General features: G+C 39.9%; 3 protein-coding genes across 9 annotated transcripts in view; all 3 read right to left on the bottom strand.

Moving 5' to 3' along the window:
• CDK5RAP2 (CDK5 regulatory subunit associated protein 2) overlaps window positions 1–12,647 on the bottom strand; it is a 143,368-nt gene extending 130,721 nt beyond the window's left edge. For all 3 annotated transcript variants that reach the window (XM_004677939.2, XM_012721556.1, XM_012721557.1), the window contains exons 1-3: window positions 12,433–12,647; window positions 6,980–7,047; window positions 4,125–4,192 (exon numbers count right to left, since the gene is read on the bottom strand). In XM_004677939.2, the coding sequence (XP_004677996.1) occupies window positions 4,125–4,192; window positions 6,980–7,047; window positions 12,433–12,488 (192 nt within the window). In that variant the 5' untranslated portion in view covers window positions 12,489–12,647. The remainder of the gene's footprint in view (window positions 1–4,124; window positions 4,193–6,979; window positions 7,048–12,432) is intronic.
• A 13,615-nt stretch (window positions 12,648–26,262) lies between these two features.
• MEGF9 (multiple EGF-like-domains 9) lies at window positions 26,263–104,483 on the bottom strand. Its single transcript, XM_004677393.2, has 6 exons — window positions 103,758–104,483; window positions 65,023–65,224; window positions 43,508–43,647; window positions 36,539–36,682; window positions 32,956–33,225; window positions 26,263–30,903 (listed from the first exon to the last, which is right to left on the bottom strand). The coding sequence occupies exons 1-6, from the start codon at window positions 104,365–104,367 to the stop codon at window positions 30,452–30,454; spliced, it is 1,818 nt and encodes a 605-aa protein (XP_004677450.1). The 5' UTR covers window positions 104,368–104,483; the 3' UTR covers window positions 26,263–30,451.
• Window positions 104,484–138,074: 33,591 nt separating this feature from the next.
• FBXW2 (F-box and WD repeat domain containing 2) overlaps window positions 138,075–143,553 on the bottom strand; it is a 20,702-nt gene continuing 15,223 nt past the window's right edge. For all 5 annotated transcript variants that reach the window (XM_012721414.1, XM_012721416.1, XM_004677390.2 and 2 more), the window contains 2 exons: window positions 142,779–142,948; window positions 138,075–138,741 (listed from right to left, as the gene is read on the bottom strand). In XM_012721414.1, the coding sequence (XP_012576868.1) occupies window positions 138,453–138,741; window positions 142,779–142,948 (459 nt within the window). In that variant the 3' untranslated portion in view covers window positions 138,075–138,452. The remainder of the gene's footprint in view (window positions 138,742–142,778; window positions 142,949–143,553) is intronic.

Raw genomic sequence — 143,553 nt, 5'->3', positions numbered from 1 at the left:
GTGGGATTGCTGGGTCGTAGGGAAGCTCCATGTTTAGCAGTTTGAGGAACCTCCAAACAGTTTTCCATAGTGGTTGTACTAGTTTGCATTCCCAAGTATGATTGAATCTTAAGTGTGCGGGTAAGGACCCACAGAGAGGCATCCAGTTCACACTGGGGTGCCCTGGAACAAGAACAGCCCAGGATAAGGATGAAGAACCAGGTGGGAACAGGATGCAAACAATGTTTCAGCCACACCTGCAGGTGAGTTTCCCGATTCCTCAGAAAGGAAGCCATGAGACATAATAAATCCTATTTTATAGTATCTATGTTGTTGCACACGTCGTACCTGAAACTTCTTACACCAGAAATCCCATTTCTAGGAATTGCCCCCTAAGAAAATAATCACATAACTGTAAAAAGATACTTGCAAGTGCTGCGCAAGGGTGAGAAATTCCTCTTGAAGTCAAAAGTAATTTTACAGTTGGCTGATTAATAAAAGCAATTGGCTGCTATAACAAAATCAATATTGTAACATGAGGCAGTACTAGACCTGTTCTTCCACTGCCCTGACGAGAACCTAAATCTCATCACTCCACTATCTCACCTAAGCCTTCTATTCAGTTTCTAAAGAACTACTTAAGTTTTCTATTGTTTAGTCTTTAAATAAGGAACTTCACCTAAGTTTTCTATTCAGTTTTTAAGGAACTTTACCTTATCTCTTTTTGTGATTGATTTACTAGAAAATTACTCCACCCTAGCCTCCATCCTAACCCTCCACTTGACTTTACCCTCTAGGATGTATCAATGAGAATGAAGGTCATTAAGTAGTAATTAGGGTTTAAGGGACTTTCTTTTAATCTATCATCACTGTGGTAAATGTGGCAACATTAACCTTAAATTTCATGAATTCATGTACCTGTTTTAACTTTAATAGATTGATTTTAAGAATAATAAATGTTATGTCCTCAGCTAAGGTCAATGAGACCCCAAACTATTCAGATCTCAACCCAATTCATATGCTAATATTACCCCACTGCTTGCCGCTAATGTATATATAAAGTTCTGCTGAGACCAGACCAGGAAGACTTGCACCCAATTCCGATTCCCTTTCCCCTCCTTTATAGGAATCTCTGCTCGCCGACACCACTCCCACCTTAAGACCCTGCCTGTTCTGCCCCCCAACAACCCGTGGATCGGAGTCAGTCCCCAACACTGTGGCTTCAGTGAGAACCCTGCCCTCTCTCCCCAACACACACACACAGACACCTCGCCTCCTTCCAATCAAACTTACAAGTCCCTAAGTTCATTAGGCCCTTTTCTGCCTCTTTGCATATGTGAGACCTTGTGCCAAGGGTACTCTCCCAGTCCTCTGCCTTGCCTAATTCCTACTAGTTCCTGAGACCGAACTCAAGGAACACCTCTCTCTTCCAGGAAGGCTTCCCTGAGACCCTCAGGCTATGTCCAGAGCCTGAGTCCCACAGACCCCTGTCCTTGCCTCTCTCACTGAACTATTTCCTATGCCTCGCCCCAACTAGACTGGAAGCCTCTTGACAGAGACAGACTTGGACTTAATCTACTGCGGCCACCCTAGGCTGGGGTATACAGCCTGGCACTGGGCATATATTTGAAAATATTTACTTTTAAAGATTTATTTATTTATGCATACAACAGGGGTACAGGCCAGAGGTGCAGGTGCAGTGAGAGGATTCACAAGAGACAGAGTGGAGAACAGAACAGGAAGACTGATGAAGTGCACGGCTGAGGGGAGCAGCCAGTGAGACAGAAGTCTGCAGCACCATGTGAGTCAGCTCCTTGGCCAGGGATCAAACTCTTGCTGAAACAGCGAGGGCTAGCTTCACAGTGCTGCGCTTTAACCCGCTGCACGCCCAAGGAGGACCCTGAAAATGTTTCTTAATGAATGTACGAATTCTGAGCAAAACCAAAGGAGGCTGTGTCTTGCTAGCTGTGAGCTAACCGACCCTAATGTTCAGACAGCTTTCATATGAGACTAGAATGGGAAAAAAGTGAGTTTCCCCTTTAAACCAAAAGTATTCCAGTCCGCTCTTTCATATGTATGCTGCTTTTCAAAGACTTCATGCCAACAGCAATTCCTATAAGCATCCCACAGAAAGTTCAAACTACCTCTACACAGAGATCACGCTAAATGAAAAATTTCAGTGACTGAGAGGGAGACATAGAGAACAGTGTGGTCATTTCAATTTCAACTGCAGAATTTGCTCCTGAAAATGCTACAATAAAAATATTAACACTATAAAAACCTACAGCTGCCAAAGGACCGAAACATAAAGTAAAATCATAAATCCTAGAACATATTGGCACAGAAGGCTCTCGCCCTCAAGAAGACCAGCATTCAGGCCGTCAACTTGTCTGAACAAGGGAAATTTTAAATCAGGAGGCAGAGTAGAATAAACAATGAGACATGTAACACTCAGAGGACGCCTAGTCCGCACACAGAATGAACTTTTTTATGTATATGGCTATGCACTCATTCAGTCCATAAATTAGCGCTAGGACACAGACACCACTATGCCCAACTGAAGCCCGGGAGGCAAGAGGACACTGGCCCCGGGTTCCAGCAGCCCTGGACGGGCAGCGCGCTGGCTCCGCATCTCCATGCAGCACCGCCGGCCTCGGACAGCCACGCTGCCACGTCCCGTGCCAGGCCCCAGACTTGCGACACGTAACAGACAGGGCGAGGCCCGGTTCTGAGACTCCTGCCCATCTGAGAAGCGGACACTAAAATGTGAAACCCAAACTGTAAGGTTCCTTTAGCTTTTCCCATCTAGAAATAAAATTCCAACCCGTGCCCTTCACAAACTGCCAGTCCGTGTCTTTTGCAGCCAGCCGCCGCACTGTGTGAGAGCCGTGCCTATGAAGAGCGTGGCACTTCCAGGGCCCAGCTCAGAGCGAGAGTTCAATCAACAGTAACTATTATTACTCTTTTGATAAAACTGGAACAACCGCTGAATAGCAGAGCACATTTTAATTATACACGATGAGGAATAATCAAATCTCATTCGCGTGAGGCCCCAGACCCTGCAGCACAGACCAAGTCGTACAGTGGAAATTATAACAACTCAAAGCTCAGAAATTACTTGTTTCCATTAGAGATCTGACAAGTCATTTCTTCAATTGGTCACTGGTGATTTGCAGATAACTATTAGCAGTAATGAGTATTCTAAATTAAATCCAGAGACAGCACCACTCGCTCTGTAAAGACAACTGGGGAGAGAGAAACGTGATTGCAGCCCGTCCTTCTCCTGTGTCCTCCATCTTCTCTCTGATAAATATCTCCTGTGTCTTGCAGAGTATGGATTTCATCGGGTTACAAATGAAGAAGGGTCTAATTCTTCCCATGATAAACGAGAGTACTGAACAGGTTACTTGTTAAGGAGAATTGGAATTGGGAAAATAACCTGATTTTCCTGTGACTTGACAACAGCTCCCCTCCCCGAACAAACGAGAGACACAGTGCCGGGAGACAGGAGGCCCGGAAGCCACATCTACCCACAAGCTGTCCTTCCCCCGACAACCCGACGTGGCTCTGGCTCTAGGCTGCGCCCGGGGTCCTCAGGGTGGCAAAGACGAGACACACAGCAGGAAAGCACAATGCAGTGGAACGAACACTGGCTTCGGGGTCATGAAAACACCGGGTTCAAATCCCAGCTCTGCCACTTAAGCACCCATGACCACAAGGGTGTCGTCTCCTAGCCTTCAGACATCTTATCTGTAAAATAAGGATAATACAAATATCCCAAAGAGTTGTAGCAAGGATTAAATAGGAAATATTAACATTGAGCCAGACATGACAGGAAAGCCCTTTGAAAAATGTTGGCTCCCCTTAACCGTGCCTCATGGTAATATCCTCACATGCGAGACACCAGAAATACACAAAAATCAGAAACTGCTGGTGCTACCGGAACCCATCAATGGCCTACAAACATAAGGGCTGCACGCAGGGAGCATCAGTGGCAGTGAGAGAGCCCGGAGACCCCACGTTCCTCCCAACACGGGTAACAGCAGCTTCGATGCTTCCTGAGAAACGCAGCTCCCTCCTGGGTCTGGCAGGGCAGAGGCAGCAGACATGACTTGTTAGGCTGAAAATCTGGTAGCTCCACTTACGTTTTCAAAGTCCTTCATGTTCCGCGCTCTGGTGGGAGACACTGTATCTTCTGACACACTTGGGAGCGCTGTAAAACCGTGAAAGAGACACAGGAAATGTCATGTATGCCAAGTGCCCAGCACTTCCCTCTTAAGCAAGGGAGCCCAGAGAAGAAAAGCACATGAATAGCTTCCAAGGAGGCTGTTGGTACTTCCCGTCTGCTGGGATTTACCGATTTCGATCTCAGGAAAGCTCTAAACCACCACATCTCGAATGTTTACAGATGACTTAAGCTGGCCCCGACGTAACAATGCCTGTGAGGGAGCGGGCTCAAAACTGAGTCAGGCGTGAAGCAAAGCAGAACGGCCCTCACATGGACTTCCCTCTGCTTGTCATAAAGTTATTTTACTGAACAGGTTATCATCTCCATGTCCGCAATTAAAACAAAGCATGTCTCACTGACTTGACAGCAGGGGCTGACAAACTTTGCTTCTAAACATCAGAAAAATATTTTAGGCCTTGCAGGCCATATCCAGAGCCGAAAACCTGTCACAATTGCTAGACTCTGATGTTAGAGCACAAAACAGCCCCAGTTAATTTATAAATAGATCAAGAAGCTGTGTTCCAATGAAAGTTTATTTTCCAAAGCGGGCTGTGGGTCGGAAGCTGCCGATCCCCACTGCACAGTAACCACAGGCTTTGCCAATACCCAAATCTTTCCATGGATTCTGCATTCCACAAACATTGATCACCTGCTCTGTACCCACGCCAGGTGCTGGGGAAACATGGCTAGAGGGACAGAGACCTGCACCTGAGACAAACAACTTTGTGAATGTGTGCTGAAGGAATGAATTCGTTCTTCCAACAGATAGCGCTAAGGGCCTACCCTCTGCTAGGCACCACGGTGATGTGGCTACATCAGGAAACAAGACAATCAAATGGAGCTGATATCGATATCCTGGAAAGAGGAAAAGGACAATAAGCAAAGAAAGAGGGCAATGACATAGTACGGTAAGAGGTGAGAAATGCTATGCGGAAAAATCAAGCGCTTAAGGACAGGAAATTCAAAGGCTAGGGGGAGGATTGCAATTTTTTTAAAGGTGCTTAAATTATAGAAGGTCTCACTGAGAAGGTGACATCTGGGCAGACTTGACAAGAAAGATCAAAGGCGGAAGGCAAGAGCATGCATAATGGATGAGGACCAGTCAAGAGACAGTGGCAGGGAGCGAGATAAACAAAGGGGTTGTTGGGAGAGGAGGGGAGCAGGGTGACCAGGAACGGCCCTGTGAGCTCTTCTCAGGTCTCTAGGAGCCACAGGATCCTGAGCTGACGTTAACATGACTGAGCTTCGCTTTCTAGAGGCTCCCGCCGGTGGCCTTACTGAGAACACTTGATGAGAAAGACATTTAGAGACAAGGAGACCAGTTAGGAGAATCCTGGGGTAATCCAGGCCAGAGACCAGGGTGGTAGGAATTTAATCAGCTAAAAACTGATCTGATTCTGGGTATTTTCAAAGCAGGTGAAGCAAAGTGAAATACACAAGGTCACCTAAGTCAGCTGGAGAAAGCCAGAGGCGGCAGGGAACTCTGAGCTGAGCCTGACTAGGCAGCATCCTGACGAGCAGGATGGTGTTCAGGGATCATCCCCCAGGCGCTGGGCTGGGCAGCCTCTGAAGAGAGCCATATGCCAGATGGAAGGCACAGGGTTTGTTTCCCTCAAGTGGGCCACACGCTGTGGGTGCACTATGGAGGGTCTACTCATTATTCAAGTCCAAGCCCCAGTATCAGTCCTCGGGGTACTCTGCCCCACCCCTGCAGACCAGGATCATCTCTTATCCCCACTCAGAGCACCTCCTTCACTCACTACATTCATCACATGATTCGTCATAGTAATTCCTGTTCAGTTGTCTCTCTTCAGCTCAGCAGGAACCTGATCAAGGCTGCATGTCAGCGCCCAGCCCAGAGCCTCGCAGGAAGCACGTACTCTATGGGCTGAGTGAGGGGACAGGCCTGTCATTTTGCTGCTGTTCACTGCGTATGGGAAGGCAGGACGGAAGCCTGGATCCCTGGGTTTTATATTAAAAGTTACATGCACTTAAAGAAACCCTGAGGGTGGCCTATTAGTTAAAGTGTTCAGCAGCAAACCTTGTGACACTTCCATATGCGTTCGAAAAACTTCCTTTTACATGCATCTTATCACTTTGGAGAAGAGGGGGAAACAAGTCAAAACATCTCTATGATATTTCGACCAGGCCAGTTACAGTGCTTCCCACAGATAGTTACGACAGCATCCCCTTTAATCAGTAACAAAAACTGTGAAGAATGTTTAGTGAGACCCAAACTACAGAACAGAAAGTCTCCTCACAATCCAGCTGGAACACAACGCAGATTATTTACTCCCTGCTGTCTCCCGTGGCCTACCCAGCTATTTATCTCCAAAGGGCAGGCCCGTGTAGGCATGCTGGGCCTCCGCAGGCAAGTGGGATCCAGCAGCCTGCCAGGAAGGCTTTGGCAACTGAAGTGCAGACAGCAGCTCCCCTGGGCCGCAGCCACTCAGCAGCAGAGAGCAACGGACCCTGTGGCTGACCGATTCCACACCGTGCCGCCATGCCATCCCACAGTTCAGCAGACACTGACAGGTAGCAAGAAACCAAACTCAAGAAATCAGGCCTAAAGGACATGGATTCCTCCAGTCCCATGTTGACGACAGCAAAGCAATACATAAAACACAGAGCATCTACTATGAGCACCAGGCTGGGGGGTGGGGGGGCGGGTCACAGTCACCAAAGCCCAGGCTCAAAGCCACAAAGTCCTCACAGCCCAGTGTCTGCTTCCCTTGTTCTGACACAAGAAAATGCCCAGCTTGGTGTACTTACCACCATTTCCCAAACCAGCAAGGGGGCCGGCGCCATCCAGGCTATCTGGTAAGTTGGGAACAAGGCCACTAGGAGAGAAGAGAACACAAGTTAAAGAGATGAGTTAGTATTTGAACTCAGACTGTCAAACCGTCTGGGCCACACATGACAAGTACCAGGCCACAGCCCACAGGGACACAGCTGAGTCACCTGGGAGATGTGCAGCGCAGACGCTGGAACCCAGGCTCTGGGGCTGAACTCCAGCTGTAGCTCTAATAGCTGAGTGACCTGGAACAAGATCCTTCAGTCACACATCAAGTGTCCTATGCGCCAAAGATGGGCCAGGTACAGACCACCATGCCAAACGTGAGCTACTTATGTCTCTGAGTCTTACTTTCTTCTGTGAAGATACCTTCTATTACATGAGAACCTATAAAGATCAAATGAATTAATGCACATAAACACTCAGGACATAGTACGTGCTCAATAAGTGGTGCTATTGTTTTTGTCATTATTATCATTACTGCATCTGTCATAAAAATTAAGCTTCAGAGAATCAGGCACCCAATCAGAAGCTTCGAGAATTTCAAACAACAGGGATGGAACTGGAGAGGATGATGCTAAGGAAATAAGTCAGATGGAGAAAAACAAATGCCAGATGTGGAATACAGAGAAACTAAACCAAGAAACAGACAAATCTCAACCAAAGTAAACCCCAGAAATCTGACCACAGAGTAGAAGCAAACAGAGGAGGAAGGATGGGGAGGAGAGCACTCAGGGGAGGATTATGTGTAGACTCCAGTGGAGGTTTTCAGGCGTTTTGGTAGTGAGCGGGTAACATACACTGAAGAGGTGTGACCCCCCCAAATCATATACAGTGCTGTAAACCATGATTATCTCAATAAAAGTAATACAACTTAAATAAATAAAAAGAGTGTCAAACAAAAATAAAGAATTGGCTACCAGAGAAGTTTTCCAGGTTTAATTACAAAAACAGGTCCAGGGAGGCACTGACAGAGGCACTGACAGAGCTAAACCAGAAACAGGAAGTGTGCTGCGCATAAAGGACCCTACCCTGGATTCCACCCTAAGCTCTGCTGCACAACTCTCTAAGTCTTGCTTTCTTCATTTACTTCATGAGTAATTGTCAATTAAACAAGATGCACAGTGCCCAGCGAGGAACCTGGCATACGGCGAATATTCCAGAAAGGGGAGCAAATTATCACCCTCTCGATGCAACATACCGGTATGCACTTTACAACTTACAGAGGATTCACCATCATGAAGCCTGCCCAGCTGCCTGAAGGGACATGCATTTTTCAAAGGAAGGTGCAAAGGCCCAGATAATTTCAACAGTCTGGCTAGAGACAGGTAGCAGTTAAGTGAAGTGCCAAGGTTGGACCGCAAGCCTTTTCTGTCTAGCCCCCAAAGATGTTTCTCTGCCCAGCCACAAGCTGAGAGCGGATGGAAGCTCAGCTTGACTTCTCAGCAGTTGCTGTTTCTAGGCTTCAATGTCCAAATCATTCTTATTACCAGCCTTTGGAGCTAGACTGCACCTTCAGATCAGGACCAAGCAAAAAACCGGGTATCGTAAAGTTGCACCATCAGGTGAATAATGATATAAAACGTGTCTGTTATAAAAAAAAAAATAACTTAAGGAGAAAACTTAAGGAAATGTGCCCTAAATTACCAAAAAAAAAAAAAAATACATACACACAGACACAGTATAATCATAACAAACCCACGCTGGGGGCAGCCAGGCCTCGGAGCTCTGGACAGGACTGGACAGGACAGGAAGCCTCCAGGCTGACCTTCCTCACAGCCTGCTGTGGTGGGGATCAGTTTTTAAGTGCCGCTCTCCACCACGTGAGGATACAGCGAGAAGCTGGCAGTCTGAAGCCGGAAGTCCCTACCAGACCCAACCGTGTTGGCACCCTGATCTGGGACGTCCACCCTTGGAACTGTGGGAAAGAAGACTCTGTTGTCTCCAAGACCCCTAAGGCACGCTCATTACTGCAGCTTAAACCAAGACAGGGAGAGACTGTTAACAGGCACCGAGTTTCTGTTTTGGATGATGCAAATGTTCTAAGATGAGATTACAGTGAGGATTGCACAACTCTGTAAATATACTAAAAAATCCTCAGTCTATGCTAAATGGGTAAACTTAATGGCATGTGATATTTCAGTAAAGCTGTTAAAACACACACAGCCACATTTTAAATGTTAACAGATCATGCCAAATGGTGTTCAAGAAAGATTGTACCACTTGACAGCCCTCGTGTGCTCTTTTTCAAGCGGCATTTCACTACTAAACATGGGGGAGTTTTCAGAGATTGAGCAAACCGATTAGTTCAACAAGTAGCTGTTGAGTACTAGTAAGGCACAAACAGGGTTCTCGGGACTGTATACACAGTGTGGGGCAAGCCGGATGCATTTGATCCCTGGACTCACTGTTCCCACTGCTCCTCAAACTTCACAGTTGGGGTGAGACTGATTCCTGGGCATGAAAGCATAGGAGGAACCCAGGGCTGTGAGCAGAGCACCTGTAAGCAGTGCGACATGGGGATATTACCACAAAAATAGCAAGCACTAAATGAGCTTCCTCGTGGGTGCCAGGCACCTTCCTATCCACAAGCCTGCTTTATCCTCACAGCCACCCAGTAAGAGAAACTGAGACTCAAACAGTTAATTATTCAGGCAACACAGCTAGAAACTGCCCAAGCAAGATTCAGACCCAACCATGCTGAGAGCACTGCAAACCCCAGATTCTTTGGAAACTACAGACAGGCCATAATAAAGGGCTTTGGCCAGTTTGGCCACAGTGAGATCCCAGGAGCTGGGAGCTGGGTCCAAATCCCACAGGGCTGCAGCTCCTGGGGGCACCCCCAGGATCGAAGAGAATAACACATACTGACCTAATTCAACAAAAGTCTGAGGGCAAACTGGATTCCAGTTTAGTCTTTAAAGCAACGGCTTGGGAATTACCCATCTCAAGGCAAATATGGAAATGCTGGGTTTTAAATGCTTATTATTAAAATTAATTTCATTTGTTTCCTTTCCCTTTTCAATGTGGCTACCAGAAACGTTTAAATGACACAGGGGCTCACAATGCATTGCTAGTGGACAGTGCTGCCCAGTGAAACTCCCTCAGGTAAGTTAGGGCTGCAAAAAGGTCAGCGATGGGGAGTGGCTAGAACAGTACAGAAGGGGGGGGGGGGGGGGGGTGGGCGACAGCCACAAACCAATAAGACCTAAAAAAAAACAGCCCTTCATATTAGGGAGGCAGGGAGGCAGCCCAGCAGCCGGCAGGACAAACACCCAGGTACAGCAGTAAGGAAAAACAAGGCCAGGCCATTTACCACAAAGAGTCTGGAAGCCAACAGTGAAGAGCTGGGCTGGTGCACGGGGGGAGAAAGGAGGCTAGTGAGGTAGACAGAGCCAGATCCTGAAGCGCCTGAGAAGTGTATGAAACAATTTCATGCTGAGGGTGGCAAGGAGCCAGGGAGGGTCTGCAGTGGGTCGAGATTAATGCACCAGAATAAACGCACACAGGGTCCCACACAGGGTCCCACACAGGCAGGTAGCGGGCAAGGAGGACATGTGCCCATCTGCTGGCTGCTACTCTGTGTCAGAAACTGGGTTAAACCCTTTTAGAGGAGCCCTTTTTACAGAAGATGGAAACTGAAGCTAACAGAAGGCAAGGGACGCCCAAGGTCACAGGACTAGGAAGTGGCAGAATTGGAACTGCAACCCAGCTAAATCTGAGTCCCAAAGCCCAAGTGATTGGCAACCTGGCACTGAGGTGAGAAAAGGTGTCTGAGAATTAATACTGCACTGCACCTTAACAGCAGTCAGAAGCTTTACTCCACCTACAGCAACTGTGTGGATCACAGTTTTGAAGATTTACATCTTCATCACAGTTTTGAAGATTTACATCTTCAAAGTGGCCTTCAAGCTATAGCATTAAAGGACTTAAAGAGGTGTGAAGGAAAGGGGAAAGGTCACACCCCAAACTCTGGGATCAGTTATGTCTATTAAAGTTAACAGCAGCGAGGCCCTCCCTGGTGGCGCAGCGGGTTAAAGCACTGCACTGAAAAGCTAAAGCCACTTCTGCATGAGTTCGATCCCCACCTGCCCCGGAGGTGACCCCATGCGTGGCAGACCTCTCCTGACCTGCCCGCTGCTCCCCTCAGCAGTGTACTTCGTCCATCTGCCTGTTCTGCTCCCCACTCTGTCTCTGGTGAAGCCTCTCACAGCCTCTGGCCTGTACCCCAGTTCTGTATGTACAAATAAATAAATCTAAAAAAAAAAAGTTAACAGCAGTGATAAACTACCAAAGGACCCAAGTAGGCAGGAACTGCAAAGAAGCTTCTCTGTGCCTTGTTAAGTACTAGGTTCTCAGTAACAGGGTAACCATTTGTCCAAGTCTATCAAGGGCACGACCTGGTAATGTCTGCTATCCAGGCAGAAATATTAATTGTGCCCAGACACTCTGAAACGCACACAGATGGCACAATAAATAACATGGTCACCCTTCCAATAAGTCTGTGGATCAAAAAAAAAAAACAGCATCCTATCCCGAGAGAGCTGAATAAACCCTTCAGATTCCTAGTCAGGGTTCTCCTCAAGTCCTCTACCAGCTCTACAACCAAGAACCCAAGCCACGAGGGCTCTGCCAGCCTTGCTACCAGCTACCTTGCTACCACCTCTTGAGGCAGGTTCCATAGGAGGCTTCACTCAGTAACCACTCACCAATTTGTACTGAAGATGATGATGGTGATGATGATGATGATAAGCCACAATCACGTTTAAGCACAGATTCCACACACCCATTACATCTACTAAGTAAACTGGTGGGTAGCTCCACTTAATATTCACCCCAACTCTGTTGGATGGATTTCTGCTAGTCCCATCCTACAAATGGGAAAGGCAGGTTAATACCCATTACCAGTTACACAGTTTAAAGAGCTGGATTTGAATCCAATTTTGCTCAACTCCAGCCACGGTTCGGAACCACGCATGGCACTTGATTGCGGGGGTCTTGGTGGCCACTGTGTGAACACACACGTCAAGTCTGGACTGACCAACTACACTCTCCATAATGAAAGCACACCCCCAAAGCAGAATGAACCACCAAATGCCCTCAAGGTCCCTAACCCGGCGTCCAGTCCTCACGAACGGCACAGTCCAAGAGGACCCCTGTTTCCGCTCTTTCAAAAGACCCCTCGCACTCTCTTCAATTTATGTCCAGGGATACTAGAATCGGGTGCGGTGCAGGTCGGAACCCCGGGATTCCCACACTCAGTATCTGCCGATGGGTCCCCAGAAGACATCACCCCAGAAAACCCACCAGATGCACTGCTGTCTGGAACTCTCAAAACCTCAAGTGCAAACCCCAAGTCTCCGCTGGCGCGAACCCCGCACGGGCGGGAATCCCGAAGCGGTTACCGCGAACCCCAAGCCCCGGGCCGCACCTGCAGCCGCTGAGAGTCCCCGGGAGGGTGACGTCCTCTTCCATTACAGAGTCCATCGTGGACACAAAGGAGATGGTGGCGTTAGTTTCTGTGGCCGCGGCTCCCCTGGATCCCCCGCTGTCGCGACCGGCCCGGATCGCCAGGTCCCCGCCCCCCTCCAACCCAGCTCTTGTTGGGACTCTGGCGGCGCCGCTGGAATTCAAACCACAGCCGCCGCCATCTTTCCCGGCGCTTCTTCCTACGGCATCAAGGCGGGGTCAGCGAGGCGCGCGCGGTGAAGCCGAAAAGTTCGGCAAGAGGCCTGGCAGGGAAGCGCGGGTGGGCGCCATATTAAGTAAGGGCAGGGCCTCCGCCTTGGACCAGCAAAATTAAGGAAAGAGAGGCAAGGATGCCATGTTTCATGAGGGCACTCAGGCCGCGGCAAGGGAATAGGCCATCTTTGTTGAGGGCGAGATCAGGGCTCGGTCCGTTAATTTCAGCGGGAGACGGGAATCCAAATTCTCTAGAGGTTCAGAGTTCCTAACGTGGAGTGTGCTTTTCTGGAATAATGACCCAACCTTACTGTCTGTGCATTCAAAATGCATCCTTCTTAATTTAAAACTCAGATCCGTGGGTGCTGTTTTACTCAAAAAAAAAAAAAAAAAAAAAAACCTTTCTGTGAAATCCAATCCTAGTGATCCTTTATTACCTTTAGGACTCAAACACACCAAGACTACCATGAATTCTCTGAAGGTCAGTGTGGGTAGGGGGTGGGGTTTTCTTTTTTATTATCTGCAGAGGTGTCCTAAATGGACCAATCAGGATCAAACTAAATGGACTAATCAGATTTAAGCTAAACAGACAAAGGTTAAAGCATTCTCTCTGTCACTCAACTTCAATTAATTTTTGGATTGAAAATGGAAAGCAAGCTAATTGGTAGTAAATACTTCAGTTAGGAGCTGTGGATTTAAAATTGTCCAATCAGGGGCCTCCTTGGTGGCAGGAGGTTGGAGCTAGCACTGTGAAGCTATCTGCAGAGTTGTACCCTGGCCAGGGAGTTGACCATCATGGCACAGCAGACCTCTTGAATAATGTATCTGCACCGTCTTAATGAAATCAATAAACTGAGGCCCAAAAGGTCCACATCTTCTGGTTCTCAAGCACGAACTCCTGGTGCTGGTGAGTCTATCACTGTCTGGTCTGGTGTCCAGCCCAGCCTACAGACTGCAGGTGTGGGTTGCTGCAGGGTCATCTCATCTTCCACTAGCAGCCTCTGGTTGGGACTTCTGGACACTGCAGACACCATCTCTGATGTGACAACCCGTGACTTTAGAAACACTTTTCCCCCACTCTCCTGTTTGTTAAATAAACACTGCTGTTGTTGGGCCCTGAGCCTGAGTGGCTTACACATGGGTGAGAACCTATTGGCTGACCTGGCCCCTTACCTTGGGCACTGTCCTTTGGCACTGTCTTGAATAACGTGTCTGCTCTGTTTTAATCTGAGATCAGTAAACTGAGGCCCAAAGAGAGGAGATGACTCACCTACTGGCAAAATTTTTATGAGGATAGGGCCTCCCTGGTGATTCAGTGATTAAGTCTCAGCATTCTAGCTATCCCAGCCACTGCAGCAAAAATTTGATGCACACAAGAGGGGGTGTAAGTCAGAGTTTGGGGGTGGGATTGGGGGGAGAGGAGGAGGATAAGTGATTTAGAGGATTCACCAGAGACAGAGTCAGGAGCAAAACAGGTGAACTGACTGAAATACACGGCTCAGGAGAGCAGTGGGGGGAGACAAGAGAGGTCTGCCACACCATGTGGGTCAGCTCATTGACCAGATATTGAACTCATGCATAGTGACTGCTGATAGCTTCATAGTGCTCAGACTATCCAGGGAGGCCCACTGTTGCTTCATTTTTCCCCTTTGTGTCCTCTCTTTTTTGCATCTGATTCCTTCCCATTTGTATTCAAGCCCACTGATTCATTTTCCATTTGATTTATTCTGTATCCTTGCATTACTCTAGTATTCTTCATCTGCTCTGTTGATCTTACATCCTGCAGTTCAGTTGGTTTTTTGTTTTTGTTTTTCATATTTATTTACTTATGTATCAGAATTGGGGTACAGGCCAGAGGTGCAGAGGATAAGAGGCAGAGTGGGGAGCAGAACAGGAAAATATACTGAAATACACTGCTAAGAGGAGAAGCAGGCTGGGTCAGGAGAGGTCTGCCATGCCTTGTGGGTCATCTCTCTGGCCAGGATTGAACTCGTGCTACAGTGGCCGCAATAACTTCATAGTGTTGTGCTTTAACCCACTGCACCACCAGGGAGGGCCCTCACTCATTGTCTTATTTGAAGTGTCAGTGCTGATCTTCTGTCCCTTGATTGTGTTTCTCCTAGCATTAATTTGCTTTTCTGAGTTTTCTTGCACATCCCTGAACTGTTTTTTCTGAGTTTTCTTTGTACTCTTCCAATTGTTTCATTTTCTTAATGATAGCTATTTTGAATTCTTTGTCTGATAGGTAAAGAAGGTCTTCCAGATCTCTGTGATTTGGTTCTGTGGTTTTCTTTGCTCTCTATTGTCAATTGTTCCCCTGAGGACTTGCTTGGCTATTTGTATTTTTCTTTCTTCCTAATGTTTGCTTTAGTGTTTGCTCTGCTATAGTTGGGGTTGCTGTTGGACATGGGTTTTCATCTCCTACTACTCTTGGGGTTCACTGGGTAGGGGTGCAGTAGCTAGGGTTTCCCCCAGAACTGACCCAGGTGAGCCATAAGATCTCAGGTTTTAAGAGGGTCACTCTGTTGAGGGGCGGGACCTCTCCTGTCTGTATAGGCTTTGACCCAGACAAGCAGCAAGGTTTTGGGGCCTGCAGGGGCTCCTGGATTGATGGGCAGGCAAGAATCAACAATAAAATAACTTCCTGAAAGAATGGGCAGGAATCATTTGGCAGGCCAGAATCTCTACTCCAAGCAAGAGACAGACCTTGAAGTCCTTAAACCAATGCTGATGCTAAGTTCAACCAATGAGACGATTGTGTACAAAAGCAATGAAGCTGAGTGTCAAGAGACCCACCCCCATTTTGCCACTGGCCTTTGACAGAACACCTGTCTGCTGGGCCTTGCTTCCTTTCTAAATCTGTACAATTCCAGGGCTGAACTGTATGGGTATCTCAGGGCCTTCCAGCTCTGGGAGCTATTTCTTTGTGTTTATTTCAAAGCTACAGTACTGGGGAGAAAGGCTGAGCTATAAGTCATCACTTCCCAAATAAATGAGCTAACTTGCTATCCAACATGAACACTTTTGAGAAAGAAACAAGGAAGTAGACTTACACATTTGGAGTATCTCTGTGCCAGGCATATCATACCCACTACCTCATTTAACCCTCACAAGAACCCTCTGGAGTAGGTGCTACTATTATTCTTATTTTGCTCATAGATACAAAACTGGGGTTGAAAAGGTGAACACAGCTTACTCCAGGTCTCACTAGTGATGAATGGTAGAGCCAGGATTTGAGCCTCGGTGCCTCTAAACTTCAAGGCTCTGATGGTTTCTGGCAGCCTCTCTCCCCTATTTGCTTTTCTCCACTTTGATGTTTAGGATTAAGAGGCAAGGGCTGCAGCCAGACAAAAGTATTTCAGGGATGTGCTCACAGACTGTACTGGATCCTTGGGAAGCTATAAAGACAAAAAAGCCTATGAGTTCTTATGAGTAATCCCTTGCCCTATCCAGCAAGTGACTGTGTTCCTGGATTCTGTGCCCCACTTTTTAGCTATCCTAGAAACTGAAAATAGACTCACTTGCACAAAGGATAGACTTTGGGAAGTTGGTTTTCCTGTTTTTGCAGGCAGGAATGGAAATCTTTGCCCCATCTCTGTTTTACCATGGACTTTATTTCAGCCAAGCCTGGAGATGACGTCACTGCCACCAGCTGTTTGGGCTATTCGGAGCCATCTCCTTGACAACAGCGACCCAGCCACAAAGCTGGCATTATTATAGCCATGGCCAAGGTCATAGCAAATGGCTGGGAGGAAGTAGTTTCCAGCCAGATGTTTCTCATTAGGGTAGACCCCTCCTGAAGTTTTGGCTGTTTCAACTACAAGAGCTGCCTTTATTAACCAGAAAAACTTTACAGGATCAATACATATATGCTGTATTTTTCACTATTTCATGGCATGCTAGAAAGTAGGTTGGGGCGATGCCCTGCTCTACAGGTGAGAAAATGAAGACTCAGAGAGGGAATGAGGGCCTCCCTGGTGGAGCAACAAGTTAAAGGGCAGCACTCTGAAGCTATCTGCAGATACTGCAGCAGAAGTTCAATTCCCTGGCCAGGGTGCTGACCCACACAGCGTGGTGGACCTCTCCTGTTTCGCTCACTGCTCCCCTCAGCAGTGTTTTTCAGTAGATCCGCCTGTTCTGCTCCCCATTTTCTCTTTGGTGAATCCTTTCACTCCCCTCCCCCGTACCTCTGTCCTGTACCCCAGGTCGGGTATACATAAATAAATAAAAGGAAAAGAGATTTGTCAAAGGCTGTACTTTTCCTCTCTTTTTCTTATCTTTTCACTTAGAAATAATTCCAGGCATAGGAGAAAGTTGCATAAAATAATACAGAGAATTCCCTGTATAGACTTCAGCACTTCTAAAATACTAATGTTTTACATAATAGCACATTTGTTCAAAAAGTGAAGAGCAATTTGCGGTTACTGGAAAGGAATGGGGAAGATGAGACAAAGCTGGCAAAATGGAGGCACAGCGAAGGGGAGAGATTAGCCTGGCCACATGGCAGCTTAGCAGTAAACCTGGGAGCCAAGCCCAGACTTCATTCAAAGCCCACACTCTGAATCAATAAGCCATAGTGGCTTTCTCTGAATTACTGATATGATATCCTTGCCTTCAAGAAGTTGGTTAAAATGTGCATAAATTATTGTAACACATCTTAAATACTTTGTTGGTATAAGGAAAATAATAGTAAGAGTCTCAAGGCACAAAGGAGATTGAGTCATCCTTATTGTGGGGTTGGTGGGGGTAGGGGGGTGTTTGACAAGCAAGATCTACCCTTGGCAAAAGCAGAAGAGAAACCTGAGTGGACCACATCAGCACTAGCGCCTCAAGTGAGGCCACCAGAAAGAAAATAAAATCGCTGTTTGATACAACATTATTTACAAAGCCCCTGTCACATATTCCATCTTTCAATGCTCTCTCACAATTTGAGATAAATTTGTTATCCTTTATGAGCAAGGAAATTGAGTCTCAAAAGACTTGAATCAATTTTCCCAAAGTCACACAGCAAGCCTGTGACAGAAAGAAATCTGGGCCTCAGTCTTCTGATTCCCCAAAGCTAGAGCTCTTGGGCATTTTTGGAAACGACAAAAGGCATCCAAACATTCCAAATCAAGATCTCCCTGCCTAAATGGATCATCCTCACAGGAGAGTCTAAGGCTACAGGGAAAACAAACCTAAGATGCTTTCAAGCACCAGGCCCAGCTGCACATTTGAATATGTAAAACAGCAATAGCTGTGGGCAAAGAATAATTGAATTAATCAATTGCCTGGACAATTTGCCAATTAAAGAAGCAGTCACAGTCTTGATTGTGATTTGCCAGAGATAAAGTTTGCCTTAAGTGAATTCCTATTGAGAGAGCAATAGGACCTAGGGGAAGAGGAGCGGGGAGGGGTAGGCGACCTCAGCACCTTCTCCCAAAGGTAAGTAAGCCTTTGCTCAATCCCTGCCTCTGGCTGGCAGACTGCCAGGTACACAGCGCAGGCAGCCCGTGCGGGAGGGTTCCCAGCCCCAGAATGCAAGGAGGCTGAAGTTCTGTCCATCCTCTACTGGCCAAACTGTGGCCTCTGGTTCCCAGTCTGAATTCATTCCAAAGAAGGGGCTTATTTTTCTAACTTACCCAAGGGATCTCTTCTTGCTAGTGGTATTTGCAATCCTTTCTTCCCCTTCTCTGCCCAATTCCCAGAGTTTCCTCAACTCCCCAGTGTTTGGGACCCAGCCTGGATAGCTGCTCCAGCTCCAGACTTCCAGAACACCCTGGGCTTATCTCATTGAGGACACTTATACAACTCTGTAGTTGTCTGTTAGTGACTGCTCTTCTACTGGACTGTGAGCTTCTTTAGAAGTTTCTTTTAAAGGAGTTTATTTTAAACGAATTTTATTGAGATATCATTAGCATACAATAACATGTACTGGCTATGTTTTGGTTAAATCGTACACTCATGTAATCACCACCATGGTCAAGGTATGGAACGGTGCTTTTCAAAAGAACTTTCTGGGATATGGATATATTTTAAATCTGCACTTCCATAGAGTAGTTACTGGACAGGTGGCCATGGATGCCTGGAAATGTGGTTACGTGACCGAAGAACTGATTTTTTTCAACCTTTTTTTTTTAAAGATTTATTTATGCATACAGGACTGGGGTACTGGCCAGAGGTGCAGGGGCAGTGAGAGGATTTACCGGAGGCAGAGTGGGGAGCAGAACAAGCAGATGGAAAAAGTACACTGCTGAGGGGAGCAGCAGGCAGGTCAGGAGAGACCTGCCCCACCATGTGGTCACCTCCAGGGTGGGGATGAGGATCGAACTCATGCTAAACTGGCTGTAGTTTCTTAGTGCTGTGCTTTAACCCGCTGCGCCAGGGAGGGCCCTCAACCTTTATTTTAATAAAAATTAAAGATGCCACATGAGGCTAGTTGCCACTGTATTAGCATAGATACAAACTTTTCCATCACTGGAAAAATCTCCCTGGTGATGTCGCAGGCAAGCTCCCTTCCACCACAGGAAACCATTGATCCACTCTCCATGATTAAAGATTTGTCTTTTCTAGCATTTCATATAACTAGAACTGGAGGATTCAGCGAGCAAAAACCCAATTGTACATTATACTGTCTGTTATAGGTATCATAAGCAGATAATAGTTAGACAATAGATGTTGGTGAAAGAATGAATTAATAAATCATAATCAGAATGAATGATTTTATCCCCACCCCTAATGGAACACAAGAGTGAATAAGTGCCTCACAGATAGTGTTTGGCTAAATTTTGGAACGTACTGATGGGAAAACTGAGTCCCAATTAGGGCCAGTGGCCTTGAAAGTTTGGTCTAAATTTAGAACAAAGCATGGATTTGAACCTCCGCATGCAGACCCCTCTCTTCACCTCACCATACAAGCCTCCTACCCATTTTTTACCCACAAACATGTCAGCTCCTTCGGAACCTTGGTGAGACCACAGGAATGCCTACAGGATGCCACATTGCCTGCCCCAGCCTCCCATAGGTGCCTTCCTAACAGACCACCCACTGAACGCTCATAACAGCAGCAATTCAACCTGGGAAAGTATCTCATTTCATTTACAAATATACCTAAAACCTAGGAGTCCCCTTCCACCAACAGGCATGTGTTTTCTACTCCAAAAACAGGCCACCTGGTACCTGATCAGATTCTGCACTCATGAAAGTTAAGAATAATACTGCATTTGTTGGGGGTGGAGGCAACACATAAATCTTCCATTGGCAACCTCTTAAGAAAAAGGGAGAGGGGAAGGGAACTATCATTCATTGTAGATCTTGCATGTGTAGGGTGCTCATGGCAGGTTTCGTTTAAGCTCAGAGAACCCTGAGAAGTTAGCTTCAGGATGTCTTTTACAGTAGGAACAGAACTAAGAGCCGTCTACTAACTTGCCCAAGACCGCACATTTGTAAGCCTGCCCTGGCATTTGAATCTCGGCTTCCTATACTGATGTTCTTTGTACTGCAACCGCCCCCCCCACCCCCGTAGCCTTTTAGAATGCACATAAAAAGATTTGTGTTGCTATTACAGTATGTATTCTTTAATTAGATAGTATTAGCTAAGCAACCTGTATCATAGGTTGCTGGGAAACTCAGCTACATTGGATGTCAATTGCTAATGGAGCCTTTAGCAGGACTTTTTTTGGTATAGTTCTACCTCCTTTTGGTATACTTAACTGATACTTTATTCCTTCATTTCAAAATTTTTAATGCAAAAAAGTAAGGTAAAGATTGTAAGTGAGTGAAATTAATTTTTACAGGACCAACACTTGGTAAATTACTACCTTTAAATTTTCATAGGATGTTTAAAACATATCTGCTTTCAAACTCTCATTCTTGCCTAAAATTTAAAGTTCTCTCTACTTGTAGGGGGAGAAGGGGGGCTGGGAAATGAATGGCCCATTGGTGTCTGTACAGTTTGCTTAATTATCTCATCTTATTATCTCAACTAAAACTGAATCTTAATAGACAGCCATTAATGTCTTTATCCTTGTCTAGGAGAATCTCATCTCTTGGCAAAAATAGCCTCCTTAAGTGAGGCTAGATAATCCCCTAGCCATGGTGATTAAAGATAACAATGGCTCATTTAGAAAATGTTTTGGGGAAGTTAAAAAGCTGAATATTGCCTGTTGGTTCTATAAGCTGCTGAAATTCAGGCCAGCAGGGAGGGCACCACATGCACCCCTCTGTGGTATGAATTTGCTTCCTACCCAGTCAGCATGTGCAGTCAGCACCAGAGAGAGGCCATCCTGTCCGGGCCCAGCTCTCTTTGCAGTGAAGAAATGAGCTTTGTCAGCTCCATTCCACTGAAAGGAATTTTGTACTGTTTGTTCCCAGGGTCACTCAAACACCCCTACTTTCAGCTGACTTGGTGCAACCCCAACAGCACTCTCTTGGGGTTTTCATTTTGACTTGCACTAACTGAAAGCCTGCCAACTACTGGGTTGGTACATGTCTTTCCCAAGGTGCCAGCATAAAAACTGCAGTACAGCAGATTGTCACTGATTCACTCACTTCTATTTGAGCTCTTTTTGGTAGGCGGGCATGCGCTTGGCAATGCCATTAAAAGATGAAGATAGCGCCAGTCCTCAACTTGCAGAAGTGATGGGATAGAGTTTCGTCTTCTTCTTCACCATTTTTACTCGAATCAGTGTGGATTTTGCCAAAGGATTTTTCAATTTCTTTAGAGGAAATCTTATGATTTTTCTTGTTTTATTTGAATTATGTGGATTCATTTTCAAATATTACATTTCAAACTTTGCATTTACTGGATGAAACCCAGTCGGCCATGAAGAACTATTTCTTTTATATTGTCACATTAAATTTACTTACAGATTCTTAGAGACATGAGTGTCTGTGTTCAAGAAGGACATTGACTGTAGTTTCTTTTCTTGTAATGTCTTGTTTTTTAGTATCAGAGGGAGACTGGTCTTGTAAAATTGGGAGAGGTTGTCTCCTCTTCAATTGTTCTAAAAGAGTTTATACAGAATTGGTATTATTTCTTCTCTAGAATTTTCATACATAGACCAGTGAGCAATCTGCACCTGTAATTTTCCTTGTGGATGTTAACCTCACATTTCAACTACTTTAATAGATATACAACTATTGATATCTAGCTTCTTTCTTTCTAAGAGAGCTTTAATAATCTGTGTCTTTCAAGGATTATGTGTTCACCTAAGTCATTACATTTATTGGCATGAACTTCCAGACTATACTAAAGTCTGCAAGACTCAGAGGTCATCACTACAGTGGAATCTCCTCTTCATTCTGATGTTGGTACTTTGTGTCTTCTTTCTTTTTAAACTTTTCCTCATCATCCTGCCTGAAAGTTATCAACTGCATCAGTTTTTCAAAGAACCAGCTCTGAATTCCATTGATTTGGTCCCCCCTGATGGCACAACGGGTTGGTGAGTGGCACTGCAAGCTAGCTGCAGTCATTTCAGTGCAAGTTCGATCCCCCACCTCAGAGGTGATCCACATGGTGCAGCAGATCTTTCCTGTCTCCCCTGCTACTCCCCTCATTAGTGTACTTCATGGATTAGCCTGTTCTGCTCCCCACTCTTGTCTCTGGTGAATCCTCTCACCACTCCTGCATCTCAGGCCTGTACCCCAGCTCTGTATGTATAAGTAAATAAATCTTTAAAAAAGCCAAAAAAACATTGATTTCCCCAATTGTTTCTTAGTGTGTTTTGTTTGTTTCTTGTTGCTCTTATCTTTATTATGTTTTATCTGCTGCTTACTTTGGGCTTATATTGCTCTTCTTTTTCTAGTTTTTTCAAGTAGAGGCTTAGGTTAGCTTCCCTCTTTTCCAATATACTGAGTGCTCTCTACTTCCCTGATTCAGCTGCAGCCCACCAGTTTGAAAGTTGTGCTTTTATTTTAGTTCCATTCAAACTACTTTCTAGTTTTCACTTCTTTGTTGACCTATGAATATGTTAGTTTTCCAGTATACCAAAAGTTTCCAGATATAGACCTGTTAATTTCTAATTTAATTCCAATGTGGTCAGAAAATAAATCTTGTAGATCTGATATTTTAGAAATGTTGAGACCTATTTTATGGCCCAGTTTATGGTCTACCTTAGAAAATGTTCCATGTTCAGTTGAAAAGAATGTGTATCTGCTATTGTTGAATGAATGGTCTAGTAATTTAGGTCAAGTTGGTCACAGCGTTATTCAAGTGGTCTATTTATAACATTCCTGGTTTTCTACTTGTCCTATTGAGAGAGAGACTATATTCTCCAAATACAACTGTGGTTTTGCCTATTTATCTTCCCACTCCTATCAGGTTCTGCTTCATGTATTCTGAAGTACCATAATTAGGTGCAAAGACATTTAAGATCATTATTTTCTACAGATGAATTTCTTGGTTTATTTACCATTATGAAATGTAGTATATTTGTTTTGTTTCTTGAGTACAAATTATGGGAGGTCATTCCAAATACTTTTCTATGCATTTTTTTCAATATAGCGGAAATCACATATTCATTGGTATTATAGTCTCCCTAATATTATCACTATGAAACATAATTGATAACACTGAGTTTATATGACACATTGTTTAAAAACACATACAATGTAAACCATGGACACACATACTGCTTAAGAAAGAATATCACCAACATCTTTGAGGATACCTTTGAACCCCCCTCTTCTTTCCAAAGTCAACTTTACTTTTATATTAATCATTCCCTTGTTTTTCTTTAGCCTTCCCACATACATACATACATACATACTTGTAAAGAATTTTATTATTATCGTTCCCATTTGGAGCCCTTATATAAAAGAAATTATATTGTATATGTCTCTGTGACTTGCTTCTTTTGCTCAATAGTATGTTTTTGAGATTCATCCATTTATATATTTATGTAGATAGTGGTTATTTATTTTTAGGACTGCCTAAAATTCTGTTCAAAGTATATGAACAGATCATAATTTATCCATTGTTCTACTAAAAGACATTTGTAGTATTTCAACTATTTTGCTATATCAAATGATGCCGCAGTGAAGAAACTGAAATGTGATCCTAGAGCACACACTCAAGAGTTTCTCTAGATAGCCTATCAGAAGTGGTATGCTTGTCTCACTTCAAAATAGCCTGTTTTTCTTCACTTAACTTTGATTGTGTCTAATAATTCTTTTTAGCGACTCTCTGTTACCAACTAGTTTTTACTAAATGACACCTTTGTTGTAAACCTTTAGAGTTCTTTTTGAAATGAAAATACCACTGTAAAAGCAAAACATTTTTCATACAAGTCTCTGTGCTTATTAGATAATTTCCTTCTGAGGGATTCTCAGGAGTGGATTTTTGAATCAAGGCCATACATGCAGTGTGTACTCACCACACATCCAGGCTGTATATTGGTGAGAGGACTTTCGTTGCGGAACACATGAAGTAATCTCCATCCAAGCAGCTGTTAATCCTTTTGGGTTCATAGATCTTTTGGAGACTCTGATTAAGGGTATATAGATCCTTTCTCCAGGAAAAAAGAAAAACAAGCCACATAAATTGTATTCACAAACAATGCAGCATGTAATTAATTTCAAGGCTTTCTCAGACATTTTGAAGTCCATTTGCTAACATCTCTATTAAATGTTCTCCTAGTCCATTTGCTAACATCTCTATTAAATGTCCTCCTATTGAATATAATATTTTGTATAATGCTTCACCATGATGTGTTTGTTATAACAAACTTGGTTCTTGTCAGATACCTTTTGTTTTAAACCACCACTTTCTGAGACCTTACACAGTGCTAGCACCATGCCAGACACTAGAGATAAAATAAATGTTCCCAGTTTCAAGAAATACAGAACCTACAAGAGAAGACATAAATTAACAAGTGTTTACAATAAAACATGTGCAATATGAAAGATATTCATTAGGCAAGACGGAGCTACGATTGATCAATTTTCTTTTATCACAAATGAACATTCTCAAGAATGTTATAAAGGAGACTACTAACAAAAGGATAAAGTCATTACATAACCTGGTTTATATTAGACACTACCCAGGGGTCAGAAGGTGGGGAACCTTCTGGAAAGCCCATAGGAAAGGGCTAAGGCTCTTCCTTATTAGGAACATAGATTAAGGGAAACAGTATTGACATATGACTTTACCAGCTGGTCTGACTACACAAAGGAAACCACAGGAAAGATTTCCTCCAAAGCACTTCCTTTATTACCCAAACCTACTCTTATTACATACAAAGAAAACATTTTGCCTCCTTTTCTGCACTGTCTGAGGTTCAATGTTAAACATACAAGGTTATTAACCCACTTGTTAATACGAATGAGTCAAGCATTTTAAACATAACATTGTCTAACAGCTTTTATTGTGTAAGAGGAACTATTAGCCTGTATATAATTACTGCAAGAATTTCTTCATAGAATTGTCTTGAAAAACTAATTATAGGTAAAACTGTTATTTTTTTTAACACTCACTTAGCAATGTTGCATTTCAACCTGTCAATTAACACTCCTAATACTATCATCTCATGAAAACCATTTTGGTGTTTTGAATTTAGTGTAACTTTTTATGCATAACTAAGAATAACTGTTACTTTGACATCACTGATTAATTATAATGGAGCATGTGGAGCTTTTTTTTTTAAGATTTGCATCTTATATACCTATGGAAAATGAATACAAGCAATTTTGATAATGCATCTATCAAAATGGTTTTAGTTTCATCAAAAGTATAAATACTTTGTTAAAAAAGTAATATTTTGACAGTACTTCCTTTTGGTATAATAAGTTTGAATTATATATTTACTTTCTCTTGAAGTTTCAATTATTAATTTGATTTCTGGCACATTTATTCTGTATCCTTGAAGTTATATCAACTCATACACATCATAGAAGCATATGTATAAATATATATAGTGTGATTATAAAGTATAATTGTACTCTTGTGTAACCAGAAAAGGGAATATGGGGTGTAAAGTCTGAAAGCTAACTAACTGAAGTTGAATAAACCAATTGAAGCTTATGAAATTCTCAGCACAAAGATGGCCTGACTTCTTTTTTTCTTTTTCAAAGTCATCCTTGGATCTCTAGATAGCATTCTCATCAAACACCATTTAGCTTTGTCAAAATAAAAGATTTTCAAGGGTATTTCACAGTAATAAGAAGTATTTTCACTTGAGGCTGTCTAATAAACATACAGAACATGGTTTCCCTTCAGAGTTATATTTAAGAAAGGAAATTTGTTCATGTATCATAAAGGAATCCAAAAAGAACAAGTTTTTCCTACAAAATTTTCACAGAAATTCCAGTGATCTTATAGGGAACTGACAAACGCACAAATAAGGATATATGTTAACATATACTTTTTTTCCCCAAGGTATTTTGTTTGTTTGTTCTCAGAGGAGGAATCTTCTTCATGTGGCTTCTTGTTTCCTAAACGGAAAATATAAGTTAAGGGAGCTCCTTAAGATAAAATATCTGATCAATAAATGACTCAGGGATTTTCATGCAATGATTTTAAAATAAATGGTTCATGACATATGTAAAAGATATCCAACAACTCTGACTACATGGAAAAGTAAAACAACAAATCTACAATAGGTACAAATTATATACATTTATTTTTTAATAATTTTAAATAACACTCTTGTATAAATTCTTTCATATATTCAAATCATACACAAATTAGAAATGCATCATGAAGCCTAGTACAGCATAGGTATGAGATACATTTTTAAATTTTGTGTTAGAATTTTAGTGACATAAATACAAGTTTAATGTTTCAGAAACAATCCCAAATTGCTTGGGTTGAAATTTTACAAGTTACAGAGTGCTTATGCCCAGGATTAAAATGCAACTTTCAATCATTTAGCTTTTGGACTAAAATCTGAAGCCCTGGGCTCACTTTCCAGGCTGCTGTTGTAGTATTACATATCCATACAAAATACAAGGAAGACCCCCACTGCCTTTCAACAAGCATCATTTAACACTGACTTTTTAATGATCCATCACCTTCATTCCATTTGATATTATCTGACCTCTTCCTGCTTTTCCCCTTTGCATAGTCACTGGCTCAGGGTTAAAGAAAGAACTTGCATTCATTTTTCATTGCGCCCCTGAACGCATCAAACTCATTTTAGCCCTTAAATGCCTTACTATCAAGAAGATCATAACACACCAAAGGTTCTTTGTGTGTGAAGCCAGGTTCTTTGTGGGTTCCTTGTTCTAACAGGTTTCAATGGGTTGCTTTTTTTCTTCTCTTAACTTTTTGCCAAAGAGTAGTAAAAATTCAACCCCCAACCACAAATTTCAAAATATAAGAACCAGGGAATGTTCATTATCAGTGATATCGTATTTACTATTTGGCCTACCAAAAAAAAAAAAAAAAATTGGACCAAGGTGAATTGTCTAAAATCCCGATCCCAGTTGAGGCTGTCAGCAGAAAGTACTAATTCTTTAGTTCTCTTCCTCCAAAACAGCGCAAGAAGGGCTAAATGTCCTGAAAGCACTCAGCTGACTGAAGTGAACTAGTGGGTCAGTGAGTGTTGCTTTAATGGTCAATTTTCCTGGGAATATAGGGGCTAGACTATAGCTATACAATTTGAGGCTTGTTAAAAAAAATCTTTCTTCTCTCATTCCATGTCTGTTCTGCTTTCCTCTCTTAAAATTCAGGTACCCCTAAAAGTAACACATTAAGTCCATAGGACCTTAATACAAACAAGGTTCAGTTTTTACTATCCTTTTTCTCTACAACTGGAGAAATTCCATTAGGAAGAGACCTCTGGGAACTAGAGGGTGGAGTGAGGGAAAGAAGGAAGGGAAAGAAAAGGAGAACAACCTACTTAGGTACCCTGCCCAGCTGTCAGAAATGCACCAGGGCTCACTAAAAAGAATTCATGGAAATAAAAGATCATCAAGTAGCAGTATCTGCCTGTTATCAATAAGATTCACACTCGTCTTATTTGAAAGTAAACACATTTCTAGTCTTCAGACAACAAAATTCTTCCAGTAGTAGGTCTGCTAAAGGACTGATGGGATCCTGTGCTGAATGCCATGGTTTGTAGGGATCACGCCTTTCGAAGAATGGAAGTTATGGAATACATTCCATACTGGTTCCCAAGTATGATTTTGGTGGTAAACCACTTCATGATTGATTGATATTTTAGAGCAAAATTATTTCCACTAGTAAAAAGCAGAGAACACTAACGGATACTGTTTAAAACAAAATTTAAGACCTTAACTTTTTTCCCTCCCACTGGGAAAAATTGTGACTATAACCTAGTTCATAGGTGTTTAAAGGTGAACGAATAGCTTTACCTTTGTGACTCAATCTCTGCAGCACTTTCTTAGGTCTGTTTCAGAGAATCCCTACGTGGCCAGAATCCAGATTACATGGCTTGGCTCTCAGATGCCAACAAACACTCCTATTTCTCTACTTGTTTAACTTCTACTGAACAAACGTTTATTTTTCACCATCCACAGTCCCTGACTTCGAGAGGGTAGAGATCTAGGAGAAGGTCTGCCACTTCTCACAACTCCTTGAAAGCGCAGAGCACCATCTGTACACACATAAGTGGCAGCTGCTGGGGGAAGCAGGAATCTCCTCCTAACTTGGAAGGATTGGTTCATGTTAATGAAAGGGGTAGCTTTGTTTTCTTATCACCAATACTAGCTTCAGATAGTAATCCTCCCGTGTTTGTTGCACAAAGTCCTTCCTAGCTGCGTGGCCCCGGATTGCACCTCGTATTTACAAAAAATTGAAACACTCACAGATGGGACTCTCTCTCCTAGCCTTCTTGTATCCATGAGTAGGAAATTTCGACATCAGCAGATAATTGAAAGAATGTGAGCTTCAGAGTTAGGAGTCCTGATTTTAAGCCTAATAGTGACATAATGTGTAGCTCCATCACCTGCAAGATGGATAATTACTTCCTCAGGGGGCTACAGTGAAGCACAAGGGATACACATATGGAAAGGTGTTTTACAAACTGCAGAAACTTATTTTAATGTAATGTAATACAAAGTAATCTCTACTCTCACAAGCAATGCCCAAGAATTTTGGGTTACCAGAAAGATAAGCTGTCTATACCAATCATTCAGAGCATCATCTCCAAACCCCAAGAACAATGTAGGTGTCTCCTTTAGATAGAAGACCAAATTCTGGGTCTTTCTCTGGAGAAGTCAGGCAGAGCTGTAACTTAGATTTCTTAGGTCTACTGTACTAAGTCTTTTTTTTTTGTCCTAACCACTTGACTTGACAGTTTGCTGTTCTTACTAGTAAATAGCTATATTTGACTTCTGGCTACTTTTTCTGACTCACTTCATCCACAATCCATAATAAAGATGAGAGCGATGACAGACAGTCGCTAGGGAAAGACTACATCTACAAGTAAGGACTAGGCACACCCACCCAACTACAGAGCTACCCTCTTGACGGGAAAGGAAGAGAGGGGGTCCACGGCACTGCTGTGACCCGACTTAGAGGCTGAGCAGATGTAGGAGGTATTCTGGCAGACAAGAATAAAAATATTTCACAGGCATGAAAGCAGGGGATCCAAGTGATATGATGGCTTTTCTTTTGGAACTAAAATATTTCTAACTCCTTTGGAAGACTATCTTTTACATAAAAAAAAAAAAAACCTCTTTTCCGTGGATGAAGATATGCTCTACACCACTCTGTGTAAAATGTACAGAGAGGCTAATATCTACTGAGGCGAGCAGTTTGGAGAATACAGCCTGTGTCCCAATCACCGACTTAAAATTCTATTGCTTGAATCTACAGTAAGTCAAAGTACATATTATTCTACTTTCAGATTGAGAAAGGGAAGGAAAGATGAGAAACATTCAATCTTTTATAAATTTCAACAATGTCCAAACAGGAACTAAAAATGACTGATGCTTACCAGAGTCCCAGCTCTAGCAATATTGCCATCTATTTTACAGTATTTTAACCAATCCCCGTATTTTCTTTTTACAACACCATTAGCTGCTGTACAAATACATTCTAGAGGATAAAATATGACATGATTTTTTTTTACAAATAGATACAAATGCAATGTTGACCAGATATGCTACATTAACTATATACACCTTATTTTTCTAATAGTCCTTATTTTTAGACAATTTATCATTTATACTGAGACCCTAAGGAGGACCATCAGCTTCCTGCTCTCAGACTTTGCCTTCCTCTCTCTGTCATTAGAAGCTTATCCTGTGCTTTAATCCTACCATTCAGCAAAAATTCTAGAAGTGAAAATCAAGTCCTGCAGATCACCTTGGATCTTCTCTCCCTATTGTAAAAACAACCAAGATTGTTCACTACAATACAGGCCAGACATCAGCTTTTCCTCAATGATGTCCTCTGTCCAGTACAGTATCATCCCTGATCCCCCTTACAAACAAATGTCTTAGGAATGGAGATGAAGTCTTCTGGGAGCTGCTTGCCTCCACATCCATCATCCTGTTTCCTCTGGCTTGGCGAACACTTCCCAGGAATCTATTTGGAGGTGGATTTGGGTTGTACTATGGAGCTCAGCCTCTCTATACTCCCATGTGATTTGGTACAAAAATATACTTTACTTCAAGTCCTCACTGACAGTGAATGCTTCAGCTGTTCATGGGAAAACTAAGAGTAACAGGCCACGTGGATTATAAATTTACACCTGAAAATTTCGGATGTGCTACAGGCCTTCACTTTCTCAGCAACCCCTACCCAGGCTTTGTCTGGCCAGGGGCTGACGCTGTGTTAGCCAGCACTCGTTCGGACAACCCAGGAGTGAAGTTCTAGCTTCTCAGGCTTTGTAGTTATGTATGGGAGTCGTCAGGGTCAGCTGCCCATTGGGAGCCACTTCATTGCCATCGTCTTCCAACAGTCCTGACACATCTGCATTGGGAATGCTGTCATGGTAGCTGCTGAAGCTGATATTGTCTTCTTTCAGCTCGATGGTCCAAAAGGGGGCATTGAGCTTGCGGTTTTGGTACTCCCGGTACATGTAGACGGCCCCCACAAATCCCATCAGCAGCACCACCACAATGATGATGACTGTCAAAATGATGATGTTAAACTGGGTCCATGATACATCAGCTAGAGCTGATGTGCTGTTTTCAGAAGAGCTTACTGGAAAGATAGTCTGCAGGGTTGTGGGGGTAAATGTACTATTTACAACAGGGGTGGGCACTGATGTGGTCAAAGAGGCATTGGAAACCAAAATGGTAGAACCTTCAGGTGTTGGAACAATAACTTCTGAAAATAAAAACAGAGAATGAAATGTAAAAGACAAAATTATCTAGTTTTAAGAAACAATAAAGAAATACACATGGGAGTGGAAGTTGATATGGGATGTTGACATGACCTTCTGCTTTAAGGTAATATGAGTTAAAAATAACTGTAAAGAGATATAGTGAAAAGAATCAGGTCTAGAAAGCTGGATTATTACATTTCATGACTCTTCTCCAAAATGCATAATAACTATATTAAAATCTTTGGGGAAATTCTAATATTGGACTTTCCTATCTTTCTTTGCTCCTGAATAGATTCATAAAAGTCCCACAAGACAGTAAAAATGTCACTACTGAGTTCTAAATCTCTTGGTTAAAAGTGACAAGGATAAATGACAATCATTTGAAGTAAAATAAGTTCAACAATATGATGGCATTTCATAAGGATAAAATTCTCTTCAGGGAGACAAAATTAAAATATCAAAATTGTATTTTCAGTTTCTTCTGAAAAACACAATCTAAATGTCCAAAACTGATGCCAGCTAAAAGAGAAAACAGCTTTCTTTTAATTGTAGTAAATCTTCATTTGTGCAGATTGTAACAATTTTACAATGAAAGCCTTAGACTTTGTATTTCTAATGCAACATAGTTTAGTGGAAATACCAAGGGCTTTGGAAGCAAGTAGAACTATGTGGCTATTGATTAGAAAGGCAATATTTTTAAAGTTGAGGCTCCTTGTCTGTAAAATGGAATAATAATACCTACTTTGCAAAGTTCTTGGAAAGTACTTGAATGAGATAATATACTGTACACTATCACTTTTTTTTTTTTTTAAAGATTTATTTATTTGTACATACAGACCTGGGGTACAGGCCAGAGACTCAGGGGCAGTGAGAGACTTCACCAGAGACAGAGTGGGGAGCAGAACAGGCAGATCAACGAAGTACACTGCTGAGGGGAGCAGCGGGCGGGTCAGGAGAGGTCTGCCACGCCATGTGGTCTCCTCCGGGGCAGGCGGGAATCGAACTCATGCGGAAGTGGCTTTAGCTTCTCAGTGCAGTGCTTTAACCCGCTGCGCCACCAGGGAGGGCCCAGTACACTATCACTTTTAATGTCTAGTGTGTTTGGCACATTGTAAATACTCAATGACATTATTATTATTATTATTATTATTATTACTGTTACCACAGTTAGCCAAATCGATCTACCTAAAAAAGAGGCATGCTTTCCATTGCCTAATAAGTAACACAAAAATCACCACAGGCCTGTATGCTTCCAACTGGGAAGGAGAGTTGAGTGACAAGATCTCCAGGCTAGTAACAGGGCTCAATCTGAGTATTTAGGCCTTGATCACAAAAGAATAAGGATATCGAGAAAATGACAAAAAGAGGCAACCCTGCCACTGATCAACTGTCCAACCCAGTATTCAGCATCATTTAGAATGTCAAAGGGTAGTTTCTAGAAGGGCAGAGTCTAATGTCTGCCTGACCTAAGGAATACTGAATATCCCTTACTCATCCTGAGGATCTAATTATTCATTTTTGCCTAAACTCTTACAGTACTTACTAAATTTCTCTTAAAGAAACATTTTTGCCATAGGAGTTACATTTTGTTTTAAAAATTAAAAGGATTATTATTACTTTTCCTCCATCACACATGGGAAAATTTAGGCCCAAAGTTAGGATTAGATACTAGAATGATCTCTTTTGGTTCTCAACTAGAACTTCTAATCAGATTATAGGTCCCTACTGGAAAAGGCCTTTGATGACTACTGGAAGCAATGAGAATACAGGAAGCAAAGAATAAAAGAAATGATAGGACTTTTAAATTATTAACAGAAAATAAAAATAGATGAAGAGGAAATGTGACAACAATGACTTTGTCTTGGTCCTCATTGACTTTGGAGTATCAGGAGAGCAGCAGGAATGGAAGGAAATTTCTTTAGGCAAGTACCTATCAAAATCTATTTCCAGAAAATTCCACTGGTGGGTTTGAAGGGTTTTACAAAGGTAAAGGCAGCTGAAATTTTCATTGCTAAGTTTAGTAATTAAATTTATAACCTTAGGTGAAGCTTTACCTTCCTTGATGCAATTTCCCTCGAGGCCTCGAACATAACCTTCTAGGCAGTTCTCACACCAAAACCCAGTGGTGTTATGGAGACAGCTGATGCACTCGCCACTCTCAGGTTTACAGACTTCTGGAGTTTTAATGGGGTCCACGTGGCCATGACATTGGCACTTTACACAGATGCTGTCAGAATTGTAATAGCCATTTTCACATTTATTGCAGTTCTGGCCTGTGTAACCATCTTTACACTGGACACATTTAGGCTCTGATTCTCCCAATTCTAAAAGAGAGAGAATGGCACAATAAATTAGTATATTCTCGAGCTACAATAAAAAAAAGCAAAAGAACTACTAGTACGTTCAAGAAGGTTATTAAATTCTCCCTATTATCTCCTCTCAATCTTAAGAGACATGGAATCAAACTTATAATCTATGCCTTATTTACTAATTGTTCAGTTTATGTTGAGAATGATGAACCTTTGAGATAATCTATTTTTGGAGTGAGTGAAAGATATATGTTGATGCAAGAAATCTGACTAGTATGCTGGAAAGGTACTCATTTTTCAAATCCTGTCCTCATGATGAAAAGTTAAAATATGTCTTGAGCAAAAAATTTCTTCCATCCCTCCCATCTTAGTTGGATCTTAACTTACTATTTACACTCCAAATTACTAGTGTGATCTCAACTAAGTTACTAAACTCTCAGCCTCAGTTTTCCATATTTAAAGTAAAGGAACTAAGATAAAAGATGATGGTGAATGAATTAAAAAACCATGCAAACAATGGAGAAAAAGTACTCAACAAAAAGGTGTATTTCTTGTTCTTAAAAAAAACGCATCACTTACAATGATTCCATATTTTATAGCATTGGGTTTCAACACACTATAGCAACAAAAATTAATGTGAAAAATGACCAGTGAAAATAGACTGAGGATTAAAATTGAGAGTTGTGAAAATCTTCATGTCTATCATGTACAAAGCATGGACCTCAAGATGTGACATTCAAAGACCCCACCTCATGTCTTACATGTCTCTTATACATTTATTCTGATATTCTTAGATAGCTATTTTAGCAGCTACAGACCTCTAATCATATTGAATTTTCTAGCTGAAATATTCTTCATTTGTTTGACCAACTTCTCAATTATAGCCTTCATTACAAGACTCAGTTTGTGCCACCTTCTCTCCAAAGTCTTTGTTGCTATCCCCCAATTCCAAATAGCATAACTCTCCCCTCATTGTGTATTCACTGTGATTAGATCCATAATACTGTGTTGCATGTATCCATGTGTGGTCTCTCCATTAGAAACAGAGAGCTCTGAGAACATCACACTAAGTCAGCTGGGCATTTCCCATCCTCAGCCTGCAGTGCTAGTTCAGTACAGTCTCTGGAACTGGTTGGGACCCTGTTCAGTCTTTGACTTTAGTGTCCCCTTCATCTCTAAATGGATATATTACTGGGTGTCTGATCTTCCCTCTTCATGGCTCAGTTCAGTTACCACCTTATCCATTAAGACTTCCTAGGCAGGGCCCTCCCTGGTGCCGCAATGGGTTAGGATGCAGCACTGCAAACTGGCGGCAGCTGCTTCAGTGCAAGTTTAATCCTCGGCCCTGGAAGTGGTCCACATGGCACGGCAGACCTCTCCTGACCCGTCCACTGTTCCCCTCAGCAGTGTACTCCCTCGATCTTCCTGTTCTGCTCCCCACTCTGTCTCTGGTGAAGCTTCTCACCGCCCCTGTACCTCTGGCTTGTACCCCAGTTTGTGTGAATAAATAAATCTTTTTAAAAAAGATTTCCTTGGCCTCCCAGTAGGACTGTGTCATTGCTCCAAACTCCATTCACTCTATCCTGAGTTAGGGGTATCTTCCTTTTTACAACGTAAGTTACTTTTTACAACATGGTTATTTCTCTTTTAATTCAAAGCACCTAGTATAGAGCTTAGCATCTAGTAAATGGTTAGTGTGTTTATAAGATGTGTCTAAATGTCTGTTTAAAACTAACTGAAACAAAACAATGAACTACTACTTGTGAGAACAGCTGTCCTCTAAAGACAAAAAACAAGTGTTAGAGAGGAGGTGGAGAAAAGAGACTGTGACTAGACTATATAAAGAACACTTCCAACTCAATGATAAAAACAAAAATAATCCAACTCAAAAGTGGGCAGAGGATCTGAAATGACTTTTTTTTAAAAGAATATATGTAAATGGCCATATAAGTAGGAATCAGGGGACTGCAAATTAAAACCACAATGTCATACTACTTCACAGCCATGAGGATGGTTATTATATTAAAACAATAGTATTAAAATAATAATGAGAATTTGGAACCATTACACAACATTGGTGAGAGAAAAATGACTTACTTTGGAAACAGTCTAACAATTCTTCAAAGTCTAAACCAGAGTCACTATAGGACCTAGCAATTCTACTCCTAAATATATACCCAAGACTAATGAAAACCTATGTCCACACAAACACACGAGCACAGATGTTCATAGCAGCTTATTCATAACGAACAAAAGGTAGAAACAACCCAAATGTTCATCAATAGATGGATAAACAAGATTTGGGATATCCATAAAAGTAGAAAGTTATTTGACAGTTGAAAGGAATAAAATATCTGTATGTGTTACAACATGGATGAGCCTTAAAAAATATGCTCAGGAAGAGAAGCCAGGCATCTACAAAAGGTCACATATTATATGACTTCATTTATATAAATGTTCAGAATAGGTAAGTCCATAGAAAGGGAAAAGTAGGTTAGTGGTCACCTGTGATTAGAGGAAAAGGGAGTGAGTGCTAATTGGCTCTGACTGCTTGCTGCAGGGTTAGTGAGTCTGTTTTTGATAGAGGGAGTAAAATGATGTTCTAAACTTGATTGTGATGATGTTTGCACAACATTAAGAATATACTAAATTGCATATTTTAAATTGAATTTGAACTTGAATGATATATTTGAAATAGGTAAATTGTATGCCATTTTAATAACTCAATACAGTTTATAGCTTTGTATCTTTAACATTAGCCTCACAAAAGGAAGGAAAGAAGGAACCTAAAACAGAACCACTCAACTATGCATCTTCCAAATTCCGACAGAAACTATGTGAGATAATAAATGCTTTAGTGTTTCAAACCACTAAATTTTAGGGTAATTGGTTATGCAGTAATAGATCACTAATACACCAGGAAGAAATAAGAGTTAGCTGTATTTGTAAGGTTGCTGTCTAGATACCGTTAGTCACAATTGTTAAGTACCTAGAAAGGACAATTTAAAAATAGTTAATTAGTGACTTATTAGTGATGTAACCTCCAAATAGGTGAGCAATTTAAGTTCAAATCAAAAGTTTCCCATTTCCTTAGTCTTGAAGTGTTTTTATGAATTCATTCATTATGTTGCTTTTTCGATAGTTTAAGTCTCATGTCACATATGCATTTGGATTTTATGGCAAATTCCTAAAAGAAAAAACTTTTTTGTTTGTTTTTATAACGTCCTTATACCTATAAGAACCAGAACTTTGATTATGAACACAATTTCTACCTATTGGTATCCCTCCACTGATGTTTCACTCTCAGAGACCTAGGGCAAGTCCTTACTTATGATGCAGCTGCCTGTAGATGTCACTGCAGAGCAAGGGCAGCGAAGACATTCTTTCTTACTATCAGGACTCTGGTAAAATCCTTCTTTGCATTCTTCACAATGATCTCCTTTGCTGTTTTCTTTGCAATTTATACAAGAACCTAAAAGAAGCAATTTTTTTTTTAAGTTAGAGATTTTTACTTAGAAAAAAAATCATGCCAGTAATCAAAAGCCCTTAAGTGTTAGCCAGAAAAAAAATGCCCCAGCAGTGACTGGACAGAATTCATTTTTTACCACACCTTCTTTCCTCCCTGGCCATGTCAGTGAGTTCTGTGTTCCTTACTGGGCTATAAACTCTTGAGGGAAAGACAGTACATGAGCAGAGTCATAAGAAGCGCTGGTTGTTTAACTGGCTACACACTGAAAGCAGGCCAACATTTGTAAAGAAAAAAAAAACCTCAAAATTAAACATCTGTTTAAACAAGGATACACTATTTTCACAGTTGGGATACTACAGTTAAATAAATGAAGTGGACCCACATCTAAAAGATGCTAACAAAAGCAAATTGCAGAATGATACATACAGAAGGAATACTTATTTGTAAAACCTTGCAAAACACATCAAACAATACTCAGCAAATGGATACATAATATAAACAGATTCAAACACTAAATACATCTGCAGTAAACTTTAAATGTGAGTTGAGAAGGTATAGGCGAGGGGGGAGAGAGTGGGGCTATGGAATAAAATGGTTTGACATTTGCAGCAAGATATGAAAATATTATTAACATTAACATCAATAATGTTAGGTCTCAATTCTTATGTATTTACAACAGAATTTCCTCAAAGTTTATAAGCTTATTATGAAAGATACCTCTAAAAGTTATCCAAACATTTAAATTAAATCAAACTTGCATATATCACCACTTTTAGTCCTACAATTTTTAAAGGCCTAACAGTATTAGTGATGCTTTTCACTTAAAGAAGGTAGGATATCCTCATCCAGTGACACTTTACTAACACTTTTTTTCCAGATCTTATATTTTGATCTCTTGATAGCTATATAGCTATGTGACAATAAAAAAGCTGAAAAATACATACTAGGATTTTGACTCCAAAAGTAATTTTTAAATAATCAAAAATCTTCAAGTGTTCTGCAAGCTGGAAAAGTTAAACCTATATAATGTGTAAAATCTATCCAGTCACTCTCTCCTCATTAAAAATGTCAATGTAAATAAATTTTAAGAAAATAGTTCTAAGTTCTAAACTTTAATGTAAAACAGTCCTCAAAACAATTAATAGCACTATAACAGAATATGGATGTCTGAGACAAGATGTATTCCAATGATATTCCATTTGCACATGATTGATGTGCAAGAAAACATGTTGTTGCTCTTATTAAAAAATGGCAAATATAGGGCTCTCCCTGGTGGCTCAACAGGTTAAAGCACCATATTATGAAGCTCTCCAAAGCCACTGTAGCACAAGTTCGATCCCCGGCCAGGAAGCTGACCCACTTGGTGTGGCAGACCTCTTCTGACCCGCCTGCTGCTCCCCTCAGCAGTGTACTTCATCAATCTGCCTGCTCTGCTCCCCACTGTCTCTGGTGAATTCTCTCACCCTCCGCACCTCTGGCCTGTGCCTCTGTTCTGTATGCATAAGTAAATAAATCTTTAAAAAATAAATAAATAAAAGGCAAATGTAAATATTTCACTCCTGTAATATTTCTGGGATTTCAAAATTATTGATAATTATTTGTGAGCTTTTTACTATTCTAGATAAAACCCTAAACCTTTATGATTATCAAGATATAATTTCACCCTCTTAAAGCATTCATATTAGATAACTTTTCCTGAAGAATTTCAATTTTCCTTTGTTTTATACCATATGCTGCCATGAGAAGAAAAAAATAACTCTACATGGTAAGTATGTTATCTCAAAAATAAAGATGAAAACAAATACAGTTGATAAGACTCATCAACTTATAAAAATTCACCACTATATACTGCTTTAAAACAACATGCACCTGGAGCACAGGTATACAGGAATAAAATTATTTAAGACCAAATTTAAACCCACCACACCTTCTTTCCTCCCTTGCCATGTCAGTGAGTTCTGTGTTCCTTACTGGGCTATAAACTCTTTAGTTTGGAAAGACAGTACCTGAGCAGAGTCATAAGAAGCGCTACACACTGAAAGCAGGCAAGTGTGAAATCCTAAACTAGGGGGTTGAAGGAGCAGTCAGCTCAGCCAAGTCACTTCTGAAGTCAAGTACTCACTGTGGGACACTGAGTATATGTAGGCACATGAAAGTCTTCAAAAGAGTGTGAACATGAAGTTCTAGTTGAAAAATAATAGCCCCTCTCTATTTTAAGGGGGAAATGCATCTATTAGTAAAGAAAATCTAGAAAAATACAGAAAAAAAAATAATTACCCTAAGAAATCTGTCATTAAGATTTCAAATACTTCTAGAAATCTTTCCTTATATAGAGAAGTTTGGGTTTCAGTTCTTAAATAGTCTAAGCATACGGTACATGTAATTTTCTACCCTGTTGCTTTATTCTTTCCTGCTATTATGTATAATTCTTTTAAACATTTTAATGACAACACAATAATAGTTGTCATTTATTGATTGCTTATAATCAGGCATTGTTTAAGGGTTTTATAATACAATGCATTGAATCTTCACAGCCACTCATTCAGCACCTACTGTTGTTACCCAAGATTTCTAGGTGAGAAAACAGGCTAAGAGAAAATGCAAGGTAACGTCAAGATTTCATTGTTGTCACTCCCTGTTAGAAATAGGGCTGTTTACTTTCTTACGATTATAACTACTTAATGAAGAGTTTTGAACAAAAGCTTTTTCTGAACCAGGAATTATTTCCTCATAGTAGAGTCTTGGAAACAGAATTACTAGGTCAAAACATATTTTTAAGACTTCAGAAACACACTGTCAAATTGTTTCCCAAAACATTTTCCCCAATATATTTGATCCAAATGGGTTGTTTTAAAAGTCTACTTCAGGGCCTCCCTGGTGGCCTAGGGTTTATGTTCCAGTGCTAACACTGCTACAGCCTAAGTTTGATCCCCGGCCAGGGAGCTGACCCACATGGCACAGCAGAGCTGACCCATATGGCACAGCAGACCTCTCCTGTCTCACCCACTGCTCCCTTAGCAGTGTAGAGTTCAGTAAATCTGCCTGTTCTGCTCCCGACTAGGTCTCTGGTGAATCCTCTCACCTTCCCCATTACCTCTGGCCTACACCCCAGTTCTTCTATGCTAAAAATAAAGAAATCACATAATTTATAAAAAGAAATATTAAAAAACATCTACTTCAACCTAAAACATAAAGCACAGTAAGGACTAAGGTAGATAAAAGCTGTGAAATCAGGACTATGAAAACACAGTAAGTGGCCACCAGAGGGCAACCGTATCACAGCACTGTTTTAAAACATGTTTGAGACAAAAGACTAATTTCATATGAAGCTTGCAGGTTTTTTGTAGTTTTAAATCAAGTATTTTCACACCATGTTGGATTCCACTTTTATTATAGTTCCAGGAGAACCTTTCATTTCCCTTATTACTAGCTTCTTTTAGAAAGTATAACCATGAAAAGCCTTTCTTTTGCCTTAAATTATCTCCAGAGCAAAGATAGGCTGGGATATACAGGACATTATAAAAAACCTACCTCAACTGCTGCAAGGAAAATTAGAAGTGAGAACCAACACTGTAGACAGTTTTTCTGGCACTGTAAAAGACCTATGGAACAATTTAAATTAACTGAGTGATGAAGCATTTCTGTCAGTAAGTAGGATTGAAATTCATCTTTCCTTTGTACGTTTTTTCCGTTCCTTCATTCACTTACTGAACAAACAGTAATTATTATGTGTCTAGCCCCATTCTAGAGATTGTGGACAACAGTGAACAAAATTGATATTGCTCTTACCCTCATGGAATTTACAATGTTGTGAGTAAGCTGTATATGACTCATATTCATAAATATGCGTAATTACAAACTGCAATAAGGACTATGAAGAAACCACCAGTGTGTGTGAGAACACATACTTGGGAATCAATTATCCTAAAGTATCAGCAACTACATAAAAAATGAAGTAAGCTTTAATTAAAGGCCTGAAGGAAGAATGATTTAATCAGGCAAAGGGGCAAGGGGCGAGGGTAGAGGTGTATCAGAAAGACCATACAGGCAGAGGAAAAGTCATGCATGAGAACTGTAAGACAAGGGAACAGAGCTCATTTTAGGACCAGAACCCAGTAAACAAAAAGGAGAGCACAAGACAGAACTGGCAAGTAAGGACCAGATCACATCAGAGAAAAGACACACAATTTTTTCTAAATCAGTTTGTTTCACCAAAGGATTAGAATGAATAATAACTTTCAGCATAGCTTTTTCCAGCATAATTTCAATTCCAAGTATTCTGCTACTCTACTCTCATTAAGACAAAACAAAACCAATTTGTATTTGTCAGACTAGTGGGTCCTGAATTTTTTTTGGCAGGGAGGGAGGGTTCCCCAAGAAACTATTCTCTTACATTAGGAAAACTGAAGATAAGAAAAGCTAACTAACTTTAGTTTTGTTTTTTTTTTTAAAGATTTATTTGTGCATACAGAACTGGGGTACAGACCAGAGGCTCAGGGGTGGCGAGAGGATTCACCAGAGACAGAGTGGGGAGCAGAACAGGCAGATCTACGAAGTACACTGCTGAGGGGAGCAGCGGGCAGGTCAGGAGAGGTCTGCCGCGCCATGTGGTCACCTCTGGGGCAGGCGAGAATCAAACTCATGCGGAAGTGGCTTTAGATTCTCAGTGCTGTGCTTTAACCCGCTGCACCACCAGGGAGGGCCTGTCTTTAGTTTTTAATAGTTTATCTAGAAGTAGTTTTCTCTGTGTTTCTACTACCTGAAGTCTTTATCTTTATGGAACTGTGAATTGATACTTTTCATCAATTTGGAAAAATGCTTGGTCATTAACTTTTCAATAATGCTTTGGCAGTATTTCTCTTTTCTTTGGGGTCACCGGCTGCATTTATGTTAGAGCTTTTGGTGGTTGGACCCCCATATCTTACCTGTTGTGTTCTTTCCATTGCAGGTATTTCTCTGTGCTTCCATTTGGATGTTTCCCCCCCCCCTCTAAATTTACTTTCTCATTTTCTCACACTGTTTATTTTTGTACAGTAACTGGTCTCTCCCCTCAGGAGTAGACCCCACAGTTCTCCCACCACCGCATCACCCATGAACTACCACCACAGTGCCTTGTGCTCTCCCTTCCCCTATTTTGATGCTCCTTCTCCCCTCCCCTGCTGTCTGCCTCAGATCTACGGTCAGCTTGCAAATGTCATCTTTTTCTCCACCTTTTGTTTGGTTTCTCTATATTGCACATATAAGTGAGATCCTCCCAATATTTACCTTTTTCCTTCTGACGTGTTTCACTCAACATACTCCCTCCCAGCTCTAACCATTTGCGATCACCGAGTAGTAATCCATTGTGCACACATACTACATCTTGATCTACATTTGGACAGTGTTGCACTTATTTCAAATCTACTAACCTTATCTGTAGTGTGTACACTTTGCTATTATATTCATGCCGTTAATTTTTTTAAAGATTTATTTATTTATTCATATAAAACTGGGGTACAGGTCAGAGATGCAGAGGGTGAGAGGATTCACCAGAGACAAAGCGGGGAGCAGAACGGCAGATCAACAAAATACACTGCTGAGGGGAGCAGCGGGCGGGTCAGGAGAGGTCTGCCGCGCCCTGTGGATCTCCTCCGGGACAGCCGGGAATCGAACTCATGCAGAAGTGGCTTGAGCTTCTCAGTGCTGTGCTTTAACCCACTGTGCCACCAGGGAGGGCCATGCCATGAATTTTAAAGTAGTTATCTATGTAATTCTTCAGTTCATCAGATGTTATAGTCTTCAGTTCTTGAGTGTCCTTCTGATATTTTTATTATTTCAGTTCTCTTGAAATGTCTCTTTTCACATCTTTTGTCTGATTTTTCCAAGTATTAATTTTAGTTCTTTTGAAGGCATTGTATGCTAACTCTAATTTCTGGATCATCTGTGGGCTTGCTTCCATTGTTTATTTTTTCTCTGTATTATTGGTCATATTGTTCTATCTCAAAATTGCCTAGTATTTTTGATTGTATAGCCACATATGGTATATAAAACAACACATATCACTCCCCACTTAATCTGCAATAAAATCACCTAAATCCAATTAGAAATTGAAATGATTTGAGGATGGACTATAATTTCAGCACAAGGCAGTTTACCTAATGTTCATCAGTATTTCTTTATTTGGCCCTCAGAGCAGGCAGGCCTCAGCTCTAAAAGAATTGGACAGATTCACATTGTCTTTTGTGGTCTTAGGAGCCCTTCAGAATCTGGCAATGTCTTGAGACAAAAATAGCTATATGTTATTGTAGGTCCTCTCTTTCTATAAAGATTTTGTCTTTTAACAAGAATGAGAGGTTTCTTTTAAACTTTTTTATAAGCTTTTTTTTTTATAAGCTTTCTACCTCCTGTACCTCCTGATAATGTCCTTGTATTTAGGCTTTCCCAGTTTCTAATGCATTGTACAAACCACAAACTATTGCTATAGCTCTTCTTGTATACTTTTCTCAAGAAGAATCCATTTGCTTAAGCCAAGCCTGCTCTCTAGTCTCTTAAAGACTAAATCAGACTCAGCACAGGAAATAAAACAACAGGTAAATCAGCTACCCTGCTGGAATTTCAGCTTATATAGTTCTTTTTTGCTTCCATAGCTCACCAGCCAATATGACTTTTTGAAATGTATATTTTTTCAAGTTGCTTGTGACAGGAGTTTGCTCTGACCTATTACATCAAACCCAGAAGAGAAAGATCTTTATGAACTATTTGGGGGGGGGGGGAAATCAACCCGTAGATAAAGCACCTCAAAATGAGAAAAATTAATTAATTGCATATAAAGATAAGGAAAGTGTGTACCTGTGAGGGCATCACAACTGGCAGATCGATTATTGCACTGGCAGGGCAGGCACCCACTCTTACTAAAGTTGTAATATCCATCTTGGCAACGATCACACGTAGAGCCAATGACACCCATTTTGCACTGGCATTTCCCAGAACTGCAAGTCAAAGCAAAAACAATGAACAAAAGAAAATCAGGCTGAAATTTTTGTTGACTAATACCCATTATAAATTATCCTAACAGATTGATAGAAATATTTTCAACCAAATTCTAGTTACTACAAGTATTAAGTAAGTTTTATTTTTATTTGGAAGTTGAACAGCTTCACAACTACAGAAATTCAATTAATATGGTACTAATGCTAATCATTTGTGACACTTTAATCCTCTGCACTGGGTAGTTCAAAATAAATTGTGAAGGATCCATGGGGAATATGATTCCCCTGTGCTCAGAAATCTTTGTTTACTAAATGCTGGGGCAGAGAACTGGTACCACTGTTACATCTTATTCCATGATCATTTCACAGTCGATCAGTACCCATCCTGCCTAGCAAGGAGAAGAGAAGAAACACCCTTTAACTTTCACCCAAGCTAGGCTCTGATTCAAGAATATGAAGACCAAGATTTTTTTTTTTTTTAAGATTTATTTATTTATTCATACAGAACTGGGGTACAGGCCAGAGGCTCAGGGGCGGTGAGAGGCTTCACCAGAGACAGAGTGGGGAACAGAACAGGCAGACCGATGAAGTACACTGCTGAGGGGAGCAGCGGGCGGGTCAGGAGAGGTCTGGCTCGCCATGTGGTCTCCTCCGGGGCAGGAGGCAGGCGGGGATCGAACTCATGCGGAAGTGGCTTCAGATTCTCAGTGCTGTGCTTTAACCCGCTGCGCCACCAGGGAGGGCCTGAAGACCAAGATTTTAATAAGTGTATCTACTAATATTCATTTAGATGTTGGAAATTTTAACATAGCTTTTTACTTGAGGGTTAGGTTGTATTAATGCATCATATTTCTGGCAATTAAACTGGAATTTATAATTAAGTGAATATCACTATCATGGAGACTTCTATTGCTTTCTGGAGATACTTTTTTGGGTATAACTACAAATCTAAAATAAGAAGAATATTTTATTTAGTGTCCTACCTCTTCCTATTAACTTGTTCTCTTAGATGTCTAGTGCATAATTGATATCCTCTATGTTCAATCAATGAAACTTAAAACCTTTGTGATATATTTTCAACTCCTCTCTCTATCCCATAACTCTTATAGTCTTATAGTCTTTCACTCATATTCAGTATATCATCAATTTCTGTCAAATTTTCTTTCAAAATTCTTAGTATTGTTATCTATAATTCCACTTAGAATAGCTTTTCTCCTTTCACCTCTCAAAAATTCTCTTGCTTTCAGGCTGATCTTTTCCCATGAAACGTCTAACTGGCATACAGAGACTAATTCCTTATTTTGCATTCCCTATACCATACATTATAATCTTACAGTCTATTCTGTATTCTTTTCATATATGTAAGTCTTAATTCTCTAAGTACATTATTAAAGACTGAGAAAGAGGCCACACTATATAGTTTTATTGTTTTCAAGACCAAGCACAAGCCTGGGGATATGGTATTAAAGCAAACTATTTTCATTTCACAAATCTTATTTGGTATGTTCCCTGAGTCTGAGGACTGTATCTTAGTCATTTTGATATCCTATCTGGGCTGGAGGCACTTAATACATGGTTGATAAATAAATGCTCGAGACACATGAATAGAATTTTAGAGTTACACATGAACAGAATTTTAGAGTTAAGTATTGAGAGGAAAAAAGAAACTTAAATGGCTAGTGAGTAGGCTTCTCAGAACAACTAAAGTTCTGTACTTGCCTGCCTCCAATAGTGTGACCTTTCTTTACACACTCAATCTGGATCTCAGATTTTTAAACTGCATCTGAATAGATTTTGGCACTGCTCATACTATGGAAGACGATTCAAGGTAGATTTGTTTTTCAATATAATTTTAAAAGTGATTCAGCTTCAAATAATGAGCCCCTATGGGATTGTTAATTTTAGTTCAGGAACCCAAGATAAAATTGTTAACACTTAGTGCTTTCGTATATCAGTTAGACTCTTACTATTTCCCATATTCCTATTTTTGTAATAAAAACAGAAGTTCTGAACTTCAGAGTAAATAGCACTTTTGGTTGAGCTTTATAAAATAGCAGTAAAACAAGTTTCAACCATGTATATTCTACTTCTAACATAACCTAAGGGCTATTGTTTTTGTTTTGAGATGTGACTTTCATGAGCATCATCTGGGCTAAATAATGAGGCTTTGCCCTCTCTCCCTAAAAATGAGCAACTAGAATTGATGTTTACTTCTCTCTTTCTTTTACTATAGTTCTTTGCAATATCCAAGCCATAGGGGGAGAAAAAGGAGTAGAAAAAGTGACAAAGAGTTCTACATGGAATATTTTTAGTACTTTACTCAAACAGAAGGGAAAGAAAGGCAGTCTTAGGCAAATAATGCATACTTAACATATCCTAAAGCTTTGTATCCAGAGAAGTAACCTAAAAAAGCCCATATTCCTATCTTAAAACTATCAAATATACTGGGTTATATAATTTTTTGACAAACAACTTTACAGAAAATATAAAATGAAGGTACTATACAGCATTATCATGATGATGATAATGAGCTTATGTCATTAATAAGCTATGTCAATAAATATATATGCCTTCTAATCCTCAAAATAACTCTATTAAGTGGAGTTCATAATGCTTACTATAATATTAAGGTAATTCAAAAAGGTGAATTGCCCACACGTAGTGAGAAATGTTTATTTCAAAAAGGCCAGACTTTCCCCCATTATATGCTACTCCTCCCTGAGCTTGACTCCACATTTGTACAAGAAATTTGCCTGCCAAATAATTTGATAGTGACTTGGATATCAAGCTTCATGCTGTAGATTCCAAGTACTACAATTAACCATTTATTTAGGTTCTGACCCCGAGATATTTCTGCCTTGCCCAGAATAAGCCCGGGTCTTTTTACTCACTGCCAGCTTAACAAAAGAAGAGTTCTTATTGCCTAAAGAAAAACTACACCCTATTAAAGTCCAAGATTCTTTCTTACAGATACAAGCCCTAATATTTGGTTACTTTGTTAAAGTTTTAATTAAAATGTGTACTGATTTTAGTACAGAAAATGAGCATTGCTTTTCAAAATGCAACTGAAATTTACATAGCAATATGAAGCATATTTCTTAAGAAATTTTTCAAAAAAGAAAACATAAGGAAAAGAAACACACATACATATCAGTCTTATAGAAGAACAGCCCAAAATTCTGAAAGGTCTATCAAAGTATACTTGTATTTATCAAACAGGAAGTTTAGGAATAGCCTATGACTCAACAAGAAACTAATCGGTCAATTTAAATCTTGTTATACTGCCAGAAAATTACAAAGAAAGAATGGCTAACAAACTAATCAACTGCCAAGATTTTTAAGATGTCAGTGAAAATGCTAGCTCCTCATTTATATTCTTCAATATACAGAAGAATAAAAAGCTACTTTTAGCAAATGATATTTGCTCAACCCACTGCCTATAAGAAAAATGTATTATCTTGATATACCTTATTCCTATCTCATAACACTAATAACTAGTGTTCTCAAGGTAACTGCTACTCTTGTTAGTGGCCTTCATCTCAAAAGACCAATTTAAACAGACATCTTTCTCAACAGAAAGTATCTTTCTTACTTGATGATTTTAAAAAGTCCACGAATGGCTTTATGAATTCTGATAAAGCAGTTGACTAGTTTAGATACCATACTTCACTTTCCCTGGATAAATTTTAAAGCAACAGAAAAGGAAGTACTTTATTCCCTCTTTTTAAAAAATACTGTATGGTGTAGTAGAGTTTGGTTGTGAGGCAGCATTTAGTAGTGTGTTTCCATCATGTTACTTATGGCCCATGGCCAATTCCTGCCTGTATCAGAATTAAATCACTCAGCAACTATAAAGCTGTCCCTGTGTGACTTCTTTTATAGAATAAGCCTTTACAACACCCCCTTTCATAGTCTCTCTCTGTTAAAGACTGCCGAATGCTTTTTGAACCAAAGGTCAATGATATAAATGCATTGAAATAAAGAAAGAAAAGGGGGGGAAAGGGTCTGTTAACAGACCACTTATGTTTATCCATATGTCTGCTTCATATCTGGAGCATAAGGGTATAGAATTGAATTTTGAATAGAAGCCAGGGAAATCTATACTACTGAAGTCAACTAACAAAAGAATTCAAGAAGGAATTTATTCATCTTGTGTCACTTTTAATAGACATGAGTTAGTTGCTAGTAAAGTACTAATATAGTTTGGAGAGGGAGAAGTACAACGTCACTTATAAAGGAGACATACATATTATACAACTAAGTTGCACTAAGTGTAACGAAGCATGCACTATACATTTCTCAAACTATCCCGAAGAGAAATCTCAGATTTTCTTATGGTGTCAGTGCCCAGAGTGTGAACAATGAGTACTAAATTTGTGCAATTTAATAAAATTATTTCTTAAAATGAAAAAAATAATTTCTATTTCTGACATGAAGTTATTTACCTTTTCAAGAGAAAATTCAAATGTATATCATCTCAAGATATGGTATGTATTTATGTTTTACAAATACTTACTAAAGTGTCTTTTTAACTAGTCTGCTCTGTTTAAGATAAGTAGGTAGGCATATTCAGAATTTCCATTATTTTATAATCACCTTGATTAGGGCGGGAAGGGTGGGACACAGGAAGGGAGGTATCAGGGTCTCTGGAAAATTCATAGCCCGAGGAGAGAGATAGAGATTGGGTCATATTCTGACTCTGTTTAGTAACCAGCTGGGACCAAATACTTACTCGTTCTTAGATTCAGTATTCCCGGTTGTAAAATGAAGACATATATACCACACTTTGCAGAGTTACCTTGGGAATTAAAAGTTGGATATGTAGGATATTTGGCACAGTGGCCATTGCATAATGAACATCCAAAAATGAAAGAACTATGAAGCTGACAATGACCTTAGATCTGAAATGCTTCAGAGAATTGTAAGGAGAGTGGGTTAGAATCTCTAGTGCAAAGAGAGGCAAGACTTAGTCATTTACTTTTAAAATTATGTCAACAAACCTAGAAAGGTGGTGAGAATTTATGGGGTAATCACTAATCTTGAGCAAAAATGTGTCTAAGAAAAGAGGATACATTACAAACACATAGTCAAAATGGTTTTGGAAAGCAAATTTAAAAACAAAGAAGGGAAAGGATCTGAAAAATGCTAACTAGGAGGCATCAAGGGTAGCAAGACATTGATGTGCTTTTTTACCAAATAGCTAATAGATTTAATTTTTTCCTAAGTTATCAAATAATTGTCTTGGCACATTTTGTATCAGTAGAAATATTTATCTTTTTTCTTCCTAAGATTTACAGCATATAAATTATGTATATACGGTATCTTTTTAATACCATCAATTTTTAATCAAAAATTCACAGAATGACTTAAAAAGATATCATTATAAAATTATTTGGAAATAACTTGGTTACTAATAACAATTAATAATAGTGTGTGGTTATTCAGAAACCCTGCTTTACATGTTGGCAGTGTGTCATGGAAAAAATGAGGAACAGAAAAAACCAGACAGTTCCAATAAGCTATGATGGAGGAGGGTGAGTGTCTAAGGGGCAAGTGTAGGGTGATCACACACATCTGAAGAGGGGTGAGCCCGTATCTCTGAGTCATATACAGTATTGTACACCAGTATTACTGCAATTAAACAATAATATGAAAAATAATTAAATGTATTGATTTTCTCCTTAAATAGTGAAAATCAAAGGAATAACTTGAATAAATAAAATCAATTTAATTTAGGAAGAGACTGTAAGTACTAGTTAGAAGAGTCTGAAATTTACAGTAAATTGCTGATGTATAAGCACTCTCAAACTATTAAAAGTAATATTAAAAGGTAGCTAGAAAAGGTTTTTCTAATTAGAAAAAATGTTTATATGGGAAGATAAAAAAACAAAGGTCATTAACAATTATTAATTTTGTGTTCGGGTCATAGTTTTGTAAAGGTAATGGAAAAAACAGTCTCACTTTGTTGTGAAAGAACATTTCTGCATTCATGGAAAAGATCATTATGCAGTGAGCAAAGTAACTTTCTGCAGGAAAAAGATAGCTTTATTGTTGAAAACATTGGGTTATAAACATTCCTTGTACTTTTGAGGGTAGATAGTCCTCAAAATATGAAATCATATTCAGACAGAAATACTTAATGTTCAATAAAGGTATTGTCCAAGTACAAAAATGTTTTCTCGTAACTGATCTTACCAATAAAATTTGAAAATTTATTTGAAAAGTCAGAAGTAAAATTTTTTCTATAGGATTCAGGTGAGTTTTTTTAAGATTTAATTTTATTTTATGCATACAGAACTGAGGTACAGGCCAGAGGTGCAGGGGCAGTGCAGTGAGAGGACTCACCAGAGACAGGGTGGGGAACAGAACGGACCAACTGCCAAAGTACACTGCTGAGGGGAGCAGCGGGCGGGTCAGCAGAGGTCTGCCGGCCATGTGGGTCACCTCCAGGGGCTGGATTTCCAACTCACACTGAAGCAGCTGTAGCTAGCTTGCAGTGCTGCACTTTAGCCTGTTGCACCACCAGGGAGAGCCCAGAAGTAAAATTTAATAACAAAAAATAAAAAAGACCCTATTTCCAGGACCTGTTTCCACGGCCATAACTTGGAAAGGCCTAATTTAATTCACCTAGAAAAAGATTATTTCTTACTTCTTTCACTTTTAGTTTAAATGGAAGAAATACAGTAATAAGAATTCTCAAACCTACACAATTATGCCTGTATTTGATTGAGATCTCTTCATTTTAAAAGTAATTTTGTAAGAGAAAAAGCACAAGGTCCTACAATCATTTTGAAAAGATGTTTCTCAAATATGCTAACATTTGTATTCTTTTGTAACCATTGTAAAAGGTTTACTGAAAAGGTAGTTATTAAAACTTCATTTGTATGCACACAGTGTTTCATAAATTAATTTGTAACGCCTAAAATTTAGAACTCATTTTCTCACAGAAATGACAGCATAAGTGGTGGCCTAGTTTCCAGATGAACAAACAGAACCTGTTTGACTCAAGATGCTCATATTAACAGAACTGAATCCTCTGTATCCAAGTCCTAAGCCTGCGTTCTGAACAATGTAGAGGGTGGTGTGGTCAGGAAGAAATACTGACTATTTACTGAGTTCCTACTATGGGTTAGAAATAAGATGCATAGTTCAATATATATATATATATATATGCATTACTTAGCATAGTATTTACAGTAATGCTATATATTTGACAATTTTTCATTTTCTAATTACTAATTATTGGGTCAATTAAGTAAGTCAGAATGTGAGAATACTTATCCTTGCTTCAAGAGTGTGAAGGTTAGCTAAAATTGCCTTCCACCTACTATCCTTTTGTGGAAGTACTCCCAACCAATCTCCAATTGGTATAAAATGATTCTGTTTTCAAGGTCACACAGGCAAAGTCAATTAGAATTAGAACCTAGATCTTCTCCCTACTAAAGAAATGTTTTTTCCTCTCTCTGTTACAGATTGTGCCTCTATGTACTTAATGAAAGCAAGCCAGAAAAATTAATGATACACATCTTTTTAGGCCTTGAACACAGAAGAAATTTTATTGAAGTAATACTAGTTTTTAACATTACATGGGTTTTACGTGTACATCATTATAGTCAGCATATATATATACGCTGTTATGTTCATGACTCCAGTTCCATCCTTTGTCTTAAAGCTCTTTATGTTAATCCTGCCTGTCTGAACTGCTAATTCAAGTATCTGCTCTGATGAGTAGGACTTTAAAATATTTAATTGCCAAAGAAGAGACATGGCTTATGAATGAACTGTCTCAAAAAATTCTAAGATTTGGGGGCTTCACCGGTGGCACAGGGGTTAAAGCACAGCACTATGAAGCTGTCAGCAGCCACTGTGGCACTCCTGGCCACGGAGCTGTCCCACATGGTGCAGATGACCTCCTGTCTCGCCTGCTGCTCGCCTCAGCAGTGTATTTCAGTAGATCGATCTGTTCTGCTCCCCACTCTGTCTCTGGTGAATTCTCTCACTTCCCACAATGCTGGCTGACAGACCAATTCTTGTTTGCATAAATAAATGAAATAAATCTTTACAAAAAATTCCAAGACTTGAAAATTCTATTTTCCTACAGGTATCGAATATTATTTGCAAATGCCCCTGTCCAGACAGTTTCCTGCAAAGCTCTCCTCTCTCCAATAGTTATTTTTATATAACCTTGCAAAGTTCTTTCAACTTTCTTTTTTTAATTATAAAAATATATCTTTCATACAGAAGCAGATAACTTTAAAGGCAATAAAATGTAAAGAATAGTAAATATTTTGATATCCATTAGCAAGACATTTGGAATAGCTTTCATGGCTGAAATCAATTACATTCCTTTCTCTTGCTCCAGAAGCAACTTAGTTTTATGTTAAGCTTTCTTTAGTCCTTTAAGAATTTTACCATCTCAATATGCATTATTAATAATTCATCATATAATTTTGCTGTCCTTAAACTTTATATTAATAAAAATCATTATGTGTTTTTTGATTTACTTTGTTTTGCTCAACATAATATTGTGTTTTAAAGAGTCATTAAATATATGTGAATAGCTGTGGCCTTTCATTTTTTCATTGCTGTATTATTATACTTAATTGCACAAATAGTCAGTCATGAGTTATTTAATGAGGCTTAGTCAACCATGGAGTGCATATAGGGTGGTCGTCTCAACAGGCTATACTATAAAGTCTCAGCAGGTATCTAATAGGTCATACCACCTAGGTTTGTGTAATTACACTCTATGATGTTCACACAGTGATAAAATTGCGTAATGACACATTTCTCAGGGTATCCTCTTCATTCAGTGATGAATGACTGTATAACTTTATTCATTTGTCTAGATATTGGAGTTATTTTAATGTGTCATTAATAATAATGATTCTGCAGACCTTCTTCTACATGTCTGTAATACACATTAGAATTATTTTCCCTAGGGTATCTATCTACCCTAGTACAGAAGCTAGTAAATTATAGAGTTGTTTACTTAGCAACTTTACTTAGCAATGCCTGTTTCCAAAGTCAGAGTAACATTTTACACTTCCATTAGCAATGGAATAATGGCCTCATTGCTCAATATAGTGACCCACTCTTGATATCATAAGCTTTTAAATGGTTGCCAGTCTGGGAGTTTGAAATGGTATCATATTGTGGTTTTAAATTGCAATATCTTGATTCTTAATGAGATGGAACATATATTTTCACCTTTATTGGTCATTTGAATTTCCTCTTCTAGGAAGAGTTTGCAAGTAATATTAACATCAATTTGTAGGCATTCTTTATATATTCCTGGACAAGCAATCCTTTGTTAAAATTTGTGGCTTGTCTTTCTATCTTTGTATAAATTTTATTGTTTAACAAAGTAATTAAGATGTGAACTCTGAGAGCCTTCCTGGTGGTATAGGAGTTAAGTCTCAGTGCTATCACCGTAACGGCCTAAGTTTAGTTCTCAGCCAGGGAACTAAGCCACATATGGTGTTATGCCACATATATCTTACCTGCTACTCCCCTCAGCAGTGTATTTCAGTAGATTCACCTGTTCTGCTCACCAATGAGGATCTGGTGATCCTCTCACCCCCTGCACCTCTGGCTTATACCCTAGTTCTTCTATGTACAAATCAATCTTTTAAGAAAAATATGAGTTCTGGAGCTAGACTTCCTCAATTCAAAAATTCCAACTTGTGCCCTCCCTGGTGGTTCAAGAGGTTAAAGCACAGCACTATGAAGCTATCACAGCCACTGTGTTTGATCCCCAGCAATGAAGTGACTCACATGGCATGGCAGACTTCTCCTGACCTGCCTGCTACTCCCCTCAGCAGTGTATTTCAGTACATCTGTCTGTTCTGCTCCTCACTCTGTCTCTGGTGAGTCCTCTCACCTCCTGCACCACTGGCCTGTACCACAGTTCTTGTATATATAAGTAAATAAATCTAAAAAAATCCTAGCTTTATCACTTATCAGTCATGTGGCCTTCATTAAATTACTTCAACTCTTTATGCCTCCGTGTTCTCACATGTAAAATAAAAAAAAATAGGTTTGTTGTAAACACTAACTTAATATGTGTTAAACATGTAGAGCAATGACTCCCATTAAAAAACTATGGAAACAGGCCCTCCCTGGTGGTGCAGCGAGTTAAAGCACAGCACTGAGAATCTAAAGCTGCTTCCGCATGAGTTCGATTCCTGCCCGCCCGGGAGGTGACCACATGGCGTGGCAGACCTCTCCTGACCCGCCCGCTGCTCCCCTCAGCAGTGTACTTCGTCGATCTGCCTGTTCTGTTCCCCACTCTGTCTCTGGTGAAGCCTCTCACCGCCCCTGAGCCTCTGGCCTGTACCCCAGTTCTGTATGCACAAATAAATAAATCTTTAAAAAAAAAAACAAACTATGGAAACATTATTAGTATATTAATTAAAATATTTTCCCACCTACGGTTATTAAGATGCTTTCCTAAAACATTTGATTGCTTTAATCCACCCAAACTTTATTCTTGAATATGAGGTAAGAGAGAAAGATCCAATCTATAATTAATCAGGACTTCCTCTTTCATATTTCAAATGTCTTTAAACACATGAGACATTTCTGGACTTTCCTTTTACTTCCATTTATTTAGCACTTTGTCCCTAAACCAACAGCATATTGTCTCAATTACTGTAGCTTTATTTACCACCCCCAACTTTTTCATATAAAAAAACCTCAAGAATATTTCAAAAGAACAGTATTCCGGTGTATATATTTGCTTTACCTACTGCTTCCCTAATCCCTGCTCCAAACTTACATCACTTCTGCCACACTCACCTCAGTTAGCTCAGTGCTAGGCACGTTCCTGCAGCAGGGACATTGCACTTATTCCCGCTGTTAGCAACATGCTTCCCCTAGGTAATCCCAGCGGCATGCTCTCTTCTGTCTGTCTTTACTCAAAAGCATAATCTGAACAAGGGCTTTCAATTATTACTTCTCATCTATAATCTGGTATATAATCATCCTTACTCCTTGTTGTTAGAATAAATGAGAAAATGTACAGATGAATACTGTTAATTATAAATGACTTTACAGACATCAGTGGTTAAAAGTCTGTGGACACCTACTGAATTTACAAACACAGGAGCAAGCTTGAAAATTTCAAATTGTTGAAATACATGAAATAAATCATACCAGAGAGGTCGTTTAATATATAAAGAACCATAGTAATGGAATTAATAATTTTTAAACTTGTCCTATATTCTTTGACTGTCAAGTAATCATGGCTGAGGACAAGCTCTCTCTAAAAATACTCTAAGGTATTTTTTTGTAGAAATCAAATCCAAGGAGAAAGAAGAATAGTCCTGTATTTCTCTCTACCCTCTACAAAAAGTATTTCTGGTTATTAAAAAATATAATGAGAATAAAGAACCACACTGATTTTGGTTTTTTTTTTTTTTTTTTTTTTTTTTAAGGGAAATGGCAGAAGACAAAGCCTTCCCTGTGAAAACAAGCATCCTGCTACTTTTGCCTTAGCTGGTAACATAACTTTTAGAAGCTCTTCTTTTTGGATTTTAGAGAAAAAAAAGGTGTTCAAAAAAACAAAAATTGCTATGGATTTGATTGTGTATTCTAATATGGCAGCTCTTTCAGCCTTCAGTGTAAGATTATTTACTTACCTGGATTCCTCTTTGAGACCTCAGTTAATAATTATTACGAGAACCTTAATAGTAGGAGAGTAATGTTCTCCATATTCCCTTGACTGATTGCACCAGATAATAATTCTATTAACTTTTTATTTTGAAATAATATTAGATTTAAAGAAAAATTATGAAGCTAGTACAAAGTCTTCTTAGATACCATTCACCTCATTTCTCCCAATCGTAATTTCTTATATAGCCATGGTATATTAATCGAAACTTAAAGTTAATATTACTATAATACTGCTAACTTGGCTATGGATTTTAGCAGCCTCCCCAATTTTTACAGTAATGTCCTTTTTTTTTGTTTCCAGAATCCAATCCAGAATATCACCTCACATTTACTCATCAAGTTTCTATAGCTTCCTCCATCTGACAACTTCTCAGTCTTTCCTTGTCATTCACAGCTTTGATGTCTTAAAGAGGAAAAGGTCAGGTATTTTAGAACATGCTCTTCATTCTGAGTTTGATATCATGATTAGACTGAAGTTAAGCATGGGTGGGGGAAGGTAATGTGCCCTTCCATTGTATAGTACTGGGAGGTACATGACTGTGGTCATAGGTCTGATAACAATGTTACCTAGATTACTCCAATCATAATTTTTCATGCCAAAAATCTATTGTAAGGTAGCTAAGCCTAGGACAGCTACAAGGCTTATTTGGAAAACAAGCAGAGAGTTAGCCACTCAGTTAACTCTCACTGGGACCTACTGAAGGCAGAGTCAGGCAGGTGTGATTGTTTGGCCACTTACTAGTTGTCTGGGAACAAATTACTTAAGTCTTAGTTTCTTCATCAGTAAAGAAAGAATAATACCACTTCAACCAGTTGCTATTTGAGTCTGAAAATGTGCACTACTATAAAGTACTTACCCTGGCACAGAGAAGATGTTCAATGTTAACACCATTCATTCTCAGGTTGGACTGTGGTAACACAAATGTTAGCAGTTGCCAAGTTGTGTGGTATTTTTATCTCAGAAGGAAGTCAAACCACAGTTCAGTTTATAAGATTTTTAAACTTTTCAAGTGCAGTAAAATATACTATCAGAGAGATGTTTAATGAGAGTTTAAATATGTGGTTTCTTTCTTCTTTAACAAGACAAGTCTGCAATTGCTTTGCCATTTGGGCAGGGATAGAAAATAACCTCCTCTTTGGGACAAGAATCAGTTAAGCTAGGTTTCCCTTAGTTATAGAAGCATAATGAGCAGACACGACTGTCTTGGAAAAGGGTTTAAGAAGACCTTTTATTTTGGGGAGAGAGAAAGATGTAGGGTTCGTTAAGTAAAAGAGCCTATAAAATGTCCTCACCCAGTTTTCTTGGCAAGAGCTCATTCACTGGGCTGTGACTGCACATGCAACTGAAGGCAATGACTTAGGATCTGTAACTTTGGGGCCCCAACCTGGGGCATTAAAAGAATCTGAGGTGGGCCCTCCCTAGTGGTACAGTGGGTTAAAGCATAGCACTGAGAAGCTAAAGCCACTTCAGTATGAGTTTGATCCCCGCCCCAGAGGTGACCCACATGGTGCGGCAGACCTCTCCTGACCCACCTGCTGTTCACCTCAGCAATGGACTTTGTCAGTCGACCTGTTCTGCTCCCCACTCTGTCTCTGGTGAAGTCTCTCACCACCCCTGCACCTCTTTCCTGTATCCCAGTTCTGGATGCATAAATAAATGAATCTTAAAAAAAAAAAAAAAGAACCTGAAGGTTCATCCTCCTTCAAAGAATCTTCTTGCCTCTTTTAGGCTCTGACCAGTAAAAACATCATCAAAGTAGTGAGTGAGCATCATTGATCAGGTTGTTCAGGAGTAAGAATCACCCCAGCAACCCTAGGTAGGAGCGAGAAAGAGTATCAGAGGACTGGTCAGAATCACATTCCCCTGTCACTTAGCATCAGAGCAGGAATTTATTCTAGAATGAATGGAAAATTAGTACTTAATTGTTAGAGAATGCTTCAAAAGGAGGGCACTGGATTTATGCCATTGAGGCATAACAGCATCCAAGTAATTAATGGGAAAATGAGAGGTATGCCTATATGTCAGCCCTGTTTGTAGAAAAGCCTATGAATTATATAAGCTTTAGACTTCCCCATGTCTGTTTTAATTGCTAACCCCACAGGCCTCTCTGTAAAGATTACTAGTTTTAGAAAGTCTTAAGAGGTAAAGGGCCCTTGGGTTTATTTTCAGCAACACAGAAAGAACATGGTAATGGGGATACTGTTTGACACTCAGCAGCAAGGCTTATAGGAGAATAAAAAGTCCCATGGGGTAAAGTGGGTGGCAACAATTACTGAAGCATAGGGAAGCAGATTCGATTCCTGCTTCCTGCCACAAAGGAAGAATGGAAAGCACAGGAGAGGGTATAGGCCTGAGAAGGAACCCTGGGACTGAGCAATTCTGTAATTCAATTTAGAAATACAAATTACCTGTAGATTTACATGTATATATTAAAGCAAAAATAAAGAATGTAGAAAAATATGCACAGAAACACTATCATGGGGGTGTCTCACCATCCTCACTAGATTGCATTCTCTTAAACAGTCTCTCCATTTTCACTATTATTAGCTAATTATGGCCCTCACTAGTTGCCAGTCTTCCTCTTATCTCCCCCCCCTCCACATACACTGGCCCATTCTATTACTGCTAGCACGCGGATCTTTCTTCTCCTTAAAAATTGCTTCCTGAATAAAATCCCACTAATGCATCTGACTGTTAAGCCTTCACTGACCTGACCCTAGCAGAACTTGCCAGATCTTCTCTTCTGCTCCCACACCTCTTCCACCTTACAACCAGTGTAAGCACATCCCTGAGATGTTAATCTTACTGCTTCCTGTTCTGTAACATTCTTTCCCACCTTTCCATTTCTACATGTCTAAATCTTTTCCTTCAAAATTGATTTCAAAAGCTACCTCCTCAATGAACTCATCTCTGACTTTTCCAGCTGTAAGTGTGACATCACAAGTTCATAATACACTTCACATTTTGTCTTTATATTTTATAATGTGGGTCAATTTTACTTTGCATTATAATTATTGATATATTATGTATTTTTTAGTGTGCTTAGTAGACCAGGAGCTCCTTTGAAATGAGATCCATTGTCTTATTTATTTCCCACAAAACCTGTTAAAGTATCCTCAATATAATTTGGGGTTTTTTAAACAAATTATAGTCTGTTTTTAAACAAATTGTAGTCTGTTACCAAAGACTACATTTATATGAACCTGATTATTTGTACCATTATATGTATAAGTATATACATATTTGGAGGAGACTCTCAGAGAAAGCAAAGTAATTGAAACAAGTAGAGGAGTCTGGCACATGGTTTGGGAAAGTAACATGTTGGATCAAGAGTAACTATCAATTCACTGTGACTGTGACATTTTATGTTGATGTTCACAATAACTAATGTTCACCAATAACTAGAGGGGGGAGTGTTTTTTCATTCATTTGGCTGCAGCTAACATCTGGTTAATAATCAAAAAGACCAAGCCTTGTATTGAAATCCTAACTTAAACTGTAACTTAAATTCTCAGGTTAGAAATGCAAATAGATCTTTCCAAACCATAACAGACTTGCATTACCACACTAAAATCTCAAAGCACCAGTGCCTTTTTCTAAACAAGCCCATCTGGTCATCGTTTATTAACATTTAAATTTTAGTCTAATATGTTTTACCATGAACTCATAATCATGAACTTGGTGTAATATGCTTAAAACATCTTCTAAGGCATAAGCACTTAAAAGCCCTTTGGGCACTACACATTTATTGAAACAAATGACCCATCACAGAATAAAGGCTGGGATCAGTTATCTGACTTTGACCAGGATGCCTACCTTTTCAAATTCTACTTTCAAGGCAGATTGATGTGTATTCCCCAAAATAATTTAAACTAGAGATTAGCATAACTGCAAGAATAATAATTGGGCAAATCATAAGCTATTTGAAAATAAATTTATAGTTTTCTGAGGCTTTGTTTTGTTTCCCTATAAAATAACATTAGAGCATACTAGTTTCAAAGATTTTTTGAGTTCAGCACACAATGCTTCAGATGCCTCTATCTAAACATCCCAGTCATTTCAAAATGAAATGTTTGAAACCTAACAGTGTTATCTCCCTTCATCCTGTTAATTCAACTGTTTTCTTTATCTAGTTAATATAATATCCCTTCACTCATGTGCCCGAGTCAGAAAGAAACAAGAAATCATCTCTCTCTTCCTTCTTTACTCCATTCATACAATCAGCCCTTCAAATATCTTATATGGGTCCTCTCACTACCAATACCAATGTCAAAGCCAACTTCTCTTGCTTGGATCACTACAATTGCCTTGTTACTGATCTCCTTACTTGACCTCACTGGCTATCATCTACCAGCCAGACTTCTGATAGAGTAATTTGCCTAAAAAAAAAATCAGATATCACTCCTTACTCAGTATTCTGCGGTGGCTAAACTAATTCGCATGACAGATCATATCTTTCATGGTCTGATTTTTTAATTTATTTTTATTAATTCATTCTGTTCATTCATCAAGTATTTGCTGATTCTACTTTGTGCCAGGCATTATTCTAGGTGTTAGAAACACAACAGTAAACAAGTTTCATCTCATCATTTCCCACTCTCCTTCAACCTTTCCACTACTACCAAGTGTTCCTTGCATTCAAGAAATACAGACTACTGTCAATCTACTAAAGATGCCTTGTTCTTTTATACAAACTTCTACTCATCCTTCAAATTTCTATTTAAATTCTACTTCCTTTCTCAAGGCCTCCCTGAATTTCCTGTGTACTTATGAATACTCTTTTTTTTTTTATTTCTATCTTTCCACTAGACAATAAGTTCCTTGAGCAAAAAGATAATGTCTTTGGACACATAGCTGGCAAAAGCAATGTCCTTATTAATGCAACAACAAGCAAATAAAAGATAGATCTTTCCTCAATTAGTAATTGTTCCTAATGATCAAATAATTTTTCCTTGACCTCCCAAAATTATATGCAAAGTAATAAAGATTTTACACAGCAGCTAGTACTCTTGGTTAAAACAAAAGAGAATTTCCATGAATGTGAGTCTTCCTATGAATGTGAGTCTCAGAGGTTTTGTCATCTTTCTACTTGACATTTATTTCAGCATAAGTTTACTTCATGAGTAAAATGCTGCCCTCTGTCCTAGGGCAAATTCCCATAATTAAGAATGCAAAGTAGTAAATATTTCAAAATACACTGTACAACAACCACCACAGATTTTATGGAATAGGATATTACACCACTACAGAACTTCTTTGTTACCTTACAGACACAGTCTAAATGATTCAAGTTGTAAACTAACCTATCATAAATACATTTAACAAAATTAAATCAGTATATAACTGTCTACATGTAAAGTCAGCCCTTATAATATTGACTACATTAAGATACTGCTTTTGAGATTAAGAGCTTTCTGATTTCCCCACTCATTTATTAAACATATATCCAAATGCAAATCAGGAAAACATTAGAAATATATACCAATAGCAAAAATGAAAAGCATGATGTTTTTAGCTCAAGTCCTTCCCAATTAGACAGGTTGGAACACCAATGGTGACATGAGGGGGTGGCCATCTGTCAATACATAAAGGACTTTGTGTGTGCACACAAAGACATTGCTCAGCCCACATCTGGCTCCTGCAGCCAAATTCTACCCTCACTGAGGCAACTCCCACTGAAATATATGGGGATGGAGAATAGGGAAATGAATTTTTAAGAACCCAGCTGTTCGCTCCATGGACATTATATGTATGAAAATCAGGACAGAATTGAGGTCACTTTTCTGCCTTTATTTATTTTTAAAAAGAGAACAAAGAGATACAAACAAGAGAGTTGAGGAGGTGTTAAGAGATAAGATGTCTTGTGTTATTATATAACCTTAGGAAAGTCACTTGAATTCACATGTTTTTGTCCTCCTGGTAAGGTCTTCTCATCTCTGTATACAATAAATCTATCCTGAAAGTCACATCTCAGTCCACCTCCACAGTAAAGCCTTCCTTATTACTTCAGCTTATTCCTGTTCTCTTTCCTCTTTAAACTACTCAGAGATTTAACATGCATTTATAAACTGTTTTGTATTGGCTTCTAGTAATTTTGTGTCTTTTAGTTTCACATGCACATGGATTATATGTTTCTTGACAAGAACAAAAGTAATACTGCTTTAACTCTAAAGTGTTTACCCTTCTTTTGTGAATCACCAAGTCTATACCTCACTTAAAACAAACAAAACAGATTTAACTCAAAGAGATGGCAATATAATGTATATTACAAATGATGATTATTCATTGAAGGGTAGATCTCTAATGCTCTCAATTGCTACTAATTGGGATTAGTCCTTACCAAAAAAGCATTAGTTATACAGTATGAGCTACCTCTCCCTAGGGTTAGGGCTTGATCACCAGAGGACAATGAGGCGAAATCTCCATAAAATATCAACTAGCCTGCTTCACAGCATTTGTTTCTTACAATCCTCACTCACTGTGGTTAGCATCTAAGACTTTGAGAAAAGCCACTGCAGCACTGTGGGTAGGAATACATACTCTAGAACCTGATTGCAAACATTTCAATTCCAACTCTGTAATAAAATTGCTATTGGCTTATCAATTAGGCAAATTTCTGGACTTGCAAATTTTTTGTCTAGCAAGAATGAGACTAATAAAAATGTTGCCTACCTGATATGGCTGCTATAATGATGAAAAGGATTACTGTAAGCAAATGGCTAAGGGCAGCGCCTATCAAGTATTCAACTAATTTTAGAAATTATTATTATAAAACATGACATGTCCAATTTTAAAAGGTTGAAGAGGTTTCTTATGAAAATAAATATTTTTGCTAAAATGAACAATTTCCTCTTTAGCCTACCAACAGAAATAAATAACCCAGTTTCTACACATACCAAAGTCTGGAAGTCTAGTTGACTTAATTTTCCTTTTTTTGTGAGTCACTAATTCTATTCCTCACCTTTTTTTTAACAAAATAAAATAAAATAAACAGGTTCAATTCCTAGGGAGTTACTGGGATGAATCTATATGCCAGTCTCAGTGTAAGTGGATATATGCACACACACACAGAGCTTTTAAATTTTCACAAAAAAATCTCTTGTGCTACATTAATTTTTTTTACAGATAAAAAACCTGAGGCTTGAAAAGGCCAAATATATTTTAATCAAGGCCTTATACTTAATAAGTGACTTTTAAAGCAAGAATGAAATCAAAGTCTCGTAATTTCAGATTCCACTTCCTTTCTACCACATAACACACTACTTACCCATAATTTCCTTTTTCTCTTAACTCGCCCACATATAATTTATAGCAGAGCAGAACATTAGAGGTGTTTCCTTATAGCTTACCCACATGTGCTTGCCAAAGCACATAGTCTGAAGCTTCCCATTTCTGTTCCTCTAGTTTCATGTCAGTTTAACTTCCTTTTTGGTGGTAAGCTACACAGAGTGCTTAGAACTGGATTTAGAGCTCCCAAACCTTCCTTCTAATGACTTCCTCTACGTAAAACCTTTTAAATGTCTTTTCATGATGCACTGCTTGTTCTGACAAATTGCCTGACATTCTGAAACAATATTGTTTCAAAAATGTTTAATTAAACATCACTCTGCAGTAACCCATAGGAAAGAATTATAGAACAATTTCAAAAATTTAATATGCCTATCTTTGTGGCCAAAGACAATCAATAGATGAGGTAAATGAAAAAAAGATTAGAAAGCACAAAGGTAAACTCATGGGAAGTGGGGTGAAGAAACTGACAAAGCATTGTTAGAAGCCTCCAAATGACACTGAAATCAGCCAGAATTATAACAGATACAGTGAGAGGAAAGAGTGAGCCACACATTAGAAATCAGGTGTGGCGCCCAGGCAGAGCAACAGCTACAAGGAGGGTAACAGCATAGTCAGTTGCTATGAGTGTCAGTGGCGAGGAGTTAAATGACTGTTTTCTTCTCCTCTCCAGCTTCTAAAACCCTCTCTCAATTCTCTCCTTATTTCTTTCTCCTCCAATGAAGCAGTTTTACCTAGAGATTAACATTTTACTACTTCTCCAAAGTCCTCAAGGCAAATGTGTTTGCAGAATCTTGTTCTAAAAGAAGTAGTAGACATGCTATTAGACATCAGAATGAAGAAACATGTCATTTAAAATGGCAAGTAATGTGATCTTGAATATAAGTTTTGTGTGAATATTTTTAGGGAGGCAGAAGAAGCAGTGGTCAAGCAACTGCCATATTCTTAACCTGTTTTCTCACTATAGAAGTCCTATGGGTGTGGTGATAAGGACACTGGAATTGGAACTGGAAGACTGTATCTGAAATTCCTTCTCTGCCACTTATTGTCTTTGTGATTTAATGATCTACAAAAAAAAAATAAAAGAAGTTGATTGTGAGGATTATGATAATTTTTCAAGTTCTAGTATTATTACTTGCCATATGACTCTGCAGGCCCTTATACAAATAGCTATTAAAAATGCCAAGTATCATAGACATCGATTATTGTTGCATTTGAAATAATAAACTTTTAATCAATTTGATTTCTTTTTTAATAGGAGCACAGCAAGTTACAATATTGTGCAAGAACATAATATGATCTATAAAGCATCCAAAACATCTACTGCTAAGTATAATAGAAGCTTTTCTGCTAAAGAGCTAAAACTTCTTTTAAAACATTCCCCTATTTAAGCCAAGAATAACACTTTGAAACCTGCACTTTATTGAGTAATATGTACTAGGCATTTTATATACCTCTACTCTTTAAACCTTCATAACCCTGTAAGAAACAGGCTCAGAGAGATGAAAAAGTACTGAAAGCACAAAGCTTTTAAGTGGAAGATCTTAGATCCATACCCAGATTAGACTGACTCTAAAGCTCACGTACCTAACATTATATAACATTGTCTCTTTAGCTTTCCCTGAACTGGGATCCACTAAAAACATTAAACAAGTCAGAGAATAATTACTTTTAGTATACGAGATGACAAATCCTCAGCAATAGGGGCTCGGCTAGATGAAATCACCTTTAAACAGCATACTATTTTTTTTTTAAAGATTTATTTATTTGTGCATACAGAACTGGGGTACAGGCCAGAGGCTCAGGGGTGGTGAGAGGCTTCACCAGAGACAGAGTGGGGAGCAGAACAGGCAGATCGACGAAGTACACAAACAGCATACTATTTTAAAGGTAATTTCCAGACAATTCCTAGTATTGGTCCCCAGAAATATGCTGGATACAGTGGTAAAACTAGTCTTTTTCAATTAGTTACAGAAATTAAAATATTATCAAGTTTAAGCCTTAGATTTGCAAAGAAAAAGTGTCAGAATTTTGATAAGAGGAAAAATAAACCAAAGACTACGTTTCCCGAAACTCCAATGGCATGTTAATAAACAAAACAAGAACATTTCCACTGGAAATGTCTGGGAATAATCACTTCCAGAGAGCAGACTGCTTTCTCAGTAACTTTTTTCCATGAAATGTAGAGAGATTATCACAAACCAACTTGGTGACCCAGGTACTTCTGAAGAATTGAATCTGTAAATGAGATCTCTCAAGCCTTGACATTAAATGTAATATATAAAATGAGAGAATGTAAGTATTTGTTTTGTAAATCCTCCTTCATTTAAATCAGCCCGGTCTTTGAGAGCCTGAACCCTCTTTTTTCTTTGATAAAATAAAATTAATTTTACCTGTCTGCCACTGCTTACCTGTTGCAGAGCATGCTGAGGGCTCCATGTGGACTACAGTGACATGGCAGACAGAACCCAGAAGTGTGGTTCAGGTAAAAGCCCTCCTTGCAGGTTTCACAGCGCAGCCCCTGATGACCGGGACGACATTCACACTGTCCCGTGGTTTGGTTGCAGTGATTTGCATCCAGACTTCCAGTCACAGAGCAATTACATAAATATTCTACAAAAGAAATGAAGAAAAAAGACATTATTAAGGTTTAATGTTTTCTTAATTAAATTAACTTTTACTTTTCTTAGTAAATGTTCATAACCATTTGTAAGAATGAAAAAAAATAATTATAGTTCAAATTTACCTTCTGCTTAGTTTATTTACATTGAAAACTATTTAGAATAAAGTGCATAAAACTATGTGTTGTTTATTATAAAATTAACATTCTCAATTTCCTTTCTAGTACTCTTCACCTTTTAGACCTTCTAACCTACAATCCAATGTATGTGGGATCTATATATTACTTGCTTCTCTAGATAGGAAAATTCCAAAAACAGCACCTATACTTACCTGCAGGGTACCAAGAATACATGTGGAAATGACATGCTAAATAATAAATAACCCCATTATATACCTGCAAAAGCTTAAGGCTCAGATAGCTAACTGTGGTAAGTTACACAGGTCAGACAGGACTGTGCTGCTACAGCTGAAATCATGGTAAGTTTTGCCCAAGGAGTTAATGAAGAAATGAGCTTCAGGGTGAGATAAATAATAAAACACAGGTGAAAAAGCTTACAGATTCCTCAAGATGAATGGACTAAAATCACTTAAATTTTGCATTTCTTTTCCAACTCAAAATTTTTAGAAAAAAAATATTTTCTTTAGGAAAAATTGCAAACAGTTCCTTGGATGAAAATAGCTAAGCTTTACTTTTTAAGACAGATACAAAAATGTAAGTTAGGAAATGCTTTTACATTTTTTATAATTAAAACAAAGTATTTTCAACATAATTGACACAGTGTTTGTTAAAATGTAGAACTTTGTTAAAAAAAATGGCTCAGGCTCTCAACACAGTTTTATGCAGCAAAATTCCACAGCAGATATAACAAAATTTACATAATGTAGGACCTCCTCACATTCCAAAGTAGCTATGGACCTAGGTTTTAAAAGCCAAGAGAAACATGGCATATATTTCTGAAGAGGTAAGATATTGTATAAAATGGCATTATACAAATAAGAGTTTAGCTTGGACAAAATGATCTTCAATGTAATTTTTGATTTTTTTTAAGTTAATAGATGACTAAAAAACCAGAATCTTCAAAAGTTATAACAAAGCTTCCTTCTAAACTTCTAAAGTTTTTCTTTCTTTCTTTTTTTTTTTCTAGAACAAAAGTTTATTATATTATTGCTGTAGACCTTAGTAATTATGTAATTATGTTTGTCTAGGATCCTTACTCTCTTGGTCATTTTATTTATTTTTATTTTTTTACATCATTCTTCATTTTGTGCATTTTTCATCTCAGTTGTACTCCCCATTAAAATTTATTTTTCTAAAAAGGAAATGTACCTTAAAAATTCTCAATGTCGGGCCCCTCTGGTGGCGCAGCGGGTTAAGCACAGCACTAAGAAGCTTAAGCCACTTCCGCTGAGTTTGATTCCCGCTTGTCCGGGAGGAGATCCACGTGGCGAGGCAGACCTCTCCTGACCCGCCCGCTGCTCCCCTCAGCAGTGTACTTCGTCGATCTGCCTCCTCTGCTCCCTGCTCTGTCTCTGGTGAATCCTCTCACCCTCCGCATCTCTGGCCTGTACCCCAGTTCTATATGAATAAATAAAATCTTAAAAAAAAAAATTCTCAATGTCATCACAAACGGCTAACCTACACAAGTCTAAAAGAAAGATTTCACAAAGAAATTCTAACTTTGCCCACTCTATACCAACTATGTAACTCCCAAACTGTTTTAGTTTCTAACTTTTCGTGTTAGCTTATATCCCCACTCTTCACACTTTTTCTAATTTGGACATATATTCCCAATGAATGTATATGTGTGATTATGTTAAATATATTTCAAGTCTGAATACTGAGTTAGTTACAAAACCCAGAGGAGAGTTCAGATTTCTTCAGCTCCAAGATTAGGAAAGGAATCAGTCTCCCAATCTCAATAAAGATTCTTATTTTTACCATGTTGCATAAGCAAGATATTTTTTGGACCGAGTTACAGGTTTTCACATTATTTCTAGTTTCTGATGGTGTGTATGGTTTTCATAAATAATGAAGCCATGTGTGGTAGCCTGTAAACCTGCCTCTTGATAATTGTATGACAAGACCTCCATCTATCAAAGATGACCAGAATGCTTAAAATAACATTTTTCTTCTAAAATCTGGCAGAGTTTCAATATACAACCACTTCCTCCTGCTGGACCAATTTCATCACAAGTTAAACTAACCACATTATATTGGTGTGGGCAGAAATAGTTCAAGAAAAATGAACAGGCTAAAAATCTCCATAAGAAGTATTAGGAATTTCATTTTATTATTTCCTTATATATATTTATATGTATGTATAATTTGTTCTTCCATATATAAATATTAATTTCCTATGTAGGGCTTTATGTAATGCACTTCCATTGGGAGTCTTAACCTTCCCAGTGACTAAGAAAATATTAGTAGTACTACTGAACCCAATTAGTCTAAGAACACCGAGACTAAAAATGTTTATTTTCAATAAAGTTCTAATCGATAAACCCCCAGTTTACTGGTTATATGTTATTTCTACAGAGCCATTCTGTGCTTCTTGGGATGAGTTTTCTTCTCCACATATTCAAACCTATCTTCTATTTCAAGATTTAGCTACAACTCCTCCTTAAACTATCTCCATTAGCTTCCCTACGACCCAGCAATCCCACTCCTAGGTATCTACCCAAAAGACACAAAAACACTGATTGAAAAACATACTTGTACCCCCATGTTTATTGCTGCTTTATTTACAATTGGAAAAACATGGAAGCAGTCCAAATGCCCAAAAGTAGATGACTGGATTAGAAAGATGTGGTACATATATACAATGGAATATTACTCAGCAACCAAAAAAGAGAAACACATGTCTTTTGCAGCAACTTGGATGGAACTGGAAAAGATCATGCTTAGTGAGATAAGCCAGAAAGAGAAAGAAAAATACCGGATGGTTTCACTCATAGCAGCAGTGTAATGGACCAGGCCAGAAAATAACAAAAAATAATGAACAACCATCTACCAGAGACATTTTGTGGGGGTGGAGTGGGGAATGGGATAAAAAATGGGGCGGGGGGGGAAATGCACGGGATTATGGTGATGACACATGGGTGACTTGGTGATGGGAAACCCACGGGGATTACAATTGAGATGGAAAAAAAAATGTACAAAATGATGTAAAAATAAACTTTTGTAATAAAAAAATAGGTTAAAAAAAAACATGAATAGCACAACCTGAAAAAAAAAAAACAACAACTATCTCCATTACCCCTAATGTAATAATAGCCACCTATAATTCTCATATGACAGTAACTTCAAGAGGTAGTAAAGTGAGGCAATTATGAGCATAGACTGTAGAAGCAAACAGCCACAGGTTTAAAGCCAGCCCTCTCACTTACTAACTTTATGAGCTTAGTTATTCTAATTAATCTTCTTGTGCCTTTATTTTCACACCTGTAAAAAGAGCATATCTACGAAACTCAGCCCCAATACATAAACTAGAACTGAGTCTGCAGTACTGCAATAATTAATACAATAGCTAAAAAACAGGGTAACAGATGAAATAACATGAAAAAAATTCAGAAATCAGATTCATAGGCCAAAGCTTTGTTTTACCTTTTGACAAGAGCTGAAAGCCTGGGGCTGGGTTTATTCCATGGCAGTTTTTGAAATTGAATTAATGTCCTAATATCTAGCTATAGGTCATATAGGTAGAGAATAAGAAAGTATCCTACAAATACCTGGTTCTTTGTGTAATAAATATAGGTGTCTCATAATACAATAATGAAAATAAAAGGTTTTTCAATATGGCTTCAGAGAGGGTGAAAAAAAGCAGCTTGGTACTAATCATTCTAACAATAGTAGGGTGAATGGCAAATATTTAGCAAGAGAAATCACCCTCATGCCAGAAAGGGGGTAACAAAATGCCAGATCATGTTAACATTCATTCTCCCCCAAAATATACCAAGGACTAGAGCTGATGCATCTTTTCTGTTTGGAGTTTAGAATCTAAGACCTTAATTGCAGTGACCAACCTCAAATGAAATGGCCCAAGTTAAAGGAATATATGAGTAATAGTAATAAACATAAAGTACTGTAAGCATCCATTAAGTTGTATCAGGACAGATAACTTGTTAAATTGTCAGTAAAATCTCAGAGCCTTTTTAGTACTTGACTTAGTACAGACAGGTGTTAATGCAGAAACTGCAATTTACAAGAAGGCTTACAACATGAAAAAGAAGAAAGGAAATTTCAAGCCACAGCAGTGAGAAGGACCTATAGCCCAAGACAAGAGACAAGTACTGTCTTTTTAATGAGGCAGAATCTCAGATGCTGGAGCAGCACAAGGGATTCGCGACATGACTAATGGAAAGTCACTAGTGTGGATGTTAATGGGATGAAATAAAGGAAGAGGACACAGAAAGCTAAACACAGACAAGTTTGAACAAAATGTCAAAAAGCTTGTTCAGTGCTTAAGAGTAAATATGGAATAAATGCTCAGTCATCTAAGTAGCAGGTATCCTTTCAAGGTATTGTAATTCTTAGGAAAACACTACAGGAAAATAGAGACAGGTAATGTAAATGTTAACAGAGCGACCACAATCTTGGCAAAGTTTTTTTCTTTTTGTTTTGCTTCTGAAAAGCAACAAAATGTAGTGACTTGAACTCTGAAGACTTCGTAGTAAGAGACTAAGTCTAATGCCAAACTGTTGAAAATAGACATACAAAGCCTAAAAAAAAGTCATTTTTCTCTGAGAACATAAATTTATAAGGAAAAATTTGATGTAAAAGTATTTAAAACATTCAATACGTTTGACTCAAACTGCATTTTTTTCAAACATTCGAAAGATAGCAATGTCAATACTTAAAAGGAGTAAAAAGGCAAAAAATGATGTAAATATAAACTATTATTAAAAAAAAAAAAGAGTAATTTTGCTTGGAGTCTTCATAAGTCTTCCCTACCCCACTCTTTGTGAACAAGCATTACTGTCCTGGTAAGCATTACCTCCTTGAACACACACGAAAGACCTTTTCTAACCTTTTATATACCTGCTTGCCTTCTCTCTGCATCCAACTTTTAAGTAGCTATGTCCCTGCTCAGTAAAAAGTCTATTATAACTTCAAGAGAATTTCAATCAATTTTTGGTATTTCCAGCTACTTTACACAACAATGGGAGTTTTTAGAAAAATATTAATGGTGACAGCATGTCTGAAGTCATACGTTCTCTGTCTCTGTTCCTCTTTGAAATCCTAAGCGCTATAGCTAACTGTGATGTCCAGAAACTCAAGCAGATTGGCATACCATTGGGTTAGCCTTTGGCAGATTAAAAAAAATTTTTTTTAATCTATAAAAGCAGCAAATAAAGTATTTCAATAAGAAAATTAAATAATTGTCCCTCAGTCAATTCATGGTGCAAAAATCAAAGGAAATGTTCATTGATATTATCACTCTTGCTGAACTGAAGTGATCACAAAATAAATAGAGCACTCACAGGAATCCAGTTCAGAAACAGTGCGAAATTCTAACAATAATCTCTTACAAAATTATGGAACTACCTCGCAAAACTCAGTTTCTGACTGCTTTTCAGTCCTTCAACAATTAATTTTCTCTTACTTTTCAAAAATATTTATATTAGGGAAGACTTAAAATACTTTAGAGGCTATTCTGAAACTATTATTCCCCATGTTGAGAAGACATACTAGATGTACTAGAATATTGATGGCATTTTCTGTTTGATCTCAAAGTAACAAAAGCGAGAAGGTATGTGTTTTAAAAGTACTAAGATTCAGTATTAATCTTATAACCAAAATTTAAAACATTTTTAAAAATTCACCTAGAAGATTTAAATTTATCTGGGAAATATTTTAAAATCATTATTAATGTGTGCTCAAGCAAAGTATAGTAAAGTGTTTTGTTCTTAAGTTGTTCAATATCTACAAAGATTATCAAGTTACCTTTTTTCCCCCAAATATCCCTTAAAATAGGGGAGGGATTTTTTTTTCCCTGGGGGGCTTCAAAATATCTACAAAATGGCAGACCTCTCCTGTTTCACCAATTGCTTCCAAGTAAAAACTGAGGTTCTAGGCTTATCAGATGGAAAAGTAGCTGGATCCAGAGTAGAAAATATTTGGGGGGGCTTTATGAACAAAAACCATATAACAGGGGTCATGTCATCACCCTTCATACTGGAACCATCATTAGCCATTTTAAAAGTATACCCAAAAGTCAAAGAAAACATACACCTTCCCCAAAACCCAAGAATAAATTCCTACTCCTCCACATTCTCATCCTTCTTCTTTTTTTCTCTACCATCTGTGGTGCAATATTCAAAAATTAGATGACACAAATAATACAAAGTAGGTATGTAATAAAACAACATTTTTCATATGTGTACATAAATATATACTTTAGTATCTTTATCAAAATATATCTAGAGCTCTGATGTGTTATTTATTTATTCAATTTCTAATTACAAAATAGTTATCCCAGTTATTAGAGAAAGTTAGAGCCACAGTATGACTTGCAAAAGTAGAAAAAAGTACTTCTATTCTTTACATGTGTGGTGCCACCATTATAAGAATACCACTGAATGAAAGTAAAAAATTCAATTGCCCATTAAAAGGTAGAGTGACCACCTATTATAACAGCTATAATTAAGAAGCTGAAAATATCATTTGCTAGCAAGAATGTAAAATGACTATAACTCTCAAAATTGCTGATGTGAATAAAAAATAGCTTAACAGTTTCTTATGAAGTTAAATATATCTTTACCATGTGAACCAGAAATTCTACCCGTAGATATTTATCTGAGAATAATGAAAACCTATCGTCACATAAAAACTTATATACAAATATTTATAGGAGCTGTAATCATCACCCAAATCTGAAACCAATCCAAATATTCTTTAACTGTGAACTGGATGGATTGGGATAGTCCTTTGGAATACTATTCAGCAATAAAAAAGGAATGAACCATTGACATACAGAGACATAAATGGATCCCAAATGCATTAGATAAAAAGAAAGAAGCCAGACTGAAAAGCTATGTATAATATGATTTCATTTACATACTATATGGAAAAGACAAAACTATTAAGAGTAGAGAACTGATCAGGGGATTCCCAGGAGTTGGGGGTTACCTGTTCACAAGAAAGGAGCTACCTACAAAGGAGCAGTCAAGGGAATTTTGAGGGTTAGTGAAACTGCTTTATATACTGATGGTGCATTTGTAGAAAGCTAGTAGAACTGAACAGCAGATGAACATACAAGTTTTATTGGATGCAAATATAAAAATAAATAAAAATTAAAAAAAAATACATCTGAGAAGGCATGATCCTATTCCTCTAAATCATGTACAATGTTGAAAACCAATGTTATCTCAATAAAAATAAATTTTAAAAATGAAATTATAAATCGGAGGAGGGATGTGGGGGAACCTAAAATCTAACTGTAGAACTGATACTACCAGAAGGGAATCTTGGGGGTAGGGAACAAAGTGTGGCAGGGGCCCAATGGATTGTAGTGGAGGACTGTAGTGATAGGTCTGGTGTGGAAATATATTGAAGAGGTGTGTGAACCTATACCCCTGAATCATATATGGTGTTTTATACCAACATTATAGCAATAAAAAATAATGCAATCAATTTTTTAAATTTTCTTTTTTAAAAAAGGTTTACATAGATTAAATGTTTAAATTCTGCTAGAGGGAAGCCTTAGTATGTCACAAGAAACTATTTTAGACAGACTCTGGCAATAAGGTCAACATGTGACCCAACTAGTAACTGAGTTGTTTGTTTTTTCCCTCCAAAAAACAAATTTTGCAATTAAGATAGTAAGAAGTTTCAGCTGGTAACTGAATAAGGAGCTATGGAATAATTTAGGATAAAATATTATTTAATTAAAAGAGCTGGAGCCTTTTCTTTTCCCTTTGGCTCTAACTTAAGTTTATGTTGTAATTGTTCCTATATAGAATGACAGAGAAGAAGGAAAGTGAAATATAGAGATGTACAGGATTCCTTTTTTTCATACATTTATTTCCCTTTGAGAATGATCATTGAGAATGCTACTCTATTTAAGCAAAGACTAGGAAAGGGCATGGTAAGTCTATCAAGTGCCTACCACCTAGTCTACTCAACATTGAGCTTCATCCTTTCACAATCCTAGAATCCTAGGATAGGCTCCACAATATAACATCTCTTCTGATATCCAGGGTAAAAAGAAAAGGGAAAATAATTGTCAGAATCTATAATACGAATACTTAATTCAAACCTCAGTCTGTACATCAAAAGACTAAATCACCAACAAGTTATACTATGGGCCTACTCACTAAGTATGTGGCATATTTCTTTTAAAAAGTACTTTTTATTAGCTCTGTGTTTCATCTTTGTAAGGTTACAGTAAAGCAATCTCAGAAAGGCCTCATTCTAGGCAAAAGGAATTATCGACACAGTTTTTATTTAATAAAAGGTCTTACTCTAACATTACACTGATACTCAAATTACATTTCACATTTACATTATGCCAGGGTCTACCCACAAATCTTTGCAAAGTCAGGGAACTTAATATTAAAGCTGATGAGTTTCTTGAGTTAAACCAGACTTTGTAAAAAAGTGGAAAAAGCTCTACTTCTAAAGAAAAGCTTTAAGCTTTAACTTTTAAATTAAAAATGAGTCTGTTAACATTCCCAGTCACAATTCACTACTGCAAAAACATTTCTACTGTATGGCAGATATAGGGGAGTGTAAAAGAGACAACATGACACAGGTTTGTAGAAAATTTTCTGGCTCACATCTAAGAGCAATGTTGTTAGTGCTTATCCCTGGCTCACGGCCAGCTTTCCACACTTCAGGGACAACGCATCCAATTATTGAGGCCAGATGACAAGTTCTGAGAAAGGTTAGAACAACTAGCTTTTACTAAGAACAAAAACAAAAACAGTATTATCAATTATCAAGCATGTATGATATGTATCTCAAACATTATGTAGACACTTTGCTCAGGGATAAGTTCTTTTCACTAAATGGTGTTGAAACAGTCAAACATCTACATATGTAAAAAATTTTGACTTAACCTCACACCTTGTACAAAAATTCTCATGGTGGATCATAGCCCATAATATAAAATGCAAACCATAACATCTCTGGGAGGAAACAGGAGAAAATTTTATTGACCTTGGGCAAATAACACCATAATAAAACCCATAAAAGAAAAATTTATAAATTGGACTTCCTTAAAATTAAAGATTGTTCTTTAAAAGACTGTAAAGAGAATGAAAACACAGCTAGAGACTGAGAAAAAATATTTTCAAGTTGTAATATCAAGAACGTGTATCAAGAATAGATACAGCAATTATATTCTTGTGTAAAGAGTATATAAATTCAACAGTAAGAAACAATACAATTAAAGGATGTGCAAAACGTATGAACAGACATTTAACCAACAATTTGTATCTACTGCAAATGCGCACCTGAAAAGATGTTCAACATCCTTCATTAGGAAAACGTACATTAAACCAAATGACATACTACTTACATACTATCAGAATAGCTACGTTTTTTAAAGTAACGATAACAGGGCCTTCCCTGGTGGTGCAACGGGTTAAAGCTCAGCATGATGAAGCTATTGGCAGCCACTGCAGCAGAAGATCAATCCCTGCCAGGGAGCTGACCTACATGGTCTTGTCTGCTGCTCCCCTAGCAGTGTGCTTCAGTAGATCTGCCTGTTCTGCTCCCCACTCTGTCTCTGGTGAATCCTCTCACCTCCCATACCTCTGGTCTATACTGCAGTTCTTGTGTGCATATAAATAAATAAATGTAAAAAAAAATAATAAAGTGACTGGACTATGGTGATGGCACATGGGTGATTTGGTGATGGGAAACCCAGCGGGATTGCAACTGAGATGGAAAAATGCACAAAAATATGTAAAAATAAGCTATTATAAAATTAAAATAATAATAATAATAAAGAGACAATAACAAATGCTCACAAAGAAGCTGAACAACTAGAACTCATATGCTGCTGACAGGAATGCTTGAAAACCAACCTGGCAATTTTTTACATAGTTAAATTTATACCACATGACCCAGTAATTTTACCCCCAGATATCCACCCAAGATACTCAAGTATCAAGCGAAAACAGGTTCATAAACAACTGCAAGTGATTGTTTATAGCAATTTTATTCACAATCACTAAAAAGTTGGTAATAACCTAAATATTCTTCAACTGGTAAATTGTCAAATAACATGTAATCCTTTTCACATCCCAAATTAATTTTTTACACATCATGTTTCTGACTTATTAAACTGATCTATTCTTGTACCACCTACTGTTAAAAAATCTTTTAATAACTGTGGTTTTATAACACTAATGTAGTACTCTTCCTTACCTGTTTGAGTTGTTTATAGTTTCCACTTGACCTCTGTTGCCACATTTCCCTGAAGCAGTAATTCCACTTACTTAAAAGGTTAATATAGCAAAAGCTGGAAGCTACATATTACCAAATTTCCCCATCGATAAGAAATGGTATACCTTACTATTTACTCATTTTTCCTTCATATCTCTCCATGAAATTTCACAATCAAAAAAATAAGTACATAGTTTTACATTTATCTTGAGATTATTCCTAAACTTCTGATCAACACTGGCAGTAGTGGTAAGAAATGTGGTTTTACTATTCATTATCTGTTCTAATTAGTATTAGTAAAACTTATTAACAGGTTTTTGAGGATATATACATAGTCGTTTTGATTAATTCTCTTATTATTTCTCAGCTTTTCCCTGGACCGTCTTGAGTAAGGTTTTCTATTTTCTTTTTTAAGATTGATTTATTTATGCATACAGAACTGGGGTACAGGACAAAGCTACATTGGCATTGAGAGGATTCACCAGTGACAGAGTGGGAGCAAAGCAGGCAGATGGATGAAGTACACTGCTGAGGGGAGCAGCAGGTGAGACAGGAGAGCGCTTCTGTGCCATGTGGGTCAGCTCCCCGGTTGGGGATCCAACTCACACTAAAGCAGCTGTGGCTGGCTAGTAGTGCTGCACCCAAACCCGCTGCACCACTAGGGAGGGCCCAAGGTTTTCAATTTTTAAGGTACATGTTATGAGGTCTTCTACTGAAGGTATCTTACTTGACTAACAATAAATATACTTCTAGTTTTCCTAATACACAACATTTTGTTGGTAAAATAGAGTAAATCATTTCCACATATTGATTGATTAATCTCTCAGTAAACTTTATTATTGGTTACTATAAAAGTAACTGCCATTTACTATTATTACCTATAATGTCTCATCCTTTGTCAGATATTTTACTTGCCTGAACATTTAGCTTCATAACAACCTTGCAAGGGTTGTCTATAAATAAAGAACTAGAACTTAAAAAAACTAAGTACTTCCCCAAGACTACAGTTACAGTTAAGTGGTTGAGATAGCATTCAAATCCAGATTTATCTCACTCTAATGCCCTTATTACATTTCACTGCAGAGTTCTCTTTCTTAAAAAGAAGGGAAAGAATGGAACAGGAAGTAGGGAAGAGTGGAGAGGAGGAGTGGAGAGGAGAGAAAGGAAGGGGAGAACTGCTGGCGCTGCAGGAAGAGATCAGTCTCTGAGGTCCAGTGACCTGGGGTTCAAGTACTAACTGCTGTTTATAAGCTCTGTGATTTTACATTTCATATCATTTGGGTAAAGAGTGTTCATAAAATTAGGGTGATGCTTAACTTACAAAGATATCCTAAGAATTAGAGGAGGCAAGGCCAAGAAAACACCTAGCACAGGGCCTTCTCTACCTCACCCCACATTTCATTAAAAGCAATCTTTTAGAAAATCATCTTTAAATGCCACAGACTGCAAGAATGGAGAGCTGGAAGGGATCATCAGACATTCCTGAACACACCTAGTTACCCTAATATCCTAATTTCCACTAATACCTTAGTTTGTAGCAACAGAACAGTAAAGATAAGAAAAGGAAGAAAACCTCAAGTTCATACTGCCAACTGCCTTTGAGGCTGGAACTCAATATGCCTTCATGCCTCTGTTTACAGAGGACAGCTGAACCACTTACAGGCTAGAATTATTTGCTTGTTCAAACACCTGGAAAATTAGTTCAGAGAAAAGAAGTATAAAGAGAACATGAAAAGGTCAATTTAAAAAACTATCCTCAGGTACACAGTGATGTAACCTAGGAACCGTTAACTAATTTTCAAAAAGAGATAGTTGGTCCCACATGTGATAGTTTAACAGTCATCTCTCTCTTTTTTTTTTTTAAAGATTTCTTTATTTGTGCATACAGAAATGGGGTACAGGCCAGAGGTGCAGGGGCGGTGAGAGGATTCACCAGAGACACAGTGGGGAGAAGAACAGGCAGAAGGACGAAGTACACTGCTAAGGGGAGCAGCGGGTGGGTCAGGAGAGGTCTGCCGCGCCATGTGAATCACCTCCAGGGCAGGTGGGGTTCAAACTTATGCTGTGGCTTTAGCTTCTTAGTGCTGTGCTTTAACCCTCTGCGCCACCAGGGAGAGTCCTGTCTATTTTAATGTCTTTTTTTTTTTTCTCCTGAGGTAGCAATGGTATACAACACTGTACATAATTCTGAGGTATATAAGGCCCACACCTCTTCAGATGTATGTTACCATAGCACACCTACATATATTATTAAATGTATGGGTTTCTGGCTTACTAGGATAAATATGTATTTGATGACAAAATTATTGCACACTATCTAGGGAAATATAAGTGAAATCTGGCTCCAGGCCACAGTAGGAAGAGATCAGTATTTGAAGCCAAGGGACCTGAGTGAGTAGAAAAAAAATCTATTTACCATGATTGCAACAAAGACTGATGGGGAAGAAAATATGTATTGCAGGGGTTCTGAATTTCAGTCTCAGAAGTTTACATTTCATCCTATATGGATGAGTCACCAAATAAGGTGCTAGCACCAACTGTTTTAAATAATCACCTAGGGAGCACAGCAAAGTACTGAGTCCTGGGTCCTATTCTAGACCCTCTGAACAGACATTTCAGGTGAGGGACACTTAGGAATACATATTTTTTGCAAGCTTAATATGTGCTTCTGATGGACCCAGAAAGTTTGCAATAAGCAAATGCTTGATGTGAGCAGAGCTGGATTTCAAAAGCAAAAATGAAAACAAAAATAGAAACAAACAATAATGACAACAACAACTATCTCTACTACTATTTAGTAATTGACTGCCTATTTTTTTAATCTGTCAATTGTATGTCAAGTACTGTTTTATGGACTTTACATACACTAACACATAAAACTTCCAAGGAACCTGTTAGGCAGGTACAAGGTAATACAGAAAAAAAAAAATAAGCAGAGGCACAAAGAAATTAAATCATTTCTCTGTCAGATGGACATCAAGACTGCAACTAGGATTGCATCATCCTTAATAACGATGTGAAGGGGAGAAGAGAGGCTATTGGAGATAATAGATTTATTGATAACTATTATAGAAGTCTAACAGGAAAATCTGAATTTGCGCAGTGTCACTCAGAGATAAAAATTATTTAACCAAATATATAGATATCTGTCTGGGTATTAGTCAGAGAAATTAAGTCTGCTTGTTTTCTGAATAAATAACCACAGTAAGGTAGAAAATATACCTGTGTGCAGCTGTCTGCAGTGCTAACAATTTAATAGATTTGGAGTTAAGAGTCAAGTAAAATAGCTGAGCCTGAGGTATTTCAAAGGACACTTCAAAAATGTACTTTTCTCTTTTTGGACTGGAAGTGGGCTCTACCTTTGTGTCCCTATCTAATCCTCTTACTCCTCAAAACATGTTGACAAATACTTCCCACTCTCCTGCCACACTTCACTATTATCAAACACTTACACAGTATAAACATTGTTCTACACTGCAAGCTGTGAAGTTCTCTGCTTTATCATCATGACTAAGCATTTGGGTGTCACTTCAAATTCAAAATAAGGGCATGAAAAAAGAAACCTTTTTCAACTCTACTGCTCACTTCTCTTCTTGTCTGTACCTCTCTCTCTCATCAAACTGCTCACAAGTCACAATACTAAAACACATTGGAACATTGAAAGCCTTTTTTTTTTTAATGAGAATTTGGGAGTACCAAAATGTTAAAGACTTTGTTCAAGTTTGGAAACAGTACAAAACAAAAATTTCCCCTAATCATTGCTAAGGCATTACTGGAAGTTAAAAATTTCTGAAATTTTCTGGGGTCAATGGTCAATAAAGAAATCATTTGCCTCCCTCTTCCAGTACTGACATAATAAATGTAGGGAAGCAAGCAATGTTAGCTAAAATATCTAAAACAAGCAGATGCTGGCTAAGAGAAATTTACTTCCACACACTAGTAGAATTTGCCTATTCTTCCTACTTCAGCCCTAATTTCATACCTCCCATTCACTACTTTCTGTACCATTAAAATCCATCTTGAAACCATTGGTGAGACTGTAAAATAGTACAAATGCTATCAGAAACAATATAAAGGAGCTTTAAAAAAATTAAAAATAGAACTACCACATGCCCCAGCAAACCCACTGCTGGGTATACTTCCCAAAGAAATAAAAGCAGAGTGAAGAGATATTTGGAAAACCTATGTTCATCGCAGCATTACTTATAATAGCCTAGATATGAGAGCAATCCATATGTCAACCCATGGATGAGTGCATTAAAAAACATGGGTATACACACAATGGAATATTGTTCAGCCTTAAAAATAAGCAAATCCTGTCACATGTTACAACTGGAAGAACCTTGAGGTCATTATGTTAAGTGAAACCTGTTACAAAACAGGCAAATACTACATTATTCAACATCTATGGACATTCATTCATTCAGAGAAATGGAGAGCAGAAAGGTGGTTACCAGGGATTTGGAGGTGGAGAGGGGGATTATTGTTTCATGGTCATAGAATTTCAAGTTTGCAAGATAAAAAAGTTTTGGAGATATGCTTCACAACAATATGAATACACTTGGCACTGCTGACACTAAAAACTTTAAGATAGTAAATTATGTATCTGAAAAAATAGATGAGGTAGACGTGAACATCATCTAGTGTATGTGTATACATTTCCTAATTTGCCAAAGAAGCTGGAAATCTTAAGTTCTGGTACTTACAGATCTGATGAGCAGGTGTGCTTACAGCTGACTGAAGCAAACATCAGCAAACTGACTTCCTACAGAAACATTGAAAACCAGCCAGATTAGACTCCAAACACTGGCACTACCACCTAGCAGGTTTCCTCACCTGTACAGATGTAGTGACTAAGTGAACCACTGTAGCACAGTGCCTGACACACAGCTTTCCTTCTCCTTCAGCAACCTGGAGAAGCTATTATGCATAGCCAGGGCCCTGTTAAGGATTACAATAGGAAATGGAGTGACTATTTGAAAAGGTGAATTGTGTCATTATTAAAATATATATACACCCAATTTAGATGCATTCCTGAAAAATGATGAAATCAACCTAACTATTGAAGTAATTTGTTTTATGTTTCAATGTTTTCCTTCCAAATGTTCAAAAAGAGAATTCAAAAAGAGAAACTGTTACAGATTAAATTTAAAATCATCCAACAAATACTACTCTTAGCCAGTCTCTCATATACACCTATGGAAATAGACATGTCTTTGGAGAAGAATGTGGAATCTAAGAAAGATGATAATGTGCATAGCTTCCAACATGCAGGGCCTTCCACACAAAGTGTGGTCCATGGATCTGTGTCACCTGTCATCTAGTAAAAAATGTAGGTTCTCAGGCTCACCTGAGATGAACTGAACCAGAGTCTACATTTTAACAAGGTACCCAGGTAAATTTTTGCATATTCATTGCAAAACACTGTCCTAAGTAAACTCTCCCACATGCTAAGTAAGAGACATGTGCAAATTATTCAATACAGAATTATTTATATAGGTAACAAAAATCATTAATAAAATAACCATCAATAAGAAAATGGATGTATGTGGTATATTCATATAGTGGGGAAGTATATGGCAACTTAGACAACAGTATTATATAAGTCAACAAAGATATATCTCAAAAAATATGTGGAGTGCAAAAAGCATAGTAAGATGTAAATATCAGAACAATACTACATTACTCTGTGTGTATGTGTATAAACATTTATTTTATAAGATTGATTTTTATTTATGCATACAGAACTGGGGTACAGGCCAGAGATGCAGGGGCATTGAGAGGATTCATCAGAGACAGAGTGGGGAGCAGGACAAGTTGACTGACAAGTACAGTGCTGACGGGGGCAGTGGGGAGTCAGGAGAGGTCTGCTGCGTCACGTGTGTCACCTCCAGGGGCAGGGATCTAACTCATGCTGAAGTGGCTTTAGCTTCTCAGTGCTGTGCTTTAACCCGCTGCGCCATCAGAGAGGGCCCCGTATAAACATTTTTAAACCCATAAGAACAAATTCAGGATAGTAGGAAAGGGGGGGGGGGAATGGGATAAAGAAGGAACACCTACAGGCTTTAATCATGTCTTATTTTATTTCAAAATGAATAAATGTGTAAATAAAAGTGCATATATATTTGTGTGTGTGTGTGTATTAATACATCTCCAAAGCAAATGTGAGACAAAATTCAGATTTACAAACCTGAGAAGTAAGTATAATTGGGAGTGTTTACTGAATTGCATTCTATACTTTCTGAGAGCTTGATATATTTCATAATTATTTATGAGACATGTTTCTTCCCATTGATTAACATTTCTCATTGGTAAACATTATCTTACTCAATCTTTTATTATATGGCCATTTACCTACTTGCCTCATCTAGGTTCTAGAAGAACAGGTGTTTATACCTGACTTGTCTCTGAATGCATCCTCACCCCTCACCACAGCTCTTTAGGAATCAGATTCCAAGTAAAGAGAGGCAGAGGTCAGATTTAAGTTTTGTAATGACTACCTGAGGCAAAAAATACATAAACCAAATCTTTGTCAGGACAGCCAAGAACGTACAAAATGTAAAGTCAAAGCAAAAAGAGAAACTAAGAAAACAAATAGCATAGGCCTGAATTCAGAGTGTTTAAAGGGGAACAGATATACATCTAAGGGCATGGATTTACAGTTACTCCATATATATATACATTGACTTATTGGATTGTGTGCATGCAACAGTAAATTAAATAGATCAAAAGTCATGCCCTCGTGGGTCTTATATCTTTTGGAGGGGCAGGCATATAACAAGTAAACAAGTTAAATATCTCATGTGTTAGAAGGTAGTTAAATGGTGGAAGGAAACCCATGCAGAGAAGGGAAATACGGGGAGAGAGAGGGTTGGAGGAAGAAGTGTTTTAGGTATAAAAGGAAGCATATAGTAAGTGTATGCAGTTTTCCTTTTGAATGTTCCTTACATGTGCTTCTAGACAAGGTTTGTAGGTTCAAACAATTTAAAATAAAGTCTCACTAAATAATTAAAGTAGGGCCCTCCCTGGTGGTGCAGCGAGTTAGAGTTAAAGCACAGCATTGCAAGCCAGCTGCAAGCCGTTTCAGTGTGAGTTCTATCCCCACCCTGGAGGTGACCCACATGGCGCAGCAGACTGCTCCTGTCTCGCCCGCTGCTCCCCTCAGCAATGTACTTCGCTGATCTTCCTGTTCTGCTCCCCACTCTGTCTCTGGTGAATCCTCTCACGGCTCCTGCACCTCTGGCCTGTACCCACTGCTATATGCATAAATAAATAAATCTTTAAAAAAGAAAATCTTAAAAAAATAAATAATTGAAGTAATAAAAAAATATGTCTAAGTACTATGAAGAAAAGTACCAAGGGCATGAAAACAGAGAACCCTAATTCTTCTCTAACACTGATGAAGAAAAGATTCCCGGCAAAGCATAAGATTATTAATTCAAACATTTGGCAATGGAGAACATAATTTCTAGATGCTAAAGATGTACAGTTGTGGAAGAAAGGTATAGCCCCTGTCTCCATATAGCTTTCAGTCTTAAAGCCCCAGAGAAAAATAAAAAAAACATTAAGTACTAGACTGGAAATATATACACACATTATGGGAAAACATGGTATGTGTTTATGTATCTAATTAATACTTTCCAGAGGAAGAAATCTAAACTGGCACACAACAAATAAGGAGGCTTGGCTAAGGTAAGAGCAGTGGGGAAGAATGTCCCAAGTGCAAGGGGGTAGCCTGTGTGTGATGACTTGGTGGTAAGAGAACACTGTACCATAGAAAACTGAAGAAAGTTCATTGTGTTCCACCATAGAATTTGAGGCGGGCATGTTAACAGAGGAAGAGCTTTCTTAAGGGCAACTGGGTCTTCAGGGGAGAATTTTATACAAAAGAGAATGGAATGATCAGATCTACATTTTAGATACATAATTCTGACTACAGTGTAAAGAACGGTCTAGTAAATAATAAAGATAAGCGACCTTTTAGTATCTGCTACAGTAATCGGCTGAAAAACAAAGATGACCAGAAAAATAAATGCCAAAAGCAAATGCATGTTATTATGACCACAGGAAATTATCATTACTTGGGCTGAGTGGTATGTTCAAGTCTTAAAAACCTAGTTCTCCTTTGTAGCAAAAACAGACCACAGGTGCCAGTGAATTATCAACATCTCTTGCCCAAAAGGTAGGGAAACTGCATAAAATCAGACTAATAAAATAGGCCCATAAAAATTTTATCAGGGTTGTGCTTTATAATCACCTAAAGTCATTATGGTCTTCCCTAAAAGAGCACCTTCTTTGTGAATTATGTCGCTATCAGATAACAACTTTCATCCTTTCCCTTCCCAAAACAGTTTCTTTACCCATTTTAACAGCTCCTGAGACCTTGATATTCATGCCCGGCTATGTAAGAGACAAGTACAGCTTTTCAGCTGCGTAAACAAAGACAGACAATGAGGGCAATGTGGCAAACAAGTCTGCCCACTCAGATATTTTCCAAAGTAGGAGTTGGTGCAGGGCTCCCGCAGTTGGAAAGCCCAGGGGAATAAACAATCCAAATATAAAAATGAACCAGTATCGAACACACATTTCATCAGCACTATCATTTTGCTAATCACTGAGTGGACAATATATAAAACTTGGGAGAAATTCTAAGGTCTAAGCCCCCCAAAATAAAAAAATGGGTATAAGGAGTGAGGTACATAGGGTATTTTATTGACAAAACCAAATCATACCCATTAAAACGATTTAACTCACTCCCAGAGGCCCAGAAAGCAATGTACTTTCATCAGTGCCCTCCAGAAGTCAGTCTGTAAATGCATATGACAGGTATGTGGCTGCTGTCAAAGATGGCACCACTCAAAACAGAAATGACCTGCATGTTAGGATATACCCTGAAAGACCAATGTTGTATCAACTGCATATCAGATGAAGAATGTTTGACTTGGATGATGCAATCTCTATCCTTTTTCCCCATTCAAAATGAGCAGTACATTCCTAACCTGTCTGCTCAGATACCCAGGGTGCAAGTGAATGGTAGTGCAGACTCTTCAGTGACCAAGCAACCAATATCCTGGAATTTGAAAAGACCTTTTTATAATGAAAAGTTCTACCACCAATAGACCATTTGCCTGAGTTGTTTTCAAAGTTGCAACTGACCCTCTGCTGGAGACCAACATTTGTCCTATATTAGCCCTAAACTGATTCTACCAGTTAAAAATTAGAAAAGGACAGAGAAGGTGAAAGTAACTTAAAATTCCAAGACAACAAGAAAAAAAAATTAGGTGATCAAAGAGAAGAATGTCCTTGCTATAAAAATAATGTGGGTAATAAACATTTCAAAATAAATGTAAATAGTAAGTTTCTTAAGATAAATAAATATATATAGAATGAGCTTCCACTGAAATGGTAAATTTCAACAGAAGTTTTTTGCAGTTTATGTAACTGCTGACCAGTCATTGCTTGGGTCAGTTCATTCTCATGGAAAAACTGAATAATAATCTGTACCCAGTTGTTTTAACCAAACAACTCAAGGAGTCCTTAACATTACTAGCTTTCATCCTCAGTTGGCTTCTAAGAAATTGCTGGCAATGACAAAAATAACAACCAAAGAAGCTACCAATTTTCATTGCTTCTCCCAAAAAATGACCAACCAAATGTAGTATTTAGTTTACAAAAAGGGTCAGAGAGGATTATGCTAAGCAAATTAAGTCAGAGGGAGAAAGACAAATACTGGATAGTCTCCCTTATATATGGAATATATAGAAATAAAACAAAGAGTAGGAAAAAAAGAAACTATAAACCAACCCTAGAAATCTGACTCTACAATTGAGTATACAAGAGGGAGAGGGAGACAGGGGAGAGCAAAGTGTGAAAGGGCACAATGGACTAGGGTGGAGGAATTCAGTGCCTTGGTGGCAGTGTGGTGTGCAACAGAACCCCGAAGGGAGTGACCCTAACCTCCATGCCATCTACAGTGTTATAAACCAATGTTACCTCAATAAAAGGCAACAAATTGAAAAGAAAAAAGACTTGGCCCCTTATCAGAAATACTTCACTGACTATATTTGACAGTATTTCTTTTGTTTAGGTATAACTGAATCGTGGTTGTTTAAGAAAACAGGAGAATTTTTACTTTAGAAATGCATTCTTAAATATTCAAAGGTGAAATGATGTCTGGATTTTATTTTGAAATAATGCAGGTGCAAGATAAGCAGACAGGGGTATGATGACACAGAATCGGCTGGATGGATATCCAGGTGCAGATAGGTATAAGGCTCTTCTTTTTTTTTTTATATTTATATTTTATTTACATTTATATATTCTACAGTTTCAAAATTTTCCATAATAAACAAGTTTATAGGGTGTCTTTATGCAACGTATGAAGGCATATTTTGTTAAGACTTTTGTTTGTGAAAGCAAAATCATTTACCGATCCCCTGAAGAACAGGTCAGATTTCAAATATGCATACTAGGCAATAGCTCTTCACCAAGATTAATTTGAATAAGGTCGGTTGGTTTAAATGCATTTTAATGAAATTTCCTGAACTTTAGAAAATAGATTAGTTGCTATTCCAAAGATGATTTTAATCAGATTTATTGAATCTGAATTATTTCTCTGTGCTTTCACTATTTTAAGTATTTTAGCAACACTACCTCCTAGGAATATTCCCATCTTTATAAAGCAGGCTGACAGAAAGGTAGACGATGGAGATGGGAATTCGAATCTAGTCAATATGCCGGTAGTGCTTGCACTTTAAGCACTAGTGACAGCATCCTTCCAGGCCCAACAATACTGTGTGGGACAGTGTTGGAAAGAACAAAAACAAGAGTGGAGGAAAACTACCTCAAAAATAAATATGCACTGCTTTGTCAGGGTAAACAGTATACTAAGGGGGTGAGGGCTAAGGGGGAAGAAGAACATATGATGTTAGGGAAGTTAAAGACTGAAGTATAGCTACATTCATTATTTCATGTCATTGACTAGTATGATTGGCTCTCTTGGTAGACATTTATATTCCCACCATAAGAGTAAGAATGGTAATTATGTGAGGGGAGATGTGTTAACTAACTTTACTGTGTAAACATTTTGCAACACAGATGTCTATTAAGTCATCACAACACACCTTAAATTTTTACCTTAAATTTTTACAATGTTATATGTGAATCATCCAAACTTTGCAGTGAGGATGGGAAGTGGAAATGTAAAGGAATTCACAACATAAGTACCCTAAAGCCTTTGCATACAAGTCTGTCCTTCCACCAAACTGTAAATCCCTAAGGCGTTCTTTCACCATACTACCCTCTGCTCTGAGCATAGTGCCTGGCACACAGAAGGCACTTGGATTTCTTCCACCTAACACTGAATTCATGAAGAGGTCCAGCACTAATTGCTAACTTTATTTGTCAAGTCTCTAATTTTAGGCATCTAAATCTGTGTGCTATACCAAGCAAAATAGGTTTGAAATATTTGCTTAATAAGGGAGGATGCAAAATTAATTCATGTACCCTTCCAATTATTACCATTATCTTAGCATGTACACCCTTTAACCTAAAATTAATGCTGGGAAAAGTTCAGAGACAGTCAGTGCTCTCTAATTATCTTTGCTGGGGAAGCACTTAACTCTTTCAGGAGAACACAAATGTACACCACACCAAGTCACTTCCTGGCTTATATTTCTTCATTGCTTTTAGAATAAATTTATGAACATGACATAGAAAGTTCCTCATTACTTGCTGATGGCTAGTCATTCTAGCTCTAGCCTCACCCTACTGCCTCCTCACATACATCTTTCTTCCCCTCCTTGAGTCACATGTGTGTGCTTTAATATGTGTTCACATGCTGCTTCCCTTTTCCTAGGGTGTCCTCTTTTTCTCCTCTGCCTACTTGTTTAAGGCTCAGCTCAGGGAAAACTTCCTCCAAACAAGAAACCTGCAGACTGGTCATCCCTAACTTGCAAAAGTTTGGGCAAGAACTCCCCTCTTCACTCCACCTGTGCACATCATTTTGTAGGAACTTATATTTTTAGCCTGGTTTTCTATAGCCTCCATTATGCCCTCAAGGACAGAAACCACATATTAAATGTCTCCCCACCACCCACCTAGCACAGCACTAGGTTCATAGCAGGTGATCATAAAGATCTGATAAATAAATAAAAGTACCTTATTTTGTTAGCATGGAAAACCCAATAAAACCTATTGACAAAAGCATACTCTTGCCTATTACTCAAATAAAAAGGAATGCAAACTCAAGCTGAGCCACCTGAGTGAAACACAGTTGAACGCTAGTTTTAGCATGGTGAGACACAAAAGTGAGTGAAAAGAGGTATTTGAAATGCTATCTGAATACCACCCTTCCCCCAAAACTTGGAGAAGACACACAAGAGGAAGTACTACTGTAGATTGGTTAACCAATAAGGAAATAGAAAGTACATCTGAAACTAATAGATGCTATGTCAATGATACCTCAATTTTAAAAAATGAACATTTTCATATTTCTAAATGAGTAACTGATTATATGAGATTATCAACTAAAAGAAATATAGCAGAGAAATATATATGTACTTTCCAATAAACCATTAGAAGACTTGTTATTAACAAGAAATATCACATGCTAAGAAAAACAATTCCCTAAAATAGTAAGTTTCAGCGATTTTTTTTTTTTTTTTGCAGCAAATGTCTGGAGTCCTTTCAGAATTTCTCAACAGAAGTTTTATACCAAAGTTAAGCAATGATTAATACACCAAGTACTTTACCAAGTTACAAAGTTTTGTAAGGATTCAGTATCAACTTTTGATACTGTCTCAATTTCTCTCAAACTTGAGTTTCACTTTTAACACCAGCTGAAATGGTCCTAAATTCTGGATTTAGACTATTTGCCCTTAAATACCCTCCTGCCTAAACTATTAAATTACTCATCTGACTTATAATAGATATCTAGGTCATCTCTTCTGGAAACCTACCCACTGTACAGATCAGTTAAGCTAGCAAAAAAAAGTGAAATTAAAATGGGCAGTCAGGGAGCCCTCCCTGGTGGTGCAGCAGGTTAAAGCACAGCACTAAGAAGCTAAAGCCACTTCAGCATGAGTTCGATGCCCACCCCGGAGGTGATCCACATGGAGTGGCAGACCTCTCCTGACCTGCCCGCTGCTTCCCTCAGCAGTGTACCTTGTCAGTCAGCCCACTCTGTCTCTGGTGAATCCTCTCACCACCCCTGCATCTCTGCCCTGTACCCCAGTTCTGTATAAATAAATAATCTTTTTTAAAAATGGGCAGTCAGAATAGCATGTGAGGATAAGCTTTGATATGTCAAGAAAAGTGCATTCTTTCTACTACAAATCTAAAGAATCAGGAGGAAAATCAAAGAATGTAGTAAACAAATCTATGGGGGGGGGGGACAGAAAAACAAGGACTACAAAATAGGAAGGAGAATGAGAATGGCAGGAGGGAAAAGATGAAACTAACAACAGTGGCTAGAAAGCACTCACCCCACCCTAATTTTATTATATGTTTTGTCAAGACCTTAAAACTATTGATATGAAAACAAAAAACTATCGATACGATATATTCAGTTTGAATCCCAGATAACCAGTATTTCTGAGCTATGTAACTCTTGGGCAAAAACTCAACTTCATCTTAGACTCAGGTTTTTATAAAATGAGGTAACATTACTAGCTCAAAATCAAAAGGGTTAGAGGAAGTTAAGAATGAAAAAGATTAGAAGTAATATAAGTAAGTAGTCAAATCTAACAATATAATGAACAGGTAAGAGAAGACCTATTTATGACAGGCATTCTAAATATTTCACATGTTATCAGTTAATCTTTATAATAGCCCTGTGAGGTAGAAGCAATTATTATGCCCATTTTACAGGTCAGGAAATAGAGGTCACACAGTAAGTGGCAGAGAAAATTATTCACATCTAGGTAGTCTGGTTCCAGAGATGACAGTATTGATCTTAAGTTAGCTTGGATAAAAGTTCTTTTTTGGCTTGACTTAATTTTGCTTTTGTTCCCTCCAAAAAGCTAGCCACTAAAAGCTACAGAATTCTGGCCAACAGTACATTTCTGCTATTCCACTGTCTTTGTACAAGTCATTTCACAACTACAGGCCATCATTTCCTCATTCTTCAAAGTGAAATGCTACTGCCCTGGGTTATTACACTGTTTTAAAACAGGATACAGGACAGTTTGCCCAACAGCTTTTTCTTCCCGGAATAGATGAAATCTCAGGATATAGTAGCTAGTTATACAAAGGACCAAAAAAACAATTTCATGTCAAGCAGCTATGGCACTTGAAGGCCACTTTTGTGGCCTGTGAGTATGGTGGTTGGTCTGGGAAAGAATTCCAAATTACTCTTTTCTGGTTATGCTTCAGGTAGGAGGAGGAGGAGGTAGACAGAGATGAACAGGGCAGTTTCTGGCCTCACGTGTGGTCTAGTTAGAAATTATAACATAGTGCCACTGAACGGCTTTTCAGACAGAAATATAGAATTTACTATTTTAGGAGTACTCATGTAGTTGATACATATTTACTCAGGGCTTCCCACATGGTAGGAATTAATCCAGGGGCTGAAGATACAATGGCTAAAAGAGAGAAGAGACAAAAAATCCCTGCCCTTATGAAATTTAAGATTTTCCAGGTGATGGTCGGGGAGACTTATGTCTCAGTATAATTCAACTATTTATTGGGTACTTACTGTGTGCTGAACATTATCCTATGTAGATGTTAGAGAGCACAGCCATCAGTACATAGCCTTAAGCTATTTGAGAACAAGTTATAAAGGAATCAGTTACAGAAACAAGAAAGCTTAAAAAAAGAAACCTTAGAAAGCAAATAATCAAAAGATACAAAATGTATAATAGTACTATAATGTATCAAGTACAATAGTAAAAGAGGTAGTGTGGCTATTTTTCAAGGACAAATAAGTCAGGTGAAAGAAAAGGATGTGGTAGACATCTGGCATTCTTCTTGGTAGCCTAGTAACAGCATAATTTCCCACTATTTCAGAATCCCTGCCTATTTGGGGAAATAAGCCTTGTTATCTCAGCACAGAGGTTCATAAATGCCAAATTATTGTTTTCCTTGCCTTCACTGCAGCCAGGGCAAGGGCAAGTGGCTGAGGCTCCAGCACTTACAGGCACCCTTCAACTGGCTTGTCATTAGCAACTGACAATCCAGAGGAATAAGTATGAGGCCTTTTCTCTGGTGGCAGGTGGGAAGGTGGCTGCAGTATGACAAACAGCTGCATCCCATTCAGTAACGTGTCAGTGGTTCAAAGCATAGCATCTACTACTCGGTAGCAGGATCAGTGGCATCTTCAGTGGACCACTGTGTGGCATGATTTTGACCTTGTCCATATTCTTTTAATTAATTCCACTTCTGATTAAATCGGTAAGCACTGGTTTCTATTTCAATTAAGACTCTTACTGAAACTGAAGAGAAGGACATTCCAAGCACAGGAAACAACCTAAGTAACAAGAGGCCACTTAGCTTAGCGATTAAGAGAGGAGGTGCTAAGGCTAGACAGATCTGAATTTGAATCAAGTTTCCACACTTTACCAGCTAAGAGATTTTGCTCATTGTATTTAAATTGTCAAAGCCTCAGATCCTACTTAGTAAAGTGGGGATAATAATACATATTTCTTACTATGTATTTTTGTTTTTGTTTTTGTTTTTGTTTTTTAAGAATCATATAAGGCCATGATAATTTATTTGAGACTCTTAGAACCTGGCAGAGTAAGAACTCCACTGATGACTGTTTTGTTAATAATGATAATGATGATGAACATGATATTTAGGGGAGAATATAAGCAACTCGATTCTTCTAGAGATTAAAGTTCCAGGAAGAGAATGAGGAGAGACAGACTATGGTGAAGTTTTAAGTCAAACTGACACTTATGGGCTGGTGTCATGTATGGTGATTAAATAGTTATCATATTCAAGAATAAATATATTAAATTATTTTGTTAATAGTGATATGACAGATTTTTACATTATATATATGCATTCTCCACAAATGTAGTCATATATTGGGTTGTTGGAAAAACCATGAAACATTTTTGTTTTTCAAGCAAAAATTCATCATGACTTTTCTGACAACCCAGTTTGACCTGACCACTACATCTGTACATTCATAGAAGGTAACAAAACATATTGCTATTGAGTGATGATGTCATACAAACTTAAACAATTCTTTCTAATAAAAACAAATGTTCCAAAATTGTCTATGTCTGATCTGTCAATGTGTATGTCTATGATCTGTCAATGTCTGTGTCTTTGATCTGTCAATGTGTTGTTTAACTAGATCAGAAGATGCTGGATTTACACTCAAAATAATAGTTTCTTCTTTGTCTGATCTGAGAGATAGGTAACCTTTGAGTGAGGAGTATTTATAAAATAGGAGGAGGAATGTATCCTCAGGTGACTGGCAGAAGTATGAATCATATTTGCAAGGCTGAGATTTTTCTATGACTTTTATAAAGTCAAATATCATCTGTTGTTTTTTTTACACCATATTGCCTTGCATCAGCCTCTTAATCTAGAGTGCATATTAAGTTAAAGATGAAAGGTTTTATTGTCAAATCAAGAACAATCAATACTACCACTTTGCAGTATGTGATATTTCTTGCCAAATGTGAATAAGCATTACACTGTCTCCATACCAGTCCTCTGGCCCTGAGTAGACAAACACCGGGTTATTGATAAATTCTGCTTTACTTCTAATCTGGTTGTCTTTCTCTGTTTACTCTCATCTTATTTCTACCATTAACTCCTCTTCCATTCCATCCCCATATCTCCAAGAACACTCTGTGATATAATTTTGATTTCCACAGTAGCTACTGAAGTTAAACTGAGTCACTGTGGAATTCAGAGAGTGCTGAGGACAACATACATATATATATGTTCACTGGGGGAGGCTAGGGAAGCAACAGAAACAGAACCCAAAATGTGCTCTGAAACCACTCAATGCTTTATTTCATTTTCGGCTGCTCCCATCTGTTTTGGCAACGCAGCACAGTTTAGTCAAAAGAATAAAGAGCAGACTTTTAAGTCAGACAGAGTCAGGTTTGAATTCTAGATCAACATTCAAGAACCCTATTAGGTTAGTACTAAAATGCTCACATTACAGATGATGGTATAGAACTAGGAGATCATGTGACTTGCACTGTGTATGTGCATGTCAAATTTGGCAGACTTTCAAAAATATCAATGTGCAGCCAATATAAAATTGAGAGGTCATGTCTTTCTATGGCCCAGTCTCATTTTCACTTTACTGAGTCACTGGTGGCTACCTACAAAAGATTCCAAAGAAGTACACATCTGCCAGAACTGGATAACAGTTGTTTCAGTGGTCCCTTGGAGTCCTATCTCTGCCTTTGCTTTTTGACAAAAAGCTTCCATTTAGCCCAGTTCTGAGCAGCAGCATTACCACTGTATTTGGCAACACGGCATAGGATAATGCTGGCCCTGCTGCAGCAAATCCCTCCGGAGAAGGTAGTCAATGCCAAAGGTGTTGGTCCCATGCTGCCCCTCTGAAAAACTTGTTTAAAAACGTTCTGTGACAGTACACACATTTTCCTGATAACCATTATGTTGCCAGCCTACAGACTGTGTCAAGGAAATGGGAAAATTTACTTAGATAGAATTGACACTTTGCTGTTTTTTAAACATTGAAAACAGGTAATAACTGTGATGATAGCTAACTTTGAGTGTTTACTGTGCACTGATTATTAATTTGTGTTGATTATTAAGCATGGCTGAATTAAGTGTTTTACATGCATTGATTAACTTAATCCTCTCTCAATGATACCATGCTTCATTATTGCTTTGATTTAAAAGTTATAGCATTAGGCCTTCCCTGATGGTGCAGCGGGTTAAAGCACAGCCCTAAGAAGCTAAAGCCACTTTCGCATGAGTTTGATTCCCAACTGCCCTGGAGGTGACCCACATGGTGTGGCAGACCTCTCCTGACCGCCCAGGACTCCCCTCAGCAGTGTACTTCGTCGATCTGCCTGTTCTGCTTCCCACTCTGTCTCTGGTGAATCCTCTCGCCGCCCCTGCACCTCTGGCCTGTACCCCAATTCTGTATCTGTAAATAAATAAATCTTTAAAAAAATTTATAGCATTATATTCACAAAATTTTAGAGAATAAAGATCATTATGTAAGGGAAATATCAGTTTCCTGAAGGCTCAGTCTCTGGCATATTCTTTAGCACACAACTGAGCCTTTTCTAGCAACATACAAGCAGAGCCAATAGGCACCTCATCTTCTCTCATCATAAAACTGAAAATAGCAAATATGACTTGGCTTCAAACCGCTTTGGGTTTTTTGAACCCATCTGAAACCTAGAAAAATCATGATTGTGTTAGAGCAGATACAAGAAAAATAGTCACTAGTTTGGATCTGACAAGGAGTACCAAGTCGCAGGTACAATATCACATAGAATCTTAGACTAATTCTTTCTGTTGTTGAGCTGTCATAGCTGACTTCAGAAGATTATTAACTTTAACATACCTCTGTTTTCATAACAAATAATCAATCTCATTCATTATTGTGAGAAATGGAGCAATGTATGCAGTAATAAAATATTAGAGTCAATGATTTCTTTTAACTACTTTTTGTAGAAAGAATATTGGAAGCAAGCAACTTTGTAACATAGTAAAATCACCACCAACAACACTTTCAACTTCATTCAAAAGATGTCCCATTTCAAATTGTTGAAATATTTAAAATATATTAGAGAGAGTTTCCAAGTCAACATACCCATATAGAATTATCTCAATGGCAGGGAGGAGGTTAAAGTAATACCGAAGTAAAAAAAAAAAAAAATTCTTTACCACTAAAATTCTAGTTTTAGTAAGCTCTAGGTTCATTTTTTACCTTTATACTTTTCCCATCTTCTAATGTGAAAATACACTATTTTTTGTAATAGAAAACAATTAAGTTGGATCCATTTTAAACTGATCAAAAAAAGCAATTTAAGATTTACAAAAGCAGAACACATTTGAGTTTAATATGGAATAAAGACTTTTTTTTTTTTGTTTTCTCAAGGTATTATGGGGAAAAAAACAATACTGAAGCATCCCAGTCCTCTGGAAAATACCAAAACATAATTGTCTATAAATTATACAAGTAAGTTAGTTACAAAATACCATGAAAATAAAGGTTGCATAACAAAAACTCATGTAAAATACATAAGCTTATTTTTTGTTGTGTTTACTTAAAAGCTATCATATTATAATATAAACTGATATGAAACATGTAATCAGGAAAGAATACTAGAAAATACTTTGAATTCTATAAAACCTTTTGTGTTTGAGAAAAGCCCACCATAATTTGCATGTGTTATTTCTCTAAAGCTCTGGAAGACTGGAGGAACAAGGTTTCACTTTAGAGTTAGAGAAACTAAGTCACAAAGATCAGGAAACCACAAAAGGATGGAAAGAAAGACTGGGATTTAGTGCTTCTGACTGCTATTCCACTGATTAACTGGACCATTCAGTTCTCCCTCTGTGGACAAGTCGAAGCAACATACTAACTTAAAAACTAAAACCAGTTGAACAGGATAGGTTTGCAGGCAATAGACCAACAATTCAGTATAATAATACCCAACAACTAGGTTGCTTTGTGTTTTTGGTACACACTATAACTATTCATTAACCCACACAACATCAATGGAGCTGGAGCCATGTTGTAAATACAGTTCATACCAAAGAGATAAAACATACTGTAGCATTATAAAGGCTACCGTGTCAAGTGAGAAGTTTACAGCAGAAAAAGGTCAATTTTTTCCTTTCATCAAACTTCAATATACAAACAAAACAGAATGTTTGAATACTAAGCAACCCCCTAAGCCCACATTATTTCCATTAATCCTTTTCAAACTACCATTTCATCCCTATAAACAACAGATAGGACCAAAAAAAAAAAAAACCCTAAAAACAACTTGTTAAATCCAAAGACATCTAAACTTTCCCTATGATATTTTTAAGGAATTTCACCTTTAATGAATATTTCCATAATTAAAATAGAAAACCTGAGGTTCTCCTTACAATTAACAATGTTACTCATAACCTCTTCTTTTTGCTCATATGTATCAATTAAAAGCATGAGATTTTTTTTTTAAATAAATAACCAGTATTGAGTAACATTCCCTGGTAATATACCAGTGTCTAAAAAGCATGTGAGGCTGAAACAAAAGTTTCCAAAATCAATTATCAAAAGAGTATAAAATTTACTAAATGAAGGTTACATAACATTCTCCAGCCAAGCTGAAAGCATTCTCACTCCATAGCATTTCTCTCTGACTAGTCAGAATACATTCCTTTTTCCAACTGAATAAATTTCTCTTTTCTTGGGAGTGTCACTATCTCTCTGGCAAAGATATCAGATAGAACAGTGGTTATATTACAAGTACAAAAGCAATTCCATCTGATCTAATTGCAAAAAATAAATGGATAGACTGAAACCAAACTTTGGGAGCGGGGAGGGCACAGAGTGAAGAGCTCTGTATCTTTAAAGGCAGAAATAAAGAACTTCTATTGGTAAAGTCAATGCTGTCACTTCAAATCTTGTACAATTTAAACAAGATATATTTCAATAAGTAACTTTAATTTTTTTTAAGTAACTTTAATTTTTAAGGGCATGCTTTAAATTCCCCTGACAGAATGAAGGAACCACTGTTTTCTGTCTTTGCCTAAGATCTCACTTAAATCTCCCATAAAGTTACCAATCTCAAATATATCACGTTTAAGATTTTTCAGGTCTGAGGAACAGCTTTCTTTCTTGGGTATTGTCTCAGCAATCTCCTTCAGAACCACAGTTCACTGAGGCTCAGCAAACATCACACCTAATGCAGGGTCAATGGCAGAAATTATAATTAAACGGCTCTGGGTAAGAGTACTTGACTTGTCTTATATAAACAGAGCTTTATACGCTTATCACAACTTTTTAAATTAATTTTTTTGTTCTGTTCATTAATTTTATGACTATAACATTAAAGATATTTATTGAAAAAAAAAACTTGAAAAGTTCAGAAAAACACAAGAAACTAAAAAACTGACCTACAATCTCATTACTTAGTTTTAGCCACCACTTAACTGTCAATTACTCCTGAGCTCTTTCCATAACATTCAGCCTTATAGAAAGCCCTAGAAAGAAAATAGACAGTAAGCAACTATTCTTTTCTCCAAACGTCATTTTTTCCCATCCTGTAAATATGGGCAGCTAACTCAGTCAAAAGATTTGCATTCAACAGAAGAAACTTAAAAGACAACAAATGTGAAACCCACCAAAACCATATAGCGACTTGGTTAACAGTCACCAAAAATACCTACAAATGACAGAAACTAAACCTTTATTTACCCATACAATCCCTAGGAACCAACAAAATATGGATGCCAGAGTCTTAGAGAGCCTAAGAACAAACTTGTAAACTGTAAAGTACTGCACACTTGTTAATTATTAGAAGCTCTGTTCACTGTTAACTTTAATTAGATTTCTACAAGGGAAATTTTGTTATTCAAAAGAATAAATATTGTTTCTCAACCAAATTAAGCCTTTTTTATTGGTATACAGCCCAAATTCTACAACCCAACAAAAACAGCTCATATTATTCATACATAAAAAAAGAAATTTACTATTTATTTAAGGTGATTTGGGGGGTGGGTAGGCAGATATCTTCTATTATGGCAATTTTTATGTTCCTCATGGCAGGAGGGTGGAAGGGTTGATGGGTGGAAAGAGTAAAATTAAAGTCTTTTCTCCAATCATTTAAAAAAGGGGAGAATTAACACCATGGCAAGTGCAAGTGTTAGTGTACAAGTGTGCTTAATAATCTAAATTAGACTGAGAACAAATCCATAGGAAAAAAGTCAAGTCACTGAGAAAGACGGGTTTTATTTGGTCTGAGTGCAAAGTGATCAACTCAGTGCAAAGTGTGTGCCCTGTTACCAGGACATCTTCAAGGACCTTTTGTTCCTCTAGAAAGACTTCTTGGAAGAATTGGGCTTTGAGGAGGCACTGAAGGAAGACAAAGCAGTAAATTGTTAAGTAGAGAGGATAATTTGGCTTCTTAAAGGACATGAAAGAATGGATGGGGCTACAAATAAGAGACAAGAGCAGGGGAGCACACAGAGGAATTTAGGAAAACTGTTGAAAAGATGTTTTTAAATGAAGAAAAAAATCACTGGGAAAGATTTCTCCTGACCATAATTATCTGCACAACAGCGACATTAACAAAAGAATTATTTTGACACAAACTTATCTCATGTACTTCCATCTCTCTAAAAGGATGATTATTTTGAGTACCTTTACTGTGATTCAAAAACATATATATCCATCCATAATCTGTAACTTTTCAACACATTTCTTAAAATCTCCTTTTAAAATTACCTGTGCAGCTAGGCTACTAAAAACATATAAGCCAAAAAGCATACTTGAAAAAAGATTAAGAAACCACAAGAAGAGATACCTGTAACATAATCTCAGCATTAGTAATAAATATTTTTATGTAATACCTAAAGAAAACAAACAAAATCAAGATGAAGGTAAAAAGTGTGAATTAAAACTATTTGTAACTAAAAATACCATCTAAGATTGTCTTTCAATTAAACAAGATCTTACATTTCTGTTCTCTTCTGATCTATTAAGTGCCCCAGAGCAGTAATCTCTCTACCCATAATTTACCCATCAGTAAAAACAGAACTGTGATACTTTTCCTCCATTCTTTTTATACAGGTGCCAGGACGTCTGGAAGTTAATATATACATGTTTAGAAATGCTGAGATGAAAAGTAGTGTGCACTTTAATTTTATGGGTCTTTAAAAATAATCAAGATAAAAAGACCTAGTCAAATTACTTCAATGTGTAAATTTTCAACTAGCCAGAAGGCTTCCTTGGAACATAATTTAGAAGATTTGAAACTAATGTTAGGAAGTTTAACTATGTTGTTCCAGAAACTAATCAGAGTAAGGAATTTCTACAAAAAGCTGGACACCTAGGCCAGGAATAAGATCTATTTGAGAAGTCTCTGATCCTGGCCCTAAGAAAACTATAGACTAATTTCTCTATCACAAATCATATTAGGACCTAATCAAAAGAAGAATTAGAGGCATAATTTAAAAATCACAATTAGTAAAGGGTATAAGTACCAAAGAACAGTAGAAAATTTTTCAGATTAGTATCCAGGGATTAATTATTTTTAGCAAAATGGCTTTCGTCACTTCTCTTCCGTGTAACAATTTAATGCCAATAATAAGGATTGTGGAACCAGAATGACTTGGTCTGAATCTAGGCTTTGTCATTGCTGGGTTTCTTAAGCCTGATTCCTTATCTATGAAATGAGGTAATAGTCCCTACATTGATTGTACCTAACTACTGTGAGAATTAAATAAATGAATAAGTGTAAAGGAATAAAAATGGTGCCTGGAACTTCGTGCTTCATGTGTTTGCAATTACTATTACAATGGTCCACAATCTCTCAAATCTTATGCTAAGTACCAAACAGTCCAAAAATCAGAATTTATTCTGTAATTCATTTGGCAGCAAAACCTGAACTGAACAAATGCTAGGCTACTTATAGTCTTTAGCCAATTCAGTGCAAATATACATGCAGAGATTTCCAGATGTTTGTGTATAGGATGCTGCCCTAAACTTCACTAGTTTGTATTTATTATTTCCTGAAATCTGGAAAATTCTAAATTCTGGAACACTCACCCCCACAGGTTGTGAACATTTATCACCTTCTATTTACTTAAAATGAATAGGAAGGATCTCTTAAATAACCACAAACAACTAAGACCCTAAGTCTAGCAATAGACAATTTTAGGGTGAAGAAACATTTCCCAGTACAATTAGGAGGGTCCTGTATTCACAGAATGTGAATAAAATCCATGCGATATTCTGTTTACATGTCATAATTGTTAGAATTTTCTAACTCTAAATTCTAGGGCTTGCTTAAACAAAGTCTATCCTCTTTGATCACAAATAAATGATACAGGCTTTTCAGGGGAGCAGTAATGCAGGCACTCTGACGGTGCATACCAAATCACCACAGAACTTTAGAGCTGGAAGCGTCCCTTGGATACAAATCTAAATTCCTATTCCTTCCCTTCCAAATTGTTCTATCATCCATAAACTTACTCTCCCCTATGAAGTAAGACTAGCCTGCCCTAACTTGTCCTTAGAGTCTGTCTATTGGAACACCCCGTAGGTGAATATGAACAAACAAGGTGGGGTGTACTGACAGACATGGGATCTGAATCTAACAGATTAAATTTTACATGTTTAGCAAATGCCTCAGCTTTTACTTTAGAATATAACAACAATCTCCAAGTCTGGAATAAAGGGAGATTCATCTGGTACGTGTTTAAAATTAAAAAAAAAAAAAAAAGACTTACTATCTTAATGAACCCAATGAATCAACAACATAATGTTGATGCCAAAAAAGCCACTGTGATTAGGAACTAATTACATCAACTCAACAGCAGAAAAGCACCCAGAAAGAAGGAAGTATCTGCCCTCTCTCCTATGTACCAGCGAGAGCACCTCTGGAATATTATGTTCAGTTCTGTGTTTCACACTTTGGGAAAAACAGAAAAGGTTAAAAAAGGTTAAGAGGGGGATGACCAGGAGAGTGAAGGAATTTGAAACTATATCATGTAAAGGACAATTGAGGGAGCTGAAGTTATGTAGTTTAGACTCAGAGGGAACCTGATCACTGTCCTGAAATCCCTAAAGAACTGCCATGGCCCAGAGAGAGCAAACTCTCTCTTAACTACGAGAAGAAATATCAATAGCCAGTCTATAGAAGTATTTCTTTTTTTTTTTTTTTAAGATTTATTTATTTGTGCATACAGAACTGGGGTACAGGCCAGAGGCTCAGGGGCGGTGAGAGGCTTCACCAGAGACAGAGTGGGGAGCAGAACAGGCAGGTCCACGAAGTACGCTGCTGAGGGGAGCAGCGGGCGGGTCAGGAGAGGTCTGCCTCGCCATGTGGTCACCTCCAGGGCAGGCGGGAATTGAACTCATGTGGAAGTAGCTTTAGCTTCTTAGTGTTGTGCTTTAACCCGCTGTGCCACCAGGGAGGGCCATATAGAAGTATTTCTTAAAGTGTAGAATCATGTTAAGAGGTAGTAGCTTCTAAAGTCCAATCTAGCCTTAAAGGTTCGTAATTTAAAAAATCAAATAGTTTGTCATCACCTTGGCCTCGAACTGATTACTATATCTTCAAATATCACAGCCTCTGCCTTCAACCTGCTTTAAATGTCCTACCCAGTCAGCCAATCAGTGAAATGTTTACCTAGGTCTGCAGGAGAAATGTGCCTGCTCCCTGGGCAATTAGTTTCAGTTTGCAGATCAGTGTCCCTGTAAACAAAAGAGGGCCCTAATTGAGGGCTAAGTATGAGCTCTCAGCTAGACCTCCATGAAAGAAATTCATTAATTCAAAGACCAGCCAGAAGACCTACCTAATCACATCATATATGATCAACAGCATTCAGTCCTTACAGGAAGGTTAAAATAAAATACCCTGTACAAACATCTTCCCAAATGCCAGAGAAGCCAACTCTGTAAGCCAACTTGGGTATCTCAGATTCAGTTAAAAGTTTTCTTTCCATCAAAAAGATGAGCTCAGTGTTTGAAGTAGACTAGGATCCATGCTCAGATTAGAAAAGGTCATATTTGATTATGTCACTGTGAAGCTAAAATTGCCTATCAATATGTCCACGAAGTCATATCAGTGGCTGAGAACTAGACATTGACACTCCATAATGAATTCACAGAAAAGTACAAACTGGAGAAGATCTAAAAAATAGACAATTTACTGAAGTTGGACATTCTTCTAAATCTTTTGTGACCCAAAGACCACCACAGACATAAATAAGTATATGTCAGTCTGTGGGAGTTACTAAAAGCCCTGAAAGCCTTTGAATGACAAATATTATTCAATCCAGTTTTATTTATCTTAAAATTGATTTGGATTTTAGGAAACTCTGTCAAAAGTGTCAGAGAATATAACATATACATGAAAAACAAGAACACATTCATCTCTGTGCAATTAGTGTTCAGAAGAAACTAACTGTTATCAAGAATAAAGTAGATGAATTACGATATACGACGCAGTGTTACAATGAAAAATGCAACTGTTCAGAAGAATAAGGTAGACCTTAGGGACTAACATGAAAAAAATTAAAAGGAGTCCATGATATATAGTCAAGGGACTATAACAAGCTCTGAAACAATGAGTATATAGCATTATTTTATTTTGAACTTTCAAAATTATTTTTTAAACTGTAGGTCTATTTCATGTATGCCTAGGAAAATATCTAAAGAGATCAAAGTGCTAACAGTACTAACTTTTCAGGACTGACTGGACTAGGAGTGACTTTCACTTTTTCCTTTGTCAACTTCTCGTTGTTGCCTTTTTTGTTGTCACTTGTTTTGCTCAAAAGTAAAGACTACCTTTATGATTTAAAATTAATAAAAGGTAATATAATTATACAAACTTTTTATCATCTATTAGTCATTGAAAAAAGTGAGCTTGCTACTTCAATATTACTGCCTGCTTCAAATTTCAGAAAAATTGAATTAATTCTTTTCTATTATATTTTACTAAAATAAATAAAAATCACCAGAAGTCCCTACTAGGTTTCTCAAATGCTTTCTATTCTACACACAAAAGGCTAACCCAAGGATAACTAACACACATGGTGTTCACTCTGAACAGGAACTGTTTGAAACACTAGATGTATTAAAATAATCTTCACAGTAACCCTAGGAAGTACACACTATTATTGTGATTTCAGAGATGGGGAGGCTAAGTGACCTGCCCAAGAGTACAGTTAATAGGGAGCAGAGCTAAAATTCCAACAGAAGAATGGCCTCAACCACCACGGTTTCTCTCTCAGTAATATGTCAATCTCTCTACCAGGAAAGGCCTAAAAAGGTTACAGTCAAAATCCAGCTACTAATTCATTCCTTGAAGCTAAAAGCAGTGCAAACTTAGCTTTTTATGGGTAAATAATCTGCATTTCTATTTCTTTCAATGCCAAGATCAAGACTGAATTAATACTCAAAATCATGTGGGAAACTCTCTACACAGAATTACAGTTCAAAGTCCATACCTGACTCCAGACTAAGAATTAGGTCAGAGGTCCATTAATATAAGTACAGCTAGCCAAAGGGTTTAGACGAATCTCTACTCCAAAGTAAAGGAATTCAGAAACCCTCACCTAATGTCTTGATAAGGTAGGTTTTGTTCTAGGCCCACTTTAGATCAAACAGGGAAAGAACAGAAGTTCTTTCTCTAACTTTCCACCAGCAGGACAAACAGTCCTACCTTCTACATAGACTCAAAAAAGAAATTGGCATTTATCAGCACTAGCAACACTGAACATTCTCCCTTATGGGGGGAAATGGGCACCCCTGATTAAGAGGTGTATTCCTCCAAACATACTGACCTTGTAATTGAGGAAGAAAAAAAATGATCCAAGGAAAGGATTTAACCTAATTTATAAATGTGCTCAACCTAGATACACACCTGTCCCAAATGACCCATTGAATCCATTTATGTGCAGGGAAAACATGGATTACACTCTCTGTCAATGTCGCTCTCGCTCCCCGGCCTCAAGTGGTCTACACGACTGTTTATAAACAAAATCCTCTGAATCTCTCTTCCACCTGCCTCATGCACATCTGATATTTACATAAACAAGGAGAAATGAACAAGGAAACTGGAGGATCGCTAACCCTCAGCGTTGGACCTGGGGTGGGACTCTGAGGGTTTTCCAACTTCCCTAAATTACCTAGGTAGAGAGGCAGGGTGCTTGAACCGAACCCGAAAGTTTTCGCCCACTGGGGCGCCTGACAAAGGCCAGAAAGCCCCTTTTGGAAGGTGGGGTGCCTTCTCCCAGCAGCCGGCCCCATAGCCCCGTGGGGGGACAAAAGACTTTCCAGATTGAGGGGTAGGGAGACAGGCTAGCTGGAGCTTGGACGTGCCCTTGGGGAGGAAATCTGGGGACCTTTGCGGCGAGAAACGATCCAGCCCGAGCCCAACACTAGCGGCCAGGGGCTGGGGGAAGGATGGGCAGCCGCCAGGAGGGTCCCACGGGCGAGGCGGAGCGGGGACTCACCTGGGGGAGGCGGAGAGGGAGCCTCGGTGGCAGGTAGGGTTGGAGGGAGGGTGGTGGTGGTGGTGGTGGTGGTGGTGGTGCTGCTGCTGCTGCTGCTGCTGCTGCTGCGCACCGGGGTCAGGGCAGTGGTGGGCGCCAGAACGGTGGGCGCTGCAGGGGTGGTCGGCGCCGGGCCCGCGGTCGTCGAGAGGTTGGTCGGCTCCGGGCCGGCCGTGGCCCGAGGGGTGGCGGAAGCGCGTTCCACAGTCCGTACGGTGGGCGGCGAGAGGCCGAGCAGCGCCGGAACGGTGGTGGGAGAGGGTCCGGCGGTCGTGCGCGGACTGGTGGTCTCCGGGGACGGGGCTGAAGAGGACGCAGCCAAGGGGCGGTGGACAGTAGTCCTGGGGGCCTGGGCTGTGGGAGCCGTGGCCTTAGGGAAGGGGTGACTGGGCTCGCCCCCAAGCCCTGGGCCGGGCGCGGCTTCCACCTGCCCCACGGCCCCGCCGCCACCGGTGACATTCCCCGCCGAGGTGGCTGAGGCGGCGGCGGCGGCGGCGGCGGCGCAGCACAACAGGGCGAGGCCGCCCAGGCTTGGCAGGCTCCTCATGGCGCGCTCGGCTCCGCCATTCATTCATTCAGTCAGTCAGTCAGCCGGTCGGTCAGTCATCTTCTCCTCCCTGCACTCCGACCAGGGAAGCCGCCGCAGCTGCCACCGCCACCGGGCGCACCATCGCCACCTCCCTCTGACAGGCGGCCGGCCCCGCGGGCGGGCCCCAGCGCGGAGGGAGCGACCGGGCCGAGCGCGGACCACCCGCCCTCCTCGATTGGCAACCGCCTGCGACCAATGGGAGGCCACGCAACCCCACGTGACCCACTCACTTCCCGGCCTCTTTGTAGGCCTGCGGACCAATCAGCGGGCGTCGAGGGGAAGAGGCGGTGTTAGGGCGGGAGGAGGGTGGCGCGAGCCCCGCTCCAGCCGGTGGGGATCGCGGCAACCCCGGCTTTGTCTACCCAAAGAGCGGGGCGCGGGCCTCGGGCACCCGGCGCCGCGGAGCAGACAAAGGACGCGCCCCGCGCGGCCGACGCCGAGCCAAATCGTCTGCTCCACAGGGCGGCGAGCGCGACCCGGGGCGGGGAATCCGCTCTTGGGAGCTTCCCCGCCCTGTTAAACAATGGGGCGCCGGCGCCGTACCCGGACTCGGGTGGGGACTGGGCTGAGAGCCCCGCGATGGGCGAGGGCAGCAGCAGCGAGAATACAGAGCCCACTATTCTTTCTGCTGTCCGGGAGAGCCTGGCCTCGGCCCTGCGAGGTCTGCTCTGCACTCCCATTTCAGAGATGGGGAAACTGAGGGCCTTCCTGAACCAAGACCACGGCCTCACCAGGCACCTGCTGTAAACCAGGCGCTCTGCCAGGCTGGACACAGTGGGGGTCTAGAGACCAGTCAGGAGCTGAATGTGCAAGCTTCCTGCGTGTAGGAGACAGACTCACAATTATACTTGAACCTTGGGGAGAGAAGGATCAGATTTGGTGGGATCTCAGTTTCAGGTCTCCCAGTGCGTGATTTCTCACCTCTAAAATATGGATAACACCCCCATCCCACCCCCCTCTTACAAAAAAGTAAGTCATGTACTGAGAAGGCTTAACTCCAGTGCCTGGTCCCAGTAAACCCTCATTAACGTTAACTACTCTCAGAGTCCTCAGCCTGGACAACCCTGCTGGATCCCTGGGATTGGGGTGGGTCAGATAACAGAACTTGATCCTGAGTGACGCTAAACCCCGGGGTGGGGGTTGGAGCTGGGGCTCTCATTTGAGAAGACTTCATCCCAGCGCCCCCTGCCCCTTCCCACCCCATACCGACTCCTGACCCTCCCAATGGGATCTTGTCTCCGTGCATGATTGCCTAGTCCCTGGCACCAACCAGAATGGCAGAATACTTGAATAGTGAAAACGCATTTGTTTACCTGCACGAGGAGTGAGTGGGGAGAATATGTATGTGCCTGTATAAGCGATAGCATAAAATACCTTGGTGACCCTGTGAGGATGAAATATTTACGTGTGTGATTATGAGTATCATAACGCATTTTTAATATGTTTTCAGTATCTACATATGTACTGATGCAAGTTTTATGTGTATCTTCTATGTTTTTGCATTTATAGGTATTCAGAGGTGTGTCTTGATAGATCTATGTATGGGGGGGAGAATGGAAGGAATGTGTGTGGGTGTTCTGGTTTCAGACCAGTATTTATCAAGCATAAATCAAGGTTCTGTTTCTGTTAGTCTTGAAGAAGGGAGTGGGCAGGTCCAGTCCCTTCCCCCTTATTCTCTTGCTGATTTTTCAGTCCTTCAAACCTCAACCAAAATGCCATATATTTCTGGATCTGAGTGGAAATTATTCTCACACCATTTTTCCACTGTCCTTTGTTTACTCATTGATCTCTCCAATCTATCCATCTATCTCTCTTTTGCCTCTTCCTAAAAGGATTAAGGAAATCTTCCAGAAATATACACAGGATAAAGTGAAAGCCTATTTGGCTTTCTTACTTCACATAGGCATGCCTTAGTTGTGTTACTAGAATTTGTGATTTATGTGTGTCTCTCTCCCACTAGGCCATTCTATTATCCATGCCTAGTAGGGGTAATATGTGTGAGAGCTAATCCATGCCTGCTAAACTGAATTAAATAGAAAAGGATTCTGTGATGTTTGTAGCTTTAGAACTTGGGGAAAAAAACTGTCATCTCTCTGAGCCTCAGTTTCCTCATCTGTAAAATGTGGCAAATAGACTGAAGGGAATGTTTTTACAGAGCATGGCACACCAAAGTGTTCAATCTATATAGGTTCATATTTCATTGATTTATGCCAATGCTCACTTTGAGCCTTTTGGCTGAAGGACCATGGCAGAAACCTTGTCCCGTAATTTTCCCATCAGGTTACATGGCCTGACAATTGACCTATCTGTGATCCCCTTGTGATAGTTGAAAAATGCTGGGTTAGCCCTGACCTGTGCTAAATCAGAGCTTCTCAGGCAGTAGGGGAGAAGAGCTGATGCAGCTTCCTTGCCTGGAGAATCCCAGAGAAAAGACTAGAAGACCTTGCTAAAGCAATGTCAGCTTTTGGCCTCAGACAGGGATTGCCCATGTTGGAACTTCTAAGATGGGTTAATGAACCTGTAATATGCATCAGAAATCTTGAATATTTTTGAAAGATAACTTAAATATATTAATGTTGATTCATCCAATATTTAACTTTTAAGCGTAACTTTTTAAAAATGTCTTAGGAATGATATTTTGTGTTTAAAATTCAGAACCCCTTAAATCACCCACATACAGAAAGGTGTTATTATACTTGTTCACTTGAGCTGCAAAAAGTCAGTGAGGGTAGCTATGAGGCCAGAATAGCAAATTTCAACAATAAAGCATCAAACTCTCAGGTATACTAGACATTGTAGTATGAGCAACACACCAACAATCTTAGGAAGTATTTACTACTTATGTCTGTTTTACAGATAAGGAAACTAGGGCACAGAGTGGTTAAGCAAGCTACCAAGGTCTCTTATTAAATGACAACCAGAAATCAAACTGAGTCTGGCTGATTGTAACTGGCACCCTTAAGGCAACTACGCCATAAAGTGAAAACACCTATGATATACTTTTAAAAAAATGAGAAAATATAAAGGATAGCTACGCCTCTGGGTAACAGAATGGAATCCGCCACTTTTCTTCTTGCCCCAGAACTGAAGCAAAGGCCCGAGCTGTAAACAGAGCTGTCTACCCGCCCACGACACCTGGAGCCACAGCACTTAGCGTACTGCCAGCGCCGCTTTGGACAGAGGGCCTGGGAGCTGATGAGGAGCCTGAACTTTCCTCCAGTCCGATTCCTCTTTAGATACTCAGCACATGGCACGGTGTCAAATACATAGAGAAGGCTCAGGATTGTTTGTTGAGCTAAATTGAGTCTTATGGTGTGGTAGTGCTGTCCCAGGAGTTTTATATTTATAACAAATTAATTCCTCAAAGATAGGGCTATTGCCCTCACTTGAAAGAAGAAAAAGTGAGTCCTGGAGAGAGAGGTTAGGGACTTGCCTGAGATTTGCCCAATGCCAAAACCTCAAGTTTCTCTCAATACTAACAGTTTAGTGATGGTGCCACTGGCCTTGAACGAAGTAGAAGGAATGCATCCTGAAAGAAAGGACTCCCCCAGGCACACACACATACACCCCATTTAATCCTCCTGCTAAAGCATCACTCAGGAAAAGAGAAGCTTTGGGGTAAGAAAGGAAAAGAAGGCATAACGGTATTAGAGATGAGGTTCAGCAAAATAACTTTGCTCCCAGATTCCAATAAAATATGGAAATGTTCCCCTTTCTGGCTTCCTGGAAACAGCATGCAGCCGTGGACTATTTCTAGTCCTGCCAGAGTCTGGCCGCTATCAAACATAGTGCAATGCAAGGTTTGACATCACCTGCAGACAACTTTAGGATGTGGGGGTCACTATTAACAAGTCTCACCAGCAAGGACATCAACAGATATTTCAAATGACAAAGAAACATAAAATACTATCTGTTTATTCTAAGTAATCAAAGATATGCAAATGGAGACTTTAAGTTATCATTTTGTTAAACCCATTCATTTGGCAAGTATTAAAAAAACTGGTAATACTTGCTGTCAAAGAAGCACTTCACTGTGATGATAAGAAGGTGATGTGATACAACCTGTCCAGGAGGCTTTGAAAGTGTTTATGCACCTTGACTAATTATTTCTACTTTGAAGAATTCGTCCAAGGATAATAAACAGACAGATAAAAATAAAGATTTATGTATAAAAATACCCATCAGAGTGTTTCAGATAAGAATGCAAATCAGAAAAGATCTAAACAGTTAAGAGATAAGTAAGCTTTGTGGCCTTCCCCCTCCCTGTGTTGGGGCACTATAAAATTTACATTCATGAGGCCCTCCCTGGTGGCGCAGCGGGTTGGGGCACAGCACTGAGAGTCTGGGGCCACTTCCTCATGAGTTTGATTCCCGCCTGCAGCCTGCCCCGGGGGAGACCACATGGCGAGCCAGACCTCTCCTGGCCCGCCCGCTGCTTCCCTCAGCAGTGTACTTCGTAGATCTGCCTGTTCTGCTCCCCACTCTGTCTCTGGTGAGGCCTCTCACTGCCCCTGAGCCTCTGGCCTGTACCCCAGTTCTGTATGCACAAATAAATAAATAAATCTTTAAAAAAAAAAAAAAAAAAAAAATTTACATTCATGAAAGAAATTCTCACAGTAGGAAACTGTAAAAAAATTAGGTGATCACTGGGCACTTTTTATAATAGTGAAAAGCCAGAAAACTGACACCACCAAATAATGGTAAGGATGTGGAGCAAAAGGAACTCACATTCATTGCTAGTGGGAGTGCAACATGGCGAGATAATCTGGTGGTTTCTTATGACACTAAACATGCTGTTACCATATGATCCAGAAATTGTGCTTCTTGGTGCATCCCCAAAGGAGTTAAAAGTTGGGTACACACACCAAAGTCTGCTTATGGGTGTCTCTGTGCAGCAGCTTTTCCAATACTGCCAAAATTTGGAAACAGGCAAGATGTTTTCCAGTAGGGAAAACATGAACAGTGGTGCATCCCCATCCCACTGGGAGGGGATCAATGGGATACTCTTGAAATGGGATACTACTGAGAAGTGAGCTAGCAAACCATGAAAAGACACAGAATCTTAAATGCATGTTGTTAAGTGAAAGGAGCCAATCTGTAGTTCCTACACATGATTCTAGTTAATGACATTCTGGAAAAAGCAGAACTATGGAGACTGTAAGAAGATCCATGGATGCCATGGATTGGGTGCCATCTAGACTTGGGGTCTAGAAGGGAGAAGGGATGAATACAAACAGGGTTTGTAGGGCAGGGAAAATATTCTGTATGATATTATAAAGATCTATAAATGTACAATGTTTACACTTGTACACATTTATACAATGATATATAAATGTATAATGTCATTATATATCTGTCCAAAACTACAGAATGCACAAGAGTGAACCATAAGCTAAACTATGGATTTTCAATGATTCTGATGTGTCACTGTAGGTTCATCAATGGTAACAAAGGTCTAGTGAGAGACATTGACAAGTAGGTGATTATCTCCAAGTTTTAGGTTATAGGTAATACATGTAGGGGTTCAAGAGGTATATGGGAAATCCTATAGCTGCCTCCCAATTCTGCTGTGAAACCAAAACCACTCTTAAAAATAAAAGTCTTGTAAAGAATAAGGTACATGACTATCTTTGCAAAGCTCCCAATTACATGTGTTGTAAAATAAGAGACCCAAAAGAAATACTCCAAAAAACTACAATTTTTATCTCTAAATGATTGCCTTATAGGTATTTACATTTTTTCCTCCTTCATGCTTTTTCTACATTTTCCAAATTGTTATTATTTTTTACAATAAATACTTATTGTTTCAATAATCAGGAATAACCAATATCAGAAGTCATTTAGACTTGGGGATATTTCCTCCAACCACATCCTTGGTCTGCTTCCATGGCCTTTTTCCGTCAGACAATGAAGGGGAGGAAGTTTTAAACTGTAAGCTCACATTTTTTGCAAAGCACCTCCACCATGAAGCTACATGTTAAAAATCCTGCTTCAATAAGCTGATGCTAAAATAAGCTCAGAAAAGTATTTGCTGCAGTTCTTGGAGATCTACTGAAGGACGTCATTCACAGTGGGCACCAAGTCAAAGCCTTGGTTGTCATCAGAGTTGGCTGTAGCACAAAGAATTTGAACCATTTAGGAGAGGAATGAGGTTGGACTCCACAAATAACTCTTTCCCTTAGGTTGCTATCGCTGTGATAAAGGGGGTTACTGACAGGTGCAGAACACACAGAGCTTTCCCAATTATTATCTCATTTGAGCTTGAGCCATGCTAGAGGAAAGGTGGAGACAGTGGTAGTGGTAACTGTGAGTTACTTAGACTGTGATGTAGGAGTGATTACCCCCCAGGTTATAGGTCAGCATATTGTCACTTACAGAAGGCTTACTTACTTAACAGACTTGCCCAAGATCGCCACACTAATAAAAGGAAGAACTGAACCTCATAGCCATATATTTAGACCTCAAGTCTAGAATGATTTCCACAACTGCTTCCTCGACTCTGATTATTTCTCATTGCTGCTATAGTGAAGCAGCAGTAAACAGCCATAAGACCTTGGACAGTTCACTGGTGCTTGATGGCTCAGTTACCTCCTCTGTAGAATGAAGATCATCAATATCTATCTCCCAGGGCTCAAGGTCAAAGAAAGCAATGTGTGTGAAGCACTGAGACAAACGTGTCTCACAGTAAACATTCAAAAGACATTGAAACACAGCTGATTTTACAAAATCTTGTCTTCCCATGTTGTGTTTCAAGGCCAGGAGAATATATGATGTGGGATGCCAGTGTCCTCTAGGCTCTCAGAGGAGCCATAATCCCCAACCTGCCTCCCTGACTTCAGACCTCTAAAAGCCTCCTTTACTCGTGTGAGGTGTCACTGGAATGTGTACCTGGCATCCAGGGCAGGGAGAGGTAAGCATGGGTACTTGACTTCTCAGATGCCCCAGGAATCTAGGTCTTTAGGACTCAGACATGCCATTAAACTATTTGAGGCAGCTTTGTCCATTTCATACTGGCTTCTCAAGGCTGGATCAGTCCTTGATGAGCAAATGTTTCCATGAAAAGGCCACCGAAAAAGCAAATGTCTGTGTTGGAAGGAGACTCAGAAATCAGCTCCAACCCCTGTATTGATATGCCAAGACCTAGAGAAGGGAAAGGGCATGGATGGCCTACACCGCACATCACTGACCCTCGGGACCCCACCAGACCGAGCCAGTTCTTACAGAGGAGCAGCTGAGAGCCCTTGAGATGCCTACAGTCTGCTGGCTCTGCAGAAGGCTGAAGCTTTCCCACCCACAATGTCACCCTTCTGACTTCTGACCCTTTATGTCACCAGGCTCCCTCACCACGAATGTCCTCCTAGGGCCACAGAAACAATGCCCTGCTACTAGCTTTTCATCTGTGGCCTCGATGGTACTTCAAATAATGACAATAATCAGGGTCTGCTCGTGGGCAGCCAATAGGACCTCAGGAAGGGCACAATCTTCTTGATTACACCAGTGTAAAGTAACTAGAAGAAACATCTTTCCCATCCCTTCAGGCCTAAATTAGAACAGTGCTGAAGATCTCAGTCCTGTAGGTCTGATTCCCCACTTCAATCACTTTTGATAGTTGGGTGTTTACTGGGTATGTGCCAAGCCTCAAGTGCAGTCCAGGATTTAGAATTGCCACCTATTGGACCTGTTGAGAGACAGGAACTTAGAATTTCTACCATCCAGTTCCAAGCTGGGGACTTAGTCTATGAATGAGCCAGAGTCTCCCAGCCCAGGGGGGAGCCCGGGAGGGTTCCCAGCCCAGAGTCCAGCTTCCTGGGAGGTGAAATAGTCAAGTGGGAGTCACTGGTCTGCATTCCTTTGGGCTACCTTACTTTGGGCAAGAATCAAAAATGCCATCTGGGTGGGAGGAGCCACCCATGGGGCTTCACCTATGGCTTGTGCCTGAGTCCACCCATCTCCAAGTCCAGCATTCTCATCCTTCCCATTTCTACAGGGACACAGGCTGATGGACCCCTTAAATCCAACTCATTCCTGTTCCTTTAATCTTCCAGGATGGGGCACAGACATCTTTCTAGACACTGTATTTCTGATCATGTGCAGAAGATGCAGATGCTGCTTGCACTGTACTGGGTCATCTTCTGAGTTTTCTTGAACCCAGCTCCTCAAGGGCTGTGTTGCTCCAGGCTCCGTCTGTGCCAACAGTTTTGGGTCCACTGCTCTAGGATAAAAAGGGTACTGGAGGCCCTCCCTGGTGGCGCAGCGGGTTAAAGCACAGCACTGAGAATCTGAAGCCACTTCCGTATGAGTTCGATTCCCGCCTGCCACCTGCCCCAGAGGAGACTACATGGCGAGCCAGACCTCTCCTGACCCGCCCACTGCTTCCCTCAGCAGTGTACTTCGTAGATCTGCCTGTTCTGCTCCCCACTCTGTCTCTGGTGAAGCCTCTCACCGCCCTTGAGCCTCTGGCCTGTACCCCAGTTCTGTATGCACAAATAAATAAATAAATCTTTAAAAAAAAAAAAAGGGTACAGGATACAGCACTGCAACCTCCTCCTCATGTCTTGGAACCTCCAAAGTGAGAGGTTTGCAAGAGAATTTTGCAGACCATCAGTCTGCAAGAGAATCTTTTCAATGAAAGTAATGAAATCCAGACCCTATTTGTTGACACACAAGTGTGTAAACTGTAAAGGACTTCCACACATTATCAATTCACTGATTATTCTCTTGCTTTCGTACCTTATAGGATTCCTGGACTAGTTTGAAGGTTGCCAGATAAAATACCAGGCCAGTTAGCTTTCAGGGCCTGACATCATGAATATGATAGAATAAGGATCAGACTTCAACCCTGCCCAAATACACACCCAAACGCACTCACAAATCAACCATGGCTGAACAGACCATGTCATAAGACTGACTGGTTGGCCCACGCACCTGTATTTCTGAGCTCTATTCACAACAGCGAAGATGTGGAAACAATCTAAATGCCCACTGACAGATGCCTGGAAATAGGATGTAGTATGCGTGCTCAACGGAACACTACTCAGTTATTAGAAAAGATGAAATCTTGCCATGTGCAACAACATGAATGGATCTTCAGGGGATTATGCTACAAGAAATAAATCAGAAAGTGAAAGACAATTACCAGATGGTTTCACTTATGAGACTATGAAGAAACAAAGCAAGTGAACTAACAAAACTCAACAAAAATAACTTTTAGGTTCTGAAAATAGTGATTGTCAGAAAAAGGGAAGGAGCAGGGAGGAACAGTGCAAGAGATCAATTTGATGGCGGTGAATGGTACTAGATCTTTGTGGGATATACAGTTACTGAGGTGAGACACTGTACCCCCTGAAAATTACATGATTTTGTAAATCAATAAAAATTTTGTTGAACTGCAGCTAAACAATGAATAATATATGCCCCAACTATTGCATGGGATATACTTCTACTAAAATACTAATTATGTGAAATTCAAATTATCTAAGTATCCTTTTACTTACTAAATCTAGCACTTCTTGATAGGAATCATTAAGCTCATTTTGCAGAAATGGAGACCAGAGGAGTGGAATGGGCAATCTAAACTCCTTGAAAGCAGAGTCTGATTCCTTTTAAAAAATTTTTTCAACATGAGAATTATATTCCATTTAAGTCAGTATCAGCCCTATTTGTGGCCGTCTAAATGATGTGTCTGAGACTCTAGACTGTTTGCATTGGTGTATACATCGTATATATAATACACACATATGTGTGTTTAATACACATACACACACACGTTGCACAGAACACTAAAAACCTAACAATTCATTTGTAATCACCAAGTCCCAACCTGAGGTTAGCTCAGAGAAGATACTTGGCAAGTGCTCACCCAACTATGGAGGGCTCTCTCTAACTCCTGCCCCTACAGGAATCTCCTGGGGCGAAAGTTAGAGACAGACAGAGAATGGTCCCAGGAGTTCAGAATTTGGTTTCCCCATTCTTTCCCAAGAGGTTGGGTCTCAGATTAATTTAGATGAATTTCAGGAAAATAGCGACACCAAGAACCTCATGACAGCATCATGTAAAGTCCTCCCTCCTGCCCACTACATCCCTTCTCCACTCCAGCTTCAGGACCACAGTGGGGCTGCCTGGACCTCCAGGGAGGTTTGGCATAAGCCCTGCCCAGGAAGCCCCTCCACTGTCAAAGACAGGCACAGAGCCCCTCCCCTGCCCTCTGGTCAAGTGGACCAGTGGGAGGGGGTGAGAAGGAGCCTCCGGGTGACTCTGGACCTGACTCAGCTCATGCCTCTCGTGGTGGACACCTCAGGACCTGCCCACTGACAGATCACATACTGATGCCATCTGCCAGCCAGAGCTGTGGATAAACACAGAAGGGGCGAGAAGACAGGACCTGCTGCTGCTGAAGGTCAGGGCTCTGGGTTCCTTGTCAGTCTGTCCACTAAGAGATATGACCAGTGGACTTGGAGCCTGCGCATGAGCCGTGGTTCCGGGCCTGAGTTTTTCACAGCTGAGGTTCACTGCTCATCTCTGGAATGTAGAGAAGTGAGAGTCTGAAGTGTGTCTAGGTTTAATCCAGACAACCTAACTTTTCTGGAAAGGAATACCAAGTCTCAGAGAAGGACAAGATACCGTGAAGCTCACACAGAAACTAGACACAGGGCCTGCGACTCACATTCTTCTTCGTGCCGCATTCCTGATTTGGAAGATTAGCTTGCAGCGCTCAGCAAACAGCAGGTGGGGCAGACAGAGTCGTGAATCGTGTCCTGGTACTGCAGGCCACTGAGCTCTAAGTCTGGTTCCCCACTAGCATCCTGACCCTGTTTGCCACCGCCCTCCCTGCAATCCACAGGAGGCAGATTAGAAATAAATTGCTCTCAGCCATGCCACTGACATTGGAGATGGAGGCAGACAGGGATCAGCTGATCTAGTGCCTTCAGCTGTGCAGAGTGCCGGCCTCTGTGCTGGGAAATGTTGCAAGAACCAGTGAGATGTCAGCCTGTGCACTGACGGGCAGACCAAGGGGTGACCGGAGCTGCTGAGAGGGCCACAGAGGCATGGACGGGGGGGAGCTGGCCCAGGTCCCAGCAGCATCCTGCCCTCCTGTCTGCTCCGTTAACTTCTTTTTACATTGAATTGAAGTCTGGCTCCATGACCTACTGCCTGTGGGTCCTGCCCGCACCCCCAGAACCTCACAGTCCACGCGTGTGTCTTGTGTGGACTTGGGTAGGGGGTGGCTTAGATCACGTCCAGGTGAAAATGCTGTGCTAGCGGGAACCCCCTTCTGCATGTAGCCTGCTGGGGCTCTGGCTACTCCACCCCAACATGAGTATCCCATTTAGGAGAGAAATGATCAAGCTGGATGAAGAAAAATGAGAGCAGCCCTGCCTAGGGGTCTCGATGGAGCCCCAGCAGGCACTGCCTGAGCACAAAACTGAACTGCCTTTCCTTGAAACAGTCCTGTCCATGTGGAGCTAACATTCTGCTTACAGAGTACAATAACAAATGGGTAAGAAAGCAAAGAAACAACAGATTGACAAATAAGCTCGTTTTATGAAATGGCCATGCCAAGAAGAAAACACAGACAAGGCCATGTAAATGTCTTGGGGCAGCAGACCCTTTTGACCACGACTCGGAGGCCTGAACAAGGACCAGGGAGTGAGCCTGGGAGAGATACAGGGAAGGACCACAACTAGCTAATCTATTAGGGAGACTGTGTGAGGAACAGAAAAGCCAGAATGGGGAGGTCATGGTGAGTGAGGGGAAGCAGGCAGGGAGATCGATCTGAGAGGAGGCTGTGGTCAAAACCACAACCTATGCTCTGAGCTTGGCTAAGACTGAATGGTGACTGTGCGTCCATGCCCAGAGAGGGAGGGCCACAAGAACGCAGACACACAGCATCACTGTGACAGGAACTGAAGTCAGGTTCTCCTGGGTGGGTTGGGAGGGGTTCTTGGGGTCACTCTGCTGGAATCTGCCCGTATTCTCAAATCCCACAGGAAGCATCCATCCCAGACTCCAGTCTAGGCCGAAGCCCCTGGAGAAATGGAGGGTGGGGAGAAGGTTGTCTATACTTCCTTTGACGACTGGGGAACATCACAGGTCCGAAGAAGGAAGGAGGGGAGGGAGCCTCTTTGAAATTGTTTCACCTGTCCTGGAGAACTTCATTGGCTTCTGGGGTTCCTCCCTCAGTCAGGCCAGTTGTCAGAGTCCTTCTTGATACATAGTTCCTGGGGATCATAAAGGGCACTGTGCCCTCTCCCAGGAATCAAAGTCCTGAGCCCAGGGAAGGCATTTAAAATTGTGTCAGTTCCTGGGGCCTTTCCTTGTGGCGCAAAGGGTTAGGACACAGCATTGCAAGCTGGCTGCAGCTGCTTCAATGAGAGTTCCATCCCCTGCCCCTGCCCTGGAGGTGACCCACTTGGCCTGGCAGACCTCTCCTGACCTGCCCACTGCTCCCCACTCTGTCTCTGGTGAATCTTCTCACCACCCCTGCATCTCTGGCTTGTACCCCAGTTCTGTATGCATAAATAATAAATCTTTTTTTTAAAAAAAGAATATCCTTCAAGAACAACAACAACAAAAAAAATTGTGGGAGTTCCTAAGCTGCCATCCAGGTGCAGCTGGGAGAGAGCAGGTAGGTGACCTGCCCTACCTGAACTCAGGTGTTCTAACTCCAGTCAGCACAGACTCCCTCCACCTGCTTTGTTGCCTTGTTCAGGTGAAACATTTGCTCCTCTGGGGAACTTGGGGAACTCTAGAGTAACTTGTTCCTATGTAATATCATGGTACAACTCTCAAGAGGCCACTGAGGCAGGGGCAGGGAGCCTTGAAGAAGCTGACGGAGGTCTGGGATATCAGTTAAGGATGTTTTCGTGGAAAAGAAAAGCCCAGCCCCTTCTAGAAAGTTCTGCCTGGCTCAGCAAAGTATCTTGTCATCTCAGTGGCAGGGCTGTATTTCCCTTTGCAGGAGAGCACTTGTGGGCAATCTCTGTGAGTTGAATTTATCTTTCTTCAGGATAGTGTAACTGTAACTAAGAAGAACAAGAAAACTTAGTTCTACCCTTTGGTTCCTCAGTCTGCTTCTAGGAATTTATGTTAAGGAAATACTTCCAAAGATTATTTTCAAAACTTGTTTAACAGTGCTTGAGTATCATATATCATAGCAGGAAGTTGAAGTTCCCAAATGACAGGTGAATGAACAAACTCTGGCCCTTTCATTGGAGGAATATTATGTCAAGCTAAAAATGACAAATATAAAACTTGCTGAGGCACAGGTAAGTATGTATGAAAGAGTATGCAGAGAAATATTAGGGACCCAAACTGCACAACTCAATCAATTTCTTCCCTAAAGGCCTGCAGATGAAAACTGGAAGAACTCAAGAAAGATTTAAATACAATGAAAATAAAGCCCAGCTTCAATAATGTCAATAAAATAATTCCTGTGCAAATACTTTCTGACTCTTAAATAGTATACAACAACAACAAAAATTTCTTTCTTTAAAAAACATGTCATAGAATAATTGGTGATTGTTCAAACTTGGTGATTGTTTCGGGGCAGAGATGGATTGTTGGGGCAGGCTGGGGACTGAGTCTTGACCAGGTTTCTCCCTTCTGGGTCAGTCTCGGTGCTGGCATCCAGAGGGATAGCAGGAGTTCACGTGGGACAGGAGGTCACTTTCTTAGGCAACACTTGTCTTGGGTCATGGAACAATCCCTCCTGAGTGGATGTTCCATCTAGAAAATTGTGTTGCTTCCCCAGTGAACAGTATTAACTAAACTGGTCAGGATTCTTGCAAACAATAAACATCTAGTGTGAATTGTTTAATGGGAGTTATTTTTCGCATTTTGTTACTATTAGCTGCCTGGTTAAAGGTAGGCCTTGTGCTGTAGAGTTGAGGGGCTTTCTCTGCATTTTTTTTTTTTTTAAAGATTTATTTATTTATTCATACAGAACTGGGGTACAGGCCAGAGGCTCAGGGGCGGTGAGAGGCTTCACCAGAGACAGAGTGGGGAGCAGAACAGGCAGATCGACGAAGTACACTGCTGAGGGAAGCAGCGGGCGGGTCAGGAGAGGTCTGGCTCGCCATGTGGTCTCCTCCGGGGCAGGCGGCAGGCGGGAATCGAACTCATGCGGAAGTGGCTTCAGATTCTTAGTGCTGTGCTTTAACCCGCTGCGCCACCAGGGAGGGCCTCTCTGCATTTTTTTTAAAGAGCTTTTATGGTTTATGACATTATGTAAGCTTCAAGGTTGCAGCACTATAATTCAACATTGCCTACGCTCCATCATGATCGCCCTGAGAAGTCTAGTTTCTATGCATGATCATACCTGACCCCCTTTTACCTGTGAAACCCACTCCCAGGCTCCTGCCTTCTGGTAACCACCAACCATTCTGCATTTTCTCTTTTTATCCATAACTGTGAAGAGACAGTTATTCCCTGTTAAAAATGAAGCGACTGAGGTTTAGGACAATGACTGAGGTTTAGGACAATCGAGAGATTTGGCCCTGGGGTTGCAAATTTATTAAGTGGCTCTTTGGTTTTCAAAACAGAGCTGATGGCAAAACTGGGGGCCTCACCAGCCTTCCTGCTGTGCCTGCAGTGAAGATCCTGCTGAGCTTCAGCAAGAATCCAACAAGGTGGGGAAGCTGGGGAAGGGGCCTCCTCCCTCTGGGAGCCTCCCTGGCCTTGCCCTTTCAGGGCCATCCCTGAGAGCAGCTGAAGTTGTTGACATTCATACCAGCAGAGCCCTGAAACCGGCCTTCCCAGCCACTTGCTTAGACTGGCGGGGGCAGTTCACACACAGAAATGCTCTCAGGGCCTCAGGAAACATCTGCAAGTCCTCAAGGAGGCAAGACCTCCCCTTTTATCGCCCTTCCAGAGGAGATAAAGGGGCTGGCCCATCTGCGGGAATTGAACAAACACAGGCTCTTACTTTCTGGGCTGGGCGCCCACCAATGGGGTGATTCACCTTTCACTCCTATTACGTTTGTTAGGATGGGCTACTTGGTAGCGGACCCTACACTGTGCCATGGGGTTGGAGATCCTGAAAATTAGAGCCATTCCCTGCCTCCCAGGGCCTGTGGGGTGATAGTGAAGACCGTGAGCAGCAGCATTTGCAATTCAAGGTGATTGGTACAAGAGGGGGGATGTGGTGTCAGGAGGAACTAATGAACTTTGGAGTCAGAAAGACCTGTTGCTTCACAGCAACACAATGTGCAATGTGGGAACATTTCCTAACCTCACTGGGTTGTTTCTTCATGTGAAAGAAATGTAAGCCATTATAGTTGTATTGCATCATTCCAATGGGAATTAAAAGAAACAACTTCATCAATGTTTAAAATTGCCTAACATATAGTCAGGGCTCTAGGTTGGTAACTACTGGTGTTGATATTACTAGTATTATCATACAGGTTCTAAGTGGAAGCATCAAATAATTGATATTGTTAAGAAGAAGAAAAAAAAAACCAGAAGGGACATATGAGCTGGGTTTTGACAGATAAGTAGGAGTTTACTGAGTGGCTGTTAGGCAGGGAGTGTTCTCTAGTTAACAAACAACAGCTCATGAAGAGGCATGGAATGTTCCCAACAGGGGTGGACCACTCAGGAACTACTGTAAAACTCTGTCAGGTGATAAGGCATGGAATGTTGGCAAACATGAGTGAATCAGTTAGGAGTGACTTAAGTTGTTCTCATCTAGTGATAAGGGCCTAGTCTGCAGCAAGCTGACTTTCCGAAATCCCTTTTCCACTGCACTCAAATAAAAGAGTAACCAATGAGCCCTCAGTGTAAATGCATCGACCTGCATGATAAGTTCTGCTCTCCCAAGCATAGTAGCCTCCTGGCCTGGGCAGGGCTGGTGGGCAGGGTTGGCCAATCCCCGCAACAAAGGAACCTGAGGACTAGCCCCAGGCACTCAAGTTTGATTCACCTCTGGACTTACACGGGCTTGGGTCTGATTCCTGGAGGAATCCTGGTTCTGGTGACTGTTGTATCACTTTGGCCAGTCTGCTCTCTCTTATCTCAGTTTTATTGCCTGAAACAAAGGGGGTGATTATACCTTTACATGAAAGTCATAAAGTACTAGCTCAGCACCTGGATCACAGCTGGTACTCTATACTGTAGAGAAAAAGCAGCTGCTCTCCTGTCTAACTTGACTGCAGAGTGAGGGCAGAATGGATCTCCTGCACAGAATTCGCAATCTCAGCCAACAAAGATTAAAAAATATTTTACAAAAAAGGTAGAGATATTACTCTATGCTTTGCTTTTTCCCAAGAACAAGAGGTTGTAGCAATAGAGGATTTCCTCATTTTTACTGAGATATAATTCATATGCCATAAAGTTCACCCTTTTGAAATGTCCAATTTAGTGGATTTTAGGGTATTAATTAAGCCTGGAAAATCTTCACTCCTAATTCCAGGACAATTTTATCATTCCCAAAGAAAGCTCACAGCTGTCAGCAAGCCTTCCCCACTTGCCCCTCCCCACCAGCACCTGGTAACTACTGCCTTATTTCCTGCCTCTGTGGCTGTGCCTATTCTTCCTGTTAAAGGCAGCTTACTCTATGTGATCTGCTGTATCTGACTTGTTAGTATAAGGCTCTCTTTTGAGGTCCATTCATGTCATGGCATTATTAGAATTTCATTCCTGTTTATGGTGGAGTGCTGTTCCATTGTCTGGATGGTCTACACATTTTATTTACTCATTTGCTAATGGACACTGGGCTTGTTTCCAGTGTTCTGGCTGCTTTTGTAATCCCCATTACTTTACAAACAGGTACACAGCCATCACCTGATCGGATGTGGCGCTGTTGAAGCACTTCTGCTGAAGGACAGTTTTGGTCTTCCCCATTTGCTGTTAATGCAGCATGATGCAAAACATGTTGCTACAGCATCCTGGTCTTCCACAAGAGGTAGACAAAACCTGCTGTGTTTCCTGAGGAAATTATCCAACTACAGCAAAGTGCACATTGACAAAGAAATTAATTGCAACAATCTGTGCCCGTAACATCACATTAAAACTATAGGGTCCATCATGGGAAGCTATTAGGTTAACTCTATTATTTGATAAAATAATGTACAGTTAAAAACAATCATTGTGAAGGCAATTGAACAACAAGTGAATTGCTAAGGGTGATCTTAAATGGAAAAAAGGTAAAATGGCATCGCATGAAGGTGGTAAGAGGTGCAAGGGAAGCATACCTTTGCCCTCTGCCCTTGAATGTCTCACCTCCACATCAAAGAAGCTGAGCTGGGATGACCACCACAGGCCACAATGCTAACCACAATGCAGCTGGAAGGTGGGGACTGCTGTTGTTTCCGTTTCTCCTGTGGGGCCCAGAGCCTTACATGTTGTATAGGCTGAAACCAAACTGAATTAAGGAAGCTGTTAAAATCAGAACAACTGGATCCCATCCAATGGAGTGGAATCAGAGGAGGTAGAAGACGACTCTCTGAGAAGGAGGGAGGACTCTCCTTCAAACGAGCAGCTGAATTTGCCTTCCCTAGATCTTGGAGGTCCCAATTGGTCTTAGCTGAACCATGTAACTGTTATAAGATGACAGCAAGGTCATCTTAGGGTTGTGGAACCCTGAGAAGCCACAAGAGAGACGGTGAAGGGTGACCTGTTGGAATGTGGCCCTCTGTGTGCTGTGCAAGTCCCTTGCCTGTATTCAGCCTGTGGGACAAAGGCTTACTTCTTAGAGCTGCCTGACTCTGTACTTGCCAGAGCAGGGATCACAAAATACATTCAACTGCGGGAATGTATTCAATGGAGCCATTCATGTGAGCTTCTTTTTAATGTATGCTTTCTACTGTCATCATCTTCTACACCAGTCATTGCCAGGCAGGATTCTCAGGGTAGCAGGGCCAATGGTGCCCATGCAGCCTTCAAAATAAAAATGAGAACAATTCAGCCCCCTTGGAGAATGATAAGTGGCAGCTTATTTGTTTTGTATGCGCCACACTCAGGACTTTTGTATTGTGTATTCTCTTAGGTAATATTTATTATTTTATCTTAACAAGGTTAGAACAGACAATAACGGCTTATTTGTATTATTTCTAAATACTCTAAACTTAAAATAGATGAAATATATAATTTTTGCTAAATCAAAGTTTATCCTAAAGGAATATAAAACACCCAGTATTTGGTAATATGCTACAAAGTACATGGAGATTCCCAAGTCCCCTGCTACCAGCCTCTCAACACCTTCACATCTGTGAAATGGACTCTAAAAGATCCCAATTCTTAGGGAGAGACTTGAGATTGTATTTGTTAGGGTCACAACTAAGCTGCAGTAACAGAGAATCGAAAATACACTGATTCAAATGTGATCAAATTAATTTCTTATTTTGAACAGCTGGCTAGGCTGACTAGCTGACTGTTATGAACAATTATGGGGTCCTCTGTCCTTTATCACCCCAAGGGTGTCACCATTTGCTTAATCAAAGCAGAGTTCCTACTCCTGGGAAAGAAGAGCTAGCATCTAAGATGAGGAGCATGAGAAAGAGAGGACCCAGAAATTGTGCACATGGCTTCTATTATTGTCCTGTTTGTCCACATTAATGATCTGGTCACTTGCAGCTGCAAGGGAGACTCAGAGATAGTCTGTACTCTGCCTAGGAAAAGGGAGAAGAAGAATCGGGTGAATAAGCAGCATCTAGCAAAGACTTTTTAAATTAAAAAATATATAACAATAGAATTATATCACAACCTTATCATACATCTACTGGCATTTCTTTATCTCTTATACTTGATAGAACAGATATTTTTGTGAAGTTGTAAAAAGAGTTTATACACAATTTTGCATTCTATCAGAATAAAACACAATGATGAAAGTCACACTGGGACAAAATAATACTCATTTAACTCAATAGCAAAAATAAGCTAAAATTAAAAAAAAAGGCAGAAGATCTGAATAGATGTTTTTCCATAGAAGATATATCGGTGGTGAACACATAGAAGAAAAGATGTTCAGCATCATTAATTACCAGGAAATGAAAATCAAACCACACTGAGCTATCACCTCCCACCCATTAGAATGGCTATCAAAAGATAAGCTAACAAATGCTGGCAGGGATGTGGATAAGGAACCCTTGTACACTGCTGGTGGGAATGCAAATAGATATGGAGGTTCCTCAAACAATAAGAAATAGAACTATACAATCAAGCATTTTCACTTCTCAGTAATTATCTTGAGAATACAAAGGTACTAACTGGAAAAGAAATACACATTCATATTCATTGCAGCATCATTAGTAGGGCTCTCCCTTGTGGCGCAGCGGGTTAAAACACAGCACTAAGAAGCTTAAGCCACTTCCACATGAGTTCGATTTCCACCTGCCCCGTAGGAGATCCACATGGCGTGGCAGACCTCTCCTGACCCGCCCGCTGCTCCCCTCAGCAGTGTACTTCGTCGATCTGCCTGTTCTGCTCCCCGCTCTCTCTGGTGAATCCTCTCACCCTTCGCATCTCTGGCCTGTTCCCCAGTTCTATATGAAAAAAAAAAAAAAAAAAAAAAAGAAATGGTATATATGTACAATGGAATATTACTCAGCCATAATAAGGGAAATGACAGTTGCAACAACTAGAAGATCTTGAGAACACATGTTAAATGAAATAAATCATAGAAAGAAAAATAGCAAATGAACCCTCATATGTGGAATTAAAAAAAAAACCCCAAATTCATAGTTATAGCAAGCAGAGACAGAGCAGGGGTAGAGGGTGAAATGGATAAGAGGTCAAAAGATAGAAACTTACAACTATAAAATAAGTTATAGGGATGTAATGTACAAAATGGTGACTATAGATAATAATGTTATTATATTACATATTGAGTGTGGCTAAGAATAGATCTTAAAAGTTCTGTCTACAAGATTTTTTGTTGTTTTATTTTCTTACATCTCTGTTAATTTTGGGACAGTATGTGATTTCTCCCCTCAAGTATATTTCCTGTCGTGCTTCTACCACCATCACACCCATGACCCATCTCCACTGTCCCTTGTGTCCTTCCGTGCACTGTTTTGGCCTGCTTCCCAACCCCTCTCCCTTGCTATATGCCTCATGTCTATGGTCAGCTTGCAAGTTTTGATTTCTCTTTTTCTTCCTCCCTGACATATTGTTGGGTCCTCTCTATTCCACATATAAGTAAACTCATCTGATACTTTTTTCTCCTGACTTATTTCATTAGCATAATCCCTTCCATGTCCACCTATGTTGCCAAATGGCATGAGTTTATATTTTTCATCACGGACTAGTATTCCATCGTGTGTATATACCACCACTTCTTGATCCATTCATGTTTTGGAGTGTATCTGGGTTGTTTCCATTTCTTGGCTATTGTATATATTGCTGCAATAATCTTAGGAATGCAGATTTCCTTTTGAATTAGTGATTTTGTATCCTTTGGGCAGATTCCCAGGAGGAGAACCACTGGGTTATAAGGCAGGTCCATTTTTAGTGTTTTGAGGACCCTCCAAAGAGTTTTGTAATGATATGTGGTAGTAGATGGTAACTAGATTTATTGTGGTAAGCATGCTATAATATTACAAATATTAAATCAATGCTGTATACCTGAAATTAATGTCATATGTCAATTATACCTCAATATAAAAAAGGAAAGAGTAAATGATACACTATTTTTCATCTGTGATATTGCAAAACTTTTTTAAACCACAACAGCCAAGGCTGGGGAAAGAATGGTGAAATGGTTGCTCTCAAATGTTACTAATGAGGGTGTAAATTTGAATAAGATTTCTGGAGAGTTTCTAACCATAGATCTCAAGTCTTAGAAATTTCAGGAGGGAAATGCTAGTTATGACAGTCTTATTTGCATGCTAAAATAATGGAACCAACCAACAATAGGGAATTGCTAAGATGAATCAAGGCCTGACTATTTATGCAATAAACTAAGCAACCATTACAATCATTGTTTTAAGGGTCATGAATGATGTGAAATTCTGATAAAACATTGAAAAAAAAGCATGTTGCTTTTTTTAGTTATATGTTTTGATTCCAATTTTTTAAATAAAATTACCCAAAATGCTAACAGTAGTTCTTCTGGGTTGGGGTTTTACTTGCTTATTTAATCTTTATATTTTTCAAAATTTTTGTAATGAACATGTTACTTTTATAATAAAGGGGTTAGTTAAAACATTGAATTAATTGTGCAGAATCCTAACCCATGAAAGTGGGATAGCACCTCAGTGATAACCCCTTCAAACTTCAAATGAGGAAAGGGAGGTCGAGTCATACAAAGCAACACTACTCATCAGAACTGGGATTTGAACCTCAGTCTTGTCTTAGAGGCTGACAGTCTTTTCACTCTGCCACAGCGGGGCAAGCCTTTCTAAAAACAATCACTGTAGGTTTAGTCAGTGTTGAGATGCACACAAAACAAAATGTGTCTGAAGTCCTAAAGGTCCTAAAACTAAAGCCCCCTGAACACACATTTTCACCCTAAACTCCAAACTTCTGGTACAAGTGCTGACAAGGAAAGATACAAGGGGGAAAACACAACCATAGGGAGAAAATGTGAGAACTTTATTAGTTCATTGAATAAAGTGTCTTGAGAACCTGCTCACTGACACACTTAGATCCACAGTGAACAGAGGCGATGCTTGCTCTTTGGTGCATACAGTATATAAATTGCACTGGTGGTGGCCGAACATCTCTTACACACTGCACATGTTCACAGACTTCTGCCTGACGCATTATGCCAGCAATATTAACCCCTGCTTATGAGTTTGGGACTTTCATGCACTGCAACTAGGCATTATTTCTACTCTTACAAAAGCCCTATAAGATAGCTATAACTGGACGTCCCTGGTGGTACAAGGGTTAAAGTATCAGCACTATCAAGCTATTGGAGGCCACTGCAGCATGAGTTCAATCCCCAGCCAGGGAGCTGACCCACATGGCACAGCAGACCTCTCCCACCTCCCCTCAGCAGTGTATTTCAATAGATCTGCCTGTTTTGCTCCCTACTCTGTCACTGGTGAATCCTCACACACACACAAGCCCACACCTATGGCCTACATCCCTGTTCTTGTATACATAAATAAAAAATAAAATTTAAAAAAGACAGCGAAGAGTGGGGAGAGTATGTGAATTCCCTAAGGTCACACAGCTAGGAAGTGGCAGAGCCAGGTTACAATGTACGTCTCTCTGCTCTTGGCTCCCATCCCTATACTGGAGCTTCACAGGTAACACCCATTCATCTCAAACCAGATAAGAGCATAGGATTCAATGAATTTGGATCTACCAGTACTATCTGGGATCAGGCCTAGGAATAATCCATCTTAAATAAGATCCCTATATATTTCTTGCCTGTGCTAACATTTAGGAATGGTTGCCTGGACTCCACAAATTCAGTCTTCCACAAAGGAAATGGTGGCCAAACTCCAGGCTAGAGCTATCAGTCTCAAGGCCCACTAGGGAGTAGTACAGGCCAGTAGAGAAGCTACTGGAAGTTTCTTCCAGGTGAGTGAACCATAACTTTCTTTCATTCACTGGACCAACAGTGCGGGTCTGCAGGTGCCAGGCACTGGGCTGGACAATGGTAGGTGACTCCTATAACTATCCTGCTTGTTATAAATGAGGAAAGCCATTTTGAGGGACGTGTAGGCAGAAAAGCAGTTATAGACTTTGCAGTTTCTCCCACAAAGAGATGGAGTCTACATCCCTACCTATTGATTCTGGGTTGGCCTCATGACTTGCTTTGAGCAAGAGAACAGGGTAGGAACAACTTATGGAGTTCTGGAACCTATAGCTCAAATCCTCAGCTGCTTCCACCTTTGCCCTCTTGGATGGCTTAATCCCTGCAGTGTGGAAGCCCCAAATGAAAGACTAGGTGAGAAGTCCTGATGGCCCAGCTTAGGCTCCCGAGTGTAGGTGAGGTAATCTAAGATCAAGCATCCCAGACTAGCCACTGCCTAGGTCAACCCCACTGCACTCTTATTTTAAGTACTAGCTGCAAAGCAGAATATTACACAGCAGTACTTAAGTAATGGCAGTAGGCCACTCATTTATATAACAATTATTCTCTGAGGACTTACTTTGCACCAAGTATACTATCCCAGATACTGAGGATGGGGGCGTCTACATCTTGTTGAGTAAGACAAGAGACAGTCTGCTCATATGGGAGAAAACAGACAATAAACAAATCAATAGATAGAGTGCACATGGAACTCTCTAGAAGGCTGAAATGTGGGGAGAGTCCTAAGTACCAAGAAGGAGCCAGACTTGTGCAGATCTGGGAGAAGTGAAGTCCAGACAAATGGAACAGTCAGTACAAAGAACCCAAAGAAGGAAAATTCTTGTAATTTATTAAATGCATCTTGTTTAAGACAACATTTTCTTTCATTTACTTAGAATTCTCTGTATTTCAGTCTCCTCCATACTCAGGACAGGGAAATGTCATTCACATTCACATTCACTAAATGCTTACTCAAATGGATAGATGCAGAAATTATTTATTAAAATATGCTGCAAAGTTACTTTCCTGACTTCTGAATCAGCAACTTTTCAGTAGTTCTTATTGTCTTAAAATGTTCAAAATATGACTGCTGCCAAGAACATTAAATAATTATACATCCAATAAAAGGGTAAACTGGTAGTAAATCAACTCTGGGTTTGCTTTCTTTCTCTCAAAATTCATTCAGGAGAAATTAAGTGCATAGGGAGGAAGGAGTTCAGAAACTTGAAAAACAAATAGAAGAAGAGTCTGTGGGTGGACAGAAGCTGGTGTGGGTGCCTGGGAGCTGGGAGGGGCGCTACAGCCCTAGGGCAGGTGGAGGGAGCAGAGGGAAGAGGGGGGAGAGGCTTCAAGGTCTCCGGCCTGGCTGGCTGTCTTGGATCTCCACTGTCTGCCCTTCCCCATGAGACACCTGCAGCACAGGAAGGCCACCTGGGCCAGCCCATCAGGAGTGCAAAAAGCCCTAATGGGAAGAAAAATAAACACAGCTAGAGATTACACCCCGGAGAGACTGCCTTCTGCCAGTGTTCTGCTTACTATGAATTTGAGCACCAATCTCCAAACAGCGGATGAAACCCACCTAGAAAAGAGGTATTAAACCACAGGAATTCAGATGATTGTTTGTGTCCTAGAGTTCTATGGCTTGGGGTTTATCTTCTTTCTCTTTACACCCAGTGAGTATATAGATTAGAATCTTGTACTTGGCCTTGCTCACTTAACACTACCACACAGAGTAGCTGATACCTTGGGGGAAGAAGAGCTCAGAGACCAAACTAATTAGCCACCCGAGAGCACAGCTACTGTAAAGTCAGTACAAACATCTACCCTCTGAAACAAAATGACTGGAATAGAAGAGTCTAGAATATGCATGGCAAATACACTAGGAAAATAGGCATTATAAAATACAAAGCAAGAAGAGTGCACCATGTTTTACAATAGTGAGGCATCATCAACACACAATAAACTGCACATATGTAAAGGGTTCAATTTGATGAGTTCTGAAATAAACACACACTTAGGGAACCACTGATATAATTAAAATAATGATGGGCTCTCCCTGGTGGCGCAATGGGTTAAAGCACCGCATTATTAAGCTTTCTGAAGCCACTGCAGCACAAGTTCGATCCCTTGCCAGGGAGGTGACCCACATGGCATGGCAGACCTCTCCTGACCTGCCCACTGCTCTCCTCAGCAGCATATTTCAGTAGATCTGCCTATTCTATTCTCAATTCTCTCTCTGTTGAATCTTCTCACCCACCACACCTCTGGCCTGGACCCTAGTTCTGTAAGCATAAATAAATAAATCTTTAAAAAAAATTATAAAAAAAGATAATGAACCTCTCCTTCACCTCCAGTCTAGCCACTCCCACTTCTCTCTGCCAGTCCCCAAACATAGATGGCTTTCTTTATCTAGAGATTAGTTTTATATACTATTTTGTATAAAAAGAACCAAATAGTTTGCACGCTTTTTTTCTATAGCTTACTTTCTAATAATAATTTGAAGTTTATCTAAGTTATTGTAGCTCTTAAGCTTACAGTGATCGATTCTGAATTAATTTTTTTTGGTATAAAGTAAGAATCCAACTTCATTCTTCTGCATGTGGGTATATGTTTTTCTAGCAGTATTTGTGGAAGATATAGCACTCTCCATTGTATGGATTTGGCCATCTTGCCAAAAATCAACTGACCATGAATATGAGGGTTTATTTCCACATTATCAATTCAATTCTCTTGGTTTGTATGTTTGTCCTTTCACCAATGGCAAGCTCTTTTGATAATTGCAGCTTTGTAATAAGTTTTGAAATCAAGATATGTTAGATTTTTTTCTCTTTTTCCAAGATTGTTCTGATGGTTACAAAATTATACATAACATATAAACACAAAATCATATATGACTATTTCTGCCTAAAATACTATTGGGGTTTTGCTAGAGACTGCATTGAACCTGCAGGTCACTTTGGTTAGAATTGTCATCTTCACAACACTAAGACTTGATTGTTTATTCCAATGTATTTTATTATTTTTGATACTATTATAAATGAAATTGTTTTCTTAATTTCCATTCCAGATCATTCATTGCTAGTGTATCGAAGTAGAGCTTTGCTGAATCCATTTTATTAGTTTTAGCAGCCTTTTTTGTAAATTCCCTAATGTTTTCTAGATAGACTTCAATTCCAATTCAAATGACTGTTATTTCTTTTTCTTGTCTAACTGCTCTCATTAGAACTTCTAGTGTTATGTAGAATAGAAGTATGTCACACCCTTAAGGGAAATTTTTTCAATCTTTTATCACTGACTATAATGTTAATTCTCAGTTTTTCATAACTGCTCCTTATTATGTTGTACAAGTTCCCTTCTAATCCTAGTTTATTGGATCATTTTAAAAAAAAGATTTATTTATTTATGCATACAGAACTCGGGTGCAGGCCAGAGGTATAGGAGTAGTGAGAGGATTCACCGACTGACGAAGTACACCACTGAGGGGAGCAGAGGGCGGGTCAGGAGAGGTCTGCCGCGCCATGTAGGTCACCTCTGGGGTGGGGATCGAACTCATGCTGAAGTGGCTTTAGCTTTTTAGTGCTGTGCTTTAACCCGCTGCACCACCAGGGGGAGGGCCCATGTTGTTTTTTTAAATTGCAAAAGGTGTTCAATTTTGTTCATTGCTTTTTCTATATTGAGATGACCATGTGACTTCCTCTATTTCTCAAATATGATATATTGCATTAAGTTTTGTATGTTGATACACACAAAAAGAAAAAAACCTGTATCTTACAAATGAAGGATTAAATAACACAAGTCAACTAAGAAATACTGAGAACTGAATGTGTGGAAATACAAGAAGTTAAAATTGAAGACTGCTCAAGTACTACTCAGACCAACAGAACAAAGCAAAAAACAAAAAAGAATGATATACTAAGCTGCAATAAACAACAGTAACCTACAATAGAATATTAACAAAATCTACAACTGGCTCATTGAAAACTCAAGATAGCTACCAAAAACCTAAAACTAAAATAGAACAAAAGCAGAAAAATCATGAAAGACACTATACAGAGATTTAAAAGATGATAAAAATAATTAGAAGAGGTCTGTTCTGTTAAATTTGACCACAGATGAAATAGGAAAATACAAAAAGTCAAACTGATGTAGAACAGATATCTGATAAAGTACTGAACACAATGATGACGATAAAAGCTCTTTGCAAACAGAAGAGAAATTCCTTAGCTTCCTCAGTTCAGTGTATACATAAGGACATGGAAAAGTAAAAGCCAGTTCTTGAAGGGAGGAGAATCATACAATTTGTTGACATTTCAAAGCCATCACAGAGTGCTACACAGAAACAGGCCATATACAGAAAAGAAACCTCAAAGCCCCATAGAAAGCAATAGATTAAGATTCAATTTCACTGGTAATCAGCAAAACAAAACAGTATTACTTTATACCTGTTAATTTGGCAAGGAGGGGGCTGTTACAAAACAGGCTAGTGACAAAGTGTTGAGAGGATTGTGGGAATATGGTAATTCTCAGCCTCTGCTGGTGGGAGAGTGGCCTGTACAGTTTTTCTCATATAAACTAGTATAATCTGGTCATGTTAGATAGTCTCCCTCCTCTCCCCACTGCCATGGTCAACTAAGGGCCATTAGAACCACCAGAGGGAGCCCTTGGGAGGCAGCAGAGGAGACCAACACAGGGGAGGGGGAGAACAATGACTGAGGAGAGGTTGTCCCCATGGTCCAACACATGCTCTGTAGTAACCCGAAATAAGATGGAAGGTACTATCAATTTTAGACACATTCAGAGGGGCTATAAACTAAGTAGACGAAAGCCCTTAGTATAAGCAAGCATATTCAACAACAGAATTCTGCTCCAGATGCTACTCCTCCAAGTTCCACTAGGTGGCAGAAGAGGTTAGACCATAGTGGTGGCTCATTGTTTACATGCATGGGTCATAATCACTTGACATCCTCATGCCCCAGACTTTTTTTTTTTTTTTAAAGATTTATTTATTTGTGCATACAGAACTGGGGTACAGGCCAGAGGCTTAGGGGCGGCGAGAGGCTTCACGAGAGACAGAGCGGGGAACAGAACAGGCAGATCGACGAAGTACACTGCTGAGGGGAGCAGCGGGCGGGTCAGGAGAGGTCTGCCACACCATGTGGTCACCTCCGGGGCGGGGATCGAACTCATGGGGAAGCGGCTTTAGATTCTCAGTGCTGTGCTTTAACCCGCTGCGCCACCAGGGAGGGCCCCCAGACTTTTAATTCATTGGGTGGAATCCAATATTGTGCATTTTGAACACGTTCCCAGGTAATACTGATGAGCTAGAAAGATACCACACTTTAAGAACAATGGACTATGGTAAGTCAATGTAGACCAAACCAAGGCCAGTACACCCCCCCCCCCACACACACACCTATCCTTCCATCCCCTCCTTCAGCTTCCTTTATGCCAGTTTTAGGTGATATGGGCACCTAAAGAAGATAAAAGATACTGTTCCTCTTCTCAAAACAGTCTTGTGGGGAGGAAAAGGAAATGAAGGAAATAATGCTTCTTATATTACTTCAACCTTTCTGTTTTGTCTTCCTGACTCCCAGGCTATGTGTTTTTGTTTGGAGTCTGATCCCTTTACAAATAGAATTCAAGCTCTGTGCCCTTAAAGCTTGAATGATCAACTAGCTCAAGAGTAGCTTTACATAGCTAAATCTGCTGAACCAACAAACTCAGGAATGTTTGTTCTTCTGTGAAAACCCTCTCAGATGGAAAATTTCCTCTCTGAACTTGCAGGCCTGACCTATAAAAGCACATGTGACAGGCCCTCCCTGACTTGGCATTAATGAACAAAAATAAAACACTAGGGTGGCTATGTTCTTGAATCTGTACTTGGCTGCCCTCTAGATTAATGCCTCATTTGAAATTTCAACATAGTTATTGTGTAAAAGTATTTTCCTGCCCATATTTTCCTTTACATAGTATTGAACATGTATATACCTCTTCACTGGGGGAAGTTTAAAGTAGTCCTGCTATATATTCAGTACTGTAGACAGGCTCTCTTCTGTTGACTTAAACAGACAGTGCATAATTTGTGATACACTGCGTTAATTACTGGGATGTACTGATAGATTTGCTTGACACAATTCCTTTTTATGTAGTGAAAGAAATTCCAACACATGACACTTGAATTGCATTATTTCTAAATTAGTAATATCTAGATTCTTTTGTGGCCATAAATGTAATAAAAATAAACAGTTAAAAGAAATGTAGACAGAATTCAAAAAGTACAAATAAGCCCGCATGATTATCTGCTAGGGAAAGACATTTAGCACAAGGATGAATGGTCATGGTTGCTACTGCAGATGAACTGCACAACTAACTACCCTTGACAAAGTATTAACCAGGCTGAGGAGGGCAAGGTGGTGATGAGTTTAGTTTTCAAGAGTGGCAGGCCCACAGGACCCTAAGGTTGGCCTGAGGGCTGGGGGAAGAAACCGGCAAAGCTGTTGACAAGACTCATGTGCAAAGGCAGGAAAAGAGCAAGACCTGCTTGGAGAGAAGAGCTGGGAGCTGATTATGATGCTAACAATCCAGACTTCCCCTAGTAATAGGGAGTCATTGTGGTGTTTGAGCAGCCAGCCACATGACCAAAGGGGTGGCTGGGGAGAAGCAGAGCATAAGGTTGCCTGAGAGAGGCCCCTAAGTGGGGACAGGGAAAAGCAGCGGTAAGGTAGGAAAAATCCAGGCCTGTGGAAAGAGTTAAAATCAGGATTGCAGCCTTAACTCACCACTAGTAGTCCTCTAAGCAGACTTCTTCCCAGGCATCAAACCTCTGGGCTGCCAGACAGGAGTGACAAGCAGCCCGCTTACAGGGCTGCTGGGATCAAAGGTGCAGGATCGTGTTTGGTGGGTGTCCTACAAATTTAAATTAAGAAGAATGAACTGACTACCAGGAATTGGGCTAAAGTGAGGAGGACAAGAGAGGAAGGTGAGCCTGCAGCCTGCCTGCTGACCGCCCCCCCACTCCCACCCCCAATTTGCATCTACTCATGAAAGTCACCAAAGTTCCTTTGTGTTTTACTCTTAGTTTTCCCCCTTGGATCCCATTCAGTAATTGTGTACTGTTGGGCTTACACTCTAGAACAGGCAGACACAGTAAAGGAACTATATTATATTGCACGAGGGGCAGTTCCATTTCTAAAAACATATTCTCAAACCCACCCACTTTTGACAAGTCCCATATGAATTAGCTGGGGGAAGGAGATGGAGAACAAGAAAAGTCTTAACTATAAAATTTATCTTTAAGGAAATGCAGCTCATTACTTTCTCGTACAAATAGTAACCTGGGCTGGACTAGCCATACATTGCCTAACAAAGAGAACCTGTTTCGATGGTTGATTCTAACTGAACTCTATCACTAGTTAGCACAATCCTGGGGAAAGGATGCTGCTGTGACCCATGAAGTAATGTGTCGTCTTAGAGAGACAACCTGTTTGTGAGTGCTCTGCTGTTGGCTCAAGCAGTGTCTTTCCCTCCTACCCCGTCAAAGCATGAACTTCTCTTTGGTCTCTTAGTCACAGTGTACTTTGAGTTAGAGATGAGCTGGTGGATTTTACCTTGTTGCTCTAGAGATTGTGTTGGTGAGAACGGCCTTTATAACATGAGCATTTTCATCAAGTGTAAGAAATCTGAGTAGCTCACAATATGAGTTTCTAGGGATACCCAAAAATTGTTTTTGTCATCTAAGTTAATCATTCAACAGGTCTAAATGTGCAAAAATTTTTTTTGGGGGGGGGAAGGTTATAAAGAAATTGCTGGATTCCTTAAGCTGCAATAATTAAGTGGGTTGACACTGTCAGAATTATACTAACTCTAAGCAACCAAATCGTTCTAGGAAACATGGGAAAAACACTGAAACAACTTGACAGCAAAATACCTTTCTGCAAGGAACTTGTTCATTCCAGAAGTGAATGGAATGGGAGCGATGGATGCAAAGCCTTTCCCATAGTCCATTGGGAGAGCTAATGTGGAAAAAATTCACTGTTCTAGAGCAGCCACAGAGAACTTGTGACCAGTCTCTGTGAAGCATGGCTGAGAAGGCATTTGTCAAGAATGCTACCCTGTCCATTCTTACCTGGGACTGTGCAATTCTCAAGACTTCCTGGGTTGTCAGTATCTTGGTGAACACCAGCATCACCAGGTAAGAGCTGTCCAAGGACTTCTTCCCTAGTGTGAACACTCTGTCCCTAAATGCAAAGGTGTGCCCTGTCCCAGAATGTACCCTTTCCTAGAACAAGGCCATTAGTTGGGACACATAGGCCTGAAAAAAGCCCAGAGAAGGAGGAATGAAAGCAAAGAGTGACGGTGCAGAGTCGCCTTCAGGTGAGGCCTCAGGAGCCAGGACACACCGCCAGTGCTTCAAGAGTAGGCTGGGTTTGGCCAAAGAAAAGTATAAACCCAGCTCCACCTTCTACAGCGATTTCTGTGACGTCAAAGTACCTGGCCTAATAGAAATAATTTCTTCTGTTAAGAAGTGTTGCCAGAAGCATTTTTCTCTCTAAGTTGTCTTAAAAGTGCACAGCAGGCATCATTCTCCTGTGAACAAATACTAGAGTAACCGCATCAGCCTCATTCCTACTTTACTGCGTGACTTCAATGGTGAGAACAGAATTTAAAGTATGAAGTACAAACCTTGAACTTTCACAATAGCACTGTTCTCCATCCTCCACTCACAGAAAGTTATCCAAACACACCCTTTCCTGTGGAACATCTTCAAAGTCAGCTCTGGAGGACGTCTTCCTTCCTACTGCTCCTATGAGCCTAAAAGTCAGATTAAGGCCAGTTTTGCTAACAGTATTTCTAATAACGGGGCTAGAGGAAATTACCTTCCTCTGGAATGGGAGCAGTCTGCTAACCAGTTCGCCCTCAGTGACCCTGGACCCCCGCCCCCACTGCAGTGGAACCTTTATTTACCTGAAGGGCCCTTCACCCTGACACCAGTATCACCCAAGAGATCCATGCTCACGAAAAGAGGCTGGATTCTATATTTGCTCATGACTTTCGACCTTCTCAGAAAGGAGAATATTCACAAGAGGCAAGGTAATTCCCTCCCCTAAGCTACAGAAGGCAAGTCCGTTTGTGTGGAAGACACCCTGAATTCTGAAGACTAGGAGACCGCTTTAATTATCCTCTACCCACCTCACAAACTTCCCTCTTTATTTTTTTTAAAAGGATGAGTAACCTTCTACTTTTTATAAAAGCTGGCAATGAGATGAATAAATCCAGCATCTATAAATAAAAAACCCCTGTGAATTGAAGGCTTCTGTGGGGAAGGAGGAACGCTCGGCCTCTACCCGTGCCTCGGGCAGTGTGGTCAAGACAAGTTCAGCCTTGCTGGTCACCTGGGTCTTCCTCACTGAAATGGGATAATCCATACATGATAGGTTTGCCATGAAAATTCTGTTCCACAAATAAATTATACTTGTTCTTTGAAACTAGATATATCTGAAAGTGAGGTGGGAAGAGTGATGTGATGTATCAGGCATCTGTTATTTGTTCAGGCTGAATGCAAAGAAGCCATAACCCTCACTGCTGCTCAGTCTCCTGAGGTACCTGCAGAACAGACACCAGCTGTGGTCTGGCCTCCATTTCTCAGAGCGCGGAATAGAGCTCACACACAGAACTCTCCATGAGATGGATTTGGGGTTGGAGGAAGACTGTTCTTTAATCCCATTCACATCTCCACATGGATACTAACCAAACCTGTCCTTGACACCAACCACTAATTTCAGAGAATATTAATATCATGGCCTTCAGAGGCCCATGGCCAGGCACTATGCTAATGTGGGTTCTGGGAGCTGGGTCCTCTCTGGCGTTTGCATTGTTCTCAGCTCTGTGGGCAGCCCTTATTCTACCTGCAAGATGAATGTACTTTATACTAGAATCAGCATGATCTTCCCAGGTTTAGGCTGAAACTGAGGTTCCAGTTCTTAAGTTTGTCTTCAAACTACCTTCCTGTTGTTCTGTCAATGAAATACGCTCCCCTCAACCCCCTGTAACACAACAGGAAACAGACACATACGTTTTCCTACCACCTGCTTCCTCTATTTTCTCTGGCAATTTTTTGATAATTATGTTAAAACATTTCCACCATCAAATCACAGACTTACCTAACATCTGTAGGCACGAGGGGGGAGGATACAAACTGGCAGCCTGAATGCATGCTTCCCACAGTGTTTTACACTGTCCTCAACGAGCTGTCAACATTTCAAAAATCAGAGGAATTTCAAGTAAATCTATGAATGTCTACTTTCTCCTGTAAAGTCAGAGGGGTCAGGCTCATCTCTGCCTTACCCTTGGCACTGAGGAATCCACCCACCAGATAAACTCAGCATGGCCGGGTCAGCAACCTCACTTACAGTATTAGTCGGGCTCCCCAGGTCACTGAGTTTGTGAATCCCAGTATAGGCAAAGTCCTTCATTTTTAAAGATGAAGAAAATGAGAGCCCAGGGACAGATAGTTTACCTGCCTGAGGCCACACATCAAGTCAAAAGCACAGGAGGAAGAAGAGCCAGGCTTAGGAGTCTAAGACAGGGTTTGTCTCCCCCAAAGAACCAGGCCTTCTCTGATGGCACGTGTACTAATCACACTTTCGACGTGGAGGTGTATTTTTTACCTTCTCTGTCACCCATATCTGTCCAATATCTGATGTCCTTAACGAAGACAACTTTGTAGTAGTCATTTCATTTACATATTAGCTTCAACCCATAAGAAACAATAGATCAGGAATCAGACAAAACTGAAGGATCATTTTTGCACACCCCGGCTGACGCAGGGCCAGAGCCTTGGGAACCTACAACACCTGGCTCCATGGACAGCGTAATGGGCCTCTGAGGTCACAGAGCCAAGGTTCATGTTGCTGTGCGGTCACTGTGGCTGAGGGACCAGCTTGCTCTGCATGGAACGGAAAACCAGAGCTCTTGCACATCTCATACATGGCCAAGCTGACTTGGGGGTGGGGTCCCTAGATGGAGAGTGTGTTCCCAACAATCTCTGTATAGAGGTGGATTTGCACTGGAAGACTTTCTTTAGAACTGGTATTTGCTGGAGAGTTTATGAATGTCACAGGATTCGGGGTTCTCTGTAACACTGATTGTTCTAAAAGCTAAACCTCACGTGAGAGAAGTTGCTGGAAGGTTGCATAGCACCTTTGCTTTCACTTTAAAAAAAAAAAAGGCAATGGTAAAAAGCTTTAATAATAGACTGCATGTGTTTTTATAGGCAACCAATTAGCAAATTAATGAACCATTTAACTTTCTTTACTTAAAACCAACATCCCAGATGAAATCCAAATGCATCCTCTTATACTGACCAAATAACTAAGTACAAATGAAGTCAATGGTGAACCCCATTAGCATGCTGCGTTGTTTGTCAATAAAAGAAGCCCTCCCCCGCCCCAGCCCTGGCCCCTGGCCCACATAGATAAATGATTGTGCACTGCGTGGTGATACCATTCGGTGAGAACTTTGGTTCATGCAGTCGGCTGCCACGAAAGTGGCACTCAAAACCTGCAGCCCCGGCGCCCAAAGTCAGGCAGTGGCAGTGCTCAGGGCGTCAGCCGTGCTCCTTCCACAACACCAGGTGAATACTGTGGTCAGGCATGCTGGTGGCGAAGACCAAGCCCGTGTCATTGTGCCCATCCAGTCCATTCAGCCAGGATGCTTCGCCTGCCAAAAAGCTTGAGCCTCGCTTTGATTTCCTGTACTCTGGAAGAGGCCAGCGGCTAATCAGGCTCTCTGTCCGCAAGTCCATGATGTACAGGTAGCGGTTGTCAAACAGCAGGGCAAAGACATCTCCAAAGCCAAGCAAGGCCAAGTTTGCTATCTCAGGAGTCTTGATGACCCTACAAGGTGAGAGTTAGGAAGTATGAACCAGGAGATAACTAACTTTGCTTCTGTTTCAGCTACTGTAATCTTTTCTGGAAACATTTAAAACAAAATACAAATGGAAACTTACATAATATTATAGTGTATTGTTACTTGAATAAAAGAGCAATTAAAGTAAGCAAAAAAGAAAACCAATAAAATGTTCAAGCAAATTTAGAGCGTTAAATGATAGACAGTGATGAAAGGGGAAATAAAACAAAAAGTTCAGTCTACCAAAATATGTGGTGGGAGAGAAGGGTCCTTTGTAATGGGTCATCACAGACATCTAAGGACAAAGGCAACGTTAGGTGGGCATTTACAAATGCAGGAATGTCCGCCCAGGCTGGAACCTCTTCCAGAACAGTCTCACTTCTAACATGTGAGAACTGAAGTCCAACCAGGGTAAATACCTTGACTAAGGATTCACAGCTACTCAGTTACCTGTTAGACCAGATGCAAAACTGAACTCTTACCACCAGATAAAAAAGATGTATCACTGACTCCTAGAATACTGTCCTGGGTGGAACCTCCTAGTGTCTAGAGCAAAGACTGAAAACCAGGAGGCGCAAGTGCTACTACTGTATTTAGCACGCAACATACATACAAGTTCATGTCTGAAAACAGTAGGGGCTAAAGGTAATGAAAATCTCACAAATAACTCAGAAACACTTATTAGTAACAGATTTGTAAGATGTTGCCAGCAAAGACTGGGGGAACTGGAAGGGCAACCTTAAACTTCTCAGGCAGGCAGTTCCCAGAACATCACAATGGTATATAAAGGAAGACTTAGCTGCATACCTAGCGAGGCAATGTGACAGTTTGAAGGTTCTAGGAAAAAAGCTAAGAGACCAGGGCTACACAAATTCTGCTCTGTGACAAAATGGCTGGGCTCCTGTGGGAGGAGAGTTAGGTCTTAGTGTTAACAAGGCAAAACCTACCAACCAGTGTGTGTCCACAGGCCTGCTAACTAAAGTGAGCAAAGAACAGCAAAGTACCAGCTGATGGGGAGAGAAAGAGTTGACAGGGATGCGGAAACCACATATGATCATCAAAGTTGTGGGAGAGGCACACTTTACCAACTCTAGAGAAAACTGGGGTCAAAGGAAAGAGCTACATGGGAGCAAGTTTCAGTCTGACATTGAAAAGGGAGGGGTTCAGAAAAAAGAATTGCTCCGAGCACTCACCCTGTGCAAAGCGCAACTTAGGTAGACCTGTTGCTCTAGGCAACCAGCAGCTCAAGCCAGGTAACACGACATCACCCTACTATCCTTTCTCAGGCCATTCATTCAGCCACCCTGATCGATGGATTTCCCTTTCTAAATTCTCCTCCTACTTACTACTCTGCCACAACTCTGACCAAAGACACCATTCTTTGCCTGCACCACTGTGAACAGTTTTTAACTGGTATCCTTGCATCTACTCTGTAAAATCAGCTAGCCTCACCTTAAAATCTGAGTCTGTCACCACTTGTAAGCCCTTCGATCACTCTCGAATGTATTCAGATCTCCAGCCATGTGGTCTTCTCTCTGCTCCATCAGTCTCAGGGCCTCAGTCTTAGTCTACAATGCTCCGCACTGTACACCCACCCCTGCATAGACTCACCCTTTAGGCTCAGTACAAATTTCTGACACTTTTCCTTAATCCTCAAGCTAGTTGGGGTCTCAAAGTACCCCAAACTATGTTGCTCTTCTTTCAACCATTAAAAAACATCTACCTAGCCAGTCCTTTATTATCAGTCTTCCCTCTGGCTGGTCAGTACATACCAGGGTACAGCATGATGCCTAACATCCAGGGAGGGGCTCAAAAATATATGCTAATAAATAAAATAGTACTGTAGTAAACACAGGCAAATAAAAATTCCTACAAGAGAGACTCAAAGGAAACTGGGAAGCTAGCAAGATGGCTAGTAAGTCTTTCTATTATAATGCAGAGCAGGAAATAACCAAAAACTAAGAAAACTGGATGGCTAAAGAGCCTAAGCCTGGTGAAGATATGCTAATTCCAAAGACAGAATATATTGCAGAACAGAACTCAGGTTTGACAGACTCACAGACCCCTTTAAACTTCGATTACTTTAGAACTGTAATCAGTCAGCCCTGCCCTGCTGTGTAGCCTGGGCCCTGACCTCAAATACCCCTGTCTGCTATATTGACATCATGTAGCTCAGGAGATCACAGAATATTTTAGATTTTATGAGCAACATGCTGTCATTTGTGCTTTGCTTATTTTCAATTAGCTTCAAAGCTTCCGTGGCCCTAACCGGTCCTAGCAACTGAGATCACAGGATATGTACTACAGTTTCAAAAGAGGCTGGTTTATTTGTGTTTGGAAGGGAAAAGCAAGAGATCAAATAGCTCTTGGTCAAAGAAAAGTCTGAACCCAGCACTTCCTAGTAGCAAGTAATCTTGTTGGTTTATTGCCTTAACATTAAATATCTAAACACCAAAACCTACAAACTTTCATTTGGGACTCCAGAGTTTTTTCGTAAGTTCCTTCTCATTGACATGCTGTTACCTTAAGCATACACCCCATGGGTAATCCACTCATGGAGGGAAGGAGAGAAGAGAGGAGACAGGGAGAGAGGAAGCGAGGGAGGGTCAGAGGGAGTCTGGACTTAGGTGAGCTGTGAGATGTTGAGCCAAGACCCCTCAACTCTCTTCACTTCACTTTCCCAATCTATAAAATGAAGACCTTGAACTGATGTTTTCTAGGATCTATTAAGTCTTTTTCAGAGCATAATTATCAGTCATTTCTAGAAATGACTGTATGATCTCTCCCAAGTGGCCAAATCTACAAGAGAAAATTAGGAATAAAGACAGGTCATCTCTTGTCCTGAAACAATGTGGCTTATGTTTGCTGATAAGATAACAAAGTGAAGAAAACTGGAGAGATGACAGGCTTTACACTCCAGAGGAATGGGTTCAAGTTCTGAGTGCATGTGCTGTAAAATCTGTGAAAACCATTTCCTAGAAATGATAGCTCAGAAATCTAACTGGTTATTAAATACGGGTCTGACTCCAGGAAGATATAAATAGGATTATAACTTAATGACCACAGAGAGAGGGCCCACTGAAGTCATGTTAGTCTGATCAGCTTCCCATAAAGCTGACCTCCAGCACGCATAGAAACAGTGAAGACAATGTTCAATTTTCTGTTACCTCCTCAACTAACATTTCCCGAACAGGGGTGGAATACTAATACTGTGACTGTTACTAGATATTTCTCAAGAAAGAAAGGGGGTGGGGGGAGCAGGTCCTATGCTAGGTCCTCATTACAGGCATTTTATTTAATCTTCATTTTACAGGAGACACAGAGAAGTTAAGAAACTTACATAAAGTCACAGAGCTCAGAAAGAGATGGCGACAGCTCTCAAACCGAGGTTACTCACCAAAGTAAGTTATTTTAATCACTCCAAGGCAGTGGCTTCCCTTCCACTATGCTACCTGACAATGCCAATCTCCAAAAGGGGCTGATAGTATATATGTGAGTCATAAAACTATTGATCCACACACCTCTTATTTCTTTGAGAGAAGCCCTGCAAAGCTGCATTTTTCTCTGAGTACCTGTGTTTTTACTAGTCAACAAGACTACTGAACCCTCAATGAATAATTTCAATTGAGCATTAGAACATAAAATATCAGATACAAAAATATCAAAGATCTCCAAGTCCATCACTTTCCACAAACACATGTTAAATCCTGAAAGGGGCAGTGACTACTCGAGTAAGATGAGAGGTCAGAACCTAGGTCTTCTGGTTTCTAGGTTCTAGTATATAACTCTAATTTACTGTTTCTAAAACATTTCTCCAATGTGAGGTTTTCACAATATGTAATCCTATTAAGCTTTTCAGAGCATAATTAGTCATTTCTAGAAATGACTGCTGATATCTCCCAAGTGGCCAAATATGCATAATAGGTTAAGTGATGTAGGAAACATTTCCCAAAAGCAAGTTGTCTAAATATTTAGTCTTGCCTTCACAACAGACTTAAAAGGTAAAGGTCTGAGGAAACATTACCTGAGAATATCATAACTGGCAAAGTCCCACTGATAGAGACCCAGTGCTGAACTACAGACGATGTATTTGCCATCAAAATGAAGTCTTGGCTGCAGGCAGATACTTCTGTCCTCAGAAACAGACAATGTCTTTAAACACTTGCAGTTGATTTCTCTCCCAATTGGCCAAATCTACAGATAAAAAGAAAATTAGGAATGATGACAGGTCACATCTTATCCTAAAACAATGTGGTCTGTGTTTGCTGAAATCAGATACAAAGTGAAAAAAACTGGAAAGATCACATGCACTCCAGAAACATAGGTTCCAGTTCTGATTTCGAGTGTGCAAGCTGCATAATCTAGTGTAAACTGCTCACTTCCCTAAACTTCAGACCCTGAAGTAAGGATAATAATATATACCACATGGTTAGAAGATGCAATAAGACTATGTGAGAGTGGGCCCTCCCTGGTGGCACAATGGGTTAAAGCACACACAACAATATGAAGCTATCTGCAGCCACTGCAACACGAGTTCGATTCCTGTTCGATTCCTGGCCAGGGAGCTGATCCACATGCATGGCAGACCTCTCCTGACCTGCCCGCTGCTCCCCTCAGCAGTGTATTTCAGATCTGCCTGTTCTGCTCCCCACTCTGTCTCTGGTAATTCCTCTCATCCCTGCTTCTCTGGCCTGTATCCCAGTTCTTGTGTGCATAAATAAATAAATCTTAAGGAAAAAAAAAAAAAAGACTATGTGAGAGCACTCTGTAAACTTTCTACAAATTGTTCTTTTTTTTTT

Source organism: Condylura cristata, unplaced genomic scaffold, assembly GCF_000260355.1.
Source record: "Condylura cristata isolate star-nosed mole 26May11 unplaced genomic scaffold, ConCri1.0 scaffold00006, whole genome shotgun sequence".
NCBI lineage: Eukaryota > Metazoa > Chordata > Mammalia > Eulipotyphla > Talpidae > Condylura > Condylura cristata.
This window is presented reverse-complemented; position numbering and strand designations above follow the sequence as displayed.

Bases quoted from the DNA above. Each gene is read 5' to 3' on its own strand.
- MEGF9 (XM_004677393.2), bottom strand. From the start codon at position 104,367: ATGAATGGCGGAGCCGAGCGCGCCATGAGGAGCCTGCCAAGCCTGGGC. The intron at 65,225-103,757 runs GTGAGTCCCCGC...TTTCTTTTGTAG, and splicing joins TCCCTCTCCGCCTCCCCCAG to AATATTTATGTAATTGCTCT. The intron at 30,904-32,955 runs GTAAAGCTTCAC...TTTTATTTTCAG, and splicing joins GGGAAATTGCATCAAGGAAG to AAGTTATTGTTCCAACACCT.